The sequence below is a fragment of the Corvus cornix genome, chromosome Z (assembly GCF_000738735.6).
Source record: "Corvus cornix cornix isolate S_Up_H32 chromosome Z, ASM73873v5, whole genome shotgun sequence".
Taxonomy (NCBI): Eukaryota; Metazoa; Chordata; class Aves; order Passeriformes; family Corvidae; genus Corvus; species Corvus cornix.
In genome coordinates, this window is record NC_046357.1 from 4505629 (window position 1) to 4649807 (window position 144179).

Sequence of the window (144179 nt, forward strand, 5' to 3'; positions counted from 1 at the left end):
CATTGCTTCTTCCTTGCTTTGATGTGTTGAGAAACCTGACATGAAAAAAATCAAAGAGCAAATTGTCACACACTGTAAAAGCAGGAGGACTTCTGTGTTGTCTAGTCTCCTCTGAGTAACACAGACTGCTGTTTCCTCTAGACATTGCTTCAACTCTGAAGTCTGGACATAGGATGCAACCAAGTGCACAGTGCCTGATGCACAGGGTACAGGGGCTTCCTAATGTCCACTGCCCCTGTAGCTGAGCAAATCCTCATGGGCAGGCCACAGTCTCTGGCTATGACTGCTGGTCAGGTCATTCCTTTGCATCTGAATCCCAGGTCTTTTGGTATGCATGAACCTCAGCTTGCGAGACAGACCAGTCTTCCCAAACACTGGATGAGCTTTTCTGGGTCCCACAGCAGCACCAGCATTTCCCAAGCCTTACGTCTCTCATCTCAGAGCAAGTCTTTGTATATGTGGCAAACAGTCATGATGCTGTAACTTCCTTTCTGGGCCTTTGTAGTTATTGTTGTGCACGTCCTGTTTTTCATAATTATGTGATAGCTGGGTCAATGTGAACTCCAGCAATCAAGAGCAGAGTGTAATACAGCAGATCTGGCACAAAAGGAATCCTGTAATGAGATTAATGCATTCAAGGTTTAATTGTTTAGCAGTTGTTTTCTCTGCTCATAACATCTTCTCCTGTTAGGCAATGGTTATCATAGAATAGATTGGATTTTCGTCAGGCAAAAATGACTTAACCTGTAATTAACCACTAAAATGTATATTATCATCCTAGCCCCATGTACACAGAACACAACAAACAGCATGAAGTGTGCTTTGTTTTCCATTCCTTGTGCCACTGAAAACACTAGAGGAAAATGTATTCCTCTGGTACGGTGTGTAGAATGAAAGATAATGGCATAGAAAAGAAAAATTAACAAAAACCACCTGCTAAAATAAGCTAAAATACAAAATGTAAGGGGCTAATACTGGTCAAAAGAAAATTCTGAAAGCAAAAACTTACAGAAAAATTTAGACAAAAACTTTACTTCATTGATTTATTTTCAGCACGAAAACTGAAAAAGCCATGCAAGAAAAAGGCTGCTGTGTCACAAGGCTGACTAGAGCCCCTGTTGCTATCATAATTGTAGAGTAGTTGTGTAGATACTAAAATAGGACATCCCTCTACCCCATATAACTCAGTACTCAAAATATCTGCCTGCTTATAATTAAAATGCTTGTAATTATTTAAACCATGTTAAAAAAAATTGCAGAAGATAAAAGATTTTTTTTCCTCTGGATATTTGCTTGTATTGTATGTGGCTCATTTGAATGATGGTGTATTGTGGTTTGTAGCAGTGGATTTTGTGTCTGGAATAATGAATTTTCTCCTAATATGCTCACTTTCAGCATCCATTAAGGAAAAGTGTATCACACTGTAGTGATGTACTGCAACAGCAGAGAATTTCATATTAATCATCATGTGATACCAAAGGCCCTGCTGGCATTGTCTGGGATGCTGCTGTAGAGCTGCTGAGTTTTCATTGTCAGTGTTCATAACTTTAATGTTATGAATGCAAATGTAAATACTATAAACAAATTCCAAATTAAAATATGTTTTCTTCTTAATATCTTCGCACACAGTTCGCAAACAGCTTATCACAGGCTAAGCTTAGATGAGAACAAACAGGATGCTGTCAGCTGCTCTGGGTAGCCACTCATGGGGATGCTGTTACTCCAGGGCAGCTATGTGTCTCCCTGCTCGGGGAAGGAGTTGCTCCACATAGTCCATAGGCAAGAGCATGCTCACAGCTTGTAATCAAGAAACAGCTGATGTGGTCTATCTGCATGCCCAAAATTGCTCCAGAAGAGCTTTGTACTGGAACTGTATTCCAGGCAGAGATTTACCCTGGCGCCAGGGGGGATTTAATTTCTCTTTTTGTTCCCTGTCTGTTGCCCCTTCGCCCTGCCCTGCACAGTATGAGACTGTATCCAATTCCCCAGTTTCAAACATCCATGAAGGTGAGCACAGCACCGGTAACGCATGAAGCCCATGCAGCCATGGGGGAGAAGGGATGGAAAGGGAAGGTACCGATGCCTCTTTCTGGCTGAAGATGTGTGCCACCAGCCTTCCCCATCACGTGAGCCACCATGCAAGGGTACAGAATAGCATTCAAAACAAGGCGTGCTTGCATCAGCCCACACACCTTCACAATCTATTCACATACGGAGTTACGTTAACACCGGTATGTCACTACGTATCTCATAAACACAATACAGACTTTAAAAAGCAGAGATTAAGCTAAATCATTTAGAGCAGTTACATCCTTCTCTGACTGTGCAGGGCTGTTACTTACAGTTTGGAGCTGAAGAACACCAAATTATGGGCTTCACATATGTTCTTGGCATATTATTCTTCTTTCACAGGCAGGAAATATTTTTCTAATCTTCATCTAAATTTGCTCAGGATGCTGTTCCCACACTGCTGATAACAAATCTTTGGAAACTAGTACTCTGCAATAACTGCTTTGTAGAGTTCCCTCTTCAAACTGCAAGCCGGGATTGTGGTGAGGGAAAGATCTTGCCTTAGAAGTGTGCCAGCACTGCGGGGACATTACTGTGGCAATCAGTGCTGAGACCAGCCACTCCTGCAGCCACATGTGGGCACAGCAGTCTGACAGCAGTTTGATTTCAGTATAGCCAGCAGGATGCCACGGCAACATGAAACTCAACATGAAAGCCCTGGGTGAGCAGTGAGGTTCACAGCTAACCTGGTTTCAGTCTAATTGAAATTAGTCAAAGTCATCACAGATATCATCAAAGCTAGAGATGCACTGAAGAAATACCCCTAGGAAGGAGGCTAGCCTGTTCCAAATCTGACAGTGATAACTTTCTGGTGAAGAAAAGGGTGTTGTTAAGAAAAATAGAGAAAAAAAGTGTTGATTGCTTCAGCTTAAAAACCCCAGAATGAAATACTGCATTGCTTTGAAGTTTACTCTTGTCTTCCCTTCTTCCCAAGATATCATAGCTATTCTGAACTTGAAGATAGAAGAGTTACAAAAGGGAGAGATTTTCTTCACAACTTTTGCCTTTTAGAAAACAGACATTTCTGTATTCTTTTTACACCTTGTTTTGATGTCTGTTTCGTTTAAAAACCTGCTTTTGAAAATGAAAGTAGACTTTTGGAGGGTTGATATTAAGGATTCCATACCTAGCCTCGTATTTCCATTGCTGTTAACCCAGACAGAATGACTTTAATAGTTTCAATGGCTGTCCTTCAGCAAGCTAAAATGCAGGTAAAATTCTGCTAGACCTTGAAACTCTGCCAGTCTCTCTCCATGTTGAAAGTACAAAGACAGGATAGACCATGCCTTTGTAATTTTCCCTAAATAAACTGGAATAACTTTAAATTTTATTTTTCTTCTCAACTTAAAATTATTCATCTCTCCCATGGAGAAAGGTTGCAAAGGAACTGTTTTGGTTAGGAAACAAACTTTGGGGGTAAAGGTATGGGATATTTTTTTGCACCTTTCTAGAAGACTTATGGGTCCTTTCTGTATTTCTGTGGATTCTTCAGAGTTTGCTGTTTTATTTCTGTTCAGTCCCAGGCTGAATTTCTCCAAGCAAGGACAACTGCCAGAGCTGCTCAGGATACCACATTTTCTAAGAGGTATCCATGCTGTCCACATTTTTAGTGACAGAGCAGCTGAGAATTTTCCAGAACTAGCCATGGGAGCTCTGACCCAGACTCCTGGGACAACAATAGTCTTAAAGCCCTACAGTTAAAGGCAGTAGCATATGTTTTTCCAAAAACTCTTCCCCTCAGACTTTCTCCCTCCATAAAAATCCAAACTCCCTTCCTTCAGCTATAGCTTCTCAAATAAGGCCAGAAGAGTTTCAGTACCAAACCTCAAGTGAAAGTCACACCTACTCTATAATGCAAATCAAATACAATTTACAGATACGGCTTCTTCATCAAACCACTTGGCAAACAATTCTTCATTTTGACATGCTTCTTACAGGCATGGGCGTAAAAGATCCCACAGTGACTGCATGGCACTGCAGCCTGTGACAACACACATTCAGATACAAACATACTTTCTTGCAGCAGGAAAAAGCTGGAGGAAGGGGAAACAAAATCTCAGCTTTTCCCATCCAACTCTGTGGTTCTAGTAAAAACACAACCTGATCCAGATTTCTGAAGTTTTTAATGAAGCCTAACAGATAATGCAGCCACTGTATTTTGGAGCTTTGTAACAGCTAAAGGAAAATAAAGTGTACTTCATGCCACAACATCCCAAAAGTTCGAGGGCTTGCATAAAAATAATCTGGGTACTTCAAAACATCTATGATTTCAGACCACCAAAACCCAATAACAGAAAATCTGCAGCAACCTGCCTCTTGCATTTTTCCAGTAAAAATAAAAGCCTGTATCAATGCTGAATGCCAGCAGATTGTGCAGGCTGAATATCTGAAAGGAAAACCTTTATTACAGACTTGCACTTCAGAGCTTTTTGGAAGCAGCAACTCAGCAGGGTAGTCAGTAAGACTTGTAAATCCATTTACTGCATGTTTTAGATCAATTTCTCTCTGAGTTCTTGTACAGCATTTCAAACCTGCTGAGCCCCTAAGACATTCTTCTCCTGTGGTGCCTATAGAATAAACCTCTCAATCATCAGAAAACATTGTGTCTTTTCCTTCAGAGCCATGACTTGTGACTGGTATTTTAAGCACTATTAAAGCTAAGGAGCTGAATGGTGAAAATAAAGCAGTAAGTAGATCTTTTGCAAGTTACTTCCTTTCTCTCCATACTGTTGCTTTTGTCTTATTTTCAAACAAATGACTAATTCAATTTCTTGTTATTGTTCTTTTTTCCACTGCCAGGTGTTAATTACAAGCCAGCAACACACTGACTGTATGGACAAAATTAACAAAGCATCAAAAATCAATAAAAGTATGTGCAGCTTTTTACTTCAATTCACTTACCCATGTTTGGCTTTATGACAAGTTATGGCTTGGCAAACATCTTACCAGGGTCTAGCTTTTCTTGTTTACATATAAATCTGCTGTTATTCCCCACTGCCCTTCAGTAACTTTCCTGAAGTTTTGCCTTGCATCCAGTAGGAACGTTTTGAAAACAACAGGGAAATTTGCTACAACAGCTGTGAGCTTTCACCCCTCTCCTCTAGATCATAAGGTGGCAAATAAAATTCCAATAAGATGTTGGTCATGAGTTATTTTTGCCTAAATGGTTCAAGGGTTTTTATTCATATGCTTATTTTGAGGGGTACCTTAAGGGATGAAGGAGTTGTTTCTCTGCAGTATTTGAATATGTGCTACAGCTCAGAGTAAAACCACCAAATGCAAGCAAAGCTGTAATATCCCCAGACTGATACATGTATGCACCTATAGCTGTCTGTAAGAACTGATTCAGATTATAAACTGTATGTTGCTGTTAACTCAAGGCTAGTCTACACACAAAGGCAGTGTGAAGGGGGGCACAGGCTGCAGCCTGAGTGCCCAAAGCCTGACAGCCACTGCCAGGGTCACTGCAAGCTGCAGACACCAGGCGGGTGCCATGCCAACAGGTTCCCAGCCGGCTGCAGTCAGCTCCCAAGGAGCCGACCTGGAAAATGGAAATCACTCAGAAGGCAACTCTACAGTGAAGGTAGCCTGTGTGTGAAGTTTGTGTACTCTGGAAACTGCTTTGTCACTTTGAATGATACCTACCATCCACTAGGGATTGCTGGGTTTGGATTACTGTTGCTAGCACACAACAAATTCATGTTACATAGACCCACAGGTCTCTGAACAGCTGGTGCTAGTCTCCACTAGAGCTGGGTCAGCTGCTTCTATTAAATAACACATTTAATTTGGTCCCCCATATTACATCCACACACAGACTTCAGTGTTTTCATTATTTAGAATTCACTGAATAATGCATGGGAACATCTTGCAGACTGTGTACTTGTGAATGCTGTGCCATAGCTACTGCTCGCTCAATAGCTGGACTGTGTGATTGGTCACCAAAGTCAAATAGAGTTTTTTATCCCCAGACCAAGATGTATTTTCAAGTTGCATGTTTTAAAAAAGAGAATAATCATATGCACTTTTTACCAATACCTGTAACATTTCCAATTCCATTGCACATTCTTAAGAAAATAAAATGTATGTGTTTACATGTGCCATCAATAAAATGTGAAACAAAACTGCAGTTGTAGGTAAATAAGTAAAGTCAGCTCATAGCCTAGTGGCGGAATGCTTACCTAGGAAATGGGAACTCTGTGTTCAGCTTTCTTTTCAGCCAGAAGGCAATGCAGTCAGATCCCTGCAGCTCCAGCAGGTCCATCCCTCCCCAGCTGAATCTTCCAGGCAGGGAAAACCTTTGCCCTACACTTTGAAAGTTTTCTTCTTATGAGTCAAAATTATGAGTTTTCTGAAGCTGGAGGCTGGCAACAAAAAAACCCCAAAAAACCAACTCAAACAGCAACAAACACAAAAACACACCAAAGAAGGTAAAAACCCCCAACCAAAAAAAACCAGCCAACAAAACAAAACCAAACCAAATCCAAACAAACAAACAAAAATCCAACTACCAAAACCACTAAAAATCAAGGAAATCTGATTTTGTAACCTTGTGGCCTGACTGGTGGGAGCTCTAGACCCAAGGCTCTTTTCTGGGGAAACCCTCTGAGCTGCAGCAAGGAGACAGTGGCAGAGGGTAGCACCGGCATGGTGGAAAACACCTTCCAAGCAGCAAGACCTGCCCACCCCAGCACAAAGGTGGTCACTACACTCTGTGTCCTGAGGGGATGTAGAACATCCAGGGTACAGCTCTGAGTCAGGCACTGGGGAGGAGCAGGGAGAGAGGAGGACATCTGGCTTAATTTTTCCTGCCAACTGACTCCTGATTGCTGCTTAGCCAGTGTTGGAAATTTGGAGCTGTGTTACCCTTCCTGTTGATTGACCAAGCAGGTCCTGTTTTGACTCTAAAACAGCCTGCCCATGATGGACACCTAGATTTTTAGATAGCGCGTGGTCTACACACAAGTCCCAAGTGCTGCATCTGGCCTCTTGGCCCTATTCTCGATTTCTTCTCTCTTCTGGAAATAATTCTCCTGTGACTCTCCTTGGCAGCAGAGGGGACATGCAGCACATTGTGGGGCCTCAGAAGACCTGATAGAAACCTTACCTCCCTCCAGCTCTCTGTGTGCTGTGGCTCTGAATGCATTGAAGGGGACAGGGGAGGACTCCAAGGCCAGACACAAGGAAGGATGTGGGATGGTCTTTCACATTTCCAATGAAGAGTAAGGTTAACTTTGCAACAGATACCTTTCTGAAAGGAGGGATTAGGTCTTCCAGAGATGCTATAGAAGCAGAAAAGCCAAAGGTGAAGAAATGCCAGGGAGAAGCTGTGAAGGCAAAAGTTTCATAGAGAGGGAGAAGTATGAGCAATATTTGATGGGTACATTTTTAATATAAAAAAAGCAACAAAACAGTGGAATGTGACAAAACCCAAACTGTGTGCAAGACCCCATGTTTCTAATAAAACTTACTGATTTTGTAGATACCAGGGGTTTAGCCTCAAAAAATTAAAGTGGTTTCTGCACTATATCCTGTGCTTTGTTACCCAAAACATCCAACTATAAGAGACAGTGATAGAGAACAACAGATACTGAAAAACGTTTGCATTTTTTCTCCAGGTGTGCTTGACTCACTTGAACTACAGTGTAGAACATGGTGTGAGTTTTTGTGTCTTGAATAACTGAACTCATACATGTTTCCCATTGTCTACCTTCACCTGTGGCATCACTGAACAAGAAATATTGAACATGAGGACAACACTGTGCAGCAGAATGTGCTGTCAGAGGAGCAGAGCTACTGAGTGATTTGCCCTTGCAGCAAATCCATATCCCCAGAGATTTCCCAGTATCGCTCCCTCTGTCATTGGGTGGGTTTGTTTTCACAGTTACACCTTTGCTGTATGGCAGCCAGTCCTTCCTTCTGCCTCTCTGTTTTTCTCCATCTTTTTCTTTCCTGCTTCATCTTGGCTTACATCTTTCCTCCTGCACTTTGGATTTCTCTTTGCTCATTGTCCTTCAGAAGAACGGGAAGTGTCCTGTAGGGAAAGGTTCAGCTTGTCTCATTTCTTCCTCAAAGCTGATGGAGGAGTCATCCCCTGGCCATGCTGCCCTCCCTTATCTCCCAAGAGCCAGGAGAACAAGCTGGATAACCTCAGTTAAATACCTGCTTAACAACATCATTCGAATTTTACAAGATTAATGGATTTTTGTACAGACCCTAAAATCTCAGTGTAATGCAAGCATGGCAGCAGCTGATTCCCTTCTCCAGGTCTGCCATTTAGCAACAGCCAGGAGAGACAGTGCCCACCCCAGAGCTGTTGTGGCCAAGGACCACTTTCAGATGAGTGTCCCAGTAAAAATGGAGAGTGAAGGGCAAAGGAAACATCCCAATATACTCCTCATTCTGCCTAAGAGATGGTGGAAGAAATCCCTTCTCCAGGGGCTCGGAACAATAGGACAATCACAACTTTCATAACTTCTGCTGGTGAAGCTACAGTGACATTACAAGACATGTCAAACTTGATGGCAACACAGAGCCCAGATCTCCCTTTAGGTGGAAGAATCCCACCCAGCCACTTGCCGCCCTCCCAGGATGCTCAAGCACATTCCTCCTCCTTTTTTACTGGCATTGAGATGTATTTTGTGTCAGCATTAAAATGCAAATACCCATCCAGGCCTGGGTGGTCTCCTGCTCAGTTGGGGACATCAGTACTAAGGAGCTTCTTGAGCAGTGCAGGTTCCAGCCACTGTTTCCTTTCACTTAGGAAAGTCCTGGAACACAACCCTGTGCACAGAGAGGCAGATGCTTTTAAATTGCCACCTGCACTTGGTTTCATGCCACAAGTGCACAGGAATGTTTGCAAGTTCAGACCCCTCAAGGCTTTCATTTGAAGACAGGTCCTTGTATGTGCCCATTTCCCATATGTAGGGCAAAACCCAGCTATTGAGAAGCACAGCTGACAATAATATACACTGAAATTAATAAAATTCGGAACTGAAGCAGCAGGCTCCAACCTAGTAATTGAACACAGGGCTCTGTCAAAAGGCAGGCCCGGTTCAGATAACCTTGGGTCATTTGCTCACACAATCAGTGGGGCTGGGAGCTGGGGTAGTGATCATCACTTTTGGGGAAGAACACCGTGCTCACACCTCACCTGTCCCTGGGCACAGAAATTAGAGGCTGCTGTGGCAGAGCTTAAGATCTGAGTGAGAACAGGCACTGCCAACACCACCTGTGCCCCTGGCATGGCTGGCTGGGCACTTGACAACATCACCAAGCTGTAGCTGACTCAAATGTCCTCTCTCTCCAAGGATCACCAAAGTGAAATGCAGCATCGAGTCAATTTTCCAGTCCTGGACTCAAAGCAGGCCTTTCCCTCAAGCTGTGTGCATTATGGATTCAGTCAGTTCGCTGGTGACACTGAGAACCTATTTTTTGTTACAAGTCAATCTAGAACAGTTAATCTTGTTTTTTGTAAGGGAGCACTCACAGTGGATTAAAATGTTTAATTCAACCTCAAAACAAGATGTTTCTTGGGAGGGGGTAGGGGAGAAGGAGAACTCTGTCTTTTTCTCAAAATTCGGTAAAAAAAGGTAGAGGGGGAGTTGAAAAACTTGCAGTGGCTGCCTTAACATGAAACAAATTAAGTTGCTTTACAAGTCATTTTCCTTCCCAATTTTAATGCAGTTCCCTATTCAGCATGAGAAGAAAATGACTCTATGATTCACTCTCATATGAAATTCAACGGGTTTAAAAATGTGCTTGATTTTAGAAAGTTTCCTATGTTTCTACATAATTTTATAGCTCAGGCTAATGTTCAGTCAGAAAGCTCAGCTCCAGCAAAGACTGCTGGGACTTGCTGGGCAAGGAGAGAAATCCTGGGGTATAGAGTGCCCTAACAGCAGGGCCAGTGTGCAGCAGGGTGTGCAACCTCAGAATAGCTTGTGCAAGGCTGGAGGGGGTGAGGAGGTGGAAAGAGAAAGAAACGGAATGGGGAAGTTCAAAGAAACACAGGATGTGCGAGAGGCACCAGCAGAGTGATTCAGGGTGATTTTTCAGTAACCATGAATTTGCAGGAAGGGTCAAGAGGTGGCACCCACCCACAAACTTCCAACTCCTGAAACCTTCAGAGAGGAGAGGGCTTGTGGGACTCAGGTCACAGATTTGAGGTTAAAGTCCTCATCTCTAAGTAGCACGGCCATTTGAAGACTCTGTGAGCTGTTTTCCTGCCTTGATGTATCAAGAATCTGTATTTCTGCTTTTGAGGAGAGATGTTCAACTATATGTGCCTCTACACCTAAGAGAAATTATGATTAGGCTAAAAAAGACCCCAACTAAACCCATTACATTACATTACCTGTTACAGCAAATTACTAACAATAATAAACATACTATATCACTGTATGCCTTTTAATGGCATACACAAATGTGTACAGGATGTATCCCTGGTTTCCTCAGTCCTGAATATGATCTAAGAGCAGGAGCAGGGTTCACAGCCTTAGCCAAAACATCCAACAGGCCTGAGGGTCAATGGTCACTGAAGAATGTGCAGCATGGCTGTCTCGTCTATGAATGACACTGTAGACACAAGAATTACATCTTTGGCATATTAGAAATATGAGCTTTTGGACAAAATTTCAGCAGGAGGATGGGGTAAGGATCTGGAAAGGAAATTGCTGAGCAGAAACAGAGGATGAAGTCTGAGCTGGGGCTGCAAAAGCACAGCAGCCCAGTAATGCCAAACAGTGTTGCTAGTCAGGCTGGGCAGCTGCTTTTCAGGCTGGGGGATTTGCTTTCCCTGCTAGCACAAACCCGGAGTACAGCATGAAAACATGCTCACTCCTGTCCCTGGGCCTGCAGTAATGTGAGCTGTTCCTCCAAAATTATATTCCTAAATTCTGTCCTACCTCCTTGACTAAAGTCAAAACTGGTTTGCCAAAGTCCTATTTGCATCACCCTTGCTAAGGGATTCTGTGCAAGTCACTGTGATACAGGTCTATAGCCTAAGTGAAAAACAGATGCAGAATATTTAATGTTGCAGCAGAAGTATAAATTTCAGGCAGTAAGAAATATTTCTTGATCCTATATGTGGATAGTATTTCAGTAGAGTAAACAAGATAAAATCCTGGAAAGTAAAGACTAGAATAAAATATGCCAAAAGCAGGGTCTCAAAAAATTGTTAGTAAATTCTCTGCTTCAAAGCAGTAATGGGGAAACTACATCATCCCTCTGCTGTTGCATACAAAGAGTCCCTGTGTGGGATCAATGAATAGGCAAGTACAGCCAACCTTCTGGCAATTGCCTGCAGGTTAAGAATTTGGAAGTTGGTGGAAAATTTGAGATTGAGTCTGAACATTCACTCACATCTGGACGTTAATGTAACAGCCTAAAGGAAGCATTGCTCTAAATTTTAAATCACAGTGAACTTGATGAAGAGCTTGAGATGATCTATAGGAAAAGGTCAGAAAAGCTGTAAATGTTTATTTCCATGATCTTAAATGAGTGCTTTCAATCCTGCTTTTACACTTTCATTTATGTTTTCACTCAGAGTTTCTGCAGAACCCTTCTAGGGCTTTTCTGTCCTAGGAAATCTTTAGCATACATGCATTGAAAGGCAATGTATGTGGCATATAGCCCATAAGGGACCAGGGCAGTGAAATCTGCAGGCAACTGCATCACAGTTGCTAACTCCAGCACAACAGGAGAAAAACCAGCTAGGCAAGAAAGGGGAAGCTTGGACCCACTCAGAAACATTAACTCTTTTGGCAGGAAGGCTAGGGGCTATCCTGCTTTCAGCAACACATAATGAAAGATACCTCAACTGTTAAGAGACTATGAAAATACAATGGACAACATAACCACACGTGGATCATGTTAAAGACTGTGCAAAGGGGTTGTGCATCTGGGAAGTCATCACACTGCTTTACAAGCACCTATAATTTGGGAAGGAAAAATTTAGAGAAGAAAATAAGAATAGACAAGCCAGATCATTATACGCTTCTCACAGGAAAGAGATGTTAGTAGGTTCTGAGTCACTTGTGAAGGGTGGCAGAGACTTCAGTGTCAATGGGTAAAAGAGAACATTTTATCTGTCATTTGGGCTAGCTGGCTGCACAAATTACAAAACACAGATGCCCCTGCCCTGCAGCATGTGTAGGAATAACTCACTAGGCATGCCTGAGCTTCAGCTGTGCTCACTCTAGCCTATAAGCCTCACTGCCAAGCTGTGTTTGAATTCTGCCTAAATAGCTGGTGATTTCTATGGCCAAACTGCCAGAGTGGGAACCCAGAACCATGTCCAGCGCAGGAATTTGGAACCATTGTGTCTACAGCCAGCTAAAGTGTGCACCCTCATGCTTGAAGCTAGCTGCTAAAATGATCTGGTATAGGGAGAAAAATAATGATGGGTGTGATGATGGTCTAATATTAATAATGACATATGCTTGTATATCTGAGAAAGAGACATTTAAAAGATAAAGGAACTTTGTGTTTAAACTGCAAGAGGTTGACAAAACCCCCTCACAAAACCTGAGTTTAACCCTGGTCTGTTTGACCCAACTATTTTACAACTGTGTGGAGCTACTTCACACTGACATGTGGTTCTTGTTCTCCTTACAGCACTATTCCATATTACTTGCTGTGTGCAGTCTCTTGACTGAATTTTGGAGTAGTTACATAACATACAGCTCCAAACTACCTCTCCAGTGACACCTACTTTTGTCTGAGCCCAGCTATTCTCAGTGGCTTGAGTGCTATTTAAAAGGCCATAGCAAGCATACTTGGAGAGCATGTGCTTTCTGGGGTTTAGACCCATGACAGGTGAATTCTTGGTTTAGTTTTCTCTAAATCCTCATCCTCTTTTTTTCATCCATGCTCTAACACATGGAATTCCTGGTCTACAAAGGAAAGCAAGTAACCTGCAATGCAGCAGGCAGAAGAAAACAGTGAGTGTTCATGCCACAAATGTCAGGTTGAGCATTTCCACTTGACATGGATCAAGTCCAGGCATGAATGGCTGCATACTTATAATTTGTTAAAGTGATGCTGCTTCTCAGGAGTATTTGCCATTCCCAGTTCAGGAAGGTACACATTAGCTTATTTAGTCTTGCATGCAGAAATGAAGTTAATAGGTAATATTTGGAAAACAACTACCCAAATTGGCTCACTACATTTCCACAATGACTACTGAATATAGGTAACAAGTATTTTTTTAAGCAATTGAGTATTTTGCTCCATCTGGCCAGTTTCTATGAAATGCTTCTCTTTGTAGTGGCTACTGAAAGTGAATAATGGCTGTATTCTCCCAGGTCAAAAGCAAACCTCACACAATGCCTACTGTGAATTAAAGGGGCTCTCATGCTGCAAACAACAGGTCCACAAAGCCAAGGTGCTATGGCTAACACTACTCATCATCTGGGGCATTGCCAGTGAAAAGAGGATGGGTGTAGGGCAAAAGAGAATCGGGATGATTTTCAATAAAAGGTAGAAGTTTTTAGTATTACGGTGCTGGACAAGACTAAAGCCTCTTGACTTCAAAGAATGAAGAGTTTCATATCTCAAGCATTTAATGCCAAATATTTGCCACGATTTTTATCTTAGTACAACTATTTATAGTGGCTCTAATGCTATGTAAAAGACTGTAGCAAGAAATCCCCAGGGGTTTATGCTACTATTTGGCTTTATAGTTCTTCCACTTCTTCAAATAAATCATGAACTTCTTCAGATGTGTGAGAGGCATTCCATTTCCTCAACTGCAAATGACAAATGATGAATTATACACATTGTTTACTTTTTTCCCCACTCCAAATGCCTATGTAGCTCTCCAGTGACTCCAACTGTTGCATTTGGTCTGGTTTTCTGCATTGGTCCTGCACAATGACCATGAATCTCTTGGATTTCACATTCAAAGAGCATTCTGTTTCAGCACTGCACACATTGTATTCTGTTCATTTACTGTAAGTGTGAATGTAGTGGTTCTTCTTTCCCATTTAGATGTTATATGGAAATAATTATTCATTATTCTGTTCAACTTAGGCACCAAAGTAATTATGTGAGTTAGCGTGGAGCAAGATCACTTTGTTGGTAGTTTGTGCTGAAGACTATGATTTCACTCTTATTTTCCAAGCTAAATAAAGCTAGTGCAAATATGCAATCATTCAAAAAAGTTGCAAGCTACATTCGTGGCAGTTTTAAATGAAATATTTTTACTCGTGCTGCTTATTTAAAGAACATCAGTGGAGGAGTTGCTTGTGTTTTGGGTAGGATTGGCTGGAATAACTGGAGACATACATCAATATGATCAAAGAGAGGAGCTATTCATTCTCTTGCATTCAATGGTGGCTATCATGCAAAAATGAGTTATTGAAGCCAGTTAGACTGCCCAAATCCTACTATAAGTTTCAGCAGCCTGTGTTGACTTTGGTCTTTCTGAGCACAGTTCACATCACTCATCAATCAGTGTAACAAAGTAAAACTACACGTTCTCCCAGGAACACAACCTAGGGGTCTTTGGACGAGGTCTTTTGTTCACTTCCTGCTGTGGGAGGAATCTCCTGGGTGAAATCAACCTCCTTTCCCTTTAAGACCTTGGTTGTTGTGTCATGTGTGGGTGAGCATAACACCTGCAAGTGACAGAGACACCTCTTTTCCTCATCCTGGAAACTCTTACGAGCTGAAGGCCATGCTGATGCTTCTCTATCTTAAAAAAAGATACTGCCAAAGGATCACCTAGGAACTGATATGCTTCAGCAGAAATGGCATTAAATAACCTATAGCATCCTCTAATCTGACTCAGAAGGCATCACTAAGGGCAGCCTCTGCTTGCTCAGGAGAGACTTGCAGAGCTCTTTGGGAAAAGTAGAGCCCCCTGTGAGGATCACTGTTCAGAACAGTCCCTTTTACACATGACTCTAACTGGAGAACTTTTTAATCAGGAATGACAATACATGTTTTAGGTCAACAGACTTTAAAACATTTTGAGTGGACAGACAAGATTCCTCAGTTCCCCCAGGTTTCTGGCTTAAAATGCCATATTTAGTACTGAATATAACCTGTAAGAAATTTGCTTTACCTCTAAGAAATTTGCCAAGAGAGCGCATGATGATGGAAAATTTCCATTCCAGCCAACCTCTTTAGAAGCCATGTCAAGGTGCTTCCCTCATGTCTCAATCTTGCTGTCACCTGGAAGACTCCTGTCAGTATTCAAGCCAGTGAAATTCCCAGAGCTTAAACCTGAACACTGCCCTGGCTGGCTGCCCTCTGCTGTGTCCTGTACATTACAGACGGCTACCCTGGAAAAACAAAACAAAACACCGGATTAAATTATGCTAATTGAAAAGTGTCCACAAAGCAAACCATGGCTTTTTTTTGCCTTTTCAGAAAATGCTGGTCAATAGCAGTTAATTCCCATAGCCCGTTCTGCTATGAGTTGAGAGCAGCATACAAATTGCTATAGTTTAGGAACAAGACATTAAACTTGGTTTTTCTGGAAAGGCACACAGGAGAGGAAAGACTGGTCAAGATCAGCTGACGAAATTACCTCAGATAGGCCATATTTGAGGCAATTGACTGGAATGTGATCCCAGCAGAAAATGGTTTAGAAGACCAACTAGTCACTCAGTACAGCTTCATCAGAAGCATCACTTAGTTTTACTGAGCTCAGACTATGTTTAAACTGAATTCCCAGTCTGCGTTTTAACAACAGACCTCAGAGGGAGGTCCCCACAGTCTGGGAATGTGGTCTAGGCAGAGGTTGTTCCTATCAATATTACCTGAGTTGTGTTGCAAACATGATAGGATACCAATGTTTTGTAACTATATCCATCATTAGAGCAGTTTCTACAGAGCAGATAAGATCAAAACAAAAGCTCACAGACCCCCTTGCATTTCAAGATTCCATTATCTTTATTACAGAAATCCCCGAATGCAGCTTACTTCCCATTACATATTTAAGTCCGTGTTGTCTCTGACACTCTTTAATTCTCTCAAGATCTGAAAGCACTCTTTCTCTATACTTATTAATTTTACATGGTACTTTGAGACAAGTTAATAACAGGATCCAACTCATCCATTATCCCACTGTTGGGAAACCAAAATGCATGGATGGCAAATCTAGTGCTAACAGGAATGCTTTTCAGATAAAGCTGATTTTCTCCAGCTGTGTCAGAACACTAAACAACCTGCTGCTCCTGATCCCTCCAATTTTGTTCTGCTCTGTGGAAGACAGTAATCAAACATACAAGTATTACGAACTTATATTAACACTTTCCTTCCAAATGCTACATAAATCATGTTATTGCAATTTATATCTCAGGTTCATATGCTACCACATTGATACTATCGGCACAATGGAGACACAGATTGATTAGCCAGAATATACCACACAGCAGCAGCCATTCTCCTTCCTTGAAAAGGCAACAGGCTCAGGAAGAAAAGGAGACACCAGGGAAGTGCCATATAGTTTTGAATAGGAGGATTCTTATTTCTGTGCCAATTCCAATACCTACTCTGAAGGCATAGGTGATACAAGGAGACATTGGCCATGCTGTGGTCTTTAGATACCAGTGTAATAATAAACATTTACCTGAAAATTTCAATTCAGGTATTATTAATTATCACAGGAAGCCACAAACCAGCTTGCAATGAGTGATTTATTCAGGTAACACACCACTGCTGTATTTGAGATTAGTCTAAAACAAAACATTACGTTTCTTATCATTATTTTCAGTTCTGTAGTTTACCGAAGTAAACTCCCAGCATTCACAAAAGTATAGCCATATGTAAAGACTGGATTCATTACACAGATTTTGGTTTTGTTTCCACCTGAGTAATATGCTGTGAGTCCCCTCCGGGGTAACATTATAGTGAAGAATAGGCCCCTAACCTAAGAAAGTCATCTCTCACTGGGACAGATGCAGAAGGAAGGCAGGTTAGAGGGAAACCTAAAAAAACCCTGAGTCATTGGAAACAAAACCTAGTAAGATCATGGAGGTTCAGGATTTTGAGTTAAATGTCCTGGTGCCCTTTTGGAGAAGAAAGAGTATAGATCCCCATGCATGAACTGAAGACTTGTAGGAGGATGATGACTTTTCAGAGACTGTCTAGGTTATGCCCCAGACTACATGCTCTCACCTAACGTTTGCACCAAAGCATTCCTCATGCACACAGACGTTGCAGTGGGGATACCGCAACACGCATATATCAAACCAGGAGTCCCGTGGAAAGGAAATATATATGGACAGACAGATTCTTGCTAGATGTTTCAGAGATGTTTATTTCTCCAGCCGCATGGCCGGAGCTCTGCCCTGGAACTGTCCCAGTCACGGGACCAGGGGTCCTTCTGCCCGCGCAGGGAACACAAACCAACCAATGGGAACGAGGCTGAGCAGGGGCAGGGAAACCCCGTGTCTGTGCCCTCAGGGCCCCTCTCCCAGGGCTACACGGCGGGGGAGGGACCCCAACACTGGGCCAAGCCCCAGCTCCGAGGAGACCAAAGGGAGGACTCGAACACTTTCCCGGGTTTTTTCCTCCACAACGAGAGATTTTATTAGTTAGCATTATTTTCCTTTCCCATGTGTTTGTCAAATAAATAGTTTTATGTCCTTCACTTTCCTTTGAGGAAAATTTATTTTTTCCCGAACCTGGTGGGGGAGGGGTGGCTGTGCCTTCCCTCAGAGGATATATTTCTAAATTTGGCCAAACCGGAACATCAATCAATTTCCTAAAATGCTAATTATAACCAGCAACTATGCAAGGTCACTCTTCATATTTTTTAGACTGTTCCCATAACATCCATTCCTAGACACTCTTGGAGGCAGGAAAATACTCAACAGGCTGAGCAGACCTTTGGCCTGAACTGACAGTAGCTATATTATGTTCTTATGCATGGCTTCCCATTCAGTCCTTTGAACACAGGAATTGTTTTCTCCTTGTTTAGCTTTTTGGAGGGAGTAGCTCCAGAACAAACACCTCCAAACCATACAGACACAAGCCGTTCGATGAAGCTAAATACTCTTCATGGGGATAGGACGTCCTTCAATCAGTGCGCAATCATGCTGGGTGATAATGACCAGGAAAACTCAACATTTTTTCTTTTTTATAATCTAGCACTTGACTGCTTTTAGTATTCAGCTGTGGCTATTCCTTGTCAATCATCAACTACTAGGTTCTTGATAGTGAGCAGACAATTCAAATGAGACCACTTTCATCCCTGCATTCTATGTGGACAACAGATTTATCACTCATCATTTAGGTCTTCGAAAACTCATTCAGAAGTCTTTTCTTAGATATCATTACCAATCTGGCCGACCCTGAGACAGAGACAGCACACAGTGAACACTACCCGACAAATATCTTTTTCCTGATTACTGAAGACAAATGGGAGGCAAACAATAAATTTTGTTTGTCGAACATTGGATGCACTCCATTTAAATCCCAACATTCACCCAGGAGGCCAAGATGCTATGACGCACTAAAAAATGTACAGGCTCTGACCACACTACATGGTTTCAAATCTATCATTAAGAGTCAATTTATAAAGAAGGCCAGGGAAACAAATTGTCCTGCTGAGCAGACTAAGCAGCAGACAATGTCAAGATTTATGGTGGAATACCTCTTTCCTTATTTCATTACCAATACCAATATACACACACAACCACATAGGTGGGAGAATGCATGTGCTAAAGTGGCTGTATAACACAAAATCTTGTGCCCCCGGTGTGGGATTCTAGAAGTATTTGAAACAGAAAATCCTGTTTTACAAGTCTAAATAAACACTAATTGTACATTTATAAATTATTATAATATAGTTACTACAGATACCATTTACTTTTATAGATGACAGAACCAAAATAGTACCTCCTTGAATGGAAGAACACATATTTTAGAAAAAGAGACTAAGTCTTGATTACCAAACCTTTTCCCCCTTTCCACATCCACTACTCATGCTCTTTCTGGACAGCTCACGAACACGTACCGCATGGCTCTCAGTGCAGTTTTGTATGCCAATTCAGCATCATGAGGTAGGAGAGAGGTGAAAAGATACTTGGCAAATGTGTGCATTGGAACACTCTCTCGATGGATGACTTCACCTAAGCCACTATATGGTCCACCTCAGGAAAAAGAAACAGAATGTCAGTCTTTACAAACTGCTAAACCCCAGCTTCTGAATCTTTAAAAGCATTCACTACACCTTCAGCTAGAAGTGGTATTCAAAGATAGAGCCTGCTGTACAAAAGGTGGAGTTGCATTGCTATTTTCAGTGAAATATATAACACATCACACACATACAATGTATTACTTGTATATTAAATACCATGTTATTATTTAGGAAAACAAAACTGACTACAAACTGTAATATATTAAACACACTACCAGTGCTTATACAAATGACAGAATGGTTACAGTACTCCATGGGGCTAATTCAACATGCCTGGTATGCAAAAGTAGAAAGTCGTAATCCTAGCTTTGCCTCCACACAGTTATGCACATCAATACCCATGCACCCCATCAGTGTGCCAGTGCTTTATCACAAATTCACCAGGAAAAAAAGAACAATGACAGTAGAAAAATGCATATCTTTAATTGAAATTACATGAACAATCACCACAGCAGCACCTGATCCCTCAAATGTCTCATTTGACATTAGAATTTAAATAACCCACTGGTCTGGACTTGGTCATGACTCAAGTTCCAGGTCCTGCCCTTGGGTCACAACCCCAGAGAGCTCCACAGGCTGGGGACAGAGTAACTGGAAAGCTACTCAGTTGAAAAGGACCTGGGGCGCTGGTCAACAGCAGCTCAACATGAGCCAGGGTGTGCCCAGATGGCCAAGAAAGCCAATGGCATCCTGGCCTGGATCAGCAGAACCAGGGCAGGGATTGTCCCCCTGTACCGAGGCCACACCTCGAGTGCTGTGTCCAGCTCTGGGCCCCTCACTCCAAGAAAGACATTGAGGTGCTGGAGAGAGTCCAGAGAAGGGCAATGGAGCTGGGGAAGGGTCTGGAGCACAAGTCCTGTGAGGAGCAGCTGAGGGAACTGGGGGTGTTTAGCCTGCAAAAAAGGAAGCCCAGGGGTGACTTTATCACTCTTTACAACTGTCTGAAAGGAGGCTGGGGTCAGCTTGGGGTCTGTCTCTTCTCCCACGTAACCAGAGACAGGATGAGAAGAAATAGCCTCAGGTTGTGCCATGGGAGGTTTAGACAGGATATCAGGAAAAACTTCTTAACTGAAAGGGTGGTCAGGAATTGGAGCAGGCTGCCCAGGGCAGTGGTGGAACCACTATCTTTGAAAGTGTTCAAATAAAGTGCCAATGTGTCACTTAGGGACATGGTTTAGTAGTGAACAAAGTGGTGGCTGGGTTAATGGCTGGACTCAACAATCTTATTAGTCTTTTCCAACCTGAACAATTCCATGGTGATGAACACTAGGTCAGATCCTGCACCAAAACTGGCTCTGTTAGCCCATTATACCCACATGATTTAAAAACTGCAATTTTTTTATGTGCAAATTATCCTCATTATTGGGGCAATGGATTTTATTCATTCAGTAAAGTGTAGATTTCAACTTGATAACAGCAGCATCATGATCAACAACAACAACAAAGTTAAATGCAACTATTTACTTGCTGAGTTTCAAATGTTCACAGTGCATATGAATCCTATTTCTACGTTTTTCCTGAATACTTAAGACTGTTATTCCTGTTAATAGGAAAACTATGTCAAACAGTTTTCTGACTTCAGAGACAAGAGGTTCAGGCATTAAATGTTCAGGCAAAATACAGAATAAGAATCTTATATTACATATTACTGGACTATTAATGCACAGATAGCACCCAGCACTCCCAGAAATTACTACTACTTCTACTAGAGACTACATCATACTTGAAAGGATGGATGGATGGATGGATGGATGGATGGATGGCCGGCTGTGAGAGTTCATTTCTGTTTCAGCAACATTTTTGACTGGTGCTTTAGCACAACATGCGAGGATAGAAATCACTAGGCACAAAAAAATTCTGAGCTCCATAGGTGGGCATTTCTAAAGAGTGGGGCTAATTGCAAAGGAAATGTCAATGAAGATTTAGTAGGTGACAGTGTGTCTCATAATCATTTAAAATGAAGTTGAAAGCCATTCAAAACTGGCATTGCTTGAATGAAAGAAGCCATTTCATGTACGTTTGCTGGTTGGTGGTCCAGTCAGAAACCCAGTGAGGACACAAAGAATACATGACAAAGCATTTATATGAAAATATATTCTGCTATTAACTTAGCAGTCAAGCAAAAAATCAGAACAGCTTTTGCAAAACAGTCTTATGCTCTGCTTTCCCACGCACTCAAATGGTAGCTATATAGAGCATGCATTTATCTGCATTAACAGCATAGTAATTGGCTTAATATTGGACTAAGTTTTCTTTATTGTATCCACAGAATTTTAACTAAAAACTCACAATTGGTATGATTAGCACCTTAAATCATTGCACAGCTTTTCCTCCATGTACGCAGGCACTTTCTGCCTAATATGGAGTTTTCTGCCTAACTGAAACTATTGCAGGAAAGCCAGATTCCTCATCTCACACTAATGCAAGACAATCGTTGCACATTGCTCACAATGGGAATTCTTTAGGCAGTTTTATTAGCAGACTTCCTGCTATGATCAACTAAGAAAACATTAAAAATTTCAGTGATCAAAGTAGTAAACTAAATTATCAGAAAACATGTCAGAGAAATCCTGCCTTTTCCTCATAAAGCATCCTTACCAGTAAACAGATGCAGCAAACTGATTTTATAATCCAGAGGAATCCTTCATGTTAATATCTAGATCTAGACAGTAGCTTTTCTTGTCCAAAGGCTATAAAGCAGCAGTACAGTCACACCATGATGGAAACTCTCCCTATGTTGCAGCTTCTCTGCAGTTTCAAATCTGGGTAAAAACAGTGACTTAGAGCTGGGAACCCTAAGCAACATATTGTGTACCTCTTCCATAATAGACAAAGTTTTAAAAGACTAACGTGTTACAAAAAAGGAGCAAAACCTGACTGTTGTGTAACAATTTCACAACTTACCTAGGGCAGTACCACACTCCCTTCAAGCCAAGTGCATGCACTCAAAACCAGGACTATGCCTTTGGCTAATTTGCTCCCCTGAAGTTTTTTTCTTCCATTCAAAAAGAACAAAAGCCAGAAAGGCAACCTTGGAACCCATGCCACCACTCTCTGAACATGATGTTCAAGTGCTACATGTTAAGCCTATTTAAAAGTTAAGGCAAAAGTATGCCCTCCTGTGTACAGATTCTATTTCAACACTGCCTAATTCCAAAACACAAATTGTGTGCCATGGTCAGAACATATGCACAAGACCAGACCTTAAGCCACAATATTTGACCAAATATTTTAATTTTCACCTATGATATAAACTTAAAAGGCAAGTAGTTTTCTTGATTTTCACAAGTAAAATGTTACATTTCTGCCTCAGCAATTACATGTGAATTTTCTGAGCTCTTCACTTGGGAACAGTGGTCAAAATCTTCATACATTTATAAAGCTGCCAGTATAGTGCCTTTTGCAGAATACAAGGAATACTTAGAATTTTGATACCTAGGAACTGTTGATAACTGATGTCTACATAATATAATAGTTAGCCTGGAGTGTATAATCAGGTTATTGAGATTATGACATGCAACAAATGTAAAGAATGAAGTGTATTCAAAATTAAAACAAAAGGTTTATAGGTCAATATATGCCTTATCTCCACAGTCATAAGACACCTGAAGTATGTCAATTTTTGTAAGAGATTTGATAAAAACTTTAATGGAGTTCTAAGTAAAAAAGCCCTCTGAAGCATGTAAGACAGTTTCTACAGCAACACTAGTTCTGTGTGCTTGTTTAAGTGGAGACAGTTTAGAGAAGCAGTTAGCATCTATATTCAGCTACCTTCTAATAGGAAGACTGCTTGTTTTCGAAAAATCTTCACCAGAGTATCATCCAATTCAATTTCCTGTAGCTTAGAAATGAGCTGCTCCTCATTTCGACAAACCTTCTCTTGTGCATACAACCCATCTGGCATTACTCGCTGCTGTCCCAGCCCTATCAATGCTACTTCCACAGCCAGTGTTAAGTAAGATTCCCCTTCTTCTAAGAATTTGTGTGCAGGCAGGTGCTGGTACTCCAGAGATTTGCATTGCCCCAGGTTCTCTGTAAGGGGTGACAGAAAGAAAAACACATCAGCAAACCATTTTAACCCACAATCTGCCTACAATGCCACATACACAAAAGCTTCCACTGTTAGTATGAATGTTTTAAAATTATTTAAATTATTAGCCAGTCTCAAAATACAACACTCAAATCTAAAATATGTCATCTAATTCCACATAGCAGAAATACTCAAAAAGAATTTGGTTTTAATTAACCCACTCAAGTAAAAATAAAAGTTTTTGTTTTTAAACTGCACAATTTTAAAAAAGGCAGTTCCTCTAGCTTTGTGTTAATGAGGCCAAAATTGCAAGATCCATTCCAATTTCTTTCCCCACCCATTTCTATATTTCCTTAAAGCTCTGATGTGCAAGAGGAAGGGAAAAGTGCTTATACACCTACATAGATTTCAGCTGAAGCTATTAGAACTGTGCAAATACAATAGGCCTGGGAACTCCACACCTTTAATATATGCTCTGTTTGCTAGCACTCTTTCCAGGCTTCTAATTTGTTACACTCGTGTTTATGATAAAAATGCATATTGTTAACATTAGAAGTCCTACTTTTAGTAACAGTTACAAGCAAATTCCACACAGGTCAAGCCATCAACTGCTTTAAAGAGTGCTACCAATTCATTTGGCATTTAACAGACACAACATACGACAAAATGCTATTCCAGCTTGTAGCACTTTACAGTCTAATTTGGGAACAAAAAGTTGTAATTGTCAGATGTAAGGAGATGGGCAACTGCAACAAATGGAAAGGATGAATGCACTTGGAAGATCACATATGCGTGTGCAGAAGGAAGTTACTTTTCAACACACAATGTTTTTATTTCATGGGGTTGTTTTGGTTTTTTAGTAACAGCAGAGAATCTGATTTCCAAATTTTTTAATTAAAAGTTTTTCCAGAACTGGTGGGTAGGAGAGTAGAAGTTTACTGAAGAAAATCTAATTGAATAAAAGGAGTTTTAAGACAAAGCCCCAAGAAGACTGTGGATGTGTATATAAAAGAGCTCCAGGTAAAAAAATGAATCCAGTTTCTGTCCATACTAGTGGTGTTAAGAAGCTCCCCCAAAGGTGGGAAGAGACTAAGGAATTAATCAGCTAAACTCCCAGGGAGCAAATACTGACATTGAAATGGCTGTACCTATCCTATCCTATCCCTATCCTAAATTACGTATTGATACAGCAACAGTACTTTCCAACTCCTACCAGACTATGTATGTTACCAATTTTAAGTGTTTTGTCGTGATTTTGGAGTATTATGTACACTGTAGCTAAGTAATCCAGTAACATCCAGGGCTGTATTAGGAGTGTTGCCAGCAGGTTGAGGGAAGTGATCTTGCCCATCTGCTCAGCACTAGTGAGCCCACATCTGGAGTGCTGTGTCCAGTTGTGGGCTCCCCAGCACATGGGCATGCTGTAGTACATCCAGTGTGGGAACACAAAGACGATTAAGGGACTGCAGCATCTCTCACATATGAGAGTGACAGAGGTGGGATTATTTAGCCTGGAAAAGAGAGGGCTCAGGAGGATCTTACCAAAATGTATAAATATCTGATGGGAGAATGTAAAGAAGACAGTGCCAGACTCTTCTCAGTGGTATCCTGTGACAGGACAAGAGGCAATGGGCACAAACTGAAATACAGGAAATTCCATCTGAGCACAAGAAAACACTTTTTAACTATGAGGGTGGTTGAACATTGCAGGAAGTTGCCCTGGAAGGCTGTATAGTCTTCACTCTTGAAGTTATTCAAAACCCAACTGGACACAGACCTGAGCACTGTGCTGCTCTAGATGACCCTGCTACAAGCAGACCAGGTGGACTAGATCATCTCCAGAGGTGCCTTCCAACCTTATCAACACTCTGCTCCAGTGATTTCCTACAATTTCTCGGAAAGAGGACAGTGCAATGCATGTGGAGAAGACTGCTGCTACGAAGTTGTATTGGGTTTTATTTCAAATGTGAAATATGGAATTTTCTTCAAGAATGAGTAACTGGTAATTTTTAAGTGCTTTCTTACTTTAAACATTTTCTCCCCCTTCTGATTCTGTTTCCCTAAGGAATGCAAATGTGAGCTCTTATACTATAAAAACAGTGGCTTTGAAACTGATTCAAAAAGGCAACACAGAAAAATACCTCTAGTAAATGAAGAAATGTACCAGACTGCTGCCTTTGCTTGGTCTTACCCGTGAAATCGGAGAATCCATGGAAGCTGTCATCATCCACCCTGCAGGCTTCCATCAGGCTACCAAAAAGGGTGCCAATGGGGTCCAGAGGGTGTCCCACCCAGCCTTCAAGATTCGTTATTGAGGTTGCTCCCCTGTGGAGAAGTTCTGTGGCAAAAAACACACACAGAGGAGGGAGGGAGGGAAAGAGAGCTCACATTAGCCCATCAAAACAATCACACAAGTAAAACTGCTGAAAAAGCTCTCAGTACAGAATTGAAAATATTTCCAGTAGCTTCTGCACAGAAAATATTTCAGGGTGAATTCACTGCCCTTGGTGAATATGTAAATGAGGAATAAGAAAAGAGAAAGAACGGAAGCCAACCTTTTTGAGCACTAGCAAAGTGTATTATGGGTCAAAAATTTCAATGGCAATGTCTTTTCAAATCTCTTCCTTGATTCTACTAGAACTCTTCTAAAAACGTCTGCTTGAAGAATTACAACAAAGACTTTTTTGGTAGAATATTTACAATGATTTCCTCGCTCAAAAAGACACAGTACCCTTTTTACATTTTTAAGTTAATCTGATAGAACTGAAATAAATTAAAATATTCTAAAATATGTTCCAATTTCATAAATTGTGAGCTTATCCAGCACCTCTCTCTGCACTGAACTCAGGATGATGGTTACGTAAAAAGAAAAAGAATCAAATGTTTAAATGAGGTATACAAGAAAAAATTGTCTTTTAATAGGATCAAGTGTATTTTTGCTCATTTTAAGATTTCAGTCCACAAATACCTTCACGAATTTTTTTCTGTAGCCCCTACCCATTACTTGGTTAGAACACAGAAAAAAATGTTAGTGCAACAAACTGGAGGAATTGTAATTGTGGTAACAGGTATTAAGAGATTCCCCAAATCTGAGTCAGACGGCAACAACTCCCCTTTGACTCTCCCAGCTTTCTTCCTCCTAGACATACAGACACAACTGAAGTATGAGAGATCAGATGCATTATTGGTGACCCTTTAAAAACTGTATACAAGCCATTATGGCTGCCCTGCTTTTCTGCCTGTCACACATTAACTTGTACCTCCCTTCACTCTCCCTTGTTCACAAAGCATCATATATCTGAGTAACCATATGCATTAAACTTTTAAGTCCTGTTTCCCCCTATTTAAATGTGTGGGACTACATACTGAAACAGAGACACACTGCCAGGACGGTAGAGGTTTTTTTAAAGCATCCATTGATACGTAATATGAAAAAAACCCAAGTAAATAATTGTATTTCTAACAAATAGCATGTACTAAAGACAGGCAGAAGGAAAGAATATTACCAAGAAGGATTCATGAGAGTGACTTCTTAACTGATTCACTTGGTTCTACTTATTCTGTTGTGCCTACTTATGAGCTTCTCTTGTGTCATGCCAACCAAAGGCTTCAATCACCTTGTCAGAGACATTTAACTTAAAATCACACAAGTGGCTCCATGGACATCAGATCAGTCACACGAAAAAAGCTAAGTAGAAACATGTGGTGTTTTCTGAACTAAAGTCTAAAGCTGGGCTATAGCTGCAGTTTTCCTCTGGTTATAGAGAGCAGCACACTTTATGGTATGAAAAGAGAGTATTTTAAAAATTCCCCATGAGAGTAAAAAAAAAAAAAAAAAGTAGTGAGTGACAACACAGAAACAACAAACTACTTTGTTTAAGGGCAGGATGGAAACTGCTCACAAGGAAAGGAACTTAAAAGAGGTATTGAATGCCTACATGCTGCACTAGCAACTGGGAAGGAAAAGGAGCACTATTACAACCAGCACACTTGCAACAGACTCCTCACACCTGCCAGTGGTACAAACGCACACACTGACACAGGTACCTCCCTTCTTAGTAACAGTGTTCAAAAAAACCCTTATTCCTTGGCTCCGTGGGAAAAAAATACAGAGGCACATAAGAACTGCAGATAAATTTTTTTCAGCTAGGTGCATATCTTGTCTTCTAAGTGCTCATTTCTGGGAAAACACCTGAACACACACTTGAAAAATGCACACATATGATTTCACACTGGTATTTTTGACTAAAATGCATGAGGATACACACAGCTGAGAGTAATAGAGAAGACCTAAAATAAAATTTGAATTAAAGGATTAGCATAGCAACTCAGAAAGTAATTCCAGTTTGTCCACGTACATTCTTCTATTCTTCACAAAGCCATCCCCTCCTTCCACTGCCTCTTCAAACTCAAAAGATTCAGAGCAGAATTATTTTGGGTAGCAAGGATCACATGACATAGAAACTATACCTGAAGGAGATCACTCCTTCAAAAAAATCAATGGTATTGCTCAGTGGAATACCACAAAATATTTCATAAAAAACAGCAATGAAAAAAACTCAAAACCAAAAAACCCCAGCCAATCAAACAACAACAACAACAAAAAAACCCCACCAAAAACTCAATGCCCCTCTATTCAGAAAAACTAAAATTTTAAGCATTATAAGAGATTCTCTTGGAACACACTGCCAAATTTGATGATTTTTTGTAGTTCAGACTTTGCCTCACTGATATCCTCAACATCAACTTCAGGCTTACCCCTCAGAATATAAAGCTCAGCAAAATTACAGGTCAGAGAAAAAAAATTAAACACCTCACATACCAAATGCAAAGTCCTGTTCAAAAACCTTTAAATTACATAGGGTGACTATTTTCATTGTGTAACCAAAACCTCTGGAACAAATGCCCTATCGTGCCAGTTATATTGCAGAAGGCTGGTAAGAGCCCTGCACAGCTCACAACACAGTTTACAGAAAACCCCTAACATCCAGAATGTGACATTAGCACTACCCAGACTGAAGAGTTAGAAGTCATGTCTTTCACTTGAGTTTCAAAACCAGTTTCCTCATGCGAAGTTCCTGGTGTTACTGTCAACTTGCATGCCCTTTGCCCTCCTCTTCCCCACATTTACCTTTCTTCTGAGCCCGGAACATTTCCAGCTGTTTCTGCTGCTGCCTCCTTAGTGTATTAACAATAGCTATTGCTAGCCTCAGTGCTTCTCGTGGGTATCCATGAGATCGTAATGCATCCACCCTCGCACAGGCTGTAGGAACGTGTTCTATAACAGAAAAAATAATTGAAGAATAGCAGTGCTTCCATAACTGCCATGGCCTGTTTTGCTAGGTTACTCAAAAGGGCTTTTTTGTTTAAATTTTTTTCTGTTTTGTTTTTAAAACTATGCAAGAGAGACTTAAAGGACTACTTCTGAGCCAACATTTCAAGGGAGCCTCTGTTCTTTTTGCCAGGTTTTTCACCCATCTCTCCACCACCTCCCCCCTCAAAATAATGCCACAGAAAATGAACAAAGCACCAAGTCATGGAAACATCTTTCCGGTTTAGCCACTTACCATGCCAGAGGGGCCACCCCTGAGAGTCAAAGAGCAAGTTTTCAGTGTCGTCATGGTAACAGTAGTTGGTGTATAGGTCACTGCTGATAATGTGCTGTAAGTGGCTGTCCTGCCAGTGCAGATCGCATGCCTCAATGGCTCGAGTGAACACTGTCCGATGTGGCCTGTTCGATGAATCTGTCATTTTCACAGGTTCAGAAAGCTGCATCAACTTTTTACTCATTCATACTTGAATCATTTACAGTATTCCTGTCTTTTACCTATTCACCAACCCCCAGCTGATGGCAGTCTGCCTTGCCCCCTCTCCACCAAGCAGCCTGCAGATGACATTTCACATCCTATTATTACCCAAGAGCTCAGACGAAGTGTGTGCCATTCATCTTGCACTCAGAGAGCCATCTAGAAACCAGCATGGCTGATGGTAGACAGGACTTTACACAGAGAACTGCTAGAGGTGAAGGACATTCAACACCAAGTACAAACTCCCTTAAAATAAGCTAGAAACTCTATGGCGCTCAAGCATCCCCAGTGTCCCTCCTTAGATCCAGATTAGTCAGAATGAAGGAGGGATAAACTGCATAAAAGATTTGATTTGTAGTTTTTCTTTTTGAAAAGTGACATTAACTTTGAGCACTTGTATAACTTTGTTGGTCATGAACATATACAAATACTATTGATAAACTGAGGTACTGAAGCCATGGGAGTGACATAATCCTCACTGGACATCTTCCTATGGCAAAATTTCTCTATTGACATGGCACTACATCTATCAATGTTCAGAAGCCATGTCAGAGTTATCAATACCCTGCCCAGGTTGGTCTGAACATCATGAGCAAGAAAAATACCTCTGTAAGGAGTCATTTGCTGAAAGAACTTATCTCCCTGGCTACCTGTGAAATTTAATAATGAATCAAGATTTTTCCTTCAGAGGTAATCTTCCAAGAAAAAGAAACAACAAAAAACCCAACTAAGTGCAGATCTAACCCCTACCAAGAAATTTAATTTTTACTTTATTGCAATTATATGCAATATGTATCATTACTGATGGTTTGAGGATTATGAGCAGTTTTACCTGCATAAATACCCCACATTTTGCCTAGTTATTAGCAAAGTAGTCATCTTTGTTTGAAGAGGACTGTACAAAGCTTCTGTCAGATTTGATAATCACATTTTATATTAGAAAGCATGACATCAAATACAAAAAGACACCTCCTCCAAGACGGCAGCTTTACAGCTGCACCCTCCACAGACCTCGTAATGCAGACAGCACGTCCCACAGACAGAGATGCTTTAGTTTCTCAAATACAAGTTTAATGCAGTTTAAACAGATCTCTCTTTAAATAGCTATCAAGGCTTTGTAACTGCAAGCAAAATGAAAACCCCAATACCAGAAGGAATACTAGGTTACAGTCAAGCAAAGAAACAACAGGCTTTTATATACTTCAAGGACATCCAATTCTTATGCAACAATATTTAGAAACACTCAGTGAAGAGTTAGAAGACCTAACGAAACACAAAACACTTGCTCTGAAAATGTTAGAGCCACAGTACAATTAAAAACCACCTATTTGTTCTTCTGCAAAGACAGTATTAGTAAAACTGATTTTGGCTGGTCGGTCCTCAACAAGAAGGTTACTTTTCCCAGGAAAGAGTGCTGAATTCTGCAAGGCTAGAGTATGTAAGAGAGAGGTTATGTTGTACGTTGCATGTACAGTCAATGTACATGGTTTAGGCTCACCTTGGTTAGCATTTGCACCCTGAGGCAAAGCATTGGTTAAATTGGGCAACTCGTTTCCATGGTTTCCATCTTCCCAGGGACAAACATCCACACTGTTCCATTTTTTCAGCTGTTTTAGCCAACTGGACTTCTGCTCCAACTTGCAGTGGGGATTTAAGACTATACACATCCACAGAGCACCTGATTTTAAAAAAATTTCTACATTATATTTTCTATTAAAAATGCAGCAGCCAGTGACTAATTGCAAACTTCTACAGCATATACTTTTTCTCCACTCAAAGGCTACACTGCTTGCTTCCCAGCTACACTTAACACCACACAGATTGAATTCCTGACACAGGCGGTTGGGGCTGGCGTGGCCAATCTGAAGCAGCTGAAAGATGGTACCAAGCCAGCCTTCTCAATTAAAAGGCATCAGTAGGTCTTTTGTATTAGAAATCCAGAGTTCCCAATGAATGCCTCATCAGACAGGAACATCAGTCAAAGGCAAAGAAAAATTCACATCAAGTTACAGAAGTTACATTAACCAAGTTTTCCTTCTAATTCTTGTATCAGAAGTGAATGTTGTTTCGTATTAATGAGAACTATGCATCTTTCAGCTTTGCATTACAGGAACCAAAGAAGTACGTTAGTAACACATGCATTTTGTAAACATAATACTTTCACACTCAGAACCCATTAGAAATACTCATGTAACTCATTCCCAAACACATTTGGGTCTCAGATAACCAGTAAACACTAGTTTTGTGCAGTATGACGAGAATAAGACATTTTTACGGCAATTACTTCAGTAATTTGGTTACTCTAGAAAATTTGTTTTATATTCTCTGCTTAGGGAGTCCTAAGGGGAAAGCTAATTTGTGTTGACACATTACACATACCATCACTTTGGAAATTGCTCCCTGAGACTATATATATAGCACAGCAGGCACAAATGCATCTGAGAGTCTAGTGGCAATTTTCAAATGCAAAGGTTTTTCTCTAAATCAGCTGTCCCTGCACCAGCTTGAACTTTGACAGAAGCACAAAGACATCTGCAAGTACTGTTTAGCAACAGTTCATTTGCTCATTAAGAATGTGCCTTATACACTAAAAGAGATGGCAAGAATATGCTTAGGCTATGCAATGTTCATGACAGGCTGGAAAAAGAAAAAAAAGAATAAAAATGCAGCTGGTTCTTCTAGAATGATAGAAGTCTCACATTCTAGGATTCCTTTGCCAACTAAAAATGCAAAATGGATACCCAGAGCACAGGGCATTATTAAAATGCCCTGGGGTATATCACCGTGTCCCGCAGCTGTAGGGAGGAGGAGAGAAGATCTAGCAGGCAGGAATTGTGCAGCAAGATTGATTTATTTAATTATTTTACAAACTCTTTTATAGACTTTTTTCTTCATAGTCTAATTGGACAAAGGATCAGCCACCTCTTGGGGTGATCGGCTAGAATCCTATAACATCCACTGTCAAAATATTTTTCTACTGTACTATAAACAAGACTTTTCAAGGCTGCAGGTGTTTCATTGTTTACAGAACTCTGCTACTATCTCCTGTGCGAGAGAAAAGTCTCTCATGGACTTAGAAAACAGCAAGAAAATTCTTGCTAGCAGCATTTTTGTATCCACAGGGCATCACATCACATTAATTCCTAAAGTAACTCAGGCATGCCACAGCACAAGAGCCAGTGGAAACACAGCACGATTCTTAAGGTTAAGCCTCCTGCTACTCAAGACTGACATGTTAGGGGAAGTAATATCAAAAACATCTGAAAACCAAAACAAAATATTGTATGTTACTATTCAGAACACCAGAGAGACACTGAACTACTGCAGTTTACTACTGCACAGTAGATAAAGTATAAGTCTTTTGAGTTTGGGGACACATCTGAAACTTGCTATGGGGGTGAGTAAGGCCAATACTCTTTTTAAAAACTTCTCTTAAAATCAAGCCATGTAATTTTCTTTAGACACACTTCCCAGCACACTTCACGCTCCAAAAGGAGTCAAATTACAACTGGTTCTTATTATTAATCATCAATGATTCAGAACTGCCCAAAACAGAATCACTACATTTCTTGCAATCTGCAAAACAAAATGCAAGATGCAGCACATTGGAAAGCCTTGGAGAACAGTAATTGTGGGCTTGCTTATTTATTTTCAAAATCAAGTATCACTTGAGGGCATTACACTGTACATGTCGGCATGTAACAAAAAAGTAAAAAAAACCCAAAAACTAAAACCAAAACCAAAAATCCAACCAAACAAAAACCCCAATGTAATACTCTGTAATCAGATTCCCAGTGTTTTCAGACTGAAGCAAAAGCAAAGTGGACTATCTTAACCACATTTGGTAAGTATTTCAATCATCTATGAAAGCAGAACACACTAACTACTGTGTCACACCATGCCCATACAGAGTAAGTGGCCTTTTTTTTTCCACATCTGAGAAACACCACTAGAGGCAAGAGAATTCACCAACCTCCTAAGGAAGCTCCACTACACGTGGTAATCTATGAGGCAGGAGAGGGCAAAGATAACTCAAAGTACCAAAATTCTTTAAAAATATCTGTGGTTTCAAGTGGGAAACTATGTCAAAACTAACTACATTGTTAGCAGTCATTGTCTCGGAAATCCAGGCTATTTTTATGTAAAGAGTAAGTGTATTTCCAATAAACCCCTCACAAACCACTTAAAATTTCACTAGAACCCAACTGCACACTGCTCCCTATGACTTCAGAGAAAACTTTTGCATGCATATCTAAGATCTCAAACAGCTTTGACAGCTGTTGGTTCCCTGCAGGAAGAGGAGTGTGAGACAAACCTCCTCCACCAGATGAAGAAAAGGGAACAGGAAGAGCTCCTGTAGTGCCACAAAGCCTACCATCTGGAAGCAGAATGCATAATGCCAAATGACCCCACACTCCTCAACCTATTTGGATTCCTAGGTGGTTTTGGTCAGTGTAGGTTTTGGTGGAGGTTTGGTTTTTTTTTTTGGTGTGATTTTTTTCCTTCTCCCCTCTCTCCCTCCCTATCCCAAGTGTGTGCACTTGACTCTCTCCATATTTCTTCCTACTTCTGCTCTCTAAACACCTTCCCCCTCCCCTGACATCTGCTCCATTCTGGCTCTTTCAATTCACTGATTCCTGCCCTGCTCCTCACGCTGAAAAGCCCGAGGAAAATGTTCACTTTTGCCTGGACTTTATCACATGCCAAGTGGCAGAAGCCTGGAGGATATTCTTCTTATTTCACTCTGATGCTGCTCAGTGGAAGCCCTTTGAGCTAGCCCTTAAATGTCACCACCAACCTGAAGGCCTACCCTGCTCTCCAACAAGAGATTCTCTATTTTCCGCCTGATGGCTCCCATACGGGGAAACTGCTGATCATGCTTACCCCCTTTACTACAGATAAGACCTATGGAAGGACAGCTATGTGTAATTTCCAAGAAACGCATTGGGATCAATTTCCAGTTACTTCAGCCTAGAAACTGCTGTTGGCAACAGCTTACACTCCAATGAAGTTACCCAAAATACATTCCTAGCATTCACAGGTTTACATTTTTGATTATATTTAACGATGTCACCAATGCCAACCACAATATGAGCAAAAGTCTCATTAAATAATAACAGTAATTTTAAAAAAAGAGACACCAAAACCCCAGAGAAAGTATTTTGTGTTTATGGACTGCTTTTTCTCTCTAACACGACTCTCCCTCCTTCCTATCTCTTTTTCCCCAGCTATTTTTTCATATTGGTTCTCAGCAGGTTGACAAATCTTGCTTCCACCCCAAACCGCATGCTACTAAAACACAACTAAAACTCTCATTTAAATCCCGGGACCCTAACCTATGTCTTTTCAATACGAAACTCCTCACAGTACAGTGGCAAAACAATCACAAATCAATATACAAGTTTTCCCCAGAAAATAATTAGAAAATATGACATGTTGCAACTGCAATTTGATACTAATTTCACAAGGGAAAGGATATTAGAACTGTCACACTGCAGTGAGGAATTGCCTATTTTGATTCAACATTAATCTCCTGACCTGAAAAAAGGGCAGCTTTGCCAAAACAGACCTTTGGTTCAGACAGACCTCCTTTTGAAAATGTGTTGTTATCATTCATCTTTCTTGTTTGTCACACCACCAAAAAAAAAAAAAAAAAGGAAAATTTTACATGCAGGCTTTCCTTGTACACACAAGGTAACATCAGTACTTTTGTGTTTCTCTGGAGACATCCATACCTTTGAATTTATGGGGTAGATAGGGACAGCAGGCCTTTACATTGATCAGGATTTAAATATGCAAACTGAAAACAATTAAGAGCATTAAGTCACTGTAAAAGTAGATGTAGTGCAGAACAGTAGAATAACCACCCATCCTGCGTATGCATGCATCCATAAAGCTAAAGGATGCGCAAGGGATGTGTATAGACTCTCCCAAGAGATTAAGCATCACTCACTTTTCATAAATCGCATTATATTTTACTCTTGCCACACTATATGGGAAGGTGGCAATGGAAACAATTTCAGGGGGGGTCCTAGGACACTGATCAGTACTGAGGACCCAGAATATAGTTCTGTTCATCTGTTTGATTACACTCTGCTTTTCCTATAAGCATCATGGTATCTGTCAGGGCTGCTGTACAGCTGAGCTTGGGGCAGCATTTCCTCATATACAACACCTATGTAATCAACAGCTGAGACTTGGACTTTGCTTTGGAATTTTACATTTCATATACTTTAGACCAAACAGGGCACTTGCAAAATTAAAATATTCAAGAAACGGGTGCTGTAACATTTCTTTGCCCTTTCCATTAATGCACAACTTTATCTTAAAAAATAAGCTACAAGAGTAGCATTTGACCGTTTCGAAGAAAATGGAGCCAGGTAATCAAGATCATTCCCTTTGCACAACAGACAAAACAACTTCAATACTTGCTGCACACTTGCCACTGTGTCCCACTTGAGACTAACCAATTCTATTACAAAAGCATAATTTTCCAGCACTGAAAGTGCCAGAAGAAAAACAATACTAGCCAACAGAACGTATGAACACTTTGAAGTCGAAGTGTTAGCAAAGGAGTTTAAAGTGGTTTACATCTGTATTTTAAACACATACCCACTTCCACTGGGAGAGCCACTTGTAAACCTCAAAGAAGTACTGTGTGGTGTTTATAGCTTCTGAACGAGAAGGACAAGTGCCTTCAGAACAACTGGCAAAGCCGCTGCCCTTCTCCAGGCATGGAGAGATCTCCACTAAAACAAAGCATAATCAAAAGTCCCACTAGAGACTGCTACAACTAAACAGTGGCTTTTATAGAATAGTAAAGATAGGCAAAGCACTTCAGGACTATTCCCCCTTCAATGAGAACATCAAGGAAAACTACTCTCAGCACTGAGTTGTACCCAAGTTGCAATTTTATTCATAAAAATTCCTTAATGTATTCTGGTTTCTCTGTTCAGCCTTCAGAAAAAAAGGCTTTGAATAGGTGCTGTGTGTCTTGGAGAACAGAATGTTTCATTTTGCTCTAATTCATTCTATTACTGAATTAAACTTTGATGTATTGGTCTTGACAAGTGCTTCATGCTGGTTGTATTCTGTATGATAGTATAATCCCTCCCCATGCATTTCACACTAGCTGGGCTGATCAATTCAACAGATTACCTGCAGCCCCAATGGCATGAGGGAATCACTGCCCTTCTGCAGGCTAACCTCCAAGCACGCACTTCAGAAAGTGGAAGTGTAGAACAGAGACAAAATAAAACGCCTAACTCCTTAAGTTTTCCTTTCTTACTGCCTGCTGCTGCTCCAAGGGTTAAAGACACACACGTATTTGGCTGAAACAGGTATTTACATATTGAGATTCTATTCTAAGCTATCAGCAACCACATGCTCTAATCTCTGTGTCACAAAACTCTGCTTTCTCTTTCTACGTTTTCAACTTTTTAGCACAATGGAATAAGGAACTAACCACACACTTCTGACATTTTGCATGAGCCTGTTGTTTTGGGTTATGACCTTTTAAATGTTTTAAAAACTCCGGCATCTTTGCAGACACTCTGCCATTCAACCAAAAGGTTTCATATAAGAATGGAATTTGCCTGAAAGGTGCAGTTTACAGTGTGTCAGTCGACTATGATCTCCCCAAGAGAACACTTAAGATCAGCCACATGTTCATTAGATACCCCTCTATGCATCTGTAGTACTCCATAATCTAACCACTGCAGAAAGGCATGGGCTATTAGTCTACAAAGCTAAAGAAAAGTATAAAGAACCTACAAATGAACCTCATTGATTAACTTCCCTCATATTTAGAAAACTATTTAATCATTTGTTTACAATCAATCAACTGAAGGCAAAAGCACTTCTAACTCTAACACAAAGAGTAAAAAATAGTCCTTTATCAACTAGTTGCCAATATTTACAGCTAGGTGGTGAAGACAAAGTATGCTCCTGCCCAAAATATGTATCAGATATTTTACCAATTACTTTAACTAGCAATATACTCTCAGTAGTCACGGTCTACCTTCAGAGACTTCAAGAATTTTCAGAAGAAAAGTTAATGTGACTACTAACTATAAATGCATTAAGCTACTTCTGTACGAATTTATCCTTGAGATGAATTAATTCCTCTCACAGTTAATTTTTTTAGGAAGAGGCAAAACAGGAGATGTTTGTCCATTAAAACAAGCTATTAATAAGAGAGAGGGAAGAAAATACCTCTCCTTTATCCAAAAAAAAAAAAAAAAAAAAATAGAATGAAGCAAGTGCTAACACTCCCTTGCATACTGGGAATTACAATTGCCACAACTATGCTCACAGAATGTAAATAATGCACTGTAACTGACCAGAGGAATACATTGATTGTCTAGTCTAAATTCCTTCCTATACTACCGTTTCCCAAGTCACTTTTATGTTCCAGTCCAAACATGACTGCTCAGTTTTTACAAAAACAGCATACTTTAATTACAACTTCTAATACAAGAATCTAGCACAGCACCTGGTTACAGTTTACTGGCTGCCTACCACTATTCAAAATTCTAATGTTATTTCTAGTTTTCTTGTTAAACTTCTGCAGCTCCAGTTACAATTTTCAGCTACCTTTTGTGGGTTTAGAAGAACTGTCTTCCCTATCAAATTTTTAGTCTATGTAATAGGTATCTAAAACTATAAAGGGTTTCCTGTCTTGATTTGACATACCCAAGCAGATTGAAACTCTTGCACCTCTCACTTCCAATTTTTGAGATTTTTTCTCCAGTATTCATTCAAAAGAGAAAAATGGAAAATAGCACAAGGCTAGATGGCTGACCGGCAGGTAGAGCTCGAAGAAATTAGTGAAGATTCAGGAAGTTCGCCCCATGAATCTATCACTTCTCTCTAGCTTGGGTATTTACTAGAAGTGGCATTGGAAAATTAAATGGCAGCCTAATGCTACTGAAGTATGAAAAATAAAGAGTGAGAGAGGTAGGAAAAAATAACACCAAGTAGCAGCTTGGCTTATAGTAAAACTCTGTCCTTAATCAGACATGATTCCACAGTTAGGGCTGCAATGAGTTGTGCACCAGCTTCACCACGCAACACGTTTTAGGACATTTATAAGTAAATCAGTTCAACATCACAGGAATAAAAACAACTGCTTTAATGTGGGTATTTAAAAATATCTGAAGTACTTTCCATCCAACTGAACAGAATGGAAATGCAACTTTCTGTATGGGATTAAAAATATTAAATAAACCCCTCAAGCTATGCTTACATACTGAAGGTAATTACTGTGACCATTATTTCTGCAATCTGATAAATACCACAGGATTATCTCAGTTGGTTAGAGCACGATGCTAATAACAAGGTTGTGGGTTTGATCCCTATATGGGCCATTCACTTATGAGATGGATTCAATCATCCTTCTGGGTCCCTTCCAACTCAGAATATTCTGTGAAATAACCTAAAAAGAAAAATTTACTGTCATACTCTGGCCTCACATACCCCCTCATTTCACATACTATTATGGCAATGTCAGTAATGGAGGAAGAAGGAAATGATCCTCAGAGAAGGTGGACAAAACCCATCTTTTCAGAACAGCAGCCTGGCTTCATTCACTGAGGAAATGAAGGTGACAGCATCAACCAAGACACTGTAGGGCCATGACAGCAATTTAAGTTGTCATCCGTAACTCAGGTCTTAGAACAGCAAAACTGTCTTGTGATGCTAACTCTGACCTACTATTAATTTAGCACCTCCAACAACACAAATCATTCAGACATAAATTAACAGCTTGTTCTGTGAAAAAGCAGGTGTAACCTTCAGTGCACGAACTGAGGGTACATGTGTTCCATAAGACCATGACAGCTGAGACTAAACAATATTAATGTAACCACTACTTAAGCAAAGACAGCCTACTGGATATGATACAGTTTAAGACACAAATATTTGTTAAGATACCACTCTACCTATAAAGACCCACAATGAAAGACCAAGGGAAATGGTGCATCCACCTCCTTTCAAATGCAGGGCTTCCTACAGCTTTCATTTCAAGGCCAGAAATGCCCTACGTGTAACTGACTAATCTATACTTAGAAATTTGAAGTTAACTTTATTTTCTACAGGTGCAGGGCATAGGTACTTTCTTTAGCTTTAAGGCAATACATAATGCAATTATAAGTGGGGATATTCAACAATATAAAGACCATATGAATATAAACTTGGAAGTCAAATTCAAACTTTAGAGTCTTCCTGTATTGTTTTATAAATACCATAAAATATAGGGGAAAGCGAATGTCTCCACTACATGGGTGACCCTAAAAAGGGACTGCATGAAGTATGCAGCTCCAAAAAATGGTACTAGAGCACCAAAACTGTAATGAATGATTAACTTTATCAATTCTTTTTCATGGCAGCCCTGGAGTAACGATCAAATTGGGCACCAAGAAGGAATTTATCTAGGGGCATACTGGCAACAGCCATAGCTGCTTTTGTCCTCTTCCCCGCTCCACTTAAGCACTAAGCATAGACAATCTGTTTAGAACAGCTGGCATGTCCCATTCACACAAGTTTGTCTCTAACTGCAAAAGGAAGGAATGCCTGAGACAGAAATATAGATGGAAAATAGCTTCATTCAGATAAGGTTAAAAGAATCTAACTTGATGTTTTCTAGAGATGACTATAAATTTTTACCAGAAAAATTCAGAGTGGTTTCCAAATAAAAATAAAAAAAAACAGACGACATTATATTTAAACCTTGATCATTAGTTTGCTCATGGCAAAATGGTAATTAAATCTCTCTTAATTAGTCTGTAATGATTCCTCTCCTAACCTCAACATTTAGAATTAATGTTTAGATGAGGAGTGAAGTGTTACTAATAAAGGTCCATGCACGATCCATCAGGAAACATATTGTACTATTTCTCTGTATCACATGACCTTGTAAAATGGTATTTTAGTTTAAATTCTAACACAAAAACATATAATTCTAATCTAGAAAATGCCCAAAATACCAGTAAGCATGAAACCAAAACAGACTACCAGGCTGATCCAACATTTAAAAAGTGGTATAAACAGAGCAAAGTACTAGTGAAAACCTACTAAGACTTTTAGAACTACTGCAGCCAAGTCATGTTATTTCACTCAAGAAATACCTTTATAGCAATAGCCCATTTAATATGCTAGTACATATTCAGTATATAATAGAAAGGATTCTAAGAATGTCACTGGGAAGAGCTTTATCACATGAGTGAGGTTCATTTCAACACCATAAGAGGTTCCCACACTTAAAAACTTTAGATTCCAATAGGTGGTTGAGGCAGACAGGAGAGGATTAGGCATTAAAATGTGGAAGGAATGGCTGAACATAGAGATTATACCATTCTCCTCAACATCATAAAACAAGATGACTAAGAGAGACCCGGATCAGCATGATGCAAAACTAGAACACATTCACCAATTCTATCCACTGTCCTGCCTTGCCAAAGACCTCTTTCCCATGACACTGCCACCATATTTCTACTTCACAAGAAACTAATCTTGACTTAAAAAAAAAAAAATCTTTCTTCCCCCTTTAAGAGTTCTTAAATACCAAAATGGAGGAAATCTACTAGAAATGTTTGTTTTGAAACATGCAAATTACATGAAGTTTCTTCACCATGAATACAAGCGATAGGATATGAAGACACTGAAAATGGTAGCGCACAGGAAAAAAAAAATCTGATTCCTTAATCCACGTGTTGACAAGGTGTTGGGCTCCATCACTCCATCAAGCAGTAGATACTTGTCTTAGATTCTTCTACTTGACTGCTTTCATCAGATTAAGCATCTGGGATTTAATTTAACAGTTTCAGCTTTATTAAGCTGTCACAAGAGCAGCCCTACTTTGATAACAGTAGCTGCTCCAATTATGGCCTGGTTTAGGGTTGACAAGTATAATGATTCATTCATGGCATATGAGAAACAATAAAAAAATGTTTTGCATTGTAGCTTTAAAAATGTGGGCACTTTTTTCATTTAATTTGTCACTTAGTTTTTGCTAAGAGGACTTTTAAATTGCAGTAAGAAGCAAATGGGGCTTTTAGTTTAAATGTAATCCCCATATTTAAATGATCTGTAATGGCACAGTGTTTGAGTGGGAACACTATGGTTTCACAGTGGGCCCTGATGGTGACATGTGACATTTGTATTCAGGTCCTGTATTATCCATGTGGCTAAAGGGCTTCCAATTTCATTTCACAGCCAGAAGCCTGCAGAAAACACCAATTAACTTGCAGATCCCACTTGCCGACAAAACAGTCTCTTCCCAGTGTCTGGCATCTGGCAGTGCTCAACCCTTATTTCCAAAGCAGAGTCTCACAGCCATCATGATCCCTGGGCTGCGGTACAAAGTGAATTTCCCCCCCTTTTTTAAGGAAATCTTTTCATTTTTCATGAGAACAAGTAACTTTTACTGAATTTTTCATGGACGAATATTAACAACTTCCTCATCTACTAAGATTATACAGTCCATTTTTTTCCTCTATACCACAAAGAAGGCTAACTGACCTTTCCTTCACATCAGAGATCTCAGCTCAACAGGCATCAGCAGGTATTTACTGTGCATTTCCATTTCCATACCCATTTTACCAATGCAATTTAATTAAAAGGCAAACCAAGGGGCTTCAGATAATTAATCCTTATGACATCCTGAACTCCTCAACCATGGTCACCATGAGTCAAACACCTTAAGATCCGCATGTGAAATTTATGTACCGAGATACCATTTAAACAGCAACATGAAGAATTCCAACTCTGCTTTACACTCTGCAAACTGTAATTCATTTATTACTGTGGCAAATTGGAAGTGATCACCAGTGCATCACTGAAATTGCATCTAAATTCTTCTAGTTTGAGAAGTATCTGAGCAAGGCTTAGACCTCTGACCTGTAACCTTTCCAATAGTATACCTCTGACATTCCATAAGTAGCATATAGCTCATCCCATTCCTTGATGTACAACAGGGGAATCTGCCGGGCAGTTATTATATTCTTACTGCCAATCTAGAGGCTTTAAAAAACGACTGCATAGTTATGTGCAAGGCTTTTTTTGTTAACATGATGCTTCTGAATTGTAAATTGCTTAGGAAATTAGGGCTTAGTACTAAAAAACTGCCAGATTCATACTTAGACCTAAAGTATCTTATTTGTGGGTCTTGAGTGAAGGTTTTGGTGGTTTTATTTCTAGAGAGTTTTTTATTGTTACTTTGGTGGGGGGGGGGAGTTTACTGTTGTTGTTTTTAAATCAGCACCTTCAAACACTCAAACCCAATCTGATTTCAACTGAAATCAGCAATTTACCACAAACTTCAACAGGAACTCTGATCAAAGCTCAGTGTGTCCTTCCAGTACCCCTGCCAATACCCAATGCTAGGAAGGAAGCATCACCTAAATTCTAATGAAAGGCTCCAATGACACAGTCAAGGAGCAAAGGTGGTTATTTAAGTATGCTTAAAAGTCTGTGCCAAGATGGAACTGACAAAGTGGCCATATGCCTAGCACTTGGCAGACAGCATACCAAGGCAAGCAAGAGAGCCTTTATTAAGCAGAGTCTATATTTACTTACTTTCTATGCCCTAAAATTCTCCCTAACTACACTAAATTGCTACCTACCTGTGACATAAATGAGAGCATAGCTAAAAGATTTTTTTTAGAAGACATACATATATGCCTCTCCCAGATTACTCTGAACAGGTAATACAGAATGTTAAATACACAGAGGCCTGTGTCTCACTTCCCTCCCTTGATATTTTGGTTCTCTGACATGCTAGAAGATAACAAGCCAGTATTACTTTGTAACATAATGATAGCATGACTCCTTTAAACTCAGTGTCTGAATTACTTCGACTAACACAGGTCATACGCTGCCAGGGCCATCCTGATTTTCCCTCTGCAGTCTGCTATTTTAACTCTGGTCTCCCTTAAAATCTACTTGAACCTTTTGTACATTCACTTCTTCTTTTGAGACACAACTTTCACATGGAAAAAGCGATGTTTAATGTGAAAACAGTGAAACTCAAGCAAAGTAAAATCCTAGCAAAAACACTGCAGAAACTTGCAGCCTTCACATCATGCATGTAGAAGTGACTCTGGAGAGATTCACCCAATTAACAGCATTTTGGAGGGAACTTGCTAAGCAGCTGTGGAAGGAACCAAGGAATGCTATCAGTGGGGAGAAGAAATAGAGAGTTTAGAAACATAAACACTATCTGGAGATGGAAGAACCACGTCCTACCCTTCGACTACTGCCCACCTGATGTGATTGAAATGTATTTGCAACTGAAAGAATGCTACATGATGAACAGATTTTGATACTGAGTCAGAGCAGTTGAGGACTGAAACAATGCGGTCTGCCTCAGACTGCAAATACAGCAGCTCAGGTAGTGGTGAGGCTGCTTTTTGGGAGTGACATCTAGAATTCTGATAATAGAGGTAAACTAAATTCAGTTAATCCAGAAGTATTTGTTATTTGATGCTATAGGCAGACAGATTCTACCTCCTCTATGTTCAGACAGGTGTTATCAAGAAAATGATGTTAATACAAAACTGATGAAACAAGAGGAGCCGCTACAAAAATGTAACAAAACCTTTTTTTGTTTATTGACAGCATGTGGCAAGACTGCTACAGGTAACAGATGGAGAACGCATTTCTGCTTCTCCCACCACCTACCAGCTCAACCCACATAAGCAATGAAGCATGAGACCCTCCAATTTTCAGTATGGTGGGATACAATTCTGTTGTATGTATGTCCAGCTAGGCATGTGCCTTGCTGGCAAACACTGTTATTCCCCAACAAGACAAAGGATCATAAAAATGGCATACTGAAATGGTTGTTACAGTTGTAGTTGCTTCCAGACTCTGACAGAGCTTTGTCTTCTATGGTATTAAGGATTTTCACCACAGAAGTCTGTAATCTCAACTACATAGCTAACAGTTTACTAGCCTAGTGCTTAATTTAGAGTGAACATAGATTTTGCTATACAGGTTATTATCCAGTCTTATCCCATCAGTTAATAGATTCAACTATGATCATCTCTGACCTCTAAGAGTGCAAAAGTTAAGTTTTGCATTTCACTCTTCTAAATGAAGCATGTTACCCTTACTTGGATTTGATTTCATTTAGCTTGATTTTGGACCCTTAAATTACATTAAGAGCATTATGATATTTGCTCCATTCTTTGCATTACTTGCATAATGTCTTATAGGACATCATCCTAACTTTTCCTTGTTATTAAATAGTTATTTGTATGTTTTCTGCCACATAAATCAGGCACAGCCATAAGGACCAGAGCACTTCAAAATAGACTTCTGTAAGTGTAGACTTGAAATGACTTTCCAGAATGAGAATACAGGTTTCTACTCCAAGTTCCATGAACCACAAGGCAATTTCATTTAGGCCATGTGTGTCTTCAGCTTGCTTTAGGAAAGCCTCCAAGACCGCTGTAAGTAAGGTTTGGAATGCTAAGACAGACATGTTAATCCCTTCCCTCATAAACTAAGTAAATTACCTTTTAGAGAAATGAATTAGATTTACCACTGTATTTTAAATAATTCAGGTTGTTTTTTATCTTCCACACTCTTGGGTATCTATTAGTTAGTAGCTTGCTACAGTACCTTATACCTAGGAAAGTAATGCTTGTGATTACTTTTTATCTTTTCTCTCACCTCTCCATCTGTAAATACTGCTGACATTCACATTCAAGTTGTATTGATTTTCCCTTCAGATAACACCCTGCTATCAATGCAGGCTGAGGCTGGGAGGGATTTAGAGCAGCTCTGCCGAGAAGGACTTGGGGATGCTGGTGGGTGAGAGGCTGGACATGACCCAGCCATGGGCACTCACAGCCCAGAGAGCCAAACGTGTCCTGGGCTGCATCCAAAGCAGCGCAGTCAGCAGGGCCAGGGAGGGGATTCTGCCCCCCTGCTCTGCTCTGCTGAGACCTCACCTGCAGTGCTGCATCCAGCCCTGGGGTCCCAGCACAGGAAGGACATGGACCCACTGGAGGAGGTCCAGAGAAGGGCCACAGAGATGATCAGAGGGATGGAGCACCAGCCATACAAGAAAGGCTGAGAGAGTTCAGGTTACTCAGCCTGAAGAAGAGAAGGCTCTGGGGAGACCTTAGAGCACCTTCCAGTACCTAAAGGGGACCTACAAAAAGGCTGAAGAGGGACTGCTTACAAGGCGTGTAGTGATCAGACAAAGGGGAATGGCTTTACACTGAAAGGAGGAAGGTTTAGATTAGATATTAGGAAAAAAATTCTTGACTGTGAGGGTGCTGAGGCACTGGAACCACCTGCCCAGAGAAGCTGTGGATGCCCCATCCCTGGAAGTGTTTCAAGGCCAGGCTCAATGAAGCTCTGAGCAACCTGGTCTAGTGAAAATTGTCCCTGCCCATGTCAGGGGAGTTGGCAATATATGATCTCTAAGGTCCTTTCCAACCCAAAACATTTTATGATTCTATGATGAAATTCTTACAGATTTTGACAATTTCTGAAGTAGTAGTTCAAAACTGTATTAGTGTGTTCCTAAACACTTTACAGCAAGTGCCCTCAGACCTCACCAGTTCAAACATCCCTTTCCCATTTCAGCCTCTGTTATTCTCTTAATTGCACAACTAAGTCATGTATCAGGCAACCTTTCCTGTAAAGCAACATTAATTGTTAGTCCTCTGTTATTTCATCTCCTTTCTTGCTCGGTAATTGACTTCTATAATTGTGAATCAGTTTTTTCTTTAACCTTTCCAACTTAGCACTAGAGACATATATTTCGCCTCAGCTGTGGAGCTACATTTCCACTTTCTGCTTTATTCTTTTTAGATCCTCTGATACTTACAAACTATTGGAATTGTACTTCTTTAACACCATGCTCCCTCTTCTTTAACTGCAACTGTCTCATTCTACAGATCAGAAATTCAATTTCACCCAAACTTAACTGAACAAAGAAAACTGCAGAAAACTCTACTCTGCTTTGCCTACAACCACAATAAAAGTTTTTCTCAACTCCAAATATGTAATTGTTTCTTTATTACACATATGAACACCTAAATGAGTCTGTGAATTTACCCAGTTCATCCCAGAGCTGCCTATACTTGTCAGTCATTGTAGTTCCTTGTTGTCTCCAAAGCGACAGACGAGGGTCAGCCATGAACTGTTCTGTTATCAACGTCAACATGCGAGCTCCATTTGAATCTCTCATTTTTAGCATCTCTCGCACCTAGGAAACGAGTCTTTTAATACAAACTTGAAGAAAGCAAAGAAATCGCAGTACAGACAATATGCTGCAGTGTTAAATATTCCACTTCTGTGAAGCTAGAAATGCAATTTATATGTGTGATGGGAAATTTTTAAGTAGTAAAAACAGTCTGCCTTCCCAATTTTTTTAACAAAATTTTTGTTTCAGTATTCAATTACAATTCTTCAGAGAATTTTACCACAAGCAATCCACAGGTGTATTATACAAACTGCTGTAACGTTTTCCAACATTTTGGGGGTGTGAAGGAAGAAGAGAACAGCAAAGCTGTAGATGCTTGAAATGTTACTTCATATCCTTACACTGATCAAGACACATCAGATTGTAGTCCACTTCTGTACAACTCATTATCAAGTTGCCATTGCGTTCCCAAGGCTTTGTGTTATTTTATAACAGTAGAACCTAGAACTTTGAGTAAGATGCATACAAGTAGACTGGCGTGGAGAACAGGGGAGAGAAAAAAGGTTCAGAGTACTCAACACACCTTTGCAAAAAGCAAATTGAGCTGCTTCCCTGATCCATGGTATCCACCCTGGGAAAGGAAGAGTTTAACCTGTTCTTGGACTTGTTCCTCATCCAAATGCCAGCAATTTTCATCATCTATGCTAGCACCTGCTGTTGGGTCAGGAGCACCTGCAAACAGCAAGAAAAGAAATCATTATGTTCTATATGAAGAAGAGAGGTTCTTGAGTCCAGGGGAGAGGACTACTGCAGAGGTTTTTGGATTTGTGTCTTCTCCTGTTTTGGATGTCTTGTTTTTAATCTAAACAGTCTCTAAAATATACTTAAATTTCTCCTCAGTAGTCTTAAGCACTTAGAAATTATAGCCTATGAAAAGGTATTCAAATACATAATATTCTCTTCTCTAACAAAACTTTAAAGGTGAGGGGTTTTTTTCTTCCCATCTCAGAAGCTACACTAGAATAATTTTACAAGGAAAATTAAGACTTTAAATAATATTCTACAACTGTGATGTTAAAACCACTCTCCCCAAAACACCTGTGTAATTCCTGTACCTTCAGCAATCTTGCTCAGGTTTAAGTGACTGCTAGTGAGCGCTGCTATTGATGAACATGAGGAGAATCATCACCTTGGTGCCTCTGAGCTGTGATGGCTCTGCAAAGCTAAACAAAGAGTAAAAAAAATCCCCGAACAAATCCAAAGTCTTAAAGCACTAAAGGCATTTCCATCATACATAAGAGCTACAGATATTTAAGACCATGCTGCTTTCAAAGGAAGCATTTTTACATAGGCAATGTCACCTGCACAGAGTCAGTTTAGAGCAACTCGAACTAGCCTAGTGCCAACTGAAATGACTAGATTCACATCTGGCAGTGCTCTGGCCACAGACTGCCATACCTCAGCTTTTGCAGATCAGACCAGTGACTTTCTCTCCCTCTCTTAAAGGATGACAAAATTAACTAAAATAAGTTCTTGCACCATCTAGTAAACTGTATTTTTCTGAAGACCACTGCACCTCCACTGGGCATTTTCTAAAAGGTCTTGAAACTGAAAAGGCTAAAAAGTACTTATCTAGAGACTCTGCTCAAGGTAGGGCATCACCATACCAGATGATGGTATTTTAAGCATGGCTGAGACTCAAGTCGACTTAACATTTTTATTTTGGACTTATCACAACTGCATAATCTCTATCTCTTATGTTTTGCAAAACCGAAGATGTTATAAATTGAACCACATTATCCAATCTCTCTCCTTGAAACCTGTGTCCATGTTACCTCTGCAGAAAAAAAAATACTGCCAGAGAAGGAAAATTACATAAATTTCTAAAAAGCTGGGGTTTTTTACAGAAATCCTGAAAACTTGAAAAACCAAAATAGCTACACTTCTACAATGTATAAGAAAAAACTCCATTGATTTTATTGATTCAAGCCTGTTTCACAATTGCAGCTCTGTGATGGAGGTGAAGCTTTCAAGTGGTCACTGGAAATGCTGAACTCATTATTCAATGAAAATACAAACCGAAGATTTAGAGGGTCAGAGGGATGTCTTAAACACAAATTGCTGAGACAGTAAACAAAAAGATGTTCCAGCTCAGCAACTTCCTAAACTGCCTCCAATTTCAGAGCCTAAAGCTGGGAACACTGCACTGCTGTATACATACACACATACATATTTAATTAATAAGAAATTGTGTCTTTGCAGGTGTGAATGAACTCTCCCACCACCTTAACACAGGAACCACAACAGTGTCTCAGAAGACAGGAATCAAGCCCAAGACAGCATAAAAACCAAGGAATGAAAAACCTGCTCTTCTGCAAATGCTTCCATCTTTAATGTATTAGTTTAAAAGGGCTTTCAATTCTGCCAGCTACATGAAACACATACTGGGTAAGTCTTTGGTTGCAAAGAACAAGATAAAAAGGAAAATCAAGCCACAAGAATAAGCAGTGCAGCTGTTGCACAGACCCAGGTTTGCAGTATTACCTTGCAAATAGTTTAAATATTTCATTGCTCTAAAACACAAAAAGGGTGAAGAGGAACTATATAAAAGCAACAGTACACAAAATACACTTATATTTGTTCCTTACTTCAATGGAGATTTATCTTTAAATAATCTTGGTACGGTTCCTTTCAAACTGAATTAAAAATAGCCCAGTATTCCTCAGCTAAGCTTCCCTACTTAGGGGGTGAAAGGAAAATTCCTTCTGTAACTGTTTATATTTTATCAAAAGCTCACCTGTCATTTTGTTTTACAAGGTTAGAAAAGCCATACAGCTACCACAGATTCTTTAACAACAGGGTTCCTTTACAAAAGTAAGTGTGCCTGCTACCCAGGGCCACCAACATTGCCCCCACCAAGGCTACTTCTGCCACTACAATCCCAAATATATCTTATCCCGGAGCTCAGTATCACTATACTCACACTAGTGTTACTTGCAAGCTGTTAGGCCAGAAGACTGTAAAAGCTGAAGATGCCAAGCCAAGGGTCTGAACTCTACAGTGCTCTTCAGCATAGTATACAGATACATTGAATGATTTTTTTCTTACAAGATGTTATATAGGCTACATTCATTATGATTAAAATTTTTAATTCTAAAGAAATTCCAGCGTACATATAACCAGCACTAGCTACAGCTGCAATTCACTCATCTTTCAACACTGCTGGCAGTCTTCAGCAATAGCAATGGACTAACAAGGCATGGGGGACACTGTGTCTGATCAGGCCCAAGTCCAGCCACCTTCCCACCAAGGCAGCAGCCAGGCATTCTTGTGATGCTGCTGGGAAAGCCTCAGATTCTGCTGCCCATCATTCTTGTTTTGGGCTCAAGACATGACCACCTTCCATGTCTCTCAACTAGGCACTTTTAAAGTTGACTACGTGCATGTACAGTCAGGTGATTATCTAGCCTGTTTCCTCTCCCACTCAAACAGATCATGGATGGAATTTCTACACTGCCACTTCTCTTCTGAAAACACATGACTGGGTGAACAAGTAAGGAACTATCTGAACAAGCAAGAGGAGGAAGATACCATGGGGGCTATGAGAAGCTGTCAGGATGGCTCAGGCTCAACACTGAACAGGCAGAACCAAAGGTTCAATCCAAAGGTAGTAGCTTCGCTCAGGGTGCGGCACAGCACTGCAAGGCTTTCACAGTGGGACAGTTTGGATGCAGAGAGGAACATGGGCAGCCCTGAATTTAAACTTTGCAGGGCAGTTTGGTACCAAGGCTAAATAAGTGTTAATTATGTGCTTTAGAGAGATGTCATGAGGATAAATGAGTTCACATTTGAACTATGAAAGTGAAAAGTACTATATAATTATACTAATATTTAAACCTGTAATTAAACTGTGTCAGTTTATAGACACTAAACTAACATATTAATCTCCTTCTCTCCAACCCATGGCTTTTTAAATTTCTGTCATGACTGGTCTTTGAGATATGCTTTTCATCATGTACATACAGTTAAATACAATAAATAAAGTATTTATAACCAGTATAGATACAGCCATATATACTTACTCATGCTCCTTTACTATGATTACTAAATTTCAATCTTAGCAAGCAAAGCAGGAACATTGTGCACAACTGTTTGTGACACTGAACACCCAAATAATATTTGAAAGCAGGGTAGCAGCCTTTTATATTTAGGGTCATAGCAGGTTGCATGTTGAATATAATCAACTCCCAAGTTCTAAGAAGCAGAAGCATTTAAAAAAATTAACACTTTGTTCATTTACACAGCAATTCAAAAGCAACTACTTTCACAATGAGCAACTCTTGGTGCTGTACACGGAGAACTTAACCTCACAAAATAGAAACGAGCAAGGAGCACTGACTAAAAATGGACTAAGAAGTTCTTATATTGCCAACTACTCAGGTGCAGATCAACAGAGAGATTTGGATAAAACAAGGCAAACTGCTTCCCTGATCCTTATTTCTGAAGTATCACAAGAGTTGACTTCAAATAAAACCATGCCAAATTATTCACTTGTAGCCATCCACACTGATTTTTTTTTTTTAACTTTTTAATAAAAATGTCATTAATTTAAGTATACAAATGAACTCTGGATCGGTTACATTTTATTAAATGTCATCCCACGGCAGCATTAAGGAGAAGATATGGACAAATTATTACAAATAAAAAGCAAGACTGAGTACTATGTGAAGAGCAAATTAAAGAAAACCAGCTAGAAACCAATACTGCTGTATGCTGATTCGCAACAGAATAGTGATTGATTTTATAAACTTAGTATGCTCAGAATTATTCTAAAATTAAATATAATTAAAACCAAAGATCATTAAAATAATGATTCAAAAACAGTATTATGCCTTTGATTCCCCAAATGATTCCAAGTTTAGATGTAAGTCACTTAACTTCAGGACTCTTGGGTGAACTGTAACACCTGTTCAGCAGCTCACAGCGTCAAAGGAAAAACAGCAACTGCTATGAAGCTGTCAGTGATAACAATGTCAGTGATAACAACACAAAATGTGAAGACAGGACAGGCTATGCTTAAGTTGTTGAGGAAAGTTAATAAAATCCCAACAAGGTTTTTAACTTCAAAGAATTCTGTGGTCCCTCTGTACCTACAGCAGAATGTGCTAAATTATTTACTGACAATATCTGACCTCTCCTGCTAAAACCCACATCTCACAAACATCGCACATTTCAAAAAGTAAGTTTCAAAATTTATTTGTGCATGGCAGATAAAAGAACTTTATCAGTATAGATAAGCATACTTTATTTTAATTAGTTTTTATTTTCCATGTCTTTTAACAAAATCTCACTATATTTATGTTTTGTGTATCTGAAAAAACCTTTCCTAAGAATATGAGTTTCATATATGATTTTTTCACATTACTTTGCAGCTACCAGTCTTTTCTTTTTTCTTTTTTTTTTTACATTTTACTACTTATTTACTTTTACATGGGTTTCTTAAATTTCTCTAGTTTTGGCTACTCTTACTTCCTTCCCAGACCTGGTTCACCAAACAATTCTCATGCTAAGCACTGAAGCACTTCATTTTCACTCTTCTTGAAGGGAAATTCACTTGCTATCTCTGACATTCTTCTTTTGCAACTAGACTCTCCACCAATTTTGCAGTTTAGGCAGGGCCATGTGAAAGATTCCCTAATTTTAAAAAGAATATATCTTTTTTAACATTACACATTCCCCTTACTGGCAGATCACCAATACACTGTATTCAGGTCTACAGCCCTACCCTGCAATTTCCCACTAAAACCCCTGTCATTTAGGTTAAATACATTAAGTACATCTAAACACATATTAACATGTACCTCCAGGTTGCCCTTTTGAACTTAATAGTTATAGGAACAACATTAGATATCCTGAAATTTTCTTTGAAAGCTTTTTTTTATAGAAGTTTCCTTCTTGAATGCCTCCTCCAGCACTACTAATATACATTACAAATAAACGTTTATTGAGGATGTACCCATATTTGCCTGGACAAATGCAGAAAAAAGTAGAGAAACAAGGTGCCTCTCCTTCTCAGAAGATGAATGTGCTTCAGCTGCTTTCTCCCAGATCCTCCCTCTTAAATTTGAGTTCATCTGTATGTGGGTCTGTAGCGGCAAGTGACTTTTACTGCAAGTTGGAGAATCAGAGAATGGCAGGAAGTCTGGAGAAATCCATACAGCTCCTCCAAGACCAGAGATTGCAACAGCAGCAGTAAACACTCAGGAGAAGAAACAGTACAGCTTGAAAGTTAAAAAGGTTTGCCAGACTGTCCTTATACCAAAACCAGCAGACCCTTTTCCACTATGCACATAATAAAAAAACTATTCTAATATGAGACTAATATGAAAACAGACCTTCCCTGTCTCCCTCCACCCATCTTGCAGTTACTTTGCTATTTCTACACAAATTCTCATTAAGAGAGTTTGGCCTTCCAAACAATTTATTGAAGTGAAAGTTTCATGCCTATGAAAAGGCAGATCTAAGATGACAAATTCAGCTGACAACCTGTTGTCATCCTGACTGGTCTCTTCCTAGCCTACACACCTAACAGGTTTCTCTGTACAACACCACAAAAATTAACAGAGAGGAAAAAAGCTTCAGCTAAGCACAATCCAAAGCTATGTCCAGTTTCCTGTGAGAGCATACCCAAATCAAAATCCAATTTGAAGCCAACAGTTCTGTAGTACAAACACCAGGGAGGGTATCAGTATTAAGACCTGCAGTTGTCTTCAGTACAGATTACACACCACAAAACTCCAGTTTTAAAATCATCAGGAACATGAACAGCTGTAGCAGTGTCACATGAGACAATCAGAACACAAGAAATCTTCTCAGAAGTAAGAGGTGCTTTTGTGCTCTAAAAATATGCAGAGCACTCTTGTAATCAGTGAGTGATTGCTTCTTGGAAGTGAAAATAGCATGGCAAATACAGAAAAAGATTCCCAATAAATCACTTGTCTCTCCTGAAGCAGTTAGTGCCTAACCAACACATTCCTGTGCTTCTAACAACATCCTCTTACTTCTTCCTGCAGTGAGGCTCAGTCATGAAGAAAAGATACTGCATCATTTGTGTCCACCAAGAAACTCAAAGGAATTGGTTATTATAAACCTGTGTCAATACAAGTCACTTCACTAATTCCCCCAGTAACCTCCTGAAAGGTGGCCAAAGACAGTCACTGAACATAACACAGAGTTTTGAGCAAATGAACAATTATCCAATAAGCCTTTTGTTACGTGAAAGCACTGAAGTCATCTAATCATCTCTTATGAGCCAGTTCATAAGGAAGACAAGAAGGTAACAACTGGTCAAAGCTCTTCCAAGTCTCAGACCATTCAAACATACCAATAAATACTATTCAAGAGCTGACTTTTTTTGCGTATCATTGAAAATATATGAAAATCAGAACTAGTACAGTGACCACAGAGGAGGGGAAAAAAAAAAAAATTAAGTCTTATATAGAACAACACTGAAATCAAACCACCTCTAGGCAACAGTGAAAAGAATTTCCTCATCCAAGTCCAGATTCAGAATTTCTCTTAATCAAAGCTGTTTCAGGTATCTGTGTCAGGCTTCCTCTACTTTCAATAAGCAAGTTTTTCCATGTTTTACTTCTCACTTACCTGTGCCTTCAAGTAGAACTTAATAAAATTTCTCTTCAAACACCAGTTCAATGAGGTCAAACTGTTCAAAGCAAGACAGGTCTAGAAGGCAGTTTTGCACTACAAACTCAACATCTGCAGCACAGCAGATAACATAGAGTAAATGGTGATCTTACATTCATCACCCTACAATATTAGAATGAGAAATTTTTTTGGTTATTTGTCATAGGATGTTTTTTGTTAACTTTATTATTTTTAATCTAAGGAATTTTATTAAAGATCAAAAGAACAGAATGACAGTACGAATCCCAGAAGAACACTGCCTTGCTAAGTAAGCAAAACAACTCACTTTTTCCTTAAAATAACTATGTGATCTTTTAGTATTGTGAACGTGGAAAGAAATTCCGTGGTTTTATGTGAGTCTGAGAGGAAAAGCAGGAAACTATGTAAAGTCTTCTAGAACCCAGCTTCCTTTGGTAACAGTAGTTCATCTTCTTATGCTGCCTGCATTTTCTACTTTGGCTTTTGGCGTTTTAGTGGAAAATAGTGACAGTCAATAAAGACATACTGCAATCTCACTTACTAGGAAGACAGCAACTTACGTAAGAAACATTTCAGTTTTATGGATAAATTTCAACTAACCTATTCAAATTCATTGCAAAATGTTGTAACTGATCATCAACTTAGAATAGGAAATAAAAAACTTCTTGCTATTTTCAGTGATACAAATCTCAAATCTTTCTCCAAAAATACACTATACAATAATGAGCAATGTGACATTCTGACAATGAGAAAATAGCTGACAAAGACTAACATTCCTATGATTAGTTTAATTATAGACTTCACATTTATCAAGTCTGTAACAGCTTGTCATTTCTCTTGCATTAGCCATCATATGGCTAATACATATATTTATATCACCTGCCCTTTGTGTCCCTACCACTGCCTTCCCCTCTTCTAATCACCCTTGACTGTTCAAATTTTCTGTGCCTCTCTCTTACTCCAATTCTTCCTTACCAATTAGCTCATTAATGTTCAGGTTGTTAACAACTCTCATATGATACATGCCTTCAGCTCATAACACCTGAGCATCTTCCTCTATTGCTTAATGTCCAGCCTCTCCTTTTGTTTCACTTCCTTTCCACTGTCACAATTACATTCAACAACTACAGCAACTGCCTTGCCTCTGGCCACATCCCCATAGCCCCCAAAGCCAAAAAAGACCACTGCTCCTGAAATTTACTTTCTTTCACCATCACCTCTCTGGGCCTGTCAGGGTCACAGCAGCACGAGGAGGGAGTTTAAGCTGCAGAGGAGTCCTGTTATTGAAAATACTTGGTTTTTTCTGCCTACACTGTAACTAGCACACATGGTTTTCTTTATCTTAATATTAAGCATCTTGGTTCTGTTTGTATTGCAAGTTCTTTGAATAACAGTCATGCCTCAAATATTTAACACAAGACCTGTTCTGTCAATTAAAAAAAAAAAAAAAGAAAAGAAGATATTCTTAGATATTAGGTAACTTATTCTTCGCCCCTAAGTTGCCCTTATACTTACAGCGCTGGTGACCTGAGAAGACATTTCTACCAGGTGACTTTACAGGAACACAGGACTCTAATAAACTAGCTGGGTCACCTCAAGCCCACAACTACCTGCTCTCAGTTCTGCAGGGTCCATAAAAACCCATGTCAGAAGCCTCACCTCAGACTCAGCACCCTTTAACAAATTCAAGTTGTTCACAGCAAAAAGCAGCCATTAAAATAATGTGCAGATGAGAAAGCAGGAAAGATCAAGACCTCTGCTATGCTGTAACTGCTGCAGCACTAACAGGAAATACAGTTTTTATGTTTCTCCTGACTTCATACAGAAAGCAAATCCCAAAGGTTAGCAGAAGTGCATTTAATGAATGAAAAAAACAGTAACACCTACTTGCTTCTATACTTTGCCATTAAAACAAAATTCCACAATCAAAATATCAGAAAACTAGTACAAAGAACAAAATAACAAGAAGACACCATTGGTAAGCTGGCAAATGAGTTCCTTGAAGCAATACAGCTATACAAAGAACACCACTACTCAGTTTTCACTAGCTGGAAAATACAAGCATGAAGCAGAGCAGGTCACATATTAACAGTGCTGGAAACATCAAGCTCATTGCTTATAAATTCTTTTCCATATTCCAAAGAGTACCATTTTCTAAACATCTTAAAATAAAGGTTCAGTAGTAGAATCCCCTTTGGTAAACACCATTGTATCACAGAATAATTCAGCTCGGAAGACAACTAAGCAGGTCACACTTCTGAATGTACAAAAAAGCTCAAAACCTATGAAATTAAGCAAAAGGAAGAACAAGTATCAAACTCACCATGGACTTGATTGATTTCTGAATTCTGAGAAAGAATTTCATCTGCTAATTTTTGAGCAGTTGGCAAAACTTCTGTGTGGTGTACTGTGATCAGATACTGCACAAATTTTTGTAGTTGGTCTCTGTTCATTTGAAAGAGTGTCTCTGAAATGGGAAGATGCAGTTTGACCTGATCTGGCTTGCGGATCCGGTATAAAGAGAGTGCCACAACGTGGGCACAGTAAAATATGTCCTTGTTTCCACAGCTACAGGTCACTGAGGTAATCTTGCAACGATCAAAGCTGATAGCTACATTGCAAACAGTTTCTGGCTCCGATTGCATTGCAGGCTCTGTTACTGTGCCACTCAAGTGGAAACCTGTGCAGGGAAAAAGAGAACTTAATGATATATGTAAAATATTATCTCTCATTATCAAGAAAGTTTTGTTAATAAAGTCTGTGTCTACTTCTGAAAAATGATACATCTCAAAGAACTTGCTTTAATTAAAAATACGATTAATCCTTTCTTCTATACATACCTCTTTCATCTCCAATAAAACCAAAAGGGGAGTAAAAAATCCAATCACAAGCCCTATGCCATTCCATCACAACATTCATGGAAGTTGGACAGGAAGAGAAATATTTATTTGGTAAGTGACAGCTGCAGAAGCAGAGCAGCATCCCATAAAGACCAACGTGAAACTACTCAGTTTTGCAGCAATTTTCCAAACCCCCCACCAGGGAGCCTGCAGCACCTACCGGCAAATTTAAGCATTCTCTCAATAAGTGAGAAGGAAGCAGTGCACTCTAGCGGCATGAACTCAGGTCCTAGTCTCAACTGATTCACTGACAAGTCACATATCCTCTTTGCTTTCACCTCTCTCACCACTGACCTCATGCTAAAGCTCACCTTCACCCAAGTGATCCAGTAGAACAGCTATGTTTGTGCAGCATTTTGGACATGCAAACTGCTGTAGCTACCAATACACAGGATGTCGGATTTACAGCACTGAATGAGACACCTATGCACTGTTCCAGATGTCTGCATTATGGTCCTATTTTTCAATCAGTGTAATAAGCACAAGGCAGAAGAGCTAGGTTTGCATGGACTGTAAGGAGGCATGGAAACCCTAAGCATGATGTTTCCTTCAGCAAATATGCCATGTGACAACACAGCACAAGATCTCAAATGCTGAAGATTCAAAGGAAGCCCACTTGTCTGCCCAACATGAATGCCCAGGTTTGGCTCTCAAAGCTTTATCACTGAATAGCAGAATAAGGGGGCTTCTTTTTGATTTTACATAAGCATGATATTGATTTCAGCTCAAGTATTAAAGTCAGAGACACAGATACAGGGCAATGAAACTGAATTTCATATGCCATACCAGCATTAAATTTGAAGAGTACATACTAAAGCTGAGATGGATACAAGTAAGGTGTTCTACAACACGTACTTAAAACGGAAACAATATAAACCCACACTCCCCCAATGTCAAAAACTGAGCTAATATTCTTGAAATACCAAAAAAGTGTACTGCAGGAAGCATTATCACATGAAGATTAGATGGGCGGGGGGCAATATATGCATAGCTCTAATCCAAAATGCTGTATCACAAGGAATTTTTAAAAAGTTCTTCATCTTACAGGAAACAAAAAGGAAAATCCCTTATTTTTTCCATTTGTTCACACTGTACTTCAGAGCAGGTTATGCAGTCAGCATCACTGCAGTACTCTGATACTATACCCTGAACAAGGTCATATGCACATACTAACCTTGACTTTGCAAGGGGATGTTTCCCAGGTAGTTACAAGCCACGGCTGAAGAGATAGTGTGAAGCGCACAGAGAGGAAAGGGAGTGGATGAACAGACCCAGGCACAAGCAGTATTCCTGCTTCCACTCACCCCTTGTTGAAAGAAAGGGAATGGAAGTACCCCTCACATCATGAGCTCCTTCCTCTGTCTTTCCCTTTAGTTTTTAAGTAGTCACAGCATGTTCCTTTAAGTGTCTTCTCTCAAAAAGAAAGGCTTTGTTAAAATTTAACCAGCTCTATTTATTTCTGGTTCATTCCCAGTGAGTGGAAGTTGAATTGGTGGTCCCAAAGAAACTGCATGGGAGACTATTTTTTAAATTCCACTTCCCTGTGAAGCATACATTAAAAAACCCGTCTACAATCCATGAGCTAAGGAAAAATCTAACACTTGAACACAGAAGGAGCCTGATCCTACTCTCTCCTACTCCTTCTAAGTATCTGAACTCCTATTAATTACAGCAGAAAAACACCAAATGAAAGATCATCTATTAAACTGATGCAAAACAATAATAAAAGACCAACCAGATAGTCTAACAATATTACCACTTTTAATTTGCCAGTACATTGTTCAAGCATTCAAAAAAGTTAAAGTCCTCCTGGAAACATGAAGGTCTCCAGAAATACTCAAGAGTTAAGAGCAGGTCTGCCCTTAAATCCCTGCACCGCTCAGATACAAACACATGGCTCCCTCTCCACTGAGGGGTTTCTATTAAAAATTCACAAGCACCAAAATTTAGAAACATTTAAAAACACACATACTGGTCTAAACAATGACAGCACTAATACAGTCACCTTACCTAACCTATCCTTCTTAACTTATGCAGAGTTTAAACAAAAACACCTGCTGCTCTTGCATGCTAAAGACATAGAAGCTCTGTACTAACTATCCCACCAGGATACGCCTCCTAATTATGAAACACTATTTTCCCCCTCTTTTTCTATTTCAGTTTTTAAAGAAAGAAATTTTTGTTAGCAAATATGACCTTTAAGAAGTTTAAACCATATCAGAAAAAACAATCCAGGAAATTTTAGCTCAGAAGCACTGGCAGGGCTGTTATAATTTAACCCACCAGAAATCAAATGACACCTTCACCGCTGACCCTCAACACTGCAGAGTACTGAACAGGGAGAGCTATTCCCCTCCTGAAGACATAACTTAAATATTTTGTTAACCTAACCATATAATATTCTCCAACTAAAATATGAAAAATTTGTAGCAGGTAAAAAGCTGATGCACTGTGATTTGCTATAAAGTGTTCACCAGCAGTAATTTATAGCCTGTCAAGAAGCAAGATGCTACACACTCCTGGAAAAAGACAAAAGGAATCACCTGTGTGGGGAGTCGAAGAAAATGACATTTCACTAACAGGTCCAAAGGAACAGAAAAAGTCTCTTCAGCTAAAACCTGCAAGGCCTTACCCTAAACAAGTACTTCCCTTCACAGGGAAAATTCCTATTTTACCCAAAGTTACAGAACCTTTGCTAGAAATATTTATCCATTCCAAACAACTCCAAGAACACTGAAGTTTCACTTTTTAGTTTAAGAGCTCATTCATTACTAGTTAAAGACAATAAAAGAGTTGCAGGCAGAAAACTGTGTATTCACGACAGAAGCTATTTATAGAACAGGCATGTTTCACCTTTTCTTTCAGTGACTGGCAGTTTGAAATGTTTGTTTTCAAACCAGCATGTGATCAGTAACTCAAGCTCAGCTGACATGTTCAATGCACAGAGGCTTTGCACTCTGCAAAAATGCAGTCAGAAAAGCAGCTGAAGCATTAAGACAACGTATAAAATCAGGCTCTCTTACAACATTGCTTCTGTTGAACACACCTCAAATGCCATTTAACAGCCAATAAAATAGTGTTCTCAGCTGTCATACTTTTTGGAAGGGGACTGTGCCAAAGTGCCATCAGGAAGAAAGCATTTAAAAGTCTGTGAATTTTACAAAGCAGCTTTTGCCAAAATCTGCTAGACAGCGTCCAATCCATAGACTAAAAACATTCTGGGACTTTAAAACCACCCAATAATTGAAAATTCACACAATTACAATGTAGTATTTTCCAGCACAAGTATATGTGCTCGTCATAACAAAAAAAATATTAACTCTTTAGAGTAAAACAAAAGCAAGTTCAAACGGTAACACACTAAGGAGTAGAAAAAACAGCAGCATGTGGAGAAGCAGCAGCAGATAGGCTTTTAGTTAGTCAAGTCAAAAGCAAATTTTGAAATAGTGAGTTTCACTATCTAACAGGATAAGTAGCAAAGTTACTGCACCAAATAAGCATCATTAATGACATCTCATGAGTGTAATTCATCTCTAATGTCAAGTGTTGAAAAGCATCATCCTCAATGTGCCCAAGTCCAAAGACGTATTTTGAAAACAAACAGACCAAAATGAACCAGAACTATCAGAAGTAGCCACGTAAAATTTTGGGGGGTGGTGTGGTCTATATCTCTCTGTGTGTGTAGTCAATAATTCCAGTGGCTAAAAAAAAAAGCACACCACCAAAAACCAACAAAAAATTACTCTAAGTTTACATTTGCAATTGAAGGATTTGACTGAAATACATCCATAGATCACCACTGGGTATTGTTTATCCTTTACAGAAAATATTAAAATGTCAGAACTGGATTACAGTAATACCCCAAAGCTTAAAAAATGGTGTTCTTGATTAGCTTTCTGTCATGTGCCTTTTGAGAACATTGTCCATGCCTCATCCACTACGCACACATTCTCCTAAAATCAGGAAGTATACTACCAGCTGTATTTGGAAATGAATGTTCTCCTTAACATTGGTCCACTGACTCTTTTCCCATGTATACATACTGCTTGCTAGTCAAGAACACACAGGAGCTGTTTTACTTTCCCAGAAGAGGCTAGCAGATTAAGTTACTTACTGAGAAAAAAACGGAAGAGCTTGTTCTGGGAGCTGGATAATTCAGCATGCAAGACCTATGCACGTACCTCCCCCACATGTAACTTTCCATTAGTTATCAGAATTGTACTCTCTGTCTCCAGCAATCTTCAAAATAACTTGCAGGCCTACCAGCTAGCATTTATTCAGACTACTATATTACTTGGCAAACGCATAATCACTGTGTAAAGTGTAAACACCTGTTTCATCTTGCCTACCTAATAACAAATGCTTCTGGAAAGTAGTTTCCAACCATGCCCATTAGCTACTTTTTCCATATTTACATCAGTGGTTGCATTTTTTTTTTTTTAAGACAAGCAAAATGTAAACCATGTTTACCTCATTCAAATTTTGTCTTTTTAGAAGTGGTTTTCCTTTGCAATGGTAAAGTAGCATCCTACATTCAATTCTGTCTGAACTTTGGAACACTCTAAAAACAGATAAACAACACACTTTGAAATTATTATGAAGTCAAAACCCTGCATGCCACACTTAGCCTGAAGCTAATTTTAACAGCTTCTTCATAAGCAGAGGAAACACTGATTTAAAATAAAATATATTCACCCATCATATCTTAAACATGCCAATACAAAGATATTAAGTTGGAAAAGAAATTAAGAGCAGTACGTAAGATGTTTACTATTTCTGGTCAATGCATAGGGTATAGACAAACTTAGGTTTTGAGATCACTGCCTCCTAAAATAAAATTAGCATTGCCCCTGCACCCAAACACTAACAGAGGATGTGTCACAACTAACCACCTGGATTCCACAACTCCCTTCCATAAAGACAGTAGTCATAATTTGGTATTTCAGTACATTTGGAAGACAGTGAGAGTAGCATTAAGTCCACACGCACAGGACACTGACAACTTGAAAGTTCACTAGCGCTGGCACACTTCGAAGAACATGCACACAGCAACAGAGGAAGCCACAGTGACTTGAACAACAAGATTTATTTGTCCCAACACTGAGTTCAACGGTTGCACTTAAAACCACCGATCTTCCAGGTCTACTAGCCCAAACCTTCAAGTCTGACAACTGGTCAACTAATTATTTCTGTTAGACAAAGGTCTCCACTAACCCCCCAAGCCAAGTTTGATCGTATCTCTACTGCTCAAAAGCAGCCACTTATCACTGCAGCCCAAGCATGGATGACTGCAGATACATCCATCCAGACTACTCTTCCCTAAAAAGAAGGAAATGCTGTCCAAACAGCAAATAACACAGGAAAATGCCTTCTGCTGCCCAACAGCTATATCAGATCTGGACTGGGTTAAGACAGATGCAGACTGCAGCAGCTCATGCTGTCTGGAACAAAACACACACCAAATGAGCACGGCCCCAAGGGTCCCTCAAGGTTTCACTGCTACCCCTGTGGTTAAACTTGCAACCCACCCCATAGGAACACCATACAAACGACAGAATTGCATTCTCATCAGCACTGCTCACAGCCTCAGATCACGTCTCTGCAAAACCTGAAAGCTGTCTTCACTTCAACTTATTTAACACTGATATAATCAAGCCCATTTTAGGTGTTTGTAGCATTAGGCTTTGTAGACAGAACGAAAGCAGCAAAATCTTGGTACAAGAGATACACTTAAAATGGTGCTTTCCAGACAGCAGTAACAGAGCTTTCCTCTAGCACAGTGGTACTCAAACTGTGATCTAGGATGTGGCAAATGATGCTTATGGCTCACAAAGCAGAAGTAGAGCTGAAGCAGGCAAGTCTCTTCAGATAAAGGCTAAACACAGTGCCAAGAATCACTAAAACTGTGAATGCTGATAGTCTTGTGAAGTCACAAGGCTAGCAATCCATGGCTGCAGGTCAGCCTCTCTCAGGTATACAAATCAAGCCTTTTTGTTGGTTTGCTGTTTGTTCTTTGTTTTGGTTTTGTTTTCCAGTTTTGCCACGTTGTTTTGTTTTCAAAGGGCATCAGTTTGAAACAAACTATGCTCCTGTATGCTACAGGCTTAACAGCTCCTTTCTCAGTACCACATACCCTGAGAGCACCTGCAAACAAACAATTTCAGTGTGAGCCTGGAAACCCCAAAGCTGATGGATAGCTAAGTATAGTTAATTGTGAGAAACCAGCAGATAGGAGATCTAGCTAGATACATGACATTTTTCTAATAATATAACCCACAGAGATCATGTGATAGCAATTTACAAAAACAAGAATGCGAAGAAATCATAACCTTTGTAGAATGTGGGCAAATCAACATTTTGTGACTTACAATGCACGGAATATCGCAATCCTCAAACTTCTCAGGGAGATCTAATGGGCTAGCTGAGGTGAGAGGAACTGCCTGGAATTGCCATACAGCAGCTTGCTTCAACAAAACTGAAATCATGTCATCAAAGCTACTCTGATGCTGAATAAAAACTGGAAATAGACTTAAAATTAGGGCAGGGGTAAAAAAAAGAGTCATAAGGATAACTAATACTCAAGAAAGTTGCTAGAAGTGTAAGCTTTTAAGGCACCATGCTGTCCAGATCATCTAGCTAATGTACACTGAAATGTTTACAGGTAAATTTTAATGGAATATAAATGTAGGCCAGCCTCACACTCAAGTTTACATTTATCCAAAATGAAGGCTAGAAACAAGAGGTTAAGAGAGATTACTAATCTACATTTAAATTCTGATAAACAAACCTTCACTCTCCTGGCAAATTTCACAAGCCTGTGTTTCTTGCAAAGGGAAACGCTTGAGATGGGAAAATGCGCAAACAGTCTGCAAGGAGCTGCACCCTCAGAGTACACTGAGAGTGCCCAAGAACAAGGACTGCTTATGACCAGTCTTCATAGGATCAGAGCAAAGATACTTGTTACTAGCTTTCGAGGAGGAATTCACTCCTGCTGTGGTGGGGACATGCTGACATCTTTCCTGCAAGAACCAGGCAGCAGAGATTCTTCCCACAGCCCAAGGTACCCATCTCCCTAGGTGATACCATTTCAGCTTTAACTACAGCTTTGGATTTTAATCAAATTTGCAGGGAGAAACTATTATTGCTTGCTACAGCACAAGTAAAATATCACAAATGAGAAAGTGACTGTAAATGAGTAAGAGCAACAAAACTAAGCAGACTAAACCTCCCATTAAAATATCCTTAAAGCCATACAAGAAATACTCCTGCATTCAAAACAGTAAATATCCAGAAACTGTAAGTTATTTTAAACAACTCAGAAGATGCCTTGCCTGACAAACAGATAAATTATGATTGTTTTTTAAAGTTACTATTTACAGCCTTATTGCTGAGAGCAAAAGTTTTCGGTATTGTATATCAACAGTTAAGGTTTATCTTCAACTATGAACCGCCCGTCTCCACCAAAAGAAAGTAACAGAAGTGAAATTACCTGAGACTGAAGAAAACTTTCAACAATACCTGTTCATTTTAAAAGTGGAGAAAGAGGACAAACCCAGTCTGACAACTTTTTTTTTTTTTTTTTAATTCCCCTCTGCCAGTTCAGCCACATCTCTGCCCTATCCACATTCTTTATTGCTGATACCACACGGTCTTTGCTTATGTTACACAGGATATATCAGCTTTACTTCATTGTCCAAAGTTAGGGTTCATCCTAACTAGTAAAGCATTAGCAGCAGTTGTCTATACAGCTTTTCAATGACAAACTGCATTTGACTAACAGAGGCCACAGAACAGCACAAACTTCAACAGAAGATGTGTGAAAGCGAGATGGAAAAACCTTTAAAATTACATCCTGCTTGACTCATTGCTTTATTATCAGTAAAAACTGCTTTTTTTCTTACCCACTTGCTAAGGACTTAATCAAACCTGTATTTTTAAATCAGAAGTAATCAAATCCTAAAAAGGAAGATGAGAGAAATCACTGATGTAAACTTGGGAAGAAATTTTTTAAATATTAGAGAATTACTCCTTCCTGGAAAGAATGTGTCTGGATTTCCACAGCCATACTTACAATTTGGAAAACCCAGCACAGGATGTCTGAAACACAGGCACCCTGCAGTACTTAGGTACTTAGGTCATTCCAACAAGAGAAAACACTTAACTGATAGAGTAATTTAAGACTGCACTCAAACAGTTCAAGTCTAGGCTATGCAAAAACATAAGCCAATATAATTTTGAATCTAAACTGACCTTCCATCAGGAAGTGTTATACTTTGCCTAAAAGAGGAAACTGCCACTCCCATTTCCATTACTAACTGTAGAATAAATAATTTTCTTTTGTTTAAAAAGGGGAGGGAAAAAAAGAGCTCAATGCTGCACTTCTGCCAAATGAAAAATGGTACTAGAAGTCACAGAATGTAAAGGAAACCCTTTCTTTATGGCCATGATTCTATTCTTGCAATTGTATACTAAATATTCATAATGAAAAACATTCACAGTGTTTTACTGCTTTATTTTTTTCAACAAGTGCTTATGAATTACTGCAGGAATCACGTTGTTCACTAAACTGCTATTTTATCCATAATCAAAGCAGAGGTGAAAAGAGAAAAATAGGCTTTTAAGTGTGAAAACAACAGTCACTATGTAGGACTTTTGGAACGGCTCAGTTCATTCTGGACTATAAATTTTACAAGAGAAATGTTTTCAGCAACTTCCTCTGGTCACCAGAGCATTACAAAGGATTCCAGAAAAAATAATGAAGTACAACACAGTATTTACTAACAAAGTAAGAGAGACAGAGCCATAAAAACCATAGTGTTGAAAGAGTTCCAGAACTGAAGTCTAAAAATCCACCAATATCACAAGTGAGTCACCCTTCCACGGCTGAAGCCAGCATTGACGGAAGCATTTTTTTTCCTGGCTGTCCAGGGCCAACTGCAGTAGAGTCACAAATGAGGACTGGAATCCCAAAAATACTACTGTAATAACAATAAAAGTGTTTTAAAGAAAAGGTCAGAAAAGGTCACTTGTATTACAAACCAGAATATCCTTGATAACACTGGCACACAGCCTAAACCCACACAAGTGGACATCCCATGTGAAATCAGGTTCTTGTGGTTCACAGTTTTTCCATACTGTTGGTAAGTTAGATCCTAATCCATTTCTCACCATTTCAATTATTATTCAATAACATCAAATCAGTATACAGTAGCCACAGCAAGTGCACCCCATTGCCAAAGCTGGCAAGTCTTGCCACAGCAGTATTCTTCCATACAGACATGCACCACCTTTCTCTAGACATCAGATAAAGAATTAAAAGGTTTCATGTAAGAAAAACCAATTTCCAAAGGCACCAAAAATTTTAAGTGTATGCAATTTTCTTTAAGAAAGTTAATTTTCTTTAAGAGAAAACTGAGAAGCCCACCCCCCTTCCTCTAAAGCCACACACTACTTCTCCTTGAACTAGCAAGGCATACCATTCTTCTTTTCAAAAGCCAAGAAGTTTATAGTAATATTTAACTCTAACCTGAGGCCCTCAGAAGTTTAAAATGATACACTTATTCTGACTGTTAATCAAAGGTTCTAGATAGTATATCAGCATGTAACATGCCATTCAAGCCTCCATTAACATGCACAGGCTCTAACAATAAAATGCAACCTAAGACTTTTTTTTCCTAATTCATGCCTCACATCCATAAAACTTTCCAGACACCAACAAGGTGATAGCAAAAAGTTCAGAAAAGAAGGAGGATGACAAAGAAAAACAGAACTGAACAAACACGGAAGCAAAACTTCCATGATAAATTAAAGAAAACAATCTAAGAAAGGAGGACAAATTTATACAGCAGAATACTATGTAATTTTTCATTTATTAAGCAAGTTACTGGAATTTTGCATTTTGTATTTCAGCCTAAAGATCAGCTTTTATAGTACATAAACTATCAGAAACAAACAAAAAAATGCCAAACAAAACACACAAACAAAAAAGCATGTCTGGTAACATATAACATTTCTAACTTTCACTGACAAGCCAATGAACACCTTACAACTACCTTTAGACAGAGAAAAACAAAATAATTACAACACCACTACCATTTATTTCACTTTCATAATGCAATGCAGGGAGATGGGAGACGTAAAAACAAAGCAACAGAAAGGATGGCAAGTGTCTCTACCAGTAAGCCAAGCAAGAAGACGCTTTCATGAGACCTCTACTTTTCCCTGGTGTTAATTTCTTCCTGGGCTTCGGCTTCTGATAACCTATTTATACTACAAGTATTTGAATTTGTGATAAGCTGGCAGGTGGTGTACTTCTGGAGGTGTGGTTAATGCCTCATTTTGTTAGCTTTGGCTGCCCACTGAAGTAGTGAAGAGCTGGACTTGCCAATGAACATGAAACCCAAACCATAAGACTAAGAACACTGATGAATAATTTTGTGACTCAATGTTGTGTGTTGATTTTACTTATCTCAAACCAGACACTGCTCTTGTAGGGGTACTAAATATCCTTTTAGATGCAAGTTTCATGCCTACAGGGCCACCTTCTGCAATAATGAAAGGCTCTCTGACTATGCTCTTAACTTTTATCATTACCTACATCTAAATATAATGGGGGGGGGGGAGGAAAACTTTCCAAGTTCTTGAAGAAAATCATGTCTACTTGGACTGTGAAACAGATGCAAGTAAAGACAGAGTGTCAAAAAGGCAGAACAGGAATCAGGCCTCTAACATCAGTTGTTGATATTATTAATACATTAAAGATTTTTTTTCTAGCTTACGGTAAGACTGAATTCAGTGAGGTATTGGATTACTACACAACATCACTGGCATCTACCTAAGGCTGTATTGTCACACTGCATTTAAATAGCAAGACACTGACAAGATTACTTATGAATTAGTTTTCAGTGTTGCTCAATATACTTGGATCGAGAGGCTTACTACTATTTGAAGTAGTTCTCTGTCGCAATAAGAGAGACAATAATAGTAAAAAATAATTAAATTCAGTATCTAGCCTCTCTGACAGTGACAAAGAACCATCACCTGAAAACTTGGCTTAACAGTGTCAGTATTCTGGTCTTAGCAAAATAAAATTCAAATACTTCAAAAGTCAGGCTCCTTACATAAAAGCAGATAGATTTATTTTCTTCATACTTGAAATGGTTCAAAAGAAATTTCAAGTATCTAGAAAAAATATTCTCATCTTGTCCCCTGCAACAACACCCCCAATTCCTTTCTGTGAATGTCCCCTACTTTCTCTGAGCAGAGTAACTTGAAGGAAGGCAATTGGGTACTGTGTCAGAATGGTCCAGATTTTAAATTTATAATAATGCCCAAAACAAGTCCATCCATACCCTCTTCAGACAAATGGGAAAGAAAAGAACTGTTTAACTGTGCTTCCAGAAAGTCAACCATGGTTCAGATTATTTTATCTGTTGAGAAATGGTTAAGATAGATCATTTACTATACCATGACAGACTACATATCAAGGACTATTATTCCCTACATCTGGCTTTTCTTGTTTAGTTAGTCAAACAGGAGGCTTCCCCCTCTGATAAGGAGTGAGACTGAAATCAGGACCTACAAGCACTATCAGCAACTTGCTTAGAAATCTGTCTTTTCTTTCAGCAGTCAGAATCTCTGGGTGACAGAGAGTGGGCCATATTGAGATACCTATATGGTATCTCCTCCCTTCTTAAACTCTCCAAGCAACTCTTAAAAGCTAAACTTAAGATTCAGAGACCTAGCTTGGTCCTAATAATGTTAGGATATCAGCAATATCAGCAATGTTGATATTTTGAGGTTAAATGGGGTCAGTTTCCTACCATTAGATTGACTGTTTTTAAAATACTTTAAAAACATGTAACAATGTCAGCAACGAACCTGGAATACCCAGCCTGTTGGCCTCTGCTTACTCAGCACGAAAATCCTGTTTCTCAGCAAGAAAACTCCTAGCTCTTACTACTCACAAGACAATGCTCATGAGATGTGCAAGTGCTATCTGAATCTTCCAATCTGTGACCTACATTAATCAGATCAAAAAGCATTCTCACATGCTCTGAAAGAGGAATGAGGGAATTCATTGCTCACTTTTTCACTGTCAATTCTCATGTATGTTTTTGCTTGGTTTTAGTCGATCTGCTCAAGAAGACAAGAAGACATCTACCATCCCTGATGAGTCACCCGGACCAATCACCATGTCATCCCTGCAACAGGTATTTCACATGCCCAGTTGTCTCTTTACCACAACAATTCCTCAATCTGAATACAAACAGCTAATCATCTCTGCTGGTTTTGGCAGAGTTAATTTTTCTAAGAGAATTGGGCTTGCATGAGCTATTATTTTGGATTTGAACTGGAAACAGCATTGATAACACAGAGATATTTTAAGTGTTGCTGAGCAGCACTTACACAGGGTCAAGGCCTTTTCTGTTCCTCACCCCACCCACCAGCAAGGACGCTGAGCGGCACTAGGAGATGTGAAGGGACACAGCGAGGACAGCTGACCCCCACTGAGTATAGGGATATCCCATCCCATATGGCATGATGCTCAGCATACAAAGAGATGGGAAAAAGGAAGGAAGAGCCATTTGCAGTCATAGTGTTTGTCTTCCCAAGTCACAGTTACATGCGATTTAGTCCTGCTTTCCTGGAGATGGCAGAACCTGTGCCTGCCCATGGGAAGTGGTGAATGAATTCCTTGTTTTGCTTTGCTTGACTGCTTGGCTTTTGCTTTACCAAAACTGTCTGTGCCTCAGTTCATGAGTTTTCTCACTTTTACTCTTCTGATTCTCTTCCCTATCCCACGGAGAGCAAGTGAGCTGGCAGCTGTGGCTGTGCAGGGCTTAGTTGCCAGCTAAGGCTAAACCATACAGCATCTCTCTCTATGAATTTACCCCCAAGAGCTCAGAAATGTTGCTCCATTAAAAGCACATCTCAGCACATCCTGCTGGTTAGGGCTGCTGGAACACTGTACCCCTCCCCGATCCCCTCCAGTCTCTGATGGACTATCGAGCTGAAATTAGCTATTCATTACATGTGAAGGAGTCTCACATAGAGCAGCACCCTGCTGCTAAACACTGCTACTTTACATGGCAATTTTGCAACTATAGCATCTGGTACCTTACTAATATGTATATTTAATGCCACTGCATAATGTGCAGAATTTTATGCTGTTCATTGCCTGTTTGTTCAGATATTACATGCTCGTAAGTAGCACTATTTCATTTGAAAAACACTGTACTTTTTTATTAGGTCTTCTCCCAGGTGCTCCTTGTGACAGAGTCCCAAACCAGCAGCTCATGGACTGCTCTAGACCAAAAACCCCCATGACACGGGGTGAGACAAGCTTCTGGCCTGCATTAATATAATTTAGTTTACTTCCTGGGTCTCACTCCCCAGGCGATAGTTTTACATTGTTCTAATATGAAGGGAACTGGAAAGGGAATCATATCTTGACAACTGGTCAGATATGTACTCCAGGCTACTCTTGCCACTGGAAATACGAATACTCAGAGCAGTGGCCTCTGCAACAGATTTTGTTCTTTCTACTAGAAGCCACTCAAAGAAGTAACATTAGTTTCTATCCCATGCAGTTATTAATAATTTTGTTCACAGAGCAAACTACCTGTAGTGGTTTGGTCCAAAATACTCATTACTGTTTATCTTCTGTGAGATAAGAATTAGGAGAAACGCAAAGCAGGCACCAAACTTGAAAGAATATAAAGAAGTTTATTAACAGACCTAAAAGAGGGAAAAAAAAAAAATTATACCACCTTCAGAACTCTCCTCCTCCCCCCACCTTCCTCCCTTCTCCCACTGACAATGTAAAAAGACAACCCTTAAGTGTTCAGTCTGTTTACCACTTCCATAATAACCTTGTTTAGTCCATTTAGAAAGAGAAGTCTCTTCTTGCTCGTGCTATGAAAACATTATCACAACGAGACAGCCGCCCACTTCCAATATTGTTCAGTCCATTCAGGAAGAGGAGTCTCTCTGCCTGCGTGTGAGTCCTTTCCCCCGACTTGCAGCTTTTCCTGCAACTGCTTTCGAGGGTCTGCTCTTGAAGTTTTTTGGGGTACAATTTTAAGGTCGAGCCGTTCAGAAACAAAAACAGAGGCCCTTCTCCTTCCCTGGGAGCAAAGGGTCTTCCTCATCTTCATCTTTAGGACTATCTCTGGGAGCATTTCTAGGGACTGAGGTTTTCTCCTTTCCCATTTGGAGCAAAAGTCCTCATCTGGTTCATCTCTCCCTGTCCAAACTTCTCATGAAATTACAGCTGTGTCAGCATCTGCCTATCTCAGCGCAGGTGCTTCTGCTTACGAGTTGAACACTCCACCCCCCATATCTTCATGAAATTACAACGGGATACTCTGATATATCATAGCTTCACAACAGAATTTCAGCTTTAAGCATCTCCTCTCTCTCTGCCCTCAGGTTTTCAGCTCTTCACAGCAATAAAAGGGTTAATCTCACCTCAGCTTTGCAGCTGGAATGTTGAATTTTTCTTATCGCAGTGGAGAGGGGGGAGAGCCGAGCCGCTCCGGCTGCCCACGGCAAGGCAGTGGGGGGGGTCCCACGGCTGGAACAGGTCCATCGGCTCCAGGATGGCCGTGGCCCGGCCCGGCCTGGCCCAAGCAGGGCCTGGCCGGGCCCGCTGGCCCCCACACGGGGCCCGCAGCCACCTGTCCCAGCGCCGGAAACGAGAGAGAGCTGTGGGGGGGAGTTTGCCTATTCTTAAATGTGGATCACAGAGGTTGTCACAACTTTAAGTGGCTTAAAGAATTGTCCATATTCAAACTGGCCAGCTGATAGGTTCTGTCAGGTCCCAGAGGAAGCTGTAAGCACCCCTTAGCAAGGACATCCCTTCTGGGACTATGCTTGCTAACCCATGACACTACCTCAGAGGGAAAAAAAAAAAAAAAAAATCAAAGTTTTAAACTACAGGGTTTAGGAGTCAAGTATGGGACCAACACATGCATGTCGGGTGTTTCATGGCCTTCAGGAAAAACTTCAGTATGCTCCTACACCAAATGTCATCTTAAGAGAGTCCAACCAATCCTCCCCTATACCTAATTCAGGGGAAAATTATTATGAACAAGGTTATTCCAGGTGGCAAAATGATTGTCCATCCAGTCTAGAAGGCAGTAAGCACTAGCATGTATGGTTGCCAGCTCAGATTTCTACTTGAATTACATACTTCCAAAGCAACCAAAGTACAGGAAATGAATCTATTCTGCATAACTGAAGTGATACCCTCTGGGAAATACTACTTTAAATCTGATTTTGAGTAAGCGGTAATCTGCTCCCTGTTGGAGGGCAAACATAAATTCAAAGCAAAGGAGATTCCATTATTCTGAGCTAAAACAAGCTCAACTAGACACTCAGGGTTTATGCAGGTAGACATTTGCTCTAGAATTAGTTTTCAGACCATTCTTATGGTAGAAAGATTTGGGAGCTGTAACACTTAATTGACCCCACAGGATACTTTTAGGATGTTAGGAACAAAATTCTAACTGGTCCATTCTCCTTGTCCCAAGCTACAAATAAATCTATAGATGAGTAAGGAGTGACAGAGACAGCCCTTACTGGCCAGGCAGAGCCTCAGTCTAGTCATCTCTTTTCTGCTATGAGCATTCAATAGTCAAATAGCCTGCTGTTTCGATATGAAAGGATGCCCAAGGCTCCTTCAGTTACAAAGCAGACAAGCTTCATTCCTAAAGACAAAAAGGACTTCCAGTGGACTGGGCCCTTCTACTCACCCAATGCACACGAAGGCTGCTCTGATGCGCAACTCTAACTCTGTGCCCTGAGAATTTTGTAGAGCTAACCATCACCCTAATTCTTGAGAGCATAAAGGTACCAGGAGGCTGACATAGGTTGCTGCCTGCACTGCATTGCTGATGAGAGTAAGGACAGCAGAGAAGACTGTACCTGGAAAGAACTGCAGAAGGAAAGACCAACATCTGCTCCTTACACACATATGCACACGTGCAGGGTTTGTATGCAACCAGAACAATGGGAAAATTCTCAGTTAATTGCCTACATTTTGGATCTACTTCAGACATTACATAAAGCAACAAGAATATTTTCATTTTGTATGTGTGTATGCTGCTACTGGAGTATACAAAGTTTCTCTTTTTAAAGCAGTAAGCTATTTGAACAACAGTACCTCTCAAGATAATGCAATGGTTTTCCGATCCATGAGGAGGGACCATCACAGCCTGACATTTACAAAGCATATGAGGGTGAGCAGAGTAATTCCTCAAATTAATTATGCCACATTCAGAACAAACAAAAACAACAAAATCTACTTCTTCCACCTCAGGCACATTTAACAAAGACAATCCCCACGTAGTCCACATGAAGAGAAACAATTTGAATGCCAAAATCATGAAGCAGAACCAAGACACTTCTAAAAAAGACTAGTTTTTGTTAGTTTTTTTTTTTTAATTCATCTACAGGGAATTCATAAAGCAGAAAAAGGACCTGTTCTATTTTGGCATGAGAAATTTACTATGATTTCAAAATATCCCTGCCAGTGATAAAACTGGTTAGAAAGAGAATTCATTTCAAGAGTAAGCATGTCACTGTCTGAACACTTTGTTTTGAAAGGTGATGTTTACTTTTTACATGAGAGGTCAATGCAAATTAGAAATCTTCTAGACCATGAAAAACAAGACAGCTAAAGAAACAACCTTTTAAATTTCTGGAAAAATGCTGAATAAAAAAAATAACTTGTCCAGTTGTCCAGGATATTAAGGGAAGTAACCTTTGTGTTTTCCCTTCAGTCTGTCTTCCAAATAAATGAACATTAGAAAAGCCACAAGCATTATTCCTATTTCAGGTGAGTTTCAGGGATTTTGTTTCTCATCTAGCTGTCCCTGCAACCTGATTATTTACCACATGTGGACACGGAATTTTTATATGACCTCATTCTCACAGCCAAGCAAAGTATTTCTGAAGGCATTTGTAAGATCTATTGCTGCAATAAAATGGTGGTTAATTAAGTAAAGAAATTATTACTTTTAAAATGTTCTACAATCTGACCAGGATGAAACAAATACTACTATACTATACCACTTGTAGCTATTATTTCAGAGATAATATTGAAATCAGCAGCACATTGACCTGAAAACAAACTACTTAACCAGTTTCTTTCCCTGGTGTAATTACTTTAAGCAAGTAAAAAGCCATTAATAAAGAAAGAACATTAGTTTGAATTTAGAGCTCCTGACTGGAGTTCTCCAGTAAGAAAACATCTTTTCTTGAAATATCTTTCCTTCTAACTGTATTTTAAGGGTAAAGAAGAAACAGAAAATTACTGCAATATCACTAAGTACCTGTGACTTCATTGACATTATCAAGTTTGTTTTGCTCTCTTTTCCTCAGAAGTCGAAAGGCTTTGCTGTAAGGAAGCCTCTCATTCCAACATTTGGATGCTGCACACCATTAGTCATTACCACTTCAAAGGGCAGAGAAAAAGCTTCCAACACACATGGGGCAGTTTGCTAATGCTTGCAGCAACAGAGTATTATTTCTACTATTCTATCCACAAAAATCATCTGCACAGGGTGGGGAGAGGGATATATTTCTTCCTCTATCATGGATTGCACAGCATCCTGTTGAGAAATGATGGTGAGAAGGCTTGACAGCAGAGTGGCCTAAGACACAGCCAGGCAAACAGCTATATTGATGGAATGCCTGTGCTCCTAGGCCCGGACAGGCATCTGGCCGCAGCTGCCAAAAAACCTACTTCCTATTTGCTGCACTGTGACAAGCAGAAGTAGTTTGTACGGAAATAGTTTACAGGGCAGACTCACCCACCTCAGATGGAGGATGTCTAACACAGCAGAAGGTGAACTAGCTAACAAAGAAAGGAAAAGAGCCCAAGCTGTCGCTCATGAAGGAGAGAGCAGAACCTGTGAGCAATGTCTGCCCCAAAGAAGAGCAGTGCATGAGGAACAGGCAGTCTAGACAGGATGGGGGGTGGGGGGTGTGCAGCTTGTTTGCTTCGACTGTTCCACAATGCAGACTTTTCCCACATCAAAAGGAGGGGAAGGGAGGGGGAAGAGACAGGCAGCCTTGCAGGAAGACCTATCCCACTTTTTTTTAAAAAAGACAGAAAGAAGGCTGCCACCATTTATTCGTTGTACTTACTTCATGTCTTAGAAAAGGTGATTTGCTGCTTAACTCAAAGGATTGCATTTTTCCATACAGGGGTCACCAAGAACTCAATCTGATTCATTATCTCCCAGTAAGTCTGACTGTGTCTAAGTTGATGCCAAGAACCTTCCAGTCTATAGCTTACTTTTAGAGACTAGACAAAACCACTAAGCTGGCTGCTTTAATGCATCATGGTAAACAATTACCCAACAGATTAAAAATACAAAAAGAACAGCAAACTACCCTAAGCATCCATACCCTGCATATCATCTTCTTCTCTCAAGAGCAGTTCTCCAGTCATACAGCAGTTGAGACAAACAAGCCTCAACATTTCAAGCAGGAAAATGGAACAGAGTAAGGGTGGGGAAAGGATATATTGAAAAATTTAAATCTTCACAAACCCAGAAATTATTTGAAACATAGTATTTAACAGTTGTTTAGAACATGCATAACTAGGTTTGGAATAGTTATACTCATTTAGAGCACAAGCACATCTGTTTACGTAAAAGTAAATACAGTATGACAGCAGTTTGGATCACCTATCAGAATGAATCAACTGCAAGTTTACTAAGCATTATTTCTATGCTACGTAATAAGTCTATGTGTTCTTTCAAGCCACTGCAGCGGTAACACATTTAAAGTCTTTCACTGTGTATTAAATCTAAGGTACCCAGCAAAACACAGTATATTCCAGTTGGATGCTTCCCAAACCATATCGCTCAACTTTTTAAATATTACTGCCATCTGGCTACTAGGCTTTGTTTACCAAAACAGTAGCTGTGCACACATTTTTACAGCAGCTGTAGTAAAAAAAAAAGTAATAGCATTTGGTAACTCACATTAAAAAATGGAAAACTCTAGAACTATTTTATCAAGCCAGTTACCATTGTATCTAGAAAAATTAAATATAGGTAGCTTTGTGCTTTGCTGTATTTTCCACTTCAGTGCTTTAATGTTCTTCACCAACTCATTTCCCACTGGCACTCCCACACCAGAAGTAACAGTGACTGAAGAATGTGTCAAGAGCAAGCGAGTGGTATGTTTTGTCTGATCTGTAATTCCATTTTGTGTAAGTACCAGCACTAGAGAAATACAACATGGAAATGATGTCATAGTAGTACCTCTGGTCATTCTTAAGGTTGTTAAAAGTATGCATAACTAGAACTGAAATAGTTGCACCAATTTAAAGCAAAAACACATGGGTTTGTGTGCAAGAAAATATTGTCTGACAGCAATCTGAATCAACTACCAGAATCAACTGCAAACTTAATAAGCTATAGGATAATTAAGAAGAGTTGTTCATACTTATGTCAAAAAGTTATGTGGTTTTGGCCCAAGTTTTCCACCAGGAACTCTGTACTGTTTGGTACACGCATACACATTCCTTGTGGCAGTAACAGCTTGTCCCTACATCCGAATGAACACAGCAGATTGATCAAGCACTTTACAGCCTGGAACAACTCTGCAGGCTGATCTTGCAGGGACTGTAGTAGAAGAGTCTCTTTGCTCTCTTCCAGAAAGCCGTACTTTGTGTCCTACAAATTGTTTACATGTTGATGTTTTAGAAAGTATTCAGTATTTTTGGAAGCAATAGATGGACTTACACTTTTTTCCTCCTCTCTCTCAAGTCACAGGCACTGAGATTATCTGAGAAGTGGCATGGTCCAATCCACCCTGACTGAAACAAATACAGCATCTGGCCAAGTTTTAGCCTGATCTGACTTGAGTGCTTTATAAAAGATTTCAAGCCATAAGTACAGACATTTCTTGCAAGGGATCAAACCAAAAAGAACAATGAACCATAAGCAACCAAAAACTCCAACATCACACAATTTTATGATAAAATCACACAACATGCACTGAGTCTATCTAAGGTAAATACCTTCGTGAATGGAACCCAAGGTGTCAGGAAAGCTATCATTAGGGAATACATATGAACCATCTACTAGGCCAAAGAGAGGAAGCAAGAAGGTATTTTCTTCTCATCTTATACAAAACAGCTTTCAGAAGGTCTTAAAAAATTAAAAAAATGAAGGAACCACATTAACTTTCGTCACATTCTTTCATAACACACTGTGCTTTTCATCCCTAAGATAAAATAAAACCTAACATAGAAGAGACAAGCAACCAAATATTAATGAACAGTACCGATGTGATCCTGAGATGTCATTTTCAAATACTCAGCAGGTGAGCAGTATCATGACAAGTGCTGCATTCTCACACCTGTCTGTGACTTTTACAGCAGGATCCTGCTGTAGATAAACAAAGCCAATACAGCTTATACAGCAGAGCATGCCAAGTAAATCTATGAACAGATAACTAACGGGAAAAAATGGTGAACAATGAAATGACATAAGTCAATTTCAGAAGTCAGAACAAATTCAATAATTAGATACCCCCTCCTTTTTTTTAATGAAGATCACTGTTAGAAAAGGCAAAAAATACAGATAAGCAAAAACAGACAAACTGTAAGAACGGCAACACCAGACTACTATTCCAACTCTACTTAACGTCCTAGAGAAAAAGCTTATACTGTGGTGCTTGCTTCAGAAATGTCACTCTTTCAAGAGACTACTTTCAGTTGTTACAAACACAGCTGGCAGAGAAGAATGTTATTTAAGTACAAAATTCCATTTATCTTCTTTTTGGACAGAGGTAGAAAAGAGGAAACATTATCTTGTATAAAGACATTTATTTTTTATATTGCCTTACATCTTCCACCTTGACCTTTTCTGTATTTCTTTTATTTGATGAAACTGATAATGACAGAGAATTGTCATTGATGCACCAAGTGTTTTTCCTGTTTGTACAGTATACACTTAATCACAAGTCCAGTCTCAATGAAATCCCTAGAAGTTAGGAAACCTTTATATTTAGTTTTTAAATCTGACCTCCAAGGTGTATACAGCAATGTAAACACTTAAATGAAACATTTCAAGAAATGGTGGTGGGTTTATTTCTCTTTTCCCCCCTTTCTTCCTCTCTCCTTAGTTCTGAAACAAGAAGAAATCCCCTTTTAATCCTTCCCTCAGGTTCTGACACACACCTAACTGCTTTTCCAGTGCTAAGTAATACCAGCTGAGGTAGCTGTGGATGAAAGCATTACTCATTCACCCTGGGTTTCAGGAGGTGAACTCCATAGACAAATTTGCACAGGCTGTCTAGATTCCCTCACCATCTCTCCCACAAAGCATACACATCTAAATTCAAATTTAGCAAAGGACAAAGTTTAATTTAATGTAGTTGAGAAGAGAGAGGCAGAATTGTTTAGAAGTTCTCCCTGAAAAGCAGCCTGTTGTATTAGAACAAAGCAGCTTATTTCTATCGTTTCTTTGTTTGACAAGTTTGGTCTGGTTAAAAAGGTCATTTATGCCTCAAAGCATCAAATTAACATTTGAGGACATGAATTTTAAAAATGGCTATTTGCTTCTCCTCTCTAAATAGCTGATCATTTTTTCTTTAACGTGAGGGAGAAGGGAAGGAAAGAGGAAAGGGGAAAAAAGAAAGAAGGAAGGGGAAAGACACAGCCAGACCTCCAAAGGAAAAAGAGCTTTCTCCTCAAGCAAGTTGGTCATATCAGTACAAGGTCTATCTTAATTACACCTCAGAAATTAAGCAGATAGTTCAAACGGTGTAAAATAAAACTAATTTTTCATTATTGAATATTTTTTGGCATATCATATACAACTTTCTCCCTCCTGTTCACAGAGACAAACTCCAATAATCATAATGTGAAATCCGCACCAGCAGAAACAGCTTCTGAGCACACTTTGCACTGACACAATACTGCTCATCTTGCTAGCCTTGATTCTAATAAATTACATCATAACTCATAACACAAATACAATTATTTATACAATAAGTAAGTGTTGGGGTTTTTTTAAGAAATAAACAAATCCTATGTGCTTTTAAACTAGGTAACTGGAAGTATTTGGGACCAGGCTCTCTAATACTAAGCTTTCCACCTCCAAAAGCACCTGTGGTTTTTATCAACTCTTCACAACTAGCATCGACCTAACTATGAACTGCATTTCTGTAAAAACCTTACAAGCTAAAAAGCCATTCACAAAGCCACAAACATTCCTCACAAAAAAACCATACTGTACTCAAATTATGCCCATCAGATACAGTTTGAGCAAAAGCTCATACCTTGTCATTTGCTTTCTCTAGTTTCCAAAACCTATTTGGCTGTCCTGCATTCATGTCCCCCTTCCCAGCAGATGCAAGCAGGACAACAACCTGCAGATAATGTTCCCTGCCACATGGAGGTCTTGCTGGCTAAAGAGACTCTAATTTTAGACAGTAATTCCCAAACAGTAGCAGCACCAGTCCAACTCCAGCAGCTTAAACAATAGCGGCTGACAAACTCAGTGCCAACGTAGTTGTACCAAAGAAACAGAAGAAGCTCATGGTAGTGCACACACCAAGTGTTTATATTGGCAATCTCTCTGGGATACTTCCCTGCTTGCCAAAAAGTATCACCCAGAATTCCCTGGGACATGGGTTTTAATGCTTACTTCAATGGATAATTTTTGTTTAAGGAGAACAAACAACATTCACCATTCAGAACTGTCCAAACCTTACAGCCAAAAAAGAACCACCTGTTGTTTGACAGTGAGAGTTTTTTCAGACTCAGGAACAGTTCAAATACCCATTACCAAATGTAACAATTTACTTCCAGCCAGGGAAAGAGTCACAGAAACCCAAATACTCCCCAGTATCTTAAACAGTGCTGCTTTGCCTAACAGTCAGACTGTAGTAAACTCCGTGACAGAGTAATCTGTAGGAGCAAAAGCACTGGCTGAATGCTGCTAAGCACTAGTTCACATTAAAAAATGTAAATTGGTAATACAAAACACAGCTGTTGTTTTGAAGGCAACAAAAAATTTCAGACAACAGATCCTTACGCAGTCAGGTGAAGGCAAAATTTTCTTCATGCTCCCACCTGTCAGTGTGAAGAGTATCTCTCACTGCTTTTTGCCAAAACAGGGAAAAGAGCAGCAATCAAAGAAAAAACTCAGCCTGCATAAAGCTGCTTATAAAATGCCGCTTTATCACTTTCTTCTGTGATTGTTTTTTGTGTTATTTGTTGAAACATCAATGTGCAGAAAAGAGAGTATTATCACATAATTATCCACAGAAGTTGTTCCTGAACAGAGAGCAATTATTCTTTTTGTGCCATTATCAGCACAAAAACCCCAGATACTGTACTTTTACATTACTCAATTTGCAGCTAATAGGTTTTTAATAGACTCTTATTAAAACCACCATGTAATTCCAGACAGGCAGGGGAAACGCTATCAAAACTTGTGAATATTTTTTCTTACTGTTTTTAATTTCAGTTAGCTTTACAACAACATGTCAATTACAAGGATCTGTGCAGCAACTATCACTTCAAAGAGCGTAATTTTAACTAGCCTCAAGAAAAAATTTCCAAAATGTCATTAAGCCAGCTGAAACTAAGTCTGTACTCTTCCAGTCTGCTCCTAGAGATACAACAAATCTCAAAGCACTAGAGAAATGCAGACGATGCTGTGTCTTGATGTACTATTACAGTATCTCTGTGACACAAGTACCACACTGTGTTACAAGAATTTGCCAGCTACCACAGACCAGCTCTGTGATATGCTTCAAGGCCAAAACAAGGTTGTATTTCATGGTATAACGAAATTCTTTCTAACTGAACAGGATCCAGCTTTTTCTGCCTCTGGGCCTCCTACTAGCACAGGCCAGCCACATCCAAACCACACCAACTGGTGTCTTGCTTTGGTAGGCACACAAAAGATACACCCAGCACAATGACCTGTGCCATTTACATACTAAAGAAAATAAAATGCAGTTTATATTATATGGAGTAATGTAAAAGAGTGGAATATGGTCAAATCAAAATTCAAACTAAAAAGGTACAAGATTCACAACAAGTTTTGAATCAAAAAGATACAGGAGTTCAAAGTTAACAAATTTTTTATGGGCACTGAAAAGACATTTCAACACAAGTTTGAGAAAATGCTCCTTTTACACATTTAGCCACAGTTCCCTGGGGACAGTTACTTTACTGTTACTCAAATAGAGAAAAATGTACATAATTTATGATAGTCAAGCCAATTACTTGCATCAAGTCTAAACTGTGCAACAGAGATCTCTGAGCTACAAGTTGCATTTTGTACAGGGTTTTCAGAGACATTAACATTCCATTTCTCCTCGTTGCTGCTCAGTTGAGACTCCCTCAATCCCCCAGAATGTCCTGGTGGAGGGCACCAGTAACTCGGTCACACCCAATGGCTCACATCCTGATGTAGGGACAATATGGGATGCCGGGCAGACAGACCTGAAGAGAAAGCTGCCAAGCATCTGGGGAAGGAGGAGTGGAAAGGGAAATGATACACAGCAAGTGCGATGAGACAGAAAAGTTGCTTATTTCTTACCACTACCATATCCAAATCCCATCAAGGCAATCATCAAGGAACATTTTCATTCTCCTGATTCACCAAACCAGAAAGGAGAGGGGGGAAAAAACAAACACCACCAACTAACCAACCAAAATATTTTGATATTTTAAAGCTAGAGGGGCATTTTCATCCCCACTCCATGCAAATCAAAAAACAGATGCAAAACAAAAGCCAGTTGTGTACTTCGGCACATGAAAAAAGGGGGAAGGGACAATGGGGAGGAGACACTTGGAAAACTTTTACACTCATCTTCTGAAAAAGATTCTCCTCAGAATCATTAGAAATGCCTTTGCTGCATTTAAGAACAATCACTTTCGGCTACTCATAATACTCAGGCAACTGTTTCTGCTGGGTGTTATTTTCTTACCTAATCAAATAGCTGCGTAATTTATTATTCCTAATTTATCTGCCAGTTGTGAGAATATTCTACTGTCATCTCTCTGGGTTCAGGAGTTCACTAGATGGGATGTCCCCAAAAAGTGATACAGTGGGGGAAAAACACTTGAACAAGAAGTGGCCTCTAAATCACAGCCCTTGCAAAAGTAGTTTCTGTAGAAGCTATATATGAAGCTGTGTTTGGTTAATGCCTCCAGAAAAGAAGTGAGGCAAGAACATGTTGAGTTTCAAATTTCTTTAGGTATTAAAACTTAAGGACACAAATTCACCCCAAGCACACCTTTGCCAAAATAACTGATACAGGAAAAAAAATCCAGCACGGCACTTAATACTCTGTCAGGGAAATAAGGGTCCTGGGAAATCAGTTAGTACACTCATGGCATTTACTGGACATTTGATTTCTTTTGACTATTACTCTCTGCCCATTATCAGAGGGACACAATACCTATAACCACAAAGGGGTTGCTACTATATGATTTTAGCTTCTTTAGAAGCCTTTTGCCATTTTCGTCCTGCACACTTAATACTGATATTATACTGAACTGGTAATACTGCTCCAATATGGATGTAAAAAAATCTGTACAGGACAGGACTATCAGCCAGTAGAGCAGAAAGGGAAAAGTGTGCCACTTGAGCACCAGTGCTGCAGCACTACTCTATAGTTCTGGGTTTTAGTTAGTTGGTTTTATTGGTTTATTTGTGGGTTTGAGTTTTTTTGGTTCGGTGTTTGTTTGGGGGGTTTTGTTTGTTTTCTGTTCAGGGGGTATTTGTTTTGTTTTGGTTTTTTTAATTATAGCAAATGCACAGGATTTCTTAGTGGATACAGCACTGGGTTCACTTCCCTTCTTTACAAGTAAAGGGCCTCTCAGAACTGCTTCTAAGTTTCTTTCATTATGAGTCATGATGACAAGACACTTCAGGGAACATGAGTACTGAACATAAAAACAGACTCTGAAGAGAAGTGAAACATCAAATATGAGGAACATATATACCGTAACATCAATGAAAACTAACTACACAACAATGTTGCTTCTGCCATGTTAATTCATAGATTTAATTTAAAAAAAAGCATACTTACATGGGCATTCTAGCAAAAACCATCTCCACCCATCAAATTAAACCTCTGACAGTGAATTTTAGAACGAATACGTTAAGCTTTATGTGGTGCCTCTTCTTTCCAGAAAGGCAGAATCCAGTGTAGGCAATTTCTATTAAAGAGCCCACAATATTTAGAAGACTTGAAAGATCCAAACTCCTGTTTTATATGGTTTATGCTGCATTTAACTAGACTTAGTCATTTTATAGCTCAAGAGGAAATCCCAGATTGTGCTTGCTGGAATGAGAGGTATAAACTAGTCTGACTCACAGTAGCAACCCAGAGGCTTCCTCATAGTCACACTGTGTCACTACTGCCCTGATGCTCCAGACAGAACTTGAGGCACCACCGTGGTATGTATGGTCCAGCACCAGTTATAAAATTTTATAATAATAATCTGCAACAGACAGGGAAGGAAAAGGACAGTGGAGAAAGCAACACACACAAGCAGAGTGACTCATCCAGAGTCATGCAGCACAACACAGAAGAAATTTACTACTTCTGACTCCTAAAATACTGACTAGATAATGTCTGAAATTTTAGAAGATGTTTTCCATACAAGTACTTCTGGTCTTTTTTGGCTCTGGTTAAGACTTGGCCCAAATACCATTTGACAGTGAATTTCATGAACTAGGCCTGCCTTGCAAAAACAAGTTGCTCTACCAGGAACAGGTCTATACCAATGCCACCAATATCTGCAGTATCATTAACAGGACAGAAAGAATGGGAAAGGAAAAAGAAATAGGCTTCTCTTGAAGTTTTTTTTCACCTCGCCTCTTCTTTATGGAACTACTTGTTAAAAAATTCCACCATGTATTTCTACTTAAACTCTGAAGGGAGTCCTGCAACCTATATCTCTAATTTAAATAAGAGCGTTATACCGCTGTGACAAGTGCACACTGACCACGGACCTGTGACGAGAAACACTGACCCAGAAGTTTTGGAGATTTAAGAGAGAAGACTACAAGCAGCAAGACTGGTTATAGGAGAGAAAGGTAGACCCCAAAAGACTGAATTTAAAAAAAACCCAAACAAACATGAGAGCAGCTTCAAAAAAGCTGTCTGGGCCTGCTTAGCAAGTATCCAGGCAGCCGAGAAGTTTCTGCAATCAGCAAGTCTCTCAAAATCCTTTTAATAAGAGAAACATTTAAGTAATGTTCGATTTACCTATACTGCCAGGAAGGCTGATAGTGAAACATGCTTTCTGTCACTCTTGTGCAAGCCTGGATATTTTCCAGGTATGATTTTTTTGCATTTGTTTCATAATAGCATTTCAAAAGCATAGATCCACCCTGAAATCTGACTATAGAGCTGAAGAGAGCATCACCCAGAAGATGCATCACCCAATCAAACCCAAAACCTGGGTAATTTTATTCATTTTTAACGGAAAAGATTAACACCTTACCGCCCTCAAAATACCTTCCTACATAAGCTCTCCCCTAATTTAAGAAACAAGGGGCTGTGATGGCACTATTGTGCTTTACTGCTGTGGTACTTCTCTCACCCTTCGGACAGCAGGGGCAGGGCCGCAGCGCCAGTAGTGCCTCCCAAAACTCCTAACCCTGAAAACCCGAGAACTCGGAGCTCTTCACGGGCTCACCTGCAGCACCGAACACGAAATACAAAAAGGCCTGGGGGGGTACGTGTGTGTGTGGCACTTGTTTTCTCCCGTTAAACAGCACCTCGTCCTTCCCGCCTGAGGCCGGCGCGACGGAGCGGGCGGGGCGCGGCCGGGCCCGCCCGCCTGTCCCCCGGCTGAACCGCCGGGCCGCCCTGACGTCAGCTGGCGGCGGCATTCCTCAACAGCGCCGCGGGCCCGCGCCTCCAGCCAGCGCGCACCGAGCCCTCAGCTGTGCCGAGGCAGGCGAGGGCTTGGCCGGGAGCCAGGCTACTGAGCTCAGCATTTTGCAATGCACTTCCTTTTTACTTCGCGGCTTTGCATAATGCCGCGGCCCCGCCGCCCTTAACCCCTGCGGCACCGGGGTCGCGGCCCCGCGCCGCGGGCACACCGGGACAAGAACGGGGAGGCTGTCCCGACTAGGCAGTCACCGTCCGGGTCGCCCGTGACAGCGGGTTGGAAAGTGAGGAGCCAGCCCCAGCACCGCCCAGCAGATGCAAACTGGGCCGGAACACTCACAGCCCTAATTTTCTCCGGTTCAACCCAAGCCCGCATGCTGACAGCCAGGCACGAGACTGTATTTACAGCAGCTCTGATTTTAATCACGTTCTCATACATGATATATGCTAAGCCTGAAGGTGCCACCGGTCGCGCAGGTTGATTCACACGAGCACAGAACGGGCAGAGCACTGGCTCCGTCTGCTCTGGGGCTCGGCACAGGGCGAACGTGGAAAGATGCACCCAGGTCACACCGAGGTGGCCTGAGAGAAGGCTCAGAATAAGCATGTCTAAAACCTGAGGTGGAAAGGAGGCTAAGAATAGCTGTGGTTATTACAGCCTGCTACATCTGCTGTGCAAATGTTTTCCAATTACCTCTACAATTCTGATGAAAATGAAGGAAGCTTTCTGAAGGTCATGACACTTTAGTTTTCACCTTCTATTAATATAACCCTGCGTCTTTTGAGAGGGTTCCTATTCTAGAGCTGTGAAGGCAGTATAGTAAATTCCTTCCCACCACTCCACCCACACTGTTTTGGGACTCCCTGATGATAACAACCCGTTTTTAGACTTCTGCTCCCAGACTAGCTCCATTACATCCATGAACTATTGCTGCCTAAACTCACCCCCTACAAATACACACCAGCTGTTTTGCAAGTAAGACCAAGAATGATGACAAGCATAAAAGAAAGTTTCACTATCCCTGAACCTCTTTTTCAAAAGGCATTTTAAAGAGTGAAGTTAAACACAAGGGCTCAAGCTAGTTTAACACTGACAAGCACAAGTATCACCAACAGCATGCAACAATTCCCAAATAAAGAATCTACCATCCTGTCATATTCTCCTATTCAGATTCCTATTCTACCTGACAAGTGAAGCTCTGATTTTCAGAGAGCATGCCATGCAAAAATACTTTTCTAGAACATAGAGAGATTTTGACCTTTTAGGTGAATATCTATCCAGTACATGCCTCACCCAACAAGAGGCACTCCTTTTGAAGTAGTGGTCACCCTAAGAAATATTGTATAGAAGTCTTTCCTCTGACTGTCAGCATGACCTCAGTACCATAGCATTACAGATACTGCACACCTGAATCAACTAATTTGATAATAAACCTATAGTTTTTAATTCAGTCAGCAAGCAGATTGCTGACAATGTACAACTATCACAAAAAATTGTTTACAAAAACAGGAAAGCTTTTCACAGATGTTTTCATCAGCTGTTTCCAGCTCTCCAGGTTACAGGAATACGATTACGATGTAAGTAATCGTATTCCTGTAACCATGTCAGATGTCCCTAGTTCATAGGAAAAAGAAAAAAGTCTATGTACTTCCTGAAGAAGGGCAACTACAGTATTGGCAAGGACTCCTAAGCTTAGTTAGTTAAATGTTTTTAAATTACAAACTAGATTTCCTAAAATGGATGTTCATGTCCTTAATCAGAAAAAAAAGTTCTGATTTTTGAAGTTCCCCACTTTAAGAAAACAGAACAGGGAGATAGCCATCTTATCTAGCATTCCTCAGATCAAGATTGCTCAGGGACAGTTTAAAGCAAAACAAAAAAGCTTTGACTTCTGTGCCATAGTATCTTCATGCTACATTTTAATTTGAAAGACTATAGTATCAACCTGAGCTTCGAAATTGAATGAGCAGATAGGATGGGTGTAAAGAAAAGATCTCTTTTCCTCACACTCCCTCCATGCCATGTGTGCAGTCTAAAGCATGATTTTAATAAGAAGAGTCCCTTTCATGGGTTTCTGTAATCACCACTTTTAGGAAGTGTAGAAGCTCCAGCCCTCAAAACAGAGCATAAACTTTACAATGTTATTAGACTGCAACACATGTGGCATACACAATTTTAACAGGGGGCATGAAGGATTTCAAATATTAACAAATACCTATTGCTTCTGCAATTCCTCTTACATTAAGTCTTATAAATCTTGCTCAGATTGCATGTAGTGGCAAGCTGGACAAATTGAGGGAGTTAACTACAACAAGTAAAAGTATTTTATCTGAATGCATAACTGACACCCCTGTCCAAATGCATGGACTAAATCAGTTCAATGCCTTCAAAGCACCGGGACAGTTACCTGAATTAAAAGTTCCCCATAGCTACTATAACTGCCACAACATACATATTTTAAGGAAAGATTTTATCAGCATATACAACACAAAAAACTTGGGCACACTAGGGGATGACTTAATACTTGCTGTTGGGGCCATGACTTTTAGGTTTTTTGATGATTACAAATTTGGTCTCTGCTTTAGACATATGAGCTTTGTACCTCTTTTACATTTAATAGATAACTGAATTGGACAGGATCTGTTGCTGTATCTGATCTATTCTACCACTGCAGTATACAATTCACAGATTTACTGAGACATTAATCTTCCTGAAATCATCCTAACAATGCCAACTCCAAATACTGACAAAAATATTCCGCTGCGTAACTGACACTGGCATTGAAAGGATTTCCATCACCAATCTTCCATCCTCCTAGTTTAAGGTTTTCATTTGTGGTACTTGCAAGAACTCTTAAAAATACCTTCTGATGAACCTCCCGTTTCTTTTCTTCCAGCAATGCCCCTAAATCATCTTTGCTGACAAAACACAGTCTGAGACACTACAGAGTGTTATAAAATTGAAGAAACAGTTACTTCTGAATGCAGTAGCAGACAGACATCATCCATTTAGGCTTAACTTTTCACCAAGTTTATAATATTTCCTCCTCATGGTGATTCCAGGTAGTGCTATCATTGAAAATTATGTCATTTGGGTGGTTTTTACTGTATCACCATTTTAATTAACTCAGTAGCTCTCAAAAAAGGTCATCAGCAGAGAAGCCAACCACATCATGTGCTGTTTCTGGCTGCTCTCTGGGATTTGTAAACAGGAAAACGACTGATTCTAGCAGCATTTAGTATCACCAGGTTTGTGTTTCACTACTAGCTTACCATTTGAAAAAGCTGAACATCTTGATGGTAACATGGGTAGCTGCTGCTGTTTTCAGAAGTCTTCTTAAAATAATCACATTCCTAAATTTCTCATGGTTTACAACTTGCCATTTCTCTCATTTAAAACAATAAACTTTACTTCTTTCTGCTTTTTATCCCTTGGATTGTTTTAAGCTTCTATTTTTAGTTGTAGAGGACAGTTTGAAAACTGCAAACATTGCAAGCATTACAAGAAGCAAGTAAGTATGAAATTTCAAAATTATCTTCTAAAGCTTTTTCCAATTAGTTTTTAAGCCTTTTGATTTTAGAAGATGTTAATCATGATTTTTGAACAGTTTAGTTGCCAATTACACAGTACTATAATTATGTACCTATTTAGGCTCTGAAAGAAACCACATGTTCACATCTTTGTTCTCACTTTATTTTTTTGCTGCACCTTTTTGCATCATAATTTAAGAATAAACTTCTCAGAGCTAGGACTGATTTGAGTTTATACAGGATCTTGCACAAAGCGGACAAAATAATAAATACTGCAGACTACATACACTACAGGTGGGTAAGGGCAGAGATGAATGGCAAGTACTGGAGTGACAGTGTACTCAGGCACTGAAAAAATCCTTTAGTCATCTACTGACATCTCCTCTACCATCAGCCAGAGATGATGACTTTATGAAGTCTAAACAAATCATTATTTTAAGACAGATAAGAATGATTACAAAAAGCTTCTAATGGAAAAGGAAATCCAGAGAGAAAAAACCTTCTCTAATACATGAACAAGGAAGTGAAGGGAAGCAAAAGGACAATTTAGCTTAAAGATCATACAGTTAAAATCTCCAAAAACCTCAATTTATGAGCTCCATTCTCATCTCTCTCATCTCAAAGAGAAACACTAAAGCAGCTCTTATAATCAAGAAATATCTTCTGTTTTTATTGCCATTAAATATAAATCACTATCCTTGCAAATATTTTTAAAGACAAACTCCCGTGCTAAACCGCACCCTTTATAAATCTGGCAACTCTTTCCAAGTTCTATTTAAGAACAAACTGAAATCTTGCATTTCATTTTTGCAGACTATGACATGGTTTTCTTCTGTGAGCACTGCACTTTCAGAAGATCTTCTTAATCATATCTACAAAACCAATTTTGATTCATAAGTGGTCTAAAAAAGTGAGCTTCAAAAACCTGTAACTTGTCCCTTTCCTACCTTTACAGGTATCCTGCAATAGATAGTTAAGCACACAGATACTGAGTGATTTCAGTCAAGTGTTACCAGCTTGCATTGTGGTGTATCCAAGCTTTAAGCATTAGGCTATTTCATGAATGCTACTAAGGAGTGACGGATACTACAGAGGGAACATTTTCCAGCCAACTTGAATATATTTCAGGAAGCAGAGCAGCATACATTCCTTTCTTTCTTCTAACCCCGAAAGACAAGAATAGGAAGAAGCTTGTCCACTAAGGCTTTTACATGGTCTGTCTTATGCGCAGAACTACACCAGCTAAATCAAATCCCTGAAGGAGTCACCTGAAGGAAAGGGATGCTTGGCTGTCAGTATTTCTATACTTTCTCTTAATTTTGGGTGGCAGGAGATGATTCATTCTTCCTCCTTCCATCTTGTCTTTCAGAAAAGCTTCATCAGCCAGGCCTAGTGTAATTTAAGAGTCGGCTAGGAGAAACTGGTAAGCGAGACACAAAGGGGACTCCCCACTCCTCCTTGGATGAAAATTTAGCATAAACATAGGTTAGAAGAAATAAGGTAATAAAATGTTTTAGTAACAGTTTAGGTTTAGGATTGGGAAATCCATAGCACCTCAGGCTAACATACTTACAGGCATGACCTCATCTGCATTACTTTCAGCATTGGGGAAGAGGCAGAAGATGGTACCAGCCACTGACACTTGTTTTTGTCCCTATTCTGCCTCATCAAGTTTTACCAAAACTCCTTTCTGTGGTCTTACATACTGAACTGATCAATGAATGGACCCAGCTAGGAGGGGAAAAAAAACCCCACCCAAATTTAAAAAAGAGATAAAAGCCTCACCACCTTTCACTGGTGAAGTTCCCTGATCCACATCACCATGCCAAGACACACACTGAAAAAACCCAAACCAAACCAAAACACTTCTGCATAAGTAAAGGAATAGCACTAAGACAGAAGAAAGCAGCTGAGAGCAACTCCAGCTTATAGTGACATTGAGAAAAATGTAAGTGCAACCACAGTCTGAATCATATAATATAGAGTCCCATGGCCCATGGTAAAGTGTACTTTCAAACATTTACCACATCTTGGCAATTTTAAAAGGTTTTCACTAGTTTAAAATGCAAATTTCAAATAAAACTGGCTAAACTAAAAATGCAACAGCTTCCGTACAAAGACAGTAGGTGAAAACACACATGCCAGAAACATTGATTCTCTCCCTATTGCATTTCAAAGTAAAAAGCCCAGAACCTACATGTTAGTTAAATTACTCACCTGACAAGAAAACATCTGCCCCTAAACAGTTTTTATTCTCATGACTACCTTCAGCTAACAAGACACCACCGTGTACCGACCAGGAACACTTCCACAGACCACAGATTTTCAGAATACACAACTCTACTCCTTGCAATTTCAAGTGAAAAACACCAAGTTTCAACTTCTGCATTTCATTATGACATGGTTCAGGGTAAATACTGCTAGTTACTCTCTTTCAGAAGAGTTTTGCAAATCTCTAACTAAAGGATTAAACCCATCTTCTTGAAATGTCAAGCATCCACAAGAGACACAAACCCCACTGATGCAACCTGCTGGAGCTTACTGTGCTATCTTCCGTCCCTTACAAAAAGCTGTCCTAGTTCAAACTACAAACTTTGTTGTATTTTTTACCTATAATATAGTGCTCATGATAAAGAGCAATAACCTGTAAGGAATCATCATCAGCTACTTGGAACTGTAACTCTTGCAACTGAAAGAACGTCATCATCACAGGGTTAAAAAAAATGTAAAAATACATTGACAGTATATTATGCTCCAGTAGTACAGTCCTAAAATTGTGTATTGAACAACAGAAACTGTTATACAAATAAGGAATTTCAGATACTTAAAATAGACACAGCTCATAAGCTGCTAGACAACTGCTGTTTAAAACAAGACTCTTCTGAGTCATTACCCCTTGTTAATGACATCTTAATGGTTCACAAAAAATTGGAAACATTCCTGCCATGCACCAACATAGAAAAGCCAGTTTTTGAAACAATAGTATTGGTGAGACAAAACATAAAATAAAATTAATAAACAGTGATTCAAGTGCATTGAAACACTGAAGGGTAACTTTCATACAGCAAAATTAGGAGGCATTAGTCTCCTACCAACAGTCTCCTACCAAAGCCCATCCAACAAATACCAACATATTTACTATCCAAGAAAAGCTACCATTATGGGAAAAAAGGGGACACTAGTAAAACACAAAACTTGCAGAATGTCATCACAGCAACACCACCACCTATAGTGGTAATGTTCAGTTAATAAAAAGCATCAAAGATCCATTTCCATTTACAAAATGCCGGGTTAGGCTGTGGGGAAGAAGGGTCATTTGTATCCTGGCACACTAAAGGATCTTGTCCCAAGCTAAGGATAGGATGTGAAAAACAGAAAGGACCATTGAAGCTAATGACAACAGTACCGAGATCTCAGGGAGTTTGATCCAGACTGCCTTTGTGAATGGGCAGTTCCACTGAGAAAATAAGGGTGAAGTACAAAGCACACTAGTGGCCACCCACTCTCTAAGTCACCGCAAAATAGCATCCCTTGGGAAGCCTCTTGAAGCTTCTCAGCAGACAAAATGTCAGAAACTGGGCATGCAAAATCGAGAACTAGAAATCAACCCACCCTTGTGTAAGTCACTTTCTCCAAAGATCTTTAGGGAAAAAAAATGGTCCCCAGGCAGTGCCTGTTTCTCAGAACAGCCAACTTCCCTGGAGGAAAGTATCCTACATTTTAATACAAGGGATTTAGCAACAATGAAATACAAACAACATTTACACAGAATTTGCTTCTTGCTGCTCCTAAGCTACCGTATTTCTCAAGGATTAAGTCATAGTCAAAATTCTCTACTTCAACCCCTTGCTGCTATTACTTCAGAGAATGCAACTTTTTAAAAGTATTTTTCAAAGAGCAGCCTTTCAAGTCTTATTATTAGGCGGTGGTGACCTCAAATTTTATCCAGTATCATAGTTAAGTCAGTATGTAAGGACATAAGTTATTACATCTAAGCCAAAGCAATGCCAAAACTCCTGAGAATCCACTCCATGTCTCATGTTCCAAGCCTTTTGATTGAAGGGACAAGTTTAGTAATTACTGTAGAAGGTGAAGACATGAATAGTTTACAGGTGAAACTAAAATATTTAACTGTGACATATTTGGTTGCAGTGACAATGACAGATTTGGCTGCAGTAATATCTACTTCTAAGGTGGAAAATACTTCTCTAAGTTATTCAGTCCTCTCTCTCCAGGAGGATGCTGGCTAGAACAAGAGCGTCACTTCCCTGTCAAATGAAATTTTCTAGGTAGAATCTACTGATGTACACAAACCAGTTTCTCCTGCTGCTTTACTGCCTGGCACAGAATGAGAAAATTGGGAAGGAATATGTGCTCATCCTAGCTGCCCCAGGAGACATGGTCTAACCTATGGACAAAATAACTTCTTAACCTATAGACACGGAAATAAAGACAGGGACTCTGCTCTGGCTAAACAGAAACAAATCTGCTCAACAAAGCCTGAACCTCACCAAGCTCTGTGCTGTCTTCCAAAAATTTTAGGAAAAAGCAGGTTAGCCCATCCTGCCACTCTTACTTAGAGAAAATGATCTGAAGCACATACAGCCAGAACAACAGACTGATGTGCCTGCTTACATCTTCTGATGATGAGAAACCTTCTGTCACTGTCATCTTGACAGAACAGATCTTTAAACACAAAACTGTATAAAGTGTACAGAACTTCTAAAGATGATCTGGAACACCCCAATATTGTCTCAATTATACTGCTCTCTGGTGACAATGATAGTGTCCTGTAGAGGCACAGGACTAGAACAGAAGTAGCCAAGTTTAATTTTATTAGTTGGTAATTACCTTATCAATGGAGGAAAAAAACAAAACAAAACCTCTATAGACATACTAGCACAAACAGCCCTTTCAAACCATGTTTCTTAGACCTAAATAACTTTGTGTTTTGGACTGAAAATATCCATTTGGCCTCATTTGGTTTGGTATTTAAATTCAAACCCATTAACATGCTCTTCAGTCCTTCAATTCCATGCTATTTAATTTCAGTGTGGCCTTGTAGAACTCCGAACTCTCCTTAATCAATTCTTAGTTGAAAGAATCTAATTTGCTGCAGCTGCCTTGTACTCAGATATTTTCTTAACTATTTTGATTACTGAATTAAAATAATTTTAAGGAAGATGCAAGGCAAAATTTTAGTATGGATGGGATGGGTGAAATAAATACTTTGTTAAACATGTTCACAGCATGAAGGGAACATGAATGAACAAAGCTCACTTGTCACTAATGTAATAATTATGAGTCCTCTGCTGTACTTGAGTTACTTTCCTGTGTCTGGCATGATACTAAGCATTTTACATTTTTACCCAATCTCACATCTTCAATGATTCATTACACAATATAGGAACTTATCTTCAAATACCACTAACTTATCTTCAAATACCATGAACTCTTTGTATTACATTCAAGAATAATGCAGCGTCCATTTCTATTAGTATTTCTGCAGTGTATTCCAAACAAAACACTTAAGAGTCAGCCATGCCATCTCTAGCATCACCTTTTCCTTCAAGTTTATCTCCACCTGCTCAATAGGCCTTCTAGAGTATGTAGGAAGACTACAGCTTTACAGGTTACAAGTCAGTTCAGGTCCACCTGAATGAATACACCCAACAAGTAACAAGTACTTGACAATTAGGTTGCGGCTATGATTTCATCCTTACACATCCAGAGGCAATGGCATAATGTGCTAGAGGCTTTCCACTGAACATTCAAAGACATAAGATCTTCATCATTGGGGCAGGGAGTAGAAAATAAAGCCTAAGTTGCCCCAAAGGAAGACCATTTTAGAACATGAGATTTTTGCATATATTAGAATTCTGAGACAGGGTCAACCACATAAACTGGAGTTATAAGTCCACTGCTTACTTATTTCCAGAACATGTTCTTGCTTCCTTCTTTTTGTTCTATTTAGGAGGAATTACCTGCAAACATCTGTGATGCTCTATCATTACTGCACTTCAATTTTTTTTCTAAGAGCATGAACTAAAACTTTGACTGCAAGGTGGTATCTGTATCTATTTTATCCCTACTTTCTAGACTTCCAACCATGCACTTCTGAAACACAACCTGAATTTCTTAAACATAATCAAAATCAGAAAGAACAAAGCTGTTTATTATAAGAACAACAAACAATAGCACAACCTAAACCTGAACTTTAGGAAGCAAACTTTTTTTTTCCCCCTCTAAACTCTATTGCACTATTTATCTTCTGCAAAGGTAAGTGACTTCTCAAACAGCATGGAAGGAAAGACAGAAAGCAGCACAGATCAGTTGTCTGCTGCTCCATTTGAAAACAAGCTTCTAGGTTGAACTGCAAACAGAAAACCCAACTTTTCTTTATAACAGGGAAAAGAAGTCATCAGTACACAGCTGGTATTTAGTTATCCCTTCACCTGCATGAAACTGCTTATTCTGCAAGTCTTGCTGTACATGGAAGTCACACAGACTGTGAGAACTGAGAGCCTCTTGGGCCACTTTCAAGAAAAGATTTGCTGTTAAGAAAATAAACTTCAAATAATTTCACTTTTCAAATGTAATTTTGCAGCTATTTTTCTTGCTTGTCACTTCCTCCGTGATAAACTGCACCTGTAAAAATAATACTTATTAAGGACAAATAATCATTGACTTGAAAACTACTTTACTTACAGAGCATTCTCTGTTCTACAAGGAAACATTTTTTAGCATTTGGCCAGAAAGTAGCCACTCATGTATTTTGCAGCTATAATTTTTAGTTTAGGTATTATCTAGTTGTAGGAGATTCCTTGTAACATTTATTTACATTCTGGAATAGTCAGAGCTATCTTGACATTTGCTGGTGAAAGGGAGACAAGGAGAGGAAAGAAAGGGCAAGGAACAAATCCTGACAGCTTTCTCCACCTACACCACTGTTTCCATTTCAGCTGAGGCTAGTAATGAAACCAGAAGTTTAAACCACTACATAGCTTTCTTCTTGTTCTATTAAAAGCAGATAATAAAAAGTGAAACAAGTTCTTCTATTGCATAGAGAAGATATAAATAGCCAAAATTTCTCCAAGAGATAGCCTCAATTCCTCTTTAACCCCACTTTGCTCTATTCAAGATAATCTGAGGGAACCAGAGAAGTGGGGAAAAGAGGCAATCCAGGTAAAGCTTACACGAGTACTCTCATGCCTCAAGAGTCTTGTCTGTGTGAACCAAAGCAACCAAGTTCTAGTAAGCAGAAATCCAAGCAAATCATACAAACAGCTGTAACTACTGGCGAGAAAACATTAGGCTAACAAAGAATATGCAATTCATTAATTAATTTTGTAGCTCGTCACAAATAAAAGCAGCACTGATTCCGATCACCATCCGCTAACAGAATGGTGTTAAAAATTCAAGCTTGAAAACTAACTCTTGTTAGGAAGGAACTTGTTCCAATTACACCAGCAGGGTAAATGAGGAGTTGTGATTGCTTTTTAAGTGTTTTTATTTTGCTTTTGTTTGGGTTTAAGGGTAGCCTGAAACCAGAACCAGTTAAAATGCTGTCTTTTGATTGTTATTTGAAGCAAAAGCAGCTAGTGATATCCTGGGCTGCAGGAGGAGTGCTGCCAGCTGGTCAAGGAATGTGATCCTCCCCCTCTGCTTAGCACCACTGAGGCCACCCACACCTGAAGTGCTGTGTCCAGAGCTGGGCTCCCCATTACAAGACAGACACGGACCTACTCAAGTGAGTCCAGCACATGGCCACAAAGGTGATGTGGGAGCTGAAGCACCTCACATACAAAGAAAAGGCTGTGACTGGTCTGGTCAGCCTGGAGAAGAGAAGGCTCAGGGAAGTCTCCTCAGTTTGTACAAATACCTAAAGGGAGAGCATAAAGAAAACTGAGCCAAACTCCTGTCCATTGTGCCCAGTGACAAGATAAAGTAAAACACAGGAAGTTCCTCCTGAGCAGAAGGAAACACTTTTTACTGTCATAGTGACTTCCTTATCAGTCTGCCAGGCCATGTCTTTAAACTATACAGAAATCTTGGGAAGGAGTCAAATAAAATTACTGACTCCTAAAGACCTTGCATTTATTGCCATATCACTTTCATAAGCATGCTAGTCAATATTCTTCAGTCTTGACTGAGAGTTCAAAATCCCAGAAACAGAACTAGCTTTCTTCCTGGACTAATCCTGCCAAAAAAAAAAATTTAAAATAGACTAAAGAGTTTCAATTCTCACCTAGTCACTTTAAAAAGAGAGAAAAAAAGACAAAACAAACAAACAAACCAACCCAAACAAGAAAACCCAAAACACAAAAACACCCACAGAGCAACACAACCCAAGGAGACAATAGGACTAAGCTATATTGATAATTGTCAAAAAACTCTAAAGCTTAAATTCAACTGCCAGCGAACACCATCACAAGTGGTTAATGCCTGCCAAAAGATTTGAAAAGCTCAAAAGAAAAGGGGTAGTGTTGTTTTTGTTTAAGAATCTTATTCTTCATGGAGCAGTAATTTCTTTAAAGAAACTAGTGAGGACCTGTTTTTGTGATGTTTCTTAAAGGACATTTTAGTGCCAACAAATACAAACATGCACAAAGGTATTAGCTGCATAAGTGCTGTTGTGCTATACACTTGTGCACAAACTTAGATACAAAATACTCTACAAATCTGACTTCACCCTTTCTGAAAATCAGATTTAGCTTCTGCACTTAATCAGCTTTCAGTATGTTCCATATTAGTAGCATATGCCTTACAGCACATGTAATTCTTGCAAATTCAATTTAAGACCCATCAACACCGCAAGATTTAATGTTTTTCAACTGCAGATGCAGCCAAAGCTATGTTAGTAGCAGGAATGTCCCGTGACATACTATACAGACACAGCATAGTTCAACCAAGCCCCAGTCTTTCTACAGAGACAATCAAACTGCAAAAGCAAAGCAAACTATAGCTTTTAGTATACCTTACTGCTTACAGATCTTCACTGAATGAACCACATTTCAAGACTAGTGGATTCCCCCTTTTATACAAAGTGTCAAAACTAATCCATAGTAAATGCAGTAAGAATGATCTAAGCATCAAACTGAAAAAAAAAAAAAACCAACGAAGCTTTCAAATTTCATGAGTTATGAAAAACTGTAACAGTCATCAGGGTCATGGACAAGAAAATTCATTCCACTATTTATTTGTAGCAGATGAAGAACACAGCACAAACCAATAATGTGGAGAGAGGGCCAGAAAAGCAGGAAAGGGAACATCATGACACCAATATCTAGCCAAAGTGAACCCAAAATGATCCTTAAGTTCCAGATATGCTGCTCTATATAATCCAAAAAGTGCCTTAAGTAGCTGACATATTTTGCCACAAGCAAGATTTTAAGAAAGGAAACAAAACAGTGTTAGGTCAACAATTAGAGATAGGTCATTTTGACTTAGTGGGGTGATCAGTGATTGCCATCCATTATCTTCCTATGTCAAGAGTTGGCTTGGTGTTCTCACCAACATAGAACATCTGGAATAGTACAAATCACTGTATCATTTAGTATTGAGCCTGCTGTGCTTTGATAACCCTGTACATGTCAGTGACCTTTTCTAAGCAGTTTTCAAAAATGCATTACTACGCCCTTCAAGAATCCTAAATTCTGACTAGCTTTTGCTCCTTACAGACAACGTAGTTGAGTAATTGCAAAGCAAAGTGATTTTAAAACAGTGTAAGACACCTAGAAAATGGTGGCTGTAACCAGTTCTAAATTGTTTTCTATTTTCAATTAACACACTTGTCCTCTGTAAAAGCAGCCTAAACACTCAAGTCTGCTGTAAATAAGTTCAATGTCTTCTATATGCAAGACAGAACTTAGAACCATAACATTTTTAAGACCTCATGACAGGGACAGAATGTAACAAGATAAAAAATGTAGTTTAACTAATGAAGTGTAATAACTCATTCTAATTAGTGAATTTGAGTAGTTTTGGTTTTAATATTAAGTATCAGTTATTTTGTTTGAGATCACAACTCAGCTAAGTTTAAACCTCTTTTCTCGAGGCTGACTCCCAAAGCATTCAATAGCACATATTTCAAAAGTGGTAGCATGTCATGTTAGAAATGCTCTTCAAATTAAAGAAGAAACTAGTTTCTATTACTTTTTAGACTGGTAGATTTGTAACAGTTTATAAAACGAAGTACAAAAACAACAGTTTGCCAATTACAACAATTGTGATAAAAACTTTTTTGTTCTGTTTCTAAAGAATTTCTGAAGGATGGGGTAATTTTTTTGGGTTGTTCTTCAAGAAAATTTTGAAGGCTGTGATGATTTGTTTTGTTCTTCAAGAAATTTTGAAGGTTGCGGTAACTTTTTTGTTTTGCTCATCAGGAATTTTTGATGGTTGTGATAAAAACTTTTTTGTTTTGTTCTTCAAGGCAAAGCAATTTACTCTCAGCAAACAAACAAGATGAGTGTGCAACACTACTTGGTCCATCTGTGGAAGACTTTACTTTCTATATGTCACTTATCCGGTACAGTGCAATTGGGCTGCCTTCTTGTTATCATGCTGTTGCATTCAAATTCCTTTTCTTTGTCGATGGAGAACCTGATTTGATTTAGTAAAGGCTACCCTTCAAAGGAGAAGGAGCATTTCTTCCTAACAAAGTTCTCTCCAAACACTGTTGCGAGTTAGAGGGTTAAATGGCAGAATAAACAAAACACTGGAGCTAAAGCGGTCACATAGCTAGATCAAGACTTTGTGGTAATGGTTTAGGCACACAGAAAAATTAAGGAGGAGGCAAGTAGCATTCCTTTAAGGTTATCTAAGTAATAACACATATGCAAAAGAAGTGGTATCATGTCTATGGAAGGAGATTACAAAAGTAAGCACATCAGATACTGGTTTACAAACATCAGGGGTTGGTTATTTTGAATGAGTATTTCCATAACACTCCCACATAATGCTGAATACAGGAAAACCCAAGGGCTCCAAGACCTACAGGGTTTATTTATTTAATCTAGTTTAACCCAAATGACTCCCCCACTCCTCACCACAAGACAAATCACACCACTTGTGCAAGCATGTCCATTCCTCCATTTTAACAATTATTCTCTGTGCATTAAAGCTTTTTATATAATCCAAAAGGCAGCGTACAAAAGCATACCATTTTATTTGCTAAATATTAAAATCCTTAAAGACAGTAAGACAAAAATAAATCCTTGTACTTCAGTAACACCACAATTGGGGGAATTAAGTTTCCAGATACGTTTCCGATTTGCACTCATGCTGCCAGCTGCCTTTACATTTGTGTTCTGGGAGTGGGGGGAGGAGGGGAAGGTCTTTCCTACCCCGACAAAGGTCTTTGTTCTACCCAGAAGCCAGATCACCTTACCTCTGAAAGTGTGAGCTTTTGTCAGCTGTTCATACAATAAACAGCTGTGGATGTATGAGAAACCTATTACCACTAGCAAAAAACAAAAGCTGGCAAGTAGTTTCTGTATTTACAATGGACAAAAGACTTCAAAACACATAATTATTCCAATACATTCTGGAAGATTTTTTCCCCTTCCTCTCACACCTAATTTTATATGCCTTCAAAATTAGCCTGTGCAGACAGCACAGTAAATGTAATTAACTTCAGAATGCCAAAAAATAGCGAATCTCCCTGCTAACTGCTAATGCAAAACGAGAAGAACAGTGCAGTCATCATCAGCACACAAGCTTAATGAAGGTCTTCCTAGAGGTCTTGCTCCTGCTTTAAGAGGACTAGGTGGACCAATATAAATCTAACAGGGCTAATGCTTATCAACTCTGAACACCGTCAACAGAAGAAATACATTTTTCTACTTTTCAGGCATGCTCAAGAACTTAATAACTTTCAGTGAACTTGTTAAAAGTCACAGATTCCATTCACCTGTTACGTTTTTTCTCTCTTGAATAACCTCCCAATTATAGTACTGCTCCCAGTGTGGTATATCATTTCAGGTATAAACTTCAAATGATGACCAACATACAGCACGCATACTTTATCCACTCTGCTGAGACAACACATTTTTTGCTAAATGACCAGGCTGAATGAAGCTACTCCAGTGTTCAGCAGAGGTTCCTCCTTTGCATTCAGTTCACTCTCTCTGTATGAATCAAATTAAAAACAGGCTTAATAAAGATGTGTCAAACTGTATTCATAATAATCAGAATGCAAAGAGATAAAAAAGCTTGCAGTAATCAGGAATATATTTCAAGTTTTTAGCAATTAAGAATTGAAGGATTTCAAAAGATTCCCAACCATTGCATCTCTGGAAATCAATGTCAATTTTGCTTACAAATAGGTGATTTAAATTACAACTGTCTTTTCATAATAAACTGCTTTGGATTCAGGTTTGTCTTTCCATCTCTTCACTACTACGTGGGAGGGGGAAAGAAGACACAGAAATTAACTGAAACTATCTTGAAGCTCAATAAGAAACACAGTGTGAACCTGTATATTCACCATAATTCATCATTCAATATATATTTTTCCTTCATTGAGGGATGCCAATATTTCCAAAACTGACACTCACTCTGCTTTTAATGTCTCAATTTACCAAGTGTTAACGATGGTCTAAGTCAAGAACAGACACTCCTATCTAAAAGCAAGTTTTCATACATGTGATTTGAATGACCTTAATGTTCTGAGGCCTCCAAACAGCAAAGGTTTCAATCATTACACAAAACATCTTCTATTTTCTTTATTACCCAGTGCTGCACTATTCTTGGGAATATAATACTAAAGGACACCTCTCAGAGACCCAGATTAATTAATTTTGTGCCTGTTGTTTCTGCCCAAGTATTGTGAGCTAGAACAGATCCAGTACTTGCATCCTGACACTGTGACAGATTCATCTTGATGGAAGCTTATCAAATCACTGTGCACACGAAGTTTTTCTGGGACGCACTTAGCAGAAATTGTGTGCTAAATGCAATTTCACTAGTTTGCACACAATTTTATCTTTAAAGATGAATACATTTAAGGAGAGACTACTAGATGAACTAAACCTACCATCTGCACAGCATAACTGGCAGAAACTCTAGCCTGAATTCAAATAGCACCAAAGGGGACAAAACTACACAAATTTTAGAAATTGTAGTAATCTGAAACCAGTAGGAGTGCCTCCTCATATCTTCAAATTTAAAATCCAAGAGTTGTCTTAAACTTCTCCACCACTGTCAAAACAACCTTGCACAGCTTCACACCTACTGCGGAAACAAAAGAAACTATGCACAAGCACACCTGGTGGCACTTTCATTGCTTCATGGAAATTGCCCTGTGGATAGTCTCCCAACAGGACATTAGCCCTCGGTGGAAAGCAGTCAGGTGTCTTCCAGGAAGGTGAAAGATAAAGGTCTGAAGACAGAAAATTACAGTGAGCAGCTGAAACACAGCAGCTTCTGGCCATGCACCCACAGGCAGCATTCTCACCTCTGGCTGATATGAGGGTATTTACATGAAGCTTCTGGAGGGCTTTGGCAAGGATGACCAGTTCGAGTCAAGATTCCTGAACCAGTTTCACAAAATTCTGAACTTGTGAGCAAATCTGTATGCAAAGACCTAAGTGCATGGGATTTAGTGGAAGACCCTTTCACTCAACCCCAGAGCTGTGATAAGAACATTCACTTGGACATGTCTGTTCCATCAAGAAACACCAATCCAAGTAAGTTCTCCACGTAGCAGAATTACAGAGACTCACTCAACTGCAGCACATAAAAATCACAGGTTTTTAACCGTATTTTGAGTTTCCAGTAAAACAAATGCAAAAAATTTTCCCTAGATTAAAGATAAAACATACTCAATTATGAGTAAAATGAACAAAATGCTTTTTCTAGAATTACATGAATTACAATCCTGGATTTGTGCAAATATAGAAATTAAAGTACAGGAAATAACTTCAGAATTTCATTAAGGTAAAGGACATCTACAAGCTCTGCTCCTCTCCTCTTCCCTCACCCGGGTCCCATCCTTCCTGGGATTGTGCTTCTTATGCCGCATATAATTTACCCAGGCTTCAAAATTGAACACTTTTGTTGTATTTCTGTGTGTTTAAAGAACCTCTTGCATTACCCAGGGGGATTGTTCTTCTTCCTATTTGTTAGTTCCATGTGAGCAACAACACTGTGTATAGCTCAAAACCCTGCTCTGAACATCCAGTTTCCCCTGATTGTATTTATCTTCAAAATAGCAAAGCAGAAGTAGGAATAGAGGTGGAGGGGTCAAAAACAAGACAACCATGAAACCACAGTAATTGGCACAAAAACTGAAAGACTGATACACCTGAGTGCTTTCCATTCTCCTAAGTAGGCAAGAGTTCAAGCTGGTACTTTTTTAACAAACCTGGCTTGCAGAAGTCATGGTCAGCTTCCAAAGTATCATATTAAACATCTCTGATGAGCCTAAAACAAGGTATGACAGGAGGTAGACATCTAATTTTATAATACCATTAGCAGTGTAGCTATAGAGCAGGAAAGATACCAGACTGCGTAAGTTCACTTTCCTCAAATAAGAAATGTTTCGCTTAGGAGCCTAGATAAACATGTACAATAAACACCACCTGCAGAGGTTTGGAAGGATCTAGACACTTCTGTTAGGGTTGGAGGTCATGCAGGCTCCCTTCCACCATGAGACAACTCAGAGAGGTGAAGAACCCTGCTTAAGCTTTGCACGACTTAAGGATCCCCTGTCTCACTCATGAATGCCTGTAACAAACAGTCTGACAGCCACAACTGTCTTGTTAGAACTGTAGGAAGCCTCTATGAAGTGAGCAACCTAGATGAATCCTTTCTCACTGAAGCAGGCTACTGTTAAAAGTAAGCCAGTAATAAGCTTTGATGTCCCACCGTGCAAGCAGTTGAGAAAGCCAAAGCACCCTCTCCCAGACAGGCAAGTCCCACAAAAATTCTCATTATGGTAAAAGAAAGCCATTATTGCCCTAGAACTGGCCTCATCTGCACTGTGAAGTGTGCAACAGGGCTTTCATGCACTTCTTCCCTCCACCAGTTACAGGCAAACGAAGCTCTGAACTAGTTAGTTCCATCTGGAATAGATCACACATTGGCTTTGAGTCCTGAAAACAGATCATTTCAGTAAACACACCTCACTTAGCAAAGCAGCTGTCTGTCATTTAGCTTCCAGACTACGGATGTTATACAAAAGCACCATTCTGCTCAATTACTGTTCTACTTGGGGAAGCAGTAATGATACTGGAACACCACAAAGCTATTTCAGACTCTCTGTAAAGTCCATATCAAAAATACTTATTTTATAAGCAGTAAGACTTTTTCTCACCTTCAAGCCAGCCCTAAAAACTTTGCTTGAAATCTCCACACTGTGCTCCATTAGTTCTTTCTCAAGCATTACTACCAGTAAAAAAAAAACCATGCCAGACACCTAAAGTCGCTGCTACACTACCACAATCCTGCAACCTCCAGGGACTCTTGAGCAGCAACAGATCAAAGTTCAAGAAATAAAGAAGAGTCTTCTCATTCTTAGTTATGTTGGCTCAGCAGGTCTAGTCATGCAAAGAGCTGTGAACACTTACTTTAGCAACAGCTGTGATAAAAATAAACAGGTCAACAGCTATGATGAAAATAAACATGAAACACACAATTTGGTCACCAAACAACCGCATAATAAGGAAAAAAAATTAAATTTGAAAGTCTCTGTTATAAGTGCGCTGAAGTTCAGCGCTGCCACAAAAGAAGAGGAAATGTATGAACTTTGAAGGCAAAAAGTACCTTTGGCAACAGCTATGCAAATATAGACAGATATGAATTCGTACAATTGGACTAAATGGTTAGGTATTTCCTTCCCCTTTCCTCTACTCTTAAAGTAAACATTTGTCTGGCTTTCTTTTAAGCACTGGTGGAGTGTGGGAGGGGTACTCATCACTTAGCCAAGTTTTTGTGCCACAAAAAAAACCCCACTGTGGATGAAGTGATATGGAAAATGGCTCACTCATATATGCCTAACACGCAACCTGTGCTCAGGAAAGGCCTGTGCTGGTGGCTCTGAAAGAAACAGGCTGCATTTTACCACAGGTGAACTCCCAAGCACACCAGCTATTTCCTTTCCCCTGGCAGCAGTTAGGGCTTCAAGACCACTTTAGGCCAGTGTAAGTGTGACTGACACAGAAAGGAGCCCTGCCCTCCTCAGTGCCCCCTCTTGCAATCTTCTGTCCCTTGCATCAAGAGTAGCATTTTCTTGGCCAATAAACCAGGTAAAACTCACCAAGCGAGATCTGAATTCATAAGCAGGCCAGTCCTCTGGCTCACCACACAGCTCCACAAGCCCTGGCACAAGCTGAAAGCTTGAGAACTGCAGTGTTCTTTTGACAGCAGCCTGCATTTAAGCCAGCCTAAAGCAATCACGTAACTTCAGGGTGAATAACACAATGGTCATCACAGTGGGTGAAATTTGCAAATGACAATCACAGAAAACCTTTCCAAAATACAAGTTATAAGCACAGCAATGTGCATTTTCTGTTCTAAGAGTTACACAATGAGGCAAAAAGAAATAAATGAGTCATGGCACAGCAAATGAGTCAGTTCTTTCATTTACCATATTCATGACAAGTATTTCACCATGGAAAACAATTATTTTGATAGGCCTGTTTTGTAGTATGTCCTTGGAGGAGTTCACTGAGTGACAAGAGATTGCAAGTCTGCTGGAACAGGCTCTTGGAGAACTCCCATGCTCACAGCCACACTGTGCTTCTGTATTGGCAGCTTTCCTTAGGGCAGCAGGCTTGGTCAACCAGGAATGTGCCCCCTCCCTATGAAAAGGGAGGGGCAAGAGTGGTAACTCTGCTAAATTATAACTGGAAATATAGTTACAACTTCTGTCAGAGTTTAAGGCCTTTGTCATTTATGATCTTTGTCAGGCAACCTAAGGTTACCAGCCTTAAGAAGAAGACAGACATCAGGCCTGTAGCTGAGCTTGAAATCCATATTTACAAAGACCAGAGACTACCAATCTTAGCCTTTGTTCAGCACACCACATTATCCATGTGTTGCAGGCTGGTACTAGAGCCTCCAAACAGCTGACACGCATCGTTCAAGTCAGCGGAGGCCCTCTGTCACTGCACCACATCAGGTTCTGCCAGCCATCACCACCATGCTGGACACCACTGTTACACACCTACAGCACATATTGCTCACAAACATTACAATGGCCCCCTGCTTGCAAATACATCCATTCCTGACAGAAGGTAGCTGACCAAAGGTGCTTTTACCCGTGGAAGAGGAGCTGGTCAGTGCAGAGAGTATGGTGTGAGGGCAGTCTGCTCTGCAGAGCATAAGCCATCAAAGGTCCCTCCAGCCGTCCCACCTCCAGTCCACCATACAAATACAGCATTCCCACTCTGCTTCTGATACTTCAAACCAGCATCAACTGCAACAGAAGTGGAGCTGCTCTGACTTTGTCATATTCAAACACCACACACCCCAATCCCCAGGCTCACGACACTTATTGCCTCACCAAGGCTGCATGACATGCTATACCTCCTGAGCTCCTGGAGCAAAACACTGCTATAGAAAACCCCCCATGCCTACCAATCAACCTACATGTATGCCAGGCGCTCCTTCCACTCTAATGCTGCAGACTCTCCCACCTCATTCACCCATTAACTTTCGCCTGAGGTGGTTTCATTATATCACATCACCATCTTGGCCCACATCACCCGCTCACTCCCACAACGAAGTCACTGAGTACACCAAGGCCCTTGCCTGGAATGTGGTTCTGCCATTGGGCCCTTGGTGGTTCCAGTGCAGTGCATCACACTGAGATGGCTCTCACCATGGTCCCTAGTGGTGATGTCTTCTGGATTCAGGCTCCTGTACCTTTCAGCACTTCCAGAAAATGTTGATTCCGCTCCCACAACTTTAAACTTGAACAGATTTTTGTGCTTCTTTTATTTCCTAAAATCGCAGCTTAGTGTCTCATTGTTCAGTCATCTTCCTCTGCTTCCTCCTTTCAGTAGCTGTTTCTCAACGCTTGATCTCTACTTAACTTCCTTTTGTTATTCAGTGAGGGAGGGGAAGATGGACCTCCTAACAGGCAGGATGCACTGAAGCACATACCCATGATTCACATCTCTTTTCCACTCATCCATTCTAACATTTCACTAGCTATCATTTCACACTTTGAGTATCAGGAAGAAGCAGCTTTGATCTTACTGACATCTTTCTCCCTTAAGCTTATTCTACATACTGGGAGTATCCAGCTTTCTGACATCAGCACCCTTCCCTGTCCTGCTGAACAGACACAAGTCCTTCCTTTTAAGCGCAACAAGACTTGGATCTCTTAGGTACTGAGATTACAGTGCTCACATCTGACCTATGTTTTCAGTCTTCACCACTTATCTTATACCCCTACCAATGTTAAGTTTGACTTCCAGATGCCCCCTTATCAGCAGGAAAAATTTCTCTAGTCCTTCTGATCACCACTGTAGCAACTCTTGACAGTTGTCTTCCTCTTCCCCCTTCCTATTCCCTACTTTTGTTAGAAGAACTGTCCAATGAAGGAAGCTGTGTATCACTCTTCATCAGATCCTTGTCTGCACTCCCCATCCCAGGTCAGAACAATTTATAGGTTCTGGGGAAAAAAAAAAAAAAAAAATTGTTGTTCACAAGTTTGGGCACCATAAATATTCACTGGAGGTGGAGGGGACGGGTGGGGAAACAGGACACCAAAAGAAAACAAGTCTCTTTTTGCAATATACAGTGCTATAAAACTAAGCCATTTAATGTCTCTTCAGGAGAATTAAAGTACAATTTGGCTATGGCTTATGGTGAATGAAATTCAGTTACCATCTACGATGTTATCAATGAATGATTAATGCTATGAAAAAATCTCTTTCAAACGGTTGCACAAGATGAAGTCAATGGTTTTGTTATACCATCGGTCAAGCTTCCATCATTACTTAGCAGTAAGTAGCTTCTGCTAAAGTAAAATCTGACAACCACCCTTCCAATACACAGAAAGCATTATCTGAAAAATTAGAGCATTACCTTTGTGCATCAGATACATCTTATTAAAAAACTGAAATTGGAACAAAAGGTTGAAAAGAGAGGACACCCACTTCATAACTTAAAACTGTTTTGCAATTTCAAAAGCTACAGAACAGATAAGTTACTCTTTGCTAACCTATTTTCCATCCTGAAAGCCGTGTTTCATTTTGTAGGAAAACGTCTATCAGCTTCCATGCTTTTGCTAATACTCATTAAAAGTATTGCATGTAGAGGGAACAGTCATTCAGACTACATCCTCCTTAAATATACCTTATCAGGTATCTAGTGCGATCTTTGACCTCTACCTTATCTCAGGCAGCACCACTTCCCCATTTCTCAGCCTCTCATCTATAAAGCATTTTATTCAGCATTTTACCACCTCCCTTCTCTTCAAGCATATATTATTCAATAAGACAAACTATTGTTTATTCCTAAACACATCTTCGCTCCCTGCTACCAAATAGTCATTTACATTTATCATCTACAAATTTACCTAGAAATCAAACCTGTAAACTATTGCCACAATACATGACAATGTAAAAACCAATCACTGGAAACTGTCCGTAAAACTAAGTGGTATCCTGCTTCTACAATTTATACACAGGACTAAATAAATTTATTCTCAGCTTTCTTATCCCATTAGACTTTCACGGCATCTGTTACATCATGTCCCAGTCCTACTCACTGCCTGTCATTCATGCATTAGCACACTGAGCTGAAGTCACCTCTATTAATTCATGCATTCATATCTGATCAGGAAAGCTGCATGATGGTGCTCTCACATATCATGGCTTGCAATAACAAAAAGACAAAAAACAGCTGTGCATTTTATGTCATCCTCATCCCCCTACTCTGGAGGAAGCAAAATTGAAGTTTTGGGCTTCTGTATAATATAGCTACACTAGATCCAGAAACAGAATATAATGGACTTGATATTTTATTCCCAAGACACTACCTGTGGACAGTTTGCAAGGTTTCAGTTTACAATCTAAATCAATGGAAGAACTGAGACTCATTTTGCATGTACCACAGCAGCAGCACAGCCAGTTGTCCCAGCTATCATTGATAGTAACAGTATTTCAGAATAAAAAGTGTTCCAGTTTTTCCTCTTTCTTTAGCTAATATATTAAACAATTCATTTAGACTATTGATTTTTCCCTGTTCTTAAACTCTTAAAATCAACAGATCCTGAAGAATTGTCCTAAAGAAGAACAAGCCATATTTAATCCACTAAGCACGGTCACTAAATCCAGCTTTGTAAATATGCAAATGAGTGTTTTACTAAGACTATTTTCCACCCTCCCAAAACACTGCATTGTATTACACCAACAGCAAAAGTAAAGTCTGATGGAACTACGAACTGCTGTGGAAGCAACCACAGAAGTACAGTTCTTCACTCAACTGATTTCCTCACGTTTTCCAGAAGATCCCAGGAAGATTGTCTGTAGGTATATTTGGTAATGAGTTCTTAACACCGCTTTTATTGGCTATCCTTTCATAGCCACAGCTGCACATAAGTGGAAGAAAGGACCAACAATCAATCATATGAAACTCTGAAGACCACATTACCTGTATTTATTTATAGTATTGATAAATATACTGTCGATCCCATCATTAATCACTGAATATGGATAGGTGCTCCATGCACTTCAGTCCAATCAAAATACCAAAGTTGAATGTAGAAATTTAGAAGAAATAATTAAGATCAGAAGCCACTTTTGACAAGGGTAATCTAGAGGCTAAAATGAGTTTAAAAAGTTTGTGCTGCCACTAGGCCTTGCACACATAGAACACTGCTATGCAGAAAGAAGGCAGGCTACTAGCATTAAAGAAGAGTCAAACTTTAAGCATACAGAAACAAATCTGAGAGTCACTGCTGAAGCCTTTAACCCAAAGCCAAGCTCTCAACACAAGGTTAAAAACACTTAAATGATTAGAATACATGCAAACTTGATCCTCTACTCTGTTACAACTATACATTTGTCTCACACTCTGTAAGAGTTTATCCAATTTTAAACGCCTCAATGGTCTAATGTTTTTTATTTCAGTAGTCAGTGTAAATTAAACATTGCAGTCAGCTGCAGAATTCCTGCATAGTTCCTGCACTGCCACTGCATTACTACCGGCTGTCAGTAGCCAGTTAGCAGTTAAACTTGGCACACATACAACAAAGTGTCTCATTTCTTAGAAGTCATACAGCTATGCAGCAGTTGATTTTCCAGGCCTTTAAAATAATCATTTGAATGCAATTAACTTTTGTGAAAAAGTAAAGTAAAAAAAGACACAATAAAGATATATATTAACACATACTTCTCCGAAATATCTTACTATGCCATTTCACCCGTTATTTTTCCAACAATGCCAAAATGTATTAAAGGTCTGACATCAACTAACAATGAAAGATGACTTACGTAAACAGGCGGGATTGTTAAATAAGCTAGGATAAAAGGTAAGTCACCTGAATTTTTAGCACATTAATTCAGTAAATGACCTTCCTATTTTTCTGATCAGCTAGCTCTACCAGTGCAAATTTAAACTTACTGACAGGTTTTACCACATCCTTCCAATTAGCGTCAGACTTTCTCAGCCATTGCCGATGCATTTCCAAAGCAAAATTTCCAGGTATTTCAAGACTGTCAAATACACTCACGTGCAAAGACAAATGGAGGCTTAGGGTAAAATAAAAAAATAAATAAATAATCTTTAAAACCACAAATAACACATACTCTCCTTTTTAAAGCATGTGATGTAAAGCATTACTTTAAAATGTACTTCAAACACTGCTGAAATTTCTCCTCTTTGAAAATCCGTTTTTCACTTTTGGAAGTGTTTAATAAAGTGTTGGTAAAAATTCCACATTAGGACACTCTTCAGTCTATACTGAATTGTGCCACATCAGAAAAAGTCTTTTGTATGCCCACTCAGCTCTTACAGTAGGCCTTCTATCAGTTCTGACTTAGCCACAAAGGAATTCTCTACACTGTAGTTACTATTAGAAGGCTAGACTCCTCCAATCTGTTTGCACATTTTCAGAACTCAGTCAGAAAACAACTATTTTAAGATGGTGATTTATATCTCTGGTTTTCCAGACATTCTGGCCCTCCACAGCAGGGCCAAGGCAACAAAAACTGGATGCATGTTGCTGCTTCAGAGGACAGCAGGGTAATGTGCCACAAGGCCATCACATAAATCATGGTAATTGGCATGTAGCTGGAAGGAGAATGCAAGCCAATGTACAGCACCAGCCAACATCGGCAGTGATACAGGTCACAGAAGGTTATGAAGCCACGTCAAGGGTTGCACACATACCCAGCTGAGAACTTTTTACATTCATAGTCCTGGACAGTAAACCAAGAGGAAAAACTGGAAATTCAAGACAGATCTCTCAGAACAAGTGCAGTTGTTGGACAGCACTCAAGTGTTCACGTGCTGTCAGGCTGACTGCATTCCAGGCAATCAGAATTCACATTAAATCTGTATCCTTGCTGCACATGAAAGCTTTTTAAGATTTCAAATTAGTTCATGTCACAGACAGCATATTCATAAATTAGGATACCTTTTGTCAGTTAAAATACCATGGGTTTTTTTGGTCTTGACTTTTGGGGTTTTTTTAAAGATGCAGTAAATTCTCCTACCTAACCCCCAAGAAAATAAGCTAAAGATAAAGCAAGTAAAAGGATGTCAGCTGTTTTCCTATACTACTGTAACTTTGCACTCATATTTACACTACTACAAAACTTCACACTTTATCTTGACATCGCTAGATTACCTAGGCAGCAGGTGACACTTAAATTGAACTCATGCAGACATATCTTAGAGCGTGCCATCTAATGTACCTCGTCCTTCTACAGTAAGAACTGTTTAGCACATTTTTTCACCTGAATTTTTTAATTAGAATGTTAGCAGAGTCTTAAGTAATGGTTCGATTTTAACACATTCATTTATAAAAGCAAATGATACAGCAAAATGCAGCAATTAGCTACTGATTTTAAAGGAAACCAGTTTGTCTGATATTGACTTTTAAATAGCCCCAGTATACACAGATTCTGCTTTTAATTAACTGTTCATCTCTGAAAGTTAGCATACAGGGAGAGAGCGCATATGCAGGCATCAGTTGCTGCCATGACAAGTGGTTCACGTTCAAACATTGCTACATACCAAAACATCAGATCATATATAAAGATGGAATCACTTTCTAAAAGGAACAGCAGATTTAAAAATGAAAATTGTTCTCTTGGATGTGAGGAAAGCCTTGAAATTAAGGGGAAAATGGAATATAAGAAACATGAAAACTGACCTAAAACAATGAAAGATTTTGTTACATGAACCAAATACAACACCCCGGTATAAAAGAAGATTCCTCGTTTTAAAAATTGTGATGGCAAGTGATTAGCAATTATTTTCCTTAAAAAATAAATGAATTCTAGAGCAGTATTGACACTGTCCTATTACATTTATCCTACTATTCACAACTACATACAAAGATAGTATAAAGTTTTATTTTCATATTTTGAAATCACTCTAAAATACTTACATCTTCTTGAAATGCAGATCAGATACTTTTAGAAAGCCTGAATTAAAGGCAAGAGCTGATCTACAAAGCTTTTCCACCTTCAGTGATCTGGTCTTGAACGACAGCTTTTTTTTACTTCTTTTGCTCTTTTTTTTCAGGGTTTCTAAAGAAATTATTCAAGGTCAAGGATAGTGTATTAGAGTACACACACAGAAATCAGCTTGCATATCCCCCAATTGCACTCCAAATCTGACAAGGAAACTGGAATGCATTAGATGTCTCCCTTTCAGGACAAAACATTTAAAAATTAGCTTATTAGTTTCTGTTCTGGAACTTGGAAATATTGGTAGTTATTTCTTCGAGCAAACTGAAACTGGAATCAATTAAGGTATTTTCGCAAGACTCTACTAGTCTTGGAACTAAGTCCAAAAAAGTCCAGCAAAAAGTCAGACATCATTTGTTTACGCCCATACCACAATATTGTATTAACAAATTCTGGATGACTTGTTTTACTCATACATTCCTAACCAAACCCCAACTTAGGCTGACTGTGGAAGAACATGATTGTTCCTTCAGCATGTCAGCACACAAAATTCCCCTCTTCAAATAGGCAGAGTTTAACACAACCTCTTCCTCTTGGAAAAAGGTCACTACACATACCAGAACAATTTGGTATCATAGGTCAAAAAAAGTTAATACTAAACACAGCACCTACATTCCCACTAATGATAGCCTTAGTTTTGTCACACAACTCAGTATTACTCCCATTAAGTAAATCCTTTTACTAAATACATCTGTCCCACAGGTTTCATCAACCATTATGTATACACTGCACACATCAGTAAGGATCACCACATCTGCTAAAAGTTGCAGTTCAGCTCATAGTACAGTATAACATTTGTGCCAGCTCTGTCATGAAAGAAGAGAAATTACTTTTGTTTTACATGCTCTTCAATTTCACAAAGTTTTGGGCAGTTTTTTTCATAAAAGATGGCTAGGAAGAACGAAAATTTAACTCGAATCCTTGTCCACTAAAAGGATCTGAAAGCTGCTGACTACAATACACATTCCACCAGAACTACATGCAGCTACCAATATGGTCTTCTAAAGCCTTCTCTTGCTCCTGCTGAAAAAAATGGCTTCTCTTGGTTTCGAAAGCAAAACAAATCTCCAGTCTTTAACTTAAGAACAAACGAAAGAAACATCAGTGATCTCCAACCACTATTTAACAAAGGACAAATTTTACTTTGCTTTTCTCTAAGGAGCATTTTGGTTACATCCCACAACCAGGTATCTCTAAGGGGCTTCCAAAACATGAGCCTGCAGCTCCATGCAATGATGTTCTTCAGCTGAGCCTCCTTCCACAGATAAAGCAGCTTTCTAGCTTATAATACTAACATCATATTCTAGAGCTGTGGCAAGTGCCAGTCAATGAATTCTTTGTATTTTCCTTCCCAAGGAGTCCCTTCCCTCCAACTCACTCCCTTGCCATTCATACCTAAAAGGTATGACCTACCACAGTATGCTACCATGGAAAGGGCTGTAACTCCTTTAAGGAAGGCCTGTATGAGCAAGCAGGGTCTACGCAACAAAGACAAACCTGCCTCAAATTACCAACAGACAGGGATACTGTAGGAGTACTTGTATGATGTATCACAAAATTTTCGAGCACTTCTAATGCAGATACAGCTGTAGCTGTGAAGCTGCGTTTTACAGCACTACAGCCAAGGCAACCCTCTGTCTTTCCCTAAGCAAGAGTCATACCAGTGGAGGCACAGGGGTTTATTTCTTCTCCTAGAATAGCTGCATTAAGGGCTCTCGCCAGGTCAGCTGTGCTATTGAGGGATCACACCTCTTCCTAACCTTGACAGCCACAGCCATGACGACAATACAGTACTGTGTACTAATTCAGGACTAACCTCAGAAACCAAATATACACTTCGCCATCTAAAACTGTCTGCTTGCTCCTGGCATCTTCACAAATTTGGCCGAATGAAACACAGTCAATTTCTAATTTTCCTTCCAGATTGTCATATTTACTCACAAAGTGCTTTCTTGTTTAGACTGTAATTTTTACTAAAAATACTTGGTTTGAAGTAAGTTAAAAACATGCATGGTAAAAGAGCTGTTTCACGCAGTTGGGAAGGTTTGCTTTAGGAGCCTGCATTCTCTGGCTTTTTTAAAATAAACTAAAAAAGAAAAACCTTCATATCTAGTTGAAGCATATCAAAAAGCTATAAATACATCAATAAATTAGATGCAAATTGAATTCTGAAGCTGTCTTCTTTGGAGAAAAATCCTTCAAAATTAAGTGATGCTAATTGTTATGCTAGGACAGCACCATTGAACTACAAAATAGCCTAGCAGCCAACCTGACTGCCCGATTACCAAGAACATTATTTGTGTGTATCACTAATACGTCATCTTCATTTTATTTCAGATTTTCTTTACAAGACACCACACAAGAGATTAACTCAGTAGGTATGAAGCAGGATCCCATGAAGATTTTTATAAAACCTTATATACAATGTTTGTGAAATCCTCCTGCCTGAAATGATTTACCATGATAAAATTGGCAGAATCTTTAGTCAGGGCTAGAATGAAAAATTTAAAATGTAAAATTCAGAAGCAAATGGTGCCATTTAACTACCACTGAACCAAAATTTATGTGTCTCTCCAATCAAGTCTTGCATTCCCTGTTTATAGTAACACTTCAGGTAACAAGTAAGGCTGTTAGAACTGATATGTAATAAAATGTATTTTGTCCAATAACTGCACTTTTCCATAGTTCAACAGTAAACATTTACAGAGTTTCCATTACTCATACTGCAAAGAACATAAATTCACATTTATGTGGTCACTAAACATGCACTTATATAAACTTAATTCCAAGTTTTCATCAATGCTACATATTCAGCTGTATTATATGGAACCAATTCCATTCTCTGCCCAACATAACTCACTCTAGAGCTGAATTGCCTTTTAACAGTTGCACCTTTCTGCTTCACAAGGAATATCTTGTCAGCAAGACCTGGTCTTAATGACACAGCTACCTACCCAGATTACACAAGAACTTTCCTACAGCAGGACCCAACCTAACCAAGTCCTCCACAACTCCCTCGCCAAAGGCCTCTGTCAAAACAACTGACATCTTTCATATCACCAGTTTCCACTACTATTTTTGCACAGAATTTCAAAGGAGGCTCACATAAGGTTGGGGGGCGGGGGGAGGGGGGAACAGGGAATACAACAAAGCAAATGTATTTTCAGCAGTGGGTACAGTATCTGTTTGAAATGCATTTAAGGGTTCCAGAAGAAGCAGTCAACACTTCAGTTGCACTTATACTCATTTTCTTTCTTCACATTGACCCTCACCAACATTACTCAATGCCCCCCCCCCTTTGAAGACACACAAAAAGTTACTTTTTTGCTTTCACAACTACTCACTGAGGCCTACTCCACTGCTGAAAGCAAGGAAAGCAAAGTCCACGCTGGGTGCCTGCCTCCTAGAGAAGATTGCATCTTTTATTTATTGCCCCTTGGCTTTATTTTCACAGTGAATTCCTGGCTTAAATGCAATCAGCCAAGAAACCCTCCCTATGTGCACTCCTGTCATTCCTAATCGCTTGCAAACAGAATCAAGTGCAAGCAAAAGGGAAAAAAAAATAATCTCAGCACTGCCAACCAAACTAAAAAAGCCTTACTTCTGGTTTTGCCAGTCCTGAGGAACCACAGATGCACCTCAGACCCTTGGAAAGAGAAAGTCAGAAGATGAAACTTGTAAGAAAGTTAATTAGATTTAAAAAAGAACAAGCAAACAGAAAAAAAAAAAAAAAAGTAAGTCCCTGTAGGCAGAAGAGAAGGGCACTGAGCCTAGGAGCAGGGACACGTTTTCCCTTCGGGAAAAAACTGATGTCACGTTTACAAGGTGCCCGCCAAGTCAAACCCGCAGCGGGCAGCACCGAGGTTTTGGGGGAGGATGAAGGGGGGAATGCCGGCGCCCCACACACACACAAACACATCGAGCCGCCGCCGTCAACAAAAGGCGAGCAGCAGCCTCTTTTGTCTGTCTTCCCCTTTTCAGGGGAGGAGAAGGGGAAACGACAGAAAACTGAGAGAAAAAAAAAAAGAAAAAAAAGACGCAAATAAACACAAAAATGAGAACAAAGTGGCCGGGTCACACAAAGAGCATCACCACCGGCGGAGGGGACTGTCTGCCGGGGGCGGCTCCCCTTCTATTCCCTGAATGAACGAGGAGCCGCCCCCGGCAGACAGCCCCCCAACAGTGGGGGAATACCCACCTCTGCAGCCCTTTAAACACAGGCAGGGAGGAGTTAACCAAGGGAACCCGCAGCGGGTGAAGAACAGCGGCAGGCGGCTGGGCTGGGGATGAGGAAGAGGAGGGGGGTATTGTTCCAGGAGGAGGAAGAGCTGCGCTTTCCCCCCCCTTGTCACGAAGCCGTTCATTCCAAAGCAACCCCCCCCAGCCATACCACCCCCGTCGGGGCGGATCGCGCCCCCTCCCTCCCTCCGACTCGTCGCTGCTGCCCTAGAAATGCCTTTGTTCGCGGATCCCCCCCGCACTCCCGCTGCCGGGGTCTCGCACCGCTTTTATGTCTTTATTTTGGACGGCGGCGCATCCCGCCCCCGCCCTCCTTCCCCCGCCGGCCGCCCTTCTGCTGATTCATTTCCACCGGCGGTCCCCCTCGGGATTGGGGGGGGGCGGCATCTCCTCGCTATTGTGGCTCGGGGTAAAGCGATGACCCGGATTACCGGGGGTGGACGCTGGTAGGGGGGCAGAGCCAAACAGGATTACACAGGCTGGATTACCGGGAGCGGGCATGGCGCGGTGCGGGGCTGCGAGTTAAAGGGACAAGCGGGAGCCGTGTCCGTGTCACGGAGCCACGGAGCCACTGCGCGTCCCGAGCACGAGGGGGAGGAGACCGGCGGAGGAAGTTGCCCGGTTCGCGGTACAGCCGGGGAGTGAAGGGCTCGCACGGGCCGGGCCGCGGGCGGGGAGCTGCCGGCGGAGAGAGAGACGGACGGCAAGTGGGTGACACGCAGCGGGAGACCCGCGGCCCCGAGCGGCGGCGGCCTGGCCCCAGAGCGGAACCGGCCGGTGACTCACCGACTTGCAGGACGTTATCGACGCAGCCGCCGTCGAGCAGAGCGATGCCCCTGCGGAAGGGCAGCCGGTTCTCGTCGGCAGCAGCGGCGGCGGCGTCCATGGCCCCGCCGGGCGCGGCGGCGCCCCCGGGGCAGGCGGCGGGATCCTCGGCGCCGGTGTTGAACGAGGAGTACATACAGATCTCCCTCTCGCTGCGGGGGAAGGACCAGTAGACGATCCTGCGCTGCACCGGCTCCGGGATCCGTTCGAACCGCTCCTCCACGCGCTGGAAGGGCCACTTCTCCGCCACCTTGCGAGCCGCGATGTCCAGCAGGGACTCAGGGCTCTGGGTCTTGCCGAGCGGCAGCAGCCCCAGGGCGGCGGCGGCAGCTGCGGAGGAGGGTCCGGCGCAGAGCGCGCCGCCGCCGGGCCCGGAGCCGCCCGCCCGCTGCCCCGGCCTGCAGCCCAAGCCATAGCCGGGTCTGCAGCAGAGGCGCTTGCCGGGGTGGGGGAGCTGACCGCGCTCCGCCATGATCGCGCCGCTTCTAAGCCGACAGCGGAAGTGGCTGTACCCTATAAACGGCTCCAGGAAGACAGCGAGCGCCCGCGAGCCCCCGGGGACACGCCCCCCTCTGCCCTTATGTGGCAAGGGGGCGGGGCCGCGCGGCCTCGCCGGCTGCGGGGTGGGCGGGCCTTATGCAAATCGGCGTAACAAACATAAATAGAACGGCGGGGGGGTGGGCGGAGGGGGAAGCGCCAGGGGGTGGCGCGCGCACCCTCCCCTTTCCCAGCCCCTTCTCCCGTTGACGTCACGCGCGCAAGCCCGGGCGCGCCCTCGCGCACGTCGTGGGAAAAGGGGGGCGTGGCCGGCGGCGCCCCCCGCTCCGCCGCCATATAGGGAATGGAACGCGGGGGCGGGGCCGCCGCCGCAGCCGAACCTCGTCACCTCTGCCGGGAAAGCCGGAGGGGCGGAGCGAGCTCAGCGCAGCCGGGCTTCGCGGATGGGAAATACGGTATCGGCTGCGGCCGGGGCGAGGGAAAGACCTGCGGTCCTGCTTCAGAGGCGGGCCGCAACGGGCGAAGCCTTTTCCGTCCGCCTCTGGAGCAGGAGCCCAGGTGCGTGCATATAACAAGCTCTTGAGCTGCACGAGTGAGGCCCGCCCCAAGATGTGTTGTGGTTGGGTTTTGTGGGGGGGTTAGGTTTCCCTTCCATTAGAGGTAGTACGGTAAAGGTCGTCATCCCGGTGCCAGCACCCGGTTGGCTCTGCAGATGTCCGGGCTTGGAAGCGCTCCGGGAGAGCCGAGGTACAGGGTTGGGCGGCACGGACACCCAGTGAGTCAGCTGGACGCGATGAAGGCACCGTGTTTGCCCAGGTGGGTCGTGAGAATGTCGCGACACAGCAGAGGGTCGGGGTGTTTTCGGCGATCTTTAAAAACCGCGCCATTCGGGTCCGTGCCGGCGCCTCGCATTAAGTGTCCTTCCTGTGAAAAAAAAAAAAAAATATATATATATATTTGTGTACATATGTGTATATAGATATGCTGAGGGCCCCGAGATGCTGCGTGGCGCCGTGGCTGCCCGCAGTACGGAGCGCTGCTCCCGCCGCAGCTCCTGGAACACCGACCGCATGGAAGTGCCGCACGGCAGGGATGGAGCGAACACAGCCCACAGCGCGTTTCTGCGCACAGAGGCTGTGGGCTGTGTGTCATTGCAGAGCAACTGACGCTTCTGTTTCGCTCATTAAATTTAAAAGTAAATATTTTTGGTATTTACGAATTTTATGTCGGAAATGGGTTTACGCTTTGATGAGTCATGGTAGACCAGTCACCATTTCTTATTTTTATTAACCAAATTTAAAACCAAATATATTAATTACATATTTTGGAACTATAGCTTGTAAGCGGCATTTTTTGGCGGCTTGAAGTTTGAAAACAGCACTTACTCGCCCGGCGAGCAGCTCTTTGCTCGCATGCCGTGCCCTGCAGAATCCGTAATTGGAGCGGCTTCCCGCCAAAGGTTTTCCCAGGCTGGTTTTCCCAGACAGACTACATTTTCCATGATGCAGCGCAAGCCGCCCTCAGCGGGGAGGCGGTTCCGGCAGGGAATGCGGCGGAGGAATGTCAAGCGTGCCAGGCATAAGATCTAAGAGGTGCAAACAACATTTCCTTGGCTCGAAACTCTGTCGTCTAGTTTTTGTTTCCACCGCGCCCCCGCCCCCCGCCCCGAGTGGAACAGGAGCTTATTTTGTAGTCAAGCGATTGAAAAGCTTTGCAGAAACTGCATTTTCCAGTAAAAGTGGACAGCAAATTGAATGAAATTTATCATTCTCGCTCAATGATTTTTAAAGAAAGATTGGCAGAAACCTGAGATGGTTTAGAGTTTGCGCGTATTGGAGAAGGGTGTGTGTGTATGCTTTTGAGGTTCTAAACAGGACTATTTGGAAATTTCACTGGTAGAGAATTTTTTTACATCTAGGTTTAGAGCTGCACTTTTTTCTTTGTTTTTTTTTTCATTTTTTTCCTTCTACCTCTTGCTCATACTAAGAAAATGAAACATGCTTCTTAACCAAGTAGCTTAAACTGCGGACAGGGCCAGAATTATTTTCTGCTTGGTTTATTTTTTTTGTACAAAAAATAAGTTTGGGGGTTTTCCCTTTGGGATCGTGAAAGATACGTTCTGTGTAAGAAATGAGTTTAAACTGATATTTGTGTTTCTGGCTATGGACTTTGCAAAAGAGTTACTCTTGAGATGCCGGTTTCATAAATTCATAGATAGTTTGCTGGAATATTAATTGTCTTGTTTCTCATCTTAGGCATGTTTTACAAATATTCTATTGGATTTATAAGCTTAACTCCAAAATAATTTTGGAAGTGTTATGGAGCCTGAATGCTGCAGGCCAGAGATGAGCTTATAGTACTTTCTTTTATTATTAGTATGGTTTTCATCTTAGCAGTTCTGAGAGCAGAGAAATGAAATCGGTAGAAGGTAGAAAAAAATATCTTCATGATTGCATGTGTATGATAGGAGAGGAAAATTATTCTTGAGTAATGATTGTTCACATGTCAAAGCAATTTTTCTTCTCTGTTCTACCACTATTTCTGCTTTAAATAAGCATCTAGCAAGTCAGTAAAAATACTCTTCCAAATTGGGTAATGGCTGTTCTTTACCAGGTCTTAGCCACCTGCTGCAATAAAAATAACACTAATGCCACTGGAAGAATTCTTCTCATCATAGTAGAGAAACTTTACAATAAAAACCAAGAAGAGTGAGAAGAATGACAATGAACAACAAATCATCCATAATAAGCAGATTAGCCTATGTGTCAGTTATCTCAACTTAGCCTTTCTTCTTTCTTTCCAGATCTGGGCAGAAATTATTAAATTCACTAAAGAAATCCCAGAGAAAAGCAGGTGGAAGAGCTCACAGATCCACCTCTTTCATCTGTCTACCACTCATCAGGAGTAGCTACTTCCTATTGAGTCTATGAATATTAACAGGTACACAAAACACTGGTGAATCTTTTTGTTTTCTGGGAGAGGGAGCAGACGAAGAAGCAAGAGGCATCTTTGCTCTTGTCATTCTGCCACAGGCAGCAAATGTGCTCCACTTTGGGCTCCAGCTGCATTGGCATAGCACTTGAACAGCTTGCAGATTGTCATCTGAGACTCAACTTCTTTTGTCCTGCAGGGTTTGCCCTCTGAGTTCCCTCCACTTTCTGAAACCAAGTGGGAAGATGTGTTAACTGCAGAGAAGAAATTAGAATGTGTTAAAGCCATACCTGAACTGTATTTTAATTGCTAGTTAGTTTTTCTTTCAGTGGATGTTCTTGAGGAAAGACCTTACCAAGCTGAGCATTTCTTTCCTCTGTTTCTGTCTTACCATTTTGGGAAGTTTCTATTCCAGAGCTACACAGAGAGGAAGGAATGGCTGCAAAACAGCAAGCTTAACTTGGCTAACTTCCTGCATGTAATCAAAGGCTATTCTGTGAGCTGCTTGGAAAAACACCCTTGGCCACCATGCAGTGAAATTCCTTCCTAATAATCTTTTCAAAGCGTTAGGCCAGTTGCAGTCGGTTTTGCTCATTCCAGTAAAGTATACAAGGCTTGAGCGTTGTACCAGTTGTGCTAATTTAAAAGGAAGCTCACATACAGCTGCACGGTTGTCTTTGTATGAAACACACAATGGTCTAAATGTAGAAGAATGATGGCAGACGACATAATGCTGGCCAACATAACTCACCCCAGTGGTTAAATCTTATCAGGAAAGATGAGACTTGGCGTTGAAGCTGGATTCATGCACTGCATAAATTATTTCTAAAGTCTCAGAGGATAGGGGGTCAAAGATAGAGAAGGAGACTTGGGAATGGAGGCTGGAGGGTTCTTGGAGCTAAAGCTGTAAGAAAAAAAAAAGCAGGAAAAATTGCAGAGACAGCACTAAAATAATCAAAAAAGAAGGAATGATAGGCCTACTGAAACAACTGGATTTGCAATGCTGAACGAAATCTTTTTTTAACCTGTTTCTGTGTGCCTTTTTAGATAACTAGGCACTTAATTTCTTGGAAGAAATTGATAGTTTTTACAGGTACCAAAGGTATTCTAACATCATGTGAATTCTTGAAAAAACACTGCTGTATGTAAAGATAGTGAATATCACTGCACTTTGCAGTGTAGTGAAACTGGGAAATCAAATGCAGGAAAAGCTGACAGAACTGATGAGTGTTGATGAAATTACTATCTTAAGATTGGTTGGTGAAGAAAATAGTGTAGTTGGACACTGTCTTCAGTTTTGCAATGTTTTCATAAAACAGTTTCTTTCATTAGGTTCAGAAGCTATTTTTAATTTAAGGCCTAATAAAAGAACTTTTGCCTTTTACTAGCCTTTTAAATCAAATACTCCAGGATAAATGTTGCCAGCTCTTTAGAGTTAAAGTGAAAATAAACTGGCAGCACCCTTTCAACGTGCAACTTTTTATTTTGATTAAATTCCATGATGATTCTAAAACTGGAGTCAGAGACTAGAATCTAAAAGCACTTAGGAAAATCTACTTAAAACACTAAGTGTGCTTTACAAGTATTCTAGAATAATTTAAAAAACATCTAAAACTGAGCTAAATCCTCTTGACATTCATGTCTGTGTCCTCAGCCTTTTTGTGGCTTGATACTTGACGTATGAAGTCATTCTCAGATGGACTGAAGGGGAAGGCATTGTTTGTGCCATAGTCTCAGAGCTATGTGAATTAATGCTGCTCTGTATTTCCTCAAGGAATGAGCACATTCAGTTTGCATTTATTGAGAATAGACCCTGGGAATGGATTATTTCTTCCTTATAAGGAGCCTTGTGTTGGGATATCTGTTGGGACAGTTTAGCTCACTGCTAAGTTACTAAGGAAAAAAGCATCACTGTTACAAGTAAAATGATAATGTGCAAGTGACCTCTTAAAATTAAATGTGTTGCAGTGATTTAGATGGTTCAGAATTTTGAAATCTTGGAATAGAGGGGTAAGAGTGTCTCACCTTTCTTCCAAGTGTTAGCTTAGCATTTGCAAAAAGTCAAAAGGAAGAAGTCTTGTCTCTGAGAGAACTCTAGATTTAATGTCTTTCTGGGTTTGTTGTGACCTTGTTTAGATTTGAGTTGCAGAATTCGTGAATACTCGAAGTAAAAAGAGTATATTCCTCTCACAAGTCTTTCTAAATGTTGTTTTAAAAGGATTATATTTTCCTAATATTGAAATAAAAGAATTTGATGAAAATTTCAGGTCTTAAAATATCTTTCTTCATTTATTCTCTCTCTTTACTGCAAATATATACACTTAATTGTGATTAAGTGGTTTTAAAAAAAAAAAAAAGAAGATTCCTCGGAGCTTTATCCTCTTCTGGTCAGACATTCTTCACCAAGAATGGGGATAGGCTGGTCTAGAAGTTACCAGGTGCAAAATGCCACTGCTCAGTCTACCAGCATGTGTAGGAATACACATATACTGAAAGTGAAATGGGCTGGTGGTTTAAAAAGAAATATTAGGGCACTGCCTTTTTGTGGATAAGCATTCTACACTAACAGCTCCCCTTTTTATCTTCTTGGACTTTCTCCCTTTGAACTGCACTTACTTTAGACTTCTTTGCATTGGACCAAGTAATTACCTTGCAGTGTCAGGCCCAATAATTCTTGGGCAGAAACTCTGCATGAAGGACATGAAAACCTCAATCTGCTATTGTCACAAAAAAAAAGAGCATTGCTTACGTAAGTTTTAACCTATGGCAAAGAAAGAGAAATGACATAAACTAAAATTTTCGGAAGAGCTTTTTCTAGTGTGCTAAGTGCTGGTAGAATGATTTTTAAAATGGCTTTAAATAGAAAACAAAACAAAAACAACAACAACAAAAAACAAACAAACAAGCCAAAACCCTTCCTTCTCCCATTTCAATGATCACAGAATCATTTAGTTTGGAAAAGACTTCCAAGGTCATCAAATCTACCCTTTTGAATGATCACCACTTTGTCAACTAGACCATAGCACTAAGTCATAAGCACTAAGCCACATCCAGTCATTTCTTGAACACTTCCATGGATGTTGACTCCACCACTTTCCTGAGCAGTCCATTCCAATGTTTAATAGCCCTTTCAGTGATGAAATCCTTCCTGATGTCCAACCTAAACATCCCCTGGTGTAGCTTGAGACTGAGTGCTCTTGTCCTGTCACTGGTTGCCTGGGAGAAGAGCCTGACCCCACCTGGCTACAGCCTCCTGTCAGGCAGGTGTAGAGACTGATAAGGTCTCCCCTGAGCCTCCTTTTCTCCAGGCTAAACACCCCCAGCTCCCTCAGCTGCTCCTCACAGGACTTGTGCTCCAGACCCTTCCCCAGCTCTGCCCCCTTTCTCTGGACCTGCTCCAGCACCTCAATGTCCTTCTTGAACTGAGGGGCCCAGAATAGGATTTCAGGTGTGGCCTCACCAGGGCCAAATACCGGGGCACAGTCCCTGCCCTGGTCCTGCTGGCCACACTATTGCTGATCCATTGATCCGTATGGCTAGGATGCCATTTGCCCTCTTGGCCACCTGGGCACACCCTGGCTCATGTTCAGCTGCTGTCACCAGCACTCCCAGGTCCTTTTCCATTGGGCACTTTCCTGCCATTCTGCCCCAACCTGTGGCACTGCCTGGGGTTGTTGTGACCCAAGGGCAGGACCTGGCATTTGGCCTTGTTGAACCTCACACCATTGGCCTTGGCCCATGATTCAGCCTGTCCAGATCCCTGTGCAAAGCCATCCTAGCCTCCAGCAGATCAATACTTACACACAACTTGTTATCCATGAATTTACTGAGGATGCACTCAACCCCCTCATCCACATCATCAAAAGAGATATGAGACAGAACTGGCCCCAACACTGAGTCTTGGAGGATCCCACTAGTGACCATATGCCAGTTGGATGCAGCTTCATTCCCCACCACTCTCTGGGCCTGGCCAATCCAGCAAAGAGTGCACCTGCCCACTTAATGGTCTGCCAGCTTTTCCAGGAGAGTGCTGTGGGAGACAGTATCAAAGGGTTTGCTGAAGTCCAGGTAGGCTACATCCACAGCATTTTCCTCATCCACCAGGCAGGTCTCCTGGTCATAAATGGAAGTCAGTTTGGTCAGGCACCTGCCTTTCCTAAACCTATTCTGGCTGGGCCTGATCCCTTGGTTATTCTGTGTGTCCCATGTGATCATATCTAAAATAATCTGTTCCATAATCTTGCCAGACACTGAGGTCAGGCTGACAAGTTGTAGTTGCCTGGATCCTACTCCCAGCACTTCTTGTGGATGGACATCACATTGGCCAACCTCTAGTCATCTCAGACCTCCCTGGTTAGCCAGGACTGACTAAGAAGTCTGAGTTCAGATTAATGTGTGATGGCAAGAGAGCTGTATTTACAAGGGAATGGCTTAAATATGCCAAAACCTGAAGCTCCTGCCTGTGTGCTGTAGAATTGGGGTGCCTTTCAGTAGGATCCTTGGTGTGCTGGTGCACCCTTGTCTCCAGCAGCACAGCCAAGGCAGCAGTCCTAGGAAAAGTATAGCTAACTGGACAGCAATTTCTTCGGGTGCCAATTTTCTGTGAACTTCTTAGCCTTCATGAATTATAACTGAGGGCCTGCAGAAAGTATGGAGGCAAAGACAAGGCTGAGATAGCTAAGCAACACTATAATGGTTCCTGTTGAAACAACTGTCAGTCTTTTAAAAACCTCAGGTACAATACCTGCTCCCTCTTACTTGGTCCCCAGTGATTGCATTTAGCAAGCTGGGAAAACTGAGCTGGAATATAATTTTTTTTCTTAGTGATCTCTGTGTAAAATTTGGTTCCAACTGATTCTTAAATTCTTAGTTTACAAGTATTTGAACAATATTGCAAACCTGTCTCTAGCTTTGCCGTGACTGAAACACCCATTCAGGATTAACAGACAGCTCTTTTCTTGGGTTGTATCTGAGACAAACTTACAAGGTAGTGGTCTAAATACAAGGACTTCTGTATAGTTAAGACACCCTATGAAATTAAGAGATTAAGACTTTTCTGTCCTACAAAAATATTACGCTGTGCTGTCTCATCATTCATACGGTGAGGAATAGTTAATAGAGTCCAAATGCAAGTGTATTACATTTTGAAGGGTTGTTTTCCCAATTCTTTTTTTCCCAACCCAGATTTTATCTTCTATTTCTAAAACCTGGGCATTTGTCCCAAAACTTTAGAAAGTATTTGAAATTTTGTTGCCCAAGTCTAATTAAGAGTACTGTGTACTTGTTTTGCCAAGCTATCCCTGCAACCCTGAGTTGTGGAATACTGCATCTGTTCAGAGCAGTCAACTTTCAAGGTTAAACACAGCTTACTAACGTGTATCTTGGGTGGTGCTGATACACTTTCACCTTTATTTTGTATCCCAACTGAAAGTATTTTCATTGTCTGGTTGCCTGTTTCTATCCCTTCTTTTTCTTTCCCATCTTCCTTTGACTGTACTTTGCTGTTGCCGGTCCATTGTATGCTCTGTCCCTATTAAAGAGCTAAAATGTGTAAATTTTCCAACGACTTACCTTCCTCCTTCCTATTCTTCCTGTCCTGCAGTCTTGGAAATTGTACCAGAGCTAGTATGTCAAGCTAAGCCTTGTAATCAAATTCAGAAGACAGAGATAAGCTATAGTTAGAGCCTGCAGTAAAATTTTGTCAGAGAAACCAGTACTTCCTTCTACTTCACTACCTTCAAAGGCTTTGCTGGAACCCCTTTCTTAGAGCAGGGATTTAATTTTTTTATACTGGTCCGTGACTAGAGAACATCTATCTTTTGAAGTTGCTCTGAATAACAACATCTAATTTTTGAAGTTGCTTTGAATAGAAAGGGAGAACATTCTTCTTTTTTTTCTCTTTTCTGCTCCAGGGATTAAGACGAGCTGAGAGATACACCTCTGCTGCACTTCAATACTTGGAATAATAGTGGCTCAATGTGGTATTACATTTCCGGAAACTTAGTGCTTTGAGCCTCTTCTAGGGGGCTGAGTTCCAAGAATTTAGCAGGTTAACTACTGAAAAGGAAAGAACCCCTTGATAATTAATATGTTCCCGTGCTTCTTTGCTGTAATAAATTATGCAGGACTCGTGGGACAACTGTCCTATTGCTAGACACTGTCCTCTGCTGGGCTGTATTGGGGTCCTTCATGGGGGAATAGATGTGGCCACTGTGTGTGGTGTGGTTCAAACACTGCAGGAGATACTGAGTCAGTGACTGCAAGCTCAGGCAGATGTCACCATAAATCATTCTTCAGATGTTATGATCCGTAGCACGAGGGGTAGAAGTCTCTTCTGGTGTTTCATGTAAAATACATTTTCTAGTGGTTCCAAAAGTGGAGCCTCTGGAAAAGGACAGGTATAAGAAGCCTCCAAATTCCTCCTGTAGTAGTAAAGGTCCAGTGTCATGTTACAGTTCCCCCAGCCTAAGAAGACAGAAAAATATGTCTAGGAAGAATATTCTCCTAACTCAGAATTGCTTCCCAGTCAGTAATTTTAATATGTGATTCTGAGAGCTTTGTTACAGACAGCACAAAAATCATTTTGTTCTTGTGGCATCAGTGGTTCTGAGAAGCAACAGCAGCACAGCCTGAGCACAGTTTTCACCATGCTCAGGACAGTAGCCCAGGCACCAAAGCTTGCCATGTGCACACTTGGATGACCAGACTTGCACCCTGCTCTGATTTTCAATTTCTCTCTGCAAGCATAAAATCTTTGATTTTTTTAAAACAAAAATTTGCTTGCTGCAGTTGAGTGGCTGCTTTTGAAGCTCACTAGGAATGATAGAGGTCTTTAAAAAGAAAACAAGAAATCACTAAGGTACGAGGAGTGGAATAACTGAGGAAGAGAAGAGCAGAACTAAAGTGAGTAAATGTCACAGGTTCGGTTTGTAACCGGGCAGAAACACCAATTTAGTGTAGTGGTTTGGTCCAAAATACTCATTACTGTTTACCTTCTGTCAGATAAGAATTAGGAGAAACGCAAAGCAGGCACCAAACTTGAAAGAATATAAAGAAGTTTATTAACAGACCTAAAAGAGGGGAAAAAAAATGATACCATACCTTCAGAACTCTCCTCCTCCCCCCACCTTCCTCCCTTCTCCCACTGACAATGTGAAAAGACAACCCTTGAGATGTTCAGTCTGTTTACCACTTCCATAATAACGTTGTTCAGTCCATTTAGAAAGAGAAGTGTCTTCTTGCTCATGCTATGAAAACATTATCACAACGAGACAGCCGCCCACTTCCAAATAACTTTGTTCAGTCCATTTAGGAAGAGGTCTCTCTGCTTGCATGTGAGTCCCTTCCCCCAACTTGCAGCTTTTCCCGCAACTGCTTTCGAGGGTCCACTCTTGAAGGGTTTTGGGGTACAATTTTAAGGTTGAGCCGTTCAGAAAAAAAAGTTCTCTTCACCCATCTCTGGGAGCGTTTCATGTCTGAGAATAGAGGCCCTTCTCCTTCCCTGGGAGCAAAGGGTCTTCCTCATCTTCATCTTTAGGACTATCTCTGGGAGCATCTCTGGGAACTGAGGTTTTCTCCTTTCCCATTTGGAGCAAAAGTCCTCATCTGGTTCATCTCTCCCTGTCCAAACTTCTCATGAAATTACAGCTGCGTCAGCATCTGCCTATCTCAGCGCAGGTGCTTTTGCTTACGAGTTGAACACTCCACCCCCCATATCTTCATGAAATTACAACGGGATACTCTGATATATCATAGCTTCACAACAGAATTTCAGCTTTAAGCATCTCCTCTTTCTCTTCCCTCAGGTTTTCAGCTCTTCACAGCACAAAAAGGGTTAATCTCACCTCGGCCTTGCAGCTGGAATGTGGCTTATCGAAGTGGAGAGGGGGGAGAGCCAAGCCACTCCAGCTGCCCACAGCAGGGCTGTTGGGGGCGGTTCTGCAGGTGGAACAGGGCCCATCGGCTCCAGGATGGCCGTGGCCTGGCCCGGCCTGGCCCGAGCAGGGCCTGGGCCGGGCCCGCTGGCCCCCACATGGGACTGCAGCCACCTGTCCCAGCACCAGAAACAAGAGAGAGCTGTGGGGGGCAGTTTGTCTATTCTTAAGTGTGGATCACAGAGGCGGTCACAACTTTAAGTGGCTTAAAGAATTGTCCGTATTCAAACTGGCCAGCTGATAGGTTCTGTCAGGTCATAGAGGAGCTGTAAGAACCCCTTAGCAAGGACATCCCTTTCCGGGACTATGCTTGCTAACCTATGACAGTAAGATTTGAGGGATAAATGTGAAAACACAATTCCTTGCCAGCTCCACCCTCTAAATGGTATTTACCACCAGGGAAATTGGATCTACCCTGGGCTGATTCTAGCATCAGGAAAATCCTCCATAAATAGCTCTGAGCCTTGCAAAAGTTGCAGTTTTCTCTCCCAATAATTGACATTGTGGTGACAGCTTCCACCTGATACTCATGAGTCTCAGTCACCACATCTGCTAAGGGGAAGAAGGCAACTTTTTCCATTTGCTCAGAATGTCTTGTCTGCAGTGGTGGTCCTGGGAGTGAAAAATTGCTACTAAGTTTGAACACTTCTTGGAAGGCATGGTGTCCTCTATACTGACAATTTGGAAATGAAACCTGAAATCTCTGCTTACTCAGAGTTTAAGAAGTGTAAATTAAGAGGAACCACTGTAAGAGTACCTGGGGATTGGTCTAAGTTGCATTATTGCCAATGAATGAGGGTCTATTCCATACTGTTTACTAAATGAAGAGTAACCGTGGCAACATCCAGTACATGCTCTGTAAGGATCTGCTAACGCAATTCTGAAATTAGCATTCAGAAGGCAACTGTTTAAAAGTAGCTTGAGAACAGAAAAATAATGTTTCAGACTACAGTCCTTATGAGAATACACTTCAGTATCTGCAGTGTGAAAATTATGCAAAATTTACCGCTTCAGCTTATGCTCATCTCAGCAAAAGTATTTGTCGTATCATTTGTATAGATCTTACTTTGATAAGTGAAAGCATAATGGTATAAATACTAATATCCAGTGGTGATTCAGACCGACCACATAACTATAATTCTGTGTGAAGTATACCTAAAAATACAAATACTACTAGCTTTTTATGATCAACAATAGTGCAAAGATTGTTAAAATCTTTTTTTCCAAGTTTACTTGGGAAAAAAGCAAAGAATGACGCTTCTTAGACAAGATGAAGGTTCTACTGTCTGCATATAAAGAAGAAATTTGTGTGGTGAATGGGAAATAAGGAAAGGAATATAAAAGGAAGTTCTAGATCTGAGTAGTCCCCTGCTATCCCAGTTAAACTGTTCATAAACTTTGTCTAATTAATACTTTTAGTTGTTGCGTGTTGTGATGTTCTTGCAGAAATCCTTTATACAGGAAGTTGTGGTCTGGCAGAATGAAGGTTGATTGAACTATAGCTTGCTTTTCATGTCTCTCCACAGGTCACTGCTTTCTGGAAGAAGCAGAGTCAACATAACTACACCTTTGTCATTGAGTCATGCCAGCTCTCGCAAGTAATGCTGAACAAAAATAATTCTCTGGTTACTCTGCCTGTACTTTTATCAGTGGGTAACTTCACTGTTTTTGTTTAAGTCTGTCTCTTCTTTTGTGTGTATCTGTCACCTAGCAGGCAAGACATGTTTATATAAATAAGTTTCACAAATCACTTAGGAGATTTGTAGGAAAATGCAGAACTGCTTTTAACTAACTTCTGAAAGTTGGCTAGATTTTAAGCTGACTGTTCCCTCTCAACAGATGCTCACAACAGTGACAGCTCTTTATTGCTACAACACACCATCTTGGGATAACACATCAGCTAGTCTGGAAATTTGGAATATTTCATGTAGAGTTGCTACTTCATGTAAGACAGTGCTGATGGCAGCTATATCTGCAAAGAGCACAGTATCATTCATGTCCCTTGCTACCCTCCTAGCTAAATGTGGTACATTTAAGAAGGGTTAAGTTAGTCTTCAGAATGATGGATCTGTGGAAATAATGGAAATGCTGCTAGTGAAAAATCTGTCCTGATCCCTGGCTGCTCAGACAATCTGTCCATATTTCTCCCAGGGCACCTGTCCTTCATTTCACCCTCAGCAGGCTGCCTTTTGTGTTTGGGTTTGTCCAGGAGCAACTTGTTCATCCTTGCAGGTCTCCCCATACTTTTGTCCAATTTCCTTTTTGTTGGGAATTGCTCCTGATTTGGAGGACCTTGACCCTTGAAGATTAACCAGCTTTCTTGGGCCCCTCTTCCCACCAGGATTCTATTCCCTAGTTACTCCACCAAGCAGATTCCTGAAGAGGCCAAAGTCTGCTCTCCTGGAGTCCAGGGTAGTGAGCTTCTTGTGTGTCCTCACTCAAACTCCACCTTTTCATGGTCACTACTGCCCAGGCTGTGCTTGAGCTTCACATTCCCCACCAGTCCGTTCTTGTCAGTGAGAGCAAGGTCCAGCATAGCACCTCTCTCATTGGTTCTTCTATCATTTGGAGAAGGAAGTTATCGCAGGAACCTCCTGGATTGCCTGTGCCCAGCTTTGTTGTTCCTCCAACCAATATTGGGGTGGTTGGAGTCCCCCATAGAGACGGGGGCTTTTGAATGCCCTGATGTGTTTGAAGCATCAGGGGAAACCCCAAGATTTTATCACTTCACAAAGTGAGAAAACACATCCTATTCCAGCAATAACTCAGGAGTGTGTTAGCCATCAAAACTAATTTTAAAGTAACGCATTCAGGTAACTTCAATTCAGAGTTTATACTAAAACTGAACAAACAGCTATCTGTATTGCTACTGTTTGTTTTCAATAATTTGAAACTGGGAAAGACAATCCAGAAGATATGGTAAAAGTATTAGCATTAAAAAGGGTAAAGAGGCTAATCTGGATGATTATTGGGTAGCATCCATGTAGGCAAAAAAATTACAATTGATATGTAAGCTCTTAAAGGGAATCAGTAGAACTAATGTTCGTCAATAGCATTATAGGAGAAACAATTCTGACTACAATTTTACTAACACACTAACCAAAAAGTATAGTGTTTACATAAAAATACTGTAATATGTAATATTTAGATTTCTTGAAAATTTTCTGACTTACAGCTGCATGACACTTTTTATATGTCATGCTAATTGGATCAATATGACCTGCTAGTAGAGAATTAGTAGAGTATTGAGTAACTGGCAGCCAAAAACTGAACAGTAAACGGAGGATCCTAACTGAGCGGGTATATTCATATTGCAGTTATTTTAGGAATTATTTTTTGCTATGTGTTATCTAATGCTTGTTTTAAATTACATCAACATTGTACAAAATTACTAATGATGCTCACAGATGACCCAAAAGATTGGAGATGTAAAAAACAGCACAGTCATTCATACAGACCAGATGGCTTTAATAAGTTGGGGGCAAACAGACAAGTGTTTTGTGGATGACTAGTAAAGTGAAATATTTGTGAACAAAGAAAGCAGCATGTCCTTTTTACTCTTATATTTATGACCTTTTCATTTAGTCTTCCCGTCAAATTCTAAATCCTCAGAACAAAGAAGACACCCAAATATGGAACCATAGAAGGCCAGTTGAGCAAGGTGTTCTCAAAGTAAAATTCTCTAGTAAACAGCCTTTTGTTTTAGGTGAGTCTAAGCCATTAATTTGTTGGCCTGGGTTTCATTGTATATTTTGGCTCTGATCATCTCTACAGTGTTCTGTTATGTTACATGCTTACACAATTTTATTTTGGCACCTCAGAGCAATGCTGAAACATCTCCATGCTATAAATTGACCCTACTTTTGAAATTTGAGACAGTATTTTAAAATACGTCTTATACCTTAGATTCATCACTACTTCTGTTACCCTTTCTTTACCTAGCATAACCATTTCACGTGTATTGGTACAGCTGTAGCAAAAATGGGAGTAAAACTACGTCTGCAGACAATTCCCTTAGTCTAATCATCAGTCATGTTAAGGCAAAGCTAGTGCTGCCACTGCCTTTCTCATCTTCAGAAATTTGTGTTCTGCTGGACATAAGAACTGAAAATGCTGATTTTCTTTCTTTTTTTTTTTTCTGTTAATGAGTTATTATTTGGGGATTTGGAGGAGGAATGAAGAGATGCAGAGAGATTTGTCAAGGTATGGATGAACTCTTAAATATGGTGCTTTGGTCAAAATACCTTGTGTAATTCTTGGCTATACTAAAAGAAATCTCTAGGGATTGCATAGTTATATATTTTGCACTGAAACTTTTTTTTTAATTTGCTTTTTGCAGTTTAGGATTCAAGAATACTTAGCAGAAAGGAAAGGTTGAGAGAAAAGCCAAAAAAGTTATTGATTCATGTGGAATGATAGAAGGAAGTTTTCCCTCTTTGTTTTATCAAACAAAACCATGTATAGACTGGAGTCCAAAAGTATCTGCAGTGAAATAGGAACTTGATACCTGGCTTCTCCATCTAGTTGACATAAAAGGATCTGGTTGCTGAATTTTGGAAGCTGAACAAAATCAGACTAGAACTGAGTGGTACAATTTTCCCTAAATAGGATCAGTTAACGATTAAAACAGTTTAAAGTTAATTATAATGGGCTTTCCATCTCTAGTTTTAACCTCAAGAGATGTCTGTCTTAAAATATGTATTGTAGCTCAACTCAGCAGTAGTTCAGGACAGCACAGAGACTTCTGTGACAAAACAGATCATCCCAGTGGATGCTCAAAGTGGATGTTCTAGCCTTACCTTTGTAGGGAGCAAAGTTGTTTTGGTTCTTCCTTCAGCTCATCTATGTGTTTACTTCATGATCCATTTTTTTGCCTGTGGAGGCTACCATTTGTACTGGAACTTCAGGGCAGCTGCAGCTGTTTAAGAAAGGACATAATCACTTGTAAATGGTGTAGTGTGGCAAGGGATCCAGATTGCAGAAGAATCTGTTCTAAAGATGTCTATGGAAGAGAGCCAGCCACACATGGAATTTTAGCACCCCTTTCTTTGTTCTGTTTATTCCAGTTTCTCAGCAATAGTCTTCTTCGTTAATTAATTTTATCTGGTGATTCTGCATCACTGTGTCTGTAGTCATATACAGAAGGTGGAATACCATTCTGGATTAACAGTTTAAGCTCATGTATTAAGTCTCGTATGCCTGTATGATTTTAAATATAACCAGAGTATGTGCATATTGATAGTTGTTTTTTTTAGCTTATCCAAAACTTCTAACTTGTGTTTTGTCCTTTTTTTTGTAAAGTGGTATATAGTCCTTTGAATAAAAGGTGCAGGAGTAATTAGCAACATTACCTTATCATCATTTACAGCAAATCAGTTCCCTCTTTCTGCACAGAAAACTAAAATTGTATCCTTTGTTGGCTGAAGACCTCCTTTCTGCAAGCAATAAAAGATGCAAATATCCCTTACAGTGGCTACTTCAGCTTTCTTGCAGCTTGGGGCAACACCACACTGGCAGAAGGAGAGTGTCTTGTCTCTGATTTCTATGAAGCTTCTCTGAACTTTACCTGAATATGAACTTATACAAAAGGGACCTCTGTGCAGTGACAAGAACTTGAAAACAGGGTATAATTACATAAGAAATTTGAAATAAGTTGAGGAGCATGTTTAAATGAGATCAACATTGCAAATAGTCCCTAACAAGAATTGAATATCTGTATCTCTGTTGTCACTCATTTTCCTTTATGACTGATCATTTTAATTTTTGTGTTAAATTTTCAACCAGGCTGAAATCATATACCTGATAACAATCCCTGTCAACAGACTTTTGGTACAAAGTTGGCCCTGGTATCTTACACAAATCTCCTGACTTCTTTAACTACTTTGAACTGGTAAGAAATGTATGTGTTTAAAACAATTCTTTTTAAAATTTACAGAAAGGCATCACAAAGGATGTTTTCTTGTCCTGTATGGAAGAAGCTAATAAATTGCATGATCTCAAGAAGTGAAGAGAAGGAAGAACCACAGTAGTGTCACTGGTAACACTGCCACATAGGTAACACTGGTCACCTCCTCATTGCAGCATTGACTAGGCGGGAGCTAGGCTCATTGCTGCCATTGGTATCAGCACCTCCAGAGCTTAGCCTCTCTTCAGATGAAGCCAGTTTCTCACTAAGCTCCTAAACATTATTTTACTTCTGAAGAGATCTTTTTTCACTTCTAGCAGTAGTTTTTTCTAATAAGATTGCCTTGCATGTCCTTTGTTGTTTCACTGGTTGACACTCATTGAAGGGTACCTGTGATGCCTAACTCCTTCCTAATCATCTTCACATCAGTGTAGCTGTTTGACTGTACTTAAACTACTCTGGGAATCCACAGTAGGGGTTGTGGTTTAACCCCAGCCAGCAAACAAGCCCCAGGCAGCTTCTCTCTCACTGCCCCACCAGCAGGATCAGGGAGAGAATCAGAAAGACAAAAGAGAGAACTCATGGACTGAGATACACACAGTTTAATAGGGAAAGCAGAAGCTGTGCACACAAGCAAAGCAAAGCAAGGAATGGATTCACTGCTTCCCATGGCAGGCAGGTGTTCAGCCATCTCCAGGAGAGTAGGACCTTGTCACACACAACAGCGACTTGGGAAGACAAATGCCGTCACTCCAAATGTCCCCCATTCTTCCTTCTTCCCCCCAGTTTATACACTGAGCATGATGTCACATGGTCTGGAATATCCCTTTGGTCAGTTGGGATCACCCGTCCTGGCTGTGTCTCCTCCCAACCTCCAAGCACTCCCAGTCCCCTCACCAGCGTGGCAGTACGAGAAGCAGAAAAGGCCTTGGCTCTGTGTAAGCTCCGCTCAGCAATAACAAAAACATCTCTATATTATGAACTCTGTGTTCAGCACAATTCCAAAACACAGCCCCATACCAGCCACTGCGAGGAAAATTAACTCTACCCCAGACAAAACCAGCAAATAAGCAAATCATCAGACTGTTAAATATTCTTTGTGTCTTATGTCTGAAACTCTGGGATGGGTGGTCCTATGTTTCCATGCCTTGGGAACTCCATTTCTGTATTGAAATGCTTTTAAGATTGAGATGCTTCTAAGAATTACCTTTAACTTTGAATCTCTGTGTGTCTCCTCCCTGGAAAAAACTCGTCCAGGCAACTCTCGCTGACACAGGAGGTTCCAAAGTACAACTGTTAGGAGACAATAGCTTAGTATCACACACCTCCAGGCTGATTTTTGCCTTCTCCTACTAGAGTCTTGCATCTCAGATGCTGTTCTTTGTGTTGCAACAAGACCACAAGGAGAAACCTCGCAAGGCAGCACAGCGTTTGCTGGTCTATTCACAACTGCACTTGACTGTCATATCCTCCTTTCTTATGGGTATCAGAAGAAAAAACATTTTATCTGTGGTTTTGGGGAAAGGAGGCAAAGCCTTCTCCATCCTCCGTTGCCCAGTTTCACTTTCTGTGTTTAGACTGAAAGAGGTTTCTCTTCTGAAAGAGCCCAAGTCTCTTTGACTTAAGATTTTCCTGGGATGCACACCAGACTTACATCAAAATGCTGTGATAACACTTGTTTGTAGCAGAAGTCTAACTGCTCTTCCAGGCTGAAAGTATTCCTGGCTGAGGTACTCTTGAAATCTGTTTCTACTGCATAGATACAATCTTGTTCCTGCTACAAAATGGTGAGTCTAATCTGCACTTTAGATTACAGTTAAATCATATCCACAAGTTGTCAGGCATTCCCCAGACTATCACACCTTTCTTTTAACGTATGGACTGACTGACACAATCGGATCAAATGTTCTTCCAGGCTTTTTGCTATAACCACTAGGCAGCATTTCTCATTTAATATTCCTGTAGTGAGTCTGTATCTCCAGTGGTAATTTAGATTCCCATCTGATGTAAATTATCATAGTTCCAGTAGACTTCAATGGATTTGATGATTGATGCCATCTGAGGTTCTGCATCTGAAAACTCTGTAACAAAAAGCAGCTGCTACTTTTCACTAGTTTGAAAAATGGTAAATAACTGTCTAAATCTAGCTATCTTTATACATGTTACTCAACTGCCAGCACACCACTACATACTGGAGATTTAAAGCCCTTTGCCTTGCATCTGAGTAAGTGGGATTATGTCCATTATTTCGTCAAAAATGAAAGTTGAACAGAGACTGCCATAGTCTTTGACAGCAGCTTTTTCAGAAAGACCCAAAAGCCTACACCCTATCAGCAAAGCATGTGAGTTTGGCTCTGCTAGAAGCTACACATACCTTTGTACTGACCATGAACATTACATATATTACATATGCAATTTTTAGACAGCTGAGTTTTTCACTTTAATGTGTTTTAGTTTTGGTTTGTATTCATCTTAAAGCCATATGAACATTACTCATTAGTATCAATTTGAACTTGTAAAGAATACAAGATCACATGGATATAAACTATTTCCATCAAGACTATGATAAGAGTTTGTAGTGTTTCATAGAAAACATGGTCTGGGACCTACTCAGAGGAATATAGATCTCTGATTTATTCAACTGAAGGAAGGGATGCCATCCAGAGGGTCCTGGACAAGCTTGGAGAGTGAGCCCATGTGAGCATCATGAGGTCCAACAAGGCTGAGTGCAAGGTGCTGCGCCTGGGTTGGGGCAATCCCCAATATCAGCACAGGCTGGAGGCTAATGGGTTTGAGAGGAGACCTGCTGGCAAGAACTCATGGATGAGAGGCTGGACATGACCCAGCCATGGGCACTCACAGTCCAGAAAGCCAAATGTGTCCTGGGCTGCATCCAGAGGAGTGTGGGCAGCAGGGGAGGGAGGGGATTCTTCCCCTCTGCTCTGCTCTGGTGAGATCCCAGCTGGAGTGCTGCATCCAGTTCTGGAGTCCCTAGCACCAAATTCTTCTGGACAAAATATCCAGCCCACAGCTGGACAAACACATCATGTGACAGGTTGAACAGCTGGCTCATGGGTTGGGCACAAGGGGTTACAGTGACTGGGGTGACATTGGACTGGGGACTGGAAGGGTTGCCCAGGGCTCCATCCTCAGACCTGAGCTCTTCAACATCTTCATAATGACTTGGATGCAGGACCATAAGGGATGCTAAGCAAGTCTGCAGATGATACAAAACTGGGAGGAGCTGTCAACTCCCTCAAGAACAGGGCGGACCTGCAGAGAGGCCTTGACAAATTACAGGGCTGGGCCCCCCTGGTGGGGGAGGGGTGGTTGTGTCTTCTCTCAGAGGATATATTTCTAAATTTGGCCAAACCAGAACAGCAATCACCAACCATGTGAAGTTCAACGAGGGAAAGTGCTGGGTTCTGCACCTGGGATGGAGCAACCCTGGATGTACAGACAGACTGGGGAATGAGAGGCTGGAGAGCAGTGCCATGGAAAGGGAGCTGGGGGTCCTGGTGGATGGCAAGTTGAATGCAAGTCAGCAGTGCCCTGGCAGCCAGGAGGGCCTGGGGGGCATCAGGCACAGCATCGCCAGCCGGGCAAGGGAGGGGATTGTCCTGCTCTGCTCTGCACTGGGGCAGCCTCACCTCCAGTGCTGGGGGCAGCCTTGGGTGCCACAGGATAAGAAGGACAGTACTAGAGAGTGTCCAAGGGGGGGGCATGAAGATGGTGAAGGGCCTTGAGGGGAAGCCTTATGAGGAGCAGCTGAGGTTGCTTGGTCTGTTCAGCCTGGAGGAGACTGAGAGGAGACCTCACTGCAGTTACAACTGCTTTGTGAGGGGAAGAGGAGGGACAGGCACTGATACCTGCTCTGTGGTTACCAGTGACAGGACCTGAGGAAATGGCCTGGAGTTGTGTCAGGGGAGGTTTAGGTTGGATATCAGGAAAAGTTTCTTCACCCAATGGTGGTTGGGCTCCCCAGGGAAGTGGTCAAAGCACCACACCTGGCAGAGTTCAAGAAGTGTTTGGAAAATGCTCTCAGGCATATGGTGTGACCCTTGGGGATGGTGCTGTGCAGGGCAGTTGAACTTGATGATCTTTATGGGTCCCTTCCCACTCAGTTTATCCTGTCATTGGGTCCAGAGGAGGGCCACAAAGATGATCTGAAGGATGGAGCACCTCTCTTATGATGAAAGGCTGAGAAAGTTGGGGTTGTTCAGCATGGAGGAGAAAAGGCTCCAGAAAGACCTTACAGCACCTTTGAGTATCTAAAGGGGACTACAGGAGGGCCAGAGAGATTTTTATAAAGGTAGACAGTGATAGGGCACGGGGGAATGGGTTTAAGCTACAGTTAGAAAGGTTTTGTTGTGGTTTAACCCCAGCCACCAACCATGCTGCTCTCTCACTGCCCCACCAGTGAGATTGAGGAGAGAATCATGAGGGTAAAAGGTGGAAACTCGTGGGTTGAGGTTCAGACCATTTAACAGGGAAAGCAAAAGCCACACATGGAAGCAAAGCAAAACAAAATAAGAGGGATGGATTCACTGCTTCCCATGGCAAGGCAGGTGTTCAGCCATCTCCAGGAGAGTAGGACCTCGTCACACACAACAGCGACTTGGGAAGACAAATGCCGTCACTCCAAATGTCCCCCATTCTTCCTTCTTCCCCCCAGTTTATACACTGAGCATGATGTCACATGGTCTGGAATATCCCTTTGATCATTTGGGGTCACCTGTCCTGGCTGTGTCTCCTCCCAGCCTCCCAAGCACTCCCAGTCCCCTCACCAGCGTGGCAGTACGAGAAGCAGAAAAGGCCTTGGCTCTGTGTAAGCTCCGCTCAGCAATAACAAAAACATCTCTGTATTACGAACTCTGTGTTCAGCACAATTCCAAACACAGCCCCATACCAGCCACTGCGAGGAAAATTAACTCTACCCCAGACAAAACTGCATGGGTTTGTATTAAATGTTACGAAGAAATTCTTTGCAGTGAGGGTGCAAAGAATGTTGTGAATGCCTCATTCCTGGAAGTGTTCAGGTCTGGGTTGGATGGGACTTTGAGCAACCTGATCTAGTGGCAGGGGGGTTGGAACTAGATGATCTTTACTGTCCCTTCCAACCCAATTCACTCTATCATTCTGTGATTCTATTCCATAACAAGACACTGTAAATAAAGCTTGAAGAAAATGTGTCCTTTTATTTACCATTCTTGATTTAACTGTCCACACAGAACAAATCATCCATTTTTGTATGCCTAGAGTGTGTTATGCTGTGTTGCCTATAAAAAACTCTTTGTGCCATAAAGAATCAAATTTCCCCTCTTACTTTAAACTACTTAGTTAGTTTTTTCTTTTAGTAGCAATAAACACCATCTTTACTGTAAATCACATTTGGTACTGGCTCAGGCATTCTCCATGACTGATACCCAATGGAGTACTTCTACTGTACAACAGAAGTTTCTGTCCCTGCTCAAAACTCATCCTTAATAGGTCAGCAAGAAAAGAAAAAAACTTTATTCCAGCTTGTTCCTCAGAAATCACTGGTCTGACTCTCTTTACATCTTGCAAAGACTTTACATTCAGTAAAGTATCTTTTCCTTTTAAGCATGAGGTAGAAGCATTGATGAATGACAGAACACTGGATTTTAGGAGATTAACTTTTTTCCTGCTACCTGAAGGTCATCTTTTATGCCTACAGGGCTGGTTGTTTCATCTTTGCTCTGCATCATCCCCTTTGTTTAATACACTACTACATACTTTATTTCTAGCCAGTACTAAACCCCAAATCCTCTAATAATGGTGGCAACCCTGGGGGGGAGATTAGAAGAAACATTTCTGCTTTTTCCTCCATTCTCAAATTTTCCTAGAAATGTGTAAACAAGAATGAGTAGTTATGACCTACCAATCAAAGGAAACTAGGTGCTTGTAATCGCAAATGGGGAGAGAAATTATGGCAATATGCATTAAGTTCTACTACAGTCATGGGACTTGTTAAGGGGATCCTGGATTGGTTGTTTTGGAAGTGAGCTGTAGCTGCATCACCCAGCAGAACCAAATACATGCGAAAGGAACACATTCTCCCTTCAGAAGTCTTCTGGAGGTACAAACAGAAGCATGATGAAAATTACCTAGCTGACCCAAGGTGAAAAAAATACCATGAAGTGCATCCAAAGTGTCTGTATTTTGGTGGCAAAACTTAAGTAAGGATGTCCCCAGACTTCTCCTATCCTTTCTTTTCTTGCCCTCCTCATATCCTTACTGTCACTGCTATTTGATCACTGTCCACATGTTTGGGTGACTATGTCTTACTAGAGAGGGACCTTCCCGAATTGCAGCTGCTTTCCAGCTCTGCTACCTTGTTCCCATGTGGTGGCCAAGTGTGTAAAGTAATCACCGAGGGTGAGAAAAAGTGCAACAAATACAAATAAATGTATTGAGATCATCGTTTCAGTGCCCCTGCAGGAAGCCTGAGGTGTGATTGAACTAGTCTGGGTAATGTTCTGCCCTTTGGCACTATTTTATGTCCTCAGGGGAAATAATCAGCAGTACAGTAATTTTTTACATTTAGAGTATACAGATAATTTGTGAGTATAAAAAATATTTTGTTTATGCAGCACATATGATTGAATACAGTTTTACCTGCTTATGAGAAATGACTATTTCACATGTGCTTCAAAATATGCTGCTTTTTACAATGCTTCTATGGATAGATAAATAATATATGTTGTGTGTTGAACACAAATATGGCAACACGTTGTATTGTTTTACATGATGAAAATTTGATTTGAATAACTTTGCAGCTAACCAAAGCCCCATATCCAAAACCTTATATTAAGTATGGTTTTTCAGTTTTGCATTTGCTAGAACAAATAGACTGCATCTTATGTCAGAAGTGAGTTTGGATGATAAAATATAAAACGAGCTGCAGTACCTCAAACTCCTCCTCAAGTTTAGACAAAGGATACCCCAGCTACTGAGTAATCAGCTGGATCCAGAACAGCAAGGATAAACACCTTAGCAGCTGAGGAGAAAGTACCTGGGCTCCAGGGGAATTTTCAGAGATGGGGATGGGAGTGAACCTCTTCTTACAAAGGTGGTTTTGCAGACAGTTGTCCTGTTTTTATGTAATCAATTGCTTCTTGTTTTGCTAGTGCCATCAATGGTCTTCTGAAAACTTAACCCAAACATTTCCCTAAGCTGAACTGATAGGATTTCCCTTTCAGCTCTGAGAGAGACTATTCTTGTTCAAGGCCTCATTCAGGCCAGTAATGGAAATGCAGAAGCTAGGAAAGGGTTCCAGGCCAAGACCAGACTGCCAGTGAGGGTCTTTGGTTAACAGCAGCCTATGTGGAAAGGACAGATCCCATGTCCATTTTACTACGTTTCTTCTCCTTTTCAGATTACTTTCATGTCATGTGTTTCTACATGTCATCTGATTTACTAGATCTTGTTATTCTACCTATAAAAATAATTTTCTGTATGAAAACGATTTGCCTCTTGGAAAAATTTTATGCTTGTTTAGCAATAACACAGGGTGTACTGCATTCTAGCTGCATGGTCCACCTACCTTTCTAGAATCAAACCCAACACAGGCAAGTGCTGACAACCTCCTCTAGGTGAAATGCATTCATCAGATAGTGGCACCTTTGGTACACAGTGGAACTTTGGAACTTTATGCACCATGAGAACATCCATGGCTTCCTTTATATATGGGTATGAATGCATTCATCCCTCCTAAAAGTTTAGCTTTTGTAGAAATCATGCTAATGTAAAAGAGCTTTTTGCTCCCATTCATCTTGTGGAAGTGATCTTCAACTGTGAACACCTTGCTTTTATGTAGAAGCCATTTCCCTTGATGAGTTTTCTCATATCTCTTTGATATTCTCTTGATTTCACAATGATTCTTCTCCTTCTTGTGTTCTTAAATACTAAATAAAATCAGTAAGTTTCTTCTTTATGTTTTCTGCACTGTACATGAATTTTTATTGTCTCTCAGGTCTGTCCCCCTCCAAATGTTGAATTGTTGTTTCTTGATACCCAGGCAATGGATACTAATAATTTCCAGATCCTCTGTATTCCTACCAGGCTTTTTTTTTTTTTTTCCAGGTAGCTATTGGTTTTTTAAACTTTTTTGTTTTTTAATCTTAAATGAGGGCATTCCTTGACAGAAAAAAGGCATGAAAACCCTCCACACAATATCTGATCAGTGCGTACTGCTAGCCCTCATCTAGGTGGCTTTTTTCTAAAGATCCATCTGACTTCGAGCAGGCAGAATTAAGTGCTACAGAAATCAATCTGAATTGATCTCTATACCTTTTTAAAAGCAATTTTAACGTAGTTGTAGTCTTCCTTGCTAACATTTAAAAATGCATATACATGCATCTGAATCAGTATAAGAACTGAACACATTTTGAAAAGGTAACAGTATTTCATTTGAATTTAAATGTTTTGTTTTAAATAAACAGTTGTGATATGGAGTCAAATCAGTCGGCTTAACAACAAAGGGCAGTATGCTGATGAATTATGTATGTTATCTTCATTTTCTGCCTGCTGATAATTGACAGGTATCATGGCACCTTCTACTTACTTCCTGTAATTATATGCCATATATCAAACACCAACTTGTGTGTAATGGTCCTCCTCACACACGCATACACACAAAATGGTTTTATGTTTTATTTAAAGCTTACAGCATTTTTAAATTTTCTGTTTCACTCACTCTGTTTTGCAAGCTGCTTTGCCACTCAGCACATGTCAACAATGTTAAATTAATAAGATGTCTTCAGTGTTAGTTTGTCAGAGTCACTCATTCAAGCAATGGCTCCATCCTTTGGTTTGTTTTGTTTTTATAAAATAAATTAGGCTAAGCCAATACTGAAGAAAATTTACCTGCTGTTTGGCCATGTGTAGTAAAAAAGGTTTCTCAGACTTTGACATAAAGTTTGTGTCTTTACTAACAAATGTATTTTCATCATTATGTAGCAACTTCAGGTAGTATTAGGTTAAAAACCCTCGTGTCTTAACAGAGCTGGTTAAATGGCTAGTTCCTTCTTGGTAGTTTGCATTTAATTCAGACTAACTCTGCCAAAACAAGGATACATTAATTGAGTACCTCTGCAACTGGGGTCATTAGATGCAATGCTTACTGATTAAATTTAACCACTATTGGGTATCTTAGCACATGACTCAGAATTGCTTTTCTTTTAATTCAGTGTTTTGTTTCTTGGAAGGAAATTAATTTTGCTGAGAATTATTTTAATAAACCTGTGATAATAAAGTAAATCTTCAATTAAAATGAAGTCTTAGTTACCTTGAAGGGCTTTTTACTTATATTGTCGTAAATATCCAAATTAATATTTTAATCTTTATGCCTGGTATATGTAAAAAAGCAACACTAGTATATATTGTGGAAGATTTCCTTGCTATCATTGCATCCTTGAAAATATTCTCTACAAGAGAAAGTGGGCCTCAAACAAAGCCCCAGAAATTACAGAAAGTAATTGTGCAGAAAGAAAATTAGATGATATCTCTTTTGTTCTTACTAATTTCAACTTGATTTGTCAGCTTCTTTAGAAGCCTAAGTTTATATTCTTTTCCTGTATCATTGATTATGTTGGTTCAAGGCTCATACCTTAGTGAAATAAGTGATCTGATATACTCTCACTGAATTACAATAAACTATTAAATATCTTTATAAAGCCCCTTTAATCAGAAAACATTTCAACTCTCAGCATGGGTAGAAGGTGACAGCCAGTGAGCAGCCAGTGATGACAAAGGAAAGGAGTGTACTAACACCAGAAAGTAACATCCCTGCTCTTTACTGAACTGAAAGACAACATTTCATAAAGGAAAAAATCCCCAATAATATTTTTTCTCTAGGGCATGTTTTTTGGCAAAAGGATCTCGATGTAGCAGCTCTCTGGCTTGAGAGCTCTAATCACCTGACTGCAGATAAA

The 144179-nt window shown here is 40.3% G+C and overlaps 1 protein-coding gene across 2 annotated transcripts; it reads right to left on the bottom strand.

Moving 5' to 3' along the window:
- Positions 1-17704: 17704 nt before the first annotated feature.
- Positions 17705-117462, bottom strand: ZSWIM6 (zinc finger SWIM-type containing 6). Of its 2 annotated transcripts, XM_039567346.1 has the most exons (10): positions 116917-117462; positions 56230-56586; positions 46807-46955; positions 46136-46286; positions 30561-30740; positions 28823-28999; positions 28387-28533; positions 25447-25593; positions 22997-23257; positions 17705-19178 (listed from the first exon to the last, which is right to left on the bottom strand). In XM_039567346.1, exons 1-10 carry the CDS (start codon positions 117425-117427, stop codon positions 19009-19011), a joined length of 2250 nt encoding a protein of 749 aa, XP_039423280.1. In that variant the 5' UTR covers positions 117428-117462; the 3' UTR covers positions 17705-19008. The 2 variants fall into 2 exon arrangements, with proteins under 2 accessions (XP_039423280.1, XP_039423281.1); XM_039567347.1 differs by lacking the exons at positions 46136-46286; positions 46807-46955.
- Between the last annotated feature and the right edge of the window lie 26717 nt (positions 117463-144179).

Bases quoted from the DNA above. Each gene is read 5' to 3' on its own strand.
- ZSWIM6 (XM_039567346.1), bottom strand. From the start codon at position 117,427: ATGGCGGAGCGCGGTCAGCTCCCCCACCCCGGCAAGCGCCTCTGCTGC. The intron at 46,956-56,229 runs GTGAGTTTGATA...TGCTGTTTGCAG, and splicing joins AGAAATCAATCAAGTCCATG to GTGCTCCTGACCCAACAGCA. The intron at 25,594-28,386 runs GTAAATGTGGGG...TTTTTGCCACAG, and splicing joins GTTCCGGGCTCAGAAGAAAG to AACTTCTCCACAGGGGAGCA.